This window comes from Sorex fumeus, unplaced genomic scaffold (genome assembly GCF_029834395.1).
Source record: "Sorex fumeus unplaced genomic scaffold, SorFum_2.1 ptg000400l, whole genome shotgun sequence".
Lineage (NCBI taxonomy): Eukaryota > Metazoa > Chordata > Mammalia > Eulipotyphla > Soricidae > Sorex > Sorex fumeus.
This window is the reverse complement of record NW_026606455.1, coordinates 1-106,401: the sequence shown is the minus strand read 5'-3', so window position 1 is coordinate 106,401 and position 106,401 is coordinate 1. Positions and strand designations below refer to the sequence as shown.

General features: G+C 47.2%; 2 protein-coding genes and 1 pseudogene across 2 annotated transcripts; all 3 read right to left on the bottom strand.

Moving 5' to 3' along the window:
- Positions 1-5,363: 5,363 nt before the first annotated feature.
- Positions 5,364-23,638, bottom strand: LOC130019037 (GPN-loop GTPase 3-like; annotated as a pseudogene).
- A 373-nt stretch (positions 23,639-24,011) lies between these two features.
- Positions 24,012-35,569, bottom strand: LOC130019036 (GPN-loop GTPase 3-like). The gene is made up of 9 exons (XM_056109653.1): positions 35,467-35,569; positions 34,354-34,391; positions 31,041-31,149; positions 30,387-30,573; positions 27,807-27,930; positions 26,324-26,439; positions 26,106-26,202; positions 24,588-24,716; positions 24,012-24,074 (listed from the first exon to the last, which is right to left on the bottom strand). The coding sequence occupies exons 1-9, from the start codon at positions 35,567-35,569 to the stop codon at positions 24,012-24,014; spliced, it is 966 nt and encodes a 321-aa protein (XP_055965628.1).
- Positions 35,570-35,958: 389 nt separating this feature from the next.
- On the bottom strand, positions 35,959-104,865 carry LOC130019035 (GPN-loop GTPase 3-like; the record flags this gene model as incomplete). The annotated part of the gene is given in 14 exon segments (XM_056109652.1): positions 35,959-36,021; positions 36,760-36,842; positions 36,845-36,885; positions 38,473-38,571; positions 38,693-38,808; positions 50,811-50,935; positions 53,662-53,829; positions 55,649-55,757; positions 78,573-78,670; positions 92,336-92,503; positions 92,969-93,077; positions 98,666-98,794; positions 102,156-102,229; positions 104,698-104,865. Coding segments are annotated over 14 exon segments (1,550 nt in total), but the record flags the coding sequence as incomplete, so codon positions are not given.
- Between the last annotated feature and the right edge of the window lie 1,536 nt (positions 104,866-106,401).

The window sequence follows — 106,401 nt, the reverse complement described above, 5'->3', positions numbered from 1 at the left end:
ATGTCTGCAAAGAATAAACAGGAAATAAGTGCCCATTCCAAAATATTTATATTCACTAGTAATTATTACAACTGTGACAGTATCCAAAAAAATTGAACAGGGCCTAGAAAGAAAAAACAAGAAACAAAAACAAAAAGACACCAAACACGGGCCTGAGGAATAGAACAGCGGGTACTGCCCTTGTCTTGCCTGTGGACAACCCAGGTTCAATCCTTGGCACCTTAAATAGTTGCTCAGCCTGACCAGGAGTGATTCCTGAGCACAGGTCCAGAAGTACTGAACATAGCTGAGTGTGGCCCAAACCCCACCCCACCCATCAATAAAAGAAAAAAAATAAAACAAATAAATTGCAGTAGTCAAGGGATCAGTCTGAACGAAGTTTTCAGCTTCTGTGCCTCCCCAGAAGCAGGGGGCAGCACTCACTCCCTCAGGGCCCCCAAGGAGAGGGAAGGCTGCGCCCTGGACTCACCAGCCATCACATCATAGTTGAAATGCTCCGCCGCGGGATCTAAGTTCACCACCTGGACAGAACGGCTGAGGGCTTCACAGAGCTGGACCATGGTGGCACAGTAGGTGCTCTGTGGACCGGGAGGCAGGAGGGGACAGAGCTTCAGGCAGACCCCACACCACCAGACGAACCCCCACAGCCCCTGGTCAGTGTCTGCTGAGGCCCAAACTAAGCCTTAATCCCCGGGACTGGGCATCAGGGAACACCATGCAGTGCAGATCCAGCCCTACCTTGGCCACACTGACCTCTGTACAGCGGCCTCGTCCCGGCCAGTGTCCTTATCCCTGGGAGATGGTCTCCTCACTGCTATCAGGTGCGCTAAGTATGACTGAAAGGGAAGATTTCTCCCCCGCCCTTGATTTTGGGGCCACAGCCAGCGGTATTTAGAGAGGTCTACATCGTTTGGAGATCAAAGCCAGATTGGGTGTGTGCAAGGCCCTGCATGCTGAACCTTTCTGGATTTAATTTCTCTTTGCAAATGAGAATAGGGTCTGGAGCGTAGCACAGCGGCCAGGGAGTTTGCCTTGCACTCAGCTGACCCGGGTTCGATTCCCAGCATCCCCAGCATCCCATATGGTCCCCAAGCACCGCCAGGAGTGATTCCTTAGTGCAAAGCCAGGAGTATCCCCTGTGTAATGCCAGGTATGATCCAAAAACAAAGGCTGTGGAACTAAAGGGACCCTGGTGTGGGGACACGGAGAGTCCAGAGAGCAGGACACTCCCCTCGCACAAGGCTGTCTCTCTTTCAATCCCTGGACCATCCTGCAAGCCTGCCAGGAGTGATCCCTGAGCACAGAGCCAGGAGTGATCCCTGAGCACCACTGGATGTGATCCCAAAAGCAAAAAAATGCGGGAGCTCATACTCCAAAAATACGGTACCCCGTTTGACAGGATTCAAAGTAGCAGGCAACCAATCTTAGAGGGAAATATATATATATTTTTTACATACACACATATATACTTTATATATGTATATATATATATACATATATGTATATATATATATATATATATATACACAAGGTTCAACCTTTTACAACATGTTAGTGATCACTTATAGAAGGGCTCAATGGCCCCTGGGTAGAATACACACTCTTTCCTCTAAGGATACTTTTTTTATAGGATTTTCAGAGATTTTTTGTTGTTGTTGTTTGTTTTTGGGTAACACCTGCCGATGCACAGGAATTTCCCCTGGCTCTGCACTGAGGAATTATCCCTGGCTAATGGTGCTCAGGGGACCATATAGGATGCTTGGAATCGAACCCAGTTTCGCCGCGTGCAAGGCAAACGTCGTACCCACTGTGCTATCACTTCAGTGCCCTGGCAGTTTTTCATATCAAACAATACAAGAGAATAGATTCGTTGAGTTCTGCTTTGGGACAGGGATTAAGGTTCGGGATGGAACTATCCAAAATATGGTGGTGAGAAGGTGTACTGGTGGTGGGATTGGAGTCTGAATATTGAATGTAATCAAATATTGTAAAACACTTTATAAAATAAAAAAATTTGGGGGTTAGAGCGATATGACAGCTGGCAGGGCATTTGCCTTGCAAGTGGCCGGCAAGGTTCGATTCACAGCATCCCCAATGGTCCTCTAAACACCACCAGGAGTAATTCCTGAGTGCAGAGCCAGGAGGAACCCCTGGGAATCACCGGGTGTGACCCAAAAAGCAAAAAGAAATAATAATAATACTAATAATAATTTTAAAAAATGAGGGTGGTAACGAATAAGTTATTTCGCAATAAACACTCTCTGCTCTTCCCCCAGAGCCCTGGCCGCCCAGCCCCCCAAACTCCCATTTTCTTTTTTTTTCTTAAATTTAATTTCATTTTTAAAATATTTAATTTTTTTAATTTTTCCATTTAAATTTTTTTTTAAATTTTTTACTATCTTTTTTTTTATTAGTGAAACACCATGAGGTACAGTTGTAGATTTACAATTTTTTGTGCTTGGGTTTCGATTATACAATGATCAGATACCCATCCCTTCACCAGTGCCCATTTTCCACCACCATGGATAATAACCCCCCCACCCCAATGCCCCCATCCCCCCCGCCTCTGTGGCAGGGCAATCCCCTGTGTTCTCTCTCTCCTTTTGGGTGTTGTGGTCTGCAAAAGAGGCATTGAGTGGCAAACATGTTCAGTCCATAGTCTACTTTCGACATGCATCTCCCCTCCTGGGAGGATCCTCCAAACACCCTTTATTTGGTGCTCCCTTCTCTATCTGAACTGCCCTTCCCTCTAGAATACCTGGCTGGCCTCTATCCTCCTGGTGCTGATCTCAGCTATTCTTGGGTATTAATCTCATATTTTGTTACTTTATATCCCCCAGATGAATGCAATCTTTCTATGTCTATCCCTCTCTTTCTGACTCATTTCGCTTAGCATGACACTTTCCATATTGTACCACTTGTATGTAAATTTCATGACTTCATCTTTTCTAACAGCTACATAGTACTCCATTGTGTAGATGTACCAAAGTTTCTTTAACCAGTCATCTGTTCTTGGGCATTCAGGTTTCTTCCAGTTTCTGGCTATTGTAAAGAGTGCTGCAATGAACAAACAAGTGCAGATGTCACTTCGACTATACATTTTTGCCTCTCTGGGATATATTCCCAGGAGTGGTATTGCTGGGTCAAAGTGATCAAAGTAGAGAGAGAGAGTAATGTGATCAAAGTAGAGAGAGAGAGTAATGTGGAAATCATCTGCCCCACAGGTATAGGGAGGGTGTGGGATGGGGGTATATTGGGGATTTTGGTAGTGGAGAGTGGGCACTAGTGAAGGTACGGGTGTTTCATTGCATGACTGAGACTTAGACCCGACATAGAACCGAAACTTTGTAACTGCTCTCACGGTGATTCAATAAAGACAATGATAAAAAATGAAAAAAAATAGTGTAATGAGGAGTTCATGCCCAATTCAGTCAGCTAATCAGTGGCCGAATAAATAGCAGTCCACTCACATTTTAAAAAAAAAAGGAAAATAACATTTTAGCAGCACATTCTTTCAAGTGGCTGCTCCCTGCTCTCCCCAGGGCCTTGAGTTCACCACATGGACAGGACTTGTGGGAACAGGGAGAGCAGCAGCAGCCCAGAGGGGCTGCACAGAGAGCAAGCCCTGCTGCAGGGCCACAGCTGACCTGTCCTCGCTGTGATGCGCTCGGTGACATCACCGACCTCTCTTTGTGATGCAACCAGACATTCTGCAGCCTCCCCAACTGCCCCATACTCATTACTTGGTTCACTGCGGAAACGCATAGACAGCAAACATGTTTTGCTGTTTACCAAGAAATCGTGGTTGTAAAACCCCCAAGTGTAGGACACTGAAAAGATTCAGAAACTGGGTGAGGACTCATTGGAGAACTCCCCGGAATGCTTCACGAAGACAGTCGCTAGTTCAGGTCAGCAGGAACTGGCCCGGGCAGCCCAGCACTGATGACCGTGATCAGTCTTCATCACCTCCCTGAGTGTGATGGCGCAGAAGCTGTGTATGTGGAAGAGTGTGCACACCCATGTGTGAACGTGTTTATCGGAGGGCGTAAATTTGAGTGTGTACTGGAGATGCTGTGTGTGTGTGTGAGTATGTGTATTTGTGTATGTACGTGTGTCTGTGTGTGTGTTGTGAGATCATCTTGAGGGCAGCCTCTCCTACCAGGTGAGTCATCAAATCTAGCCCCCAAGGCCAGGTCACTGCTCACTGAGTTGGCACTAGGAGGTGCTCTTGGGCCAAGACTTTTCTAAACTTGATTGTTTCAGTCTCATTCCTATGGGAGGTCTGTGTAGATGCAGGTCCACCAGCAGGGAGGAACTCAGAAGGGAGGGGGAAGCAGCGCTTCTGGAGCTGAGCCTTTGTGGTTCTCCCTCCGCAGAGCAGCCCACAGGAGAGAAAGAAGATCTTCTACATATCCTCTGGGTCCAGTTCCTCTGAAGAAAGTCTGGAATCAGCCAGCAACAAGCAGAGCCAGACACCATCTAAGCAGAAAGTTGAGATTGGCCAAGGAGTGTCAACTCCCCAAAGAGCACCGCGTTCAGTGCCTTGGCCTTACACATATGGCAGAGAACGAGACTCAGAGCGCCAGAATAAAACGGGTAAGAACCAAGGGGTGTGTGTATATGCACAAGTAAATGGGGAATGCGAAAAGGCCCACCTAGAGGTGTCCTGGGCGCTGGTGTGGGAAAGGAGAGTCACAGGCCGGAGAGCCTATTCTGGGGAGGCCTCCACAGGAAATCCCCGTGAGGTGGGCCCATGGTCTCCCCTTCCTGCTGGGCTCCCTTTTGGGGTCAGCTTTGGAGAATCCATGGAAGGAGCCCTCTGGGTGACCTTTTCTCTTATTGATTCTTTAGCTCCAGCTCTGAAAGCATACTTGGCTCCGTGTCGAAGGACAGCGCCGTCAATGATCTCTCCAGTACCAGCTGCACGGCCACCCGCTGTGGCAACATTGGACCAGTTCCCAGAGGACCTAGCATGGTTACAACTGGAAGAAGCCCAGGGTCTCACATCAGTGTCTCTGTCTGGAGACCCTCCCACCAATGAGTATCTTGCCTCGGTATATTTTATGATTTTTATTCTTTGTTTTTACTTTATCTGTTATATTTTCATTTAAATAAATTGTGATGGCTACTCTTCACAATCATCCAGTTGCATTTTTTTTCTTTTTCTCTTTTTGGTTTTTGGGTCACACATAGAGAGCACAGGTGTTACTCCTGCCTCTTCACTCAGGAATTACTCCTGGCGGCGCTTGGTGGACCATATGGGATGTTGGTAATCGAACCCAGGTCTGCTGCGTGCAAGGCAAACACCCTACCTACTGTGCTATCACTCCAGCCCCGCATCCAGTTGCATCGTAACAAACTTCTCATTTGTTCTGGCATTCTTGAAAATATTCATCTAACATAGAAGATGATTCTTCTTCATGTTCCTGATATAAATAAAACACAAAATAGAAAATATGTTAATTTCTCCACAGACACAGTATGTATTTACCTACTGTTCAGGCAATGATCTATAATACCCAGAGGTAGTGCTGATAGATATTCATGAACAAAATTGGGGCGAATGAGACAGCACAGGGGGTGGGGCACCACCCTGAACAGGGGGCACAAAGCACCATCAGGTTCTGGAGCATAAAAGCCAGCAAATGCACAACCAGGGTTTTGGTTACTCTTTGTTTTTTTTGGTTTTCAGTTCCTGAGCCACACCCAGAGATCAGCCAGGACGGGCCAGGTTCTTGCTGCCCCTGAGACTTTAACTCAAGGAGCTGCTTAGATCAAACAGGAGGGCAGAGGTGTTCAGGGCAATCCTGGCTCTGTGCTCAGGGACCAGACATGAAACGGGGAACTGACCCAGCATCAGCCCAGGGGAGGCAGAGAATGGTCTTTCCCTCTGCGCCGTTCTCTGGCCCTGGCAAATCTAAAAGGCAAAAGGTAAAGGCCCTCCCGTTGATCGTCGATTTGCTCGAGCGGGCCCAGTAACTTCTCCATTGGAGACTTTGTTGTTACTGTGTCTGGCATATCGAACACTCTCGGTAGCTTGCCGGGCTCTCCGAGAGGGGCGGAGGAATCGAACTCGGGTCGGCCATGTTGGCCGCTTGTAAGGCGAACGCCCTACCCGCTGTGCTATCGCTCCAGCCCTCGGCAGATCTAAATCGTCAGAAATTACCTTGGGTTCTTTGAATTCCAAGTCTTCTCCGTACTGAATGGCAAAATCAATATGCTGTAATACAATGTTCATGCTTTCTTCATCTGAGTGATCGTAAGGCAAAAATCGGACCATCCTGTAGTCATCAATCTACAAATTAGAGATTTCAGAAAGGTCATTCAACTGACGCTTGAGGGTGAACATTGGTAGTCTAATTAATACCATCTATGCCTGTGCAGGGAGGAGCAGACAGAACAACAGCAAATCAGCATTAATTTTTTTATGACCTCTGACCTACTGGAACACTAGTAACATTACAACATTACTTAACTAAAGACTTTTTTTTTTATTTTTGGGTTATACCTGGTGATGCACAGGGGTTACTCCTGGTTCATGTACTCAGGAATAACTCCTGGTGGTTCTCAGGGGACTTATGGGATGCTAGGAATCAAACCCGGCTCGGACCCATGCAACGCAAACGCCCTACCTGCTGTGCTATCTCTCCTGCCCCGACCAGAAACTGAGACTTCTTTTAAAGTAATTGATCTGCATTCAACCACCACTGAAAATTTCAAAAGGGTACAGGCAATTCTGATGTGCCAAGTGGCCAGGAAAAAAAGACATTGCAGAATTTCTCTGCTGTGGGACGAGAGAGCTAGTACACCAAGGTGGGCGCTTGCCTTGCACGTAGGCAAGGGATGAACCCGGGTTCGATCCCCTGCATCCCGTATGCTCCCTGAGCCCACCAGGAATGATTTCTGGAGGCACAGCCAAGAATAAACTCTGACCACTGGTCAGTGTGGCCTCCTGCCCTCTCTGCTACAACCAATGACAACTTTTTTCAGAGGTGAGGGGAGGCCACATCCAGACAACGCTGGTGGCGACCATATGGTGCCAGAGATAACCCTGGGCCCCTTGTGTGCAAAATCTGTGGTGCTGCCCACTGAGCTCTCTCCGTACTTCTATACTAACTTCAAAGCAGACAGCCAACCGCTCCCAACATGCTGCTCCCCTAAAAAGACATGTGTGGCAGGGGATTGCCCTGCCACAGAGGCGGGGGGGATGGGGCGATGGGAGTGGGCGGATATTATCCATGGTGGTGGAAAATGGGCACTGGTGGAGGGATGGGTATCTGATCATTGTATAATTGAAACCAAAGCACAAAAAATTGTAAATCTACAACTGTAAAAAAAAATAAAATAAAATAAGGGGGAAAAAAAACATAAAAAAAGAAAAAAAAAAGACATGTGCTGGTCTGTGCTGTCCTTATGGTGGCCAGTGCCTGGGGTGTGTAAGCATGTGATAAGACGATTAAGAAAAATATGGGTCTGGGGGGTTCGCGGGAGGGGATGAAGAGCTACGACAGGGGTTACAAATGGCCTACACCCCGCACACCTCAGTTTGAACACCCAGCACCACATATGGTCCACCAGGCACAGGGGAGAAACAGCCCCTGAGCACCACCGGGTGTGGTCCCCAAACTTTAAAAACAACCCACAAACACCCCAAACACTTGCAAAACTCATCAGCCCAGGGATTAGCACAGCGCTTGATTCTTGGCACCAGATGGCATCCTAAGCATTGCTGGGTACAGCCAGGAAGGAACCAAAACTGCTGGTACGGCCCTCTGGGCCCTAGCAATGACCACTACTAGCCTGGTGGGCCAATAATCAGGGCGGCCCCTAGGCCCCCCAGCACAGGAGGCCCGCACCCTCAACCACCAAAAATTGTAAAAATACAAAGTCTTACCAGCCCACATATGGCATTAGTCAATTTATTGAATTTTTTGCTTCTGAAGTTACTTGTAGAATGATCTAATAAAGAATACATGTCTGGATCTAGAAACCTTTAAACATGAGAGACTGGTGAAAGAAAGAATTCTAAACACTAAATTTGTAGACTGACAATCGAAGTGAAACAAAAAAGTTTCAGCACTGCAAATGTGACATTAATTATTGTGAACTTACTTCTCAATTTCCTTTGTAGCTCTTTTACTCAGCAGGTCCATTTTTGTCATGATGTTAACTTGCCGGATTTCTAGAGATACCATAGCACTCAAGGCTGCCAAGATGCCAGAAATAAACTGAAAGAGGACGCAGAAAAGGGACGATGAATCAGTTGTCACCAACAGTGTCCAAACAAAAGGTTTCTGATCCCCACTGGAACAAAACCCACCTAAATAGGAGAAACGCTAAGATTGGGGCCCGAGCAAGAGTCCAGGCTTTAAGGCGCTTGCCTTGCGCCTGGTCAGCCCAGGTTCTAGCCCAGCACTCCATAGGGTTCCCAGAGCACTACCTAAGTGATTCCTCAGCACAGCGCCAGTAGTGAGCCCTGAGCACTGCCAGGCTGGGCCTAACAGAAGACTGCTGGGCCAATAGCTGACCTTAGGATTCTAAAGGTGAGGTGGGAAGGAGAAACGCGATCGACAGTGACCACACTTCTCCACTCAACAATATTTTAAAGTGTTCAGGAGGTAGCTGGGGTTGAGTTCAGCACTGAGGAAACATGTAGTGACAGAGATTAAAAGCAGGTGGGCCACATCAAGGCGAGCTCCTTAAGCCCTTTACTATTTTTTTTGAGAAGGGAAGGGTGGTAATACCTGGCAATGCACAGGGGTTACTCCTGGCTCTGCACTCAGGAATTACTACTGGTGGTGCTTAGGTGATGCTAGGAAACGAACCCGGATTGGCTGTGTGCAAGGCCCTACCGGCTGTATTATCACTCCAGCCCCCATATTTAAAATTTACTTATTTATTTATTTTTGGGAAGCCCTATACTATTTCTGACCCTTTAACGTTATCTTCTCTCATGCTCCCTCTCCACCTCACCTGATGGGTATTTCCTTTTTCGTTTCTGGGTCACACAATCCCCTGATATAACTAGTGGGTCACTTCGGCTTCTGCACTAAGGAGTTACTCCTGACCAGCTTTGGGAACCATATGGGTGCTGGAGACGGAACCAAACGCCCTCCCTTTCAATTTTGGGGAATACCCAGTAGTACTCCGAGCTTTGTGGTCAAGGATCACTCCTGGAGCGGCTATGGGGGCCCAGTGGCAGTATGGCAGGAATGACACCCAGGTTGGCCACATGCAAGGCAAGAGCTCTACCCACTGTACTATCTCTCTAGCATCCAGCTTTTTATTTTTCTAGTTTTGGAGCCACACACAGTGGTGCTTGGGACTTACTTCTGACACTGCCCTAGGACAACTCCTGAAGGCGACAGCTGAGAGTTGGGGACCACTAGAACTGCACAAGGGGCAAACTCAGGGCCTCGAATATACCAGCTCTGTGCTCTGCCACTGGAGCCATCTTCTTGGCATATTAATTTAACAAACATAAGTTCTAAGTCACTCCTGCGTATAGTTCATGAACTGTTAAGAATTATATGATTATGACTAAAGGTATTTGTACTCTGCTTGTGCCGGAGACTGAAAAATCAAGGACAGGTATAGTTTCAAACCTTGAACGACTACACCATGAATTGAGAATCAACAAGAAACACTCCACAGACTCGTAACTCCCACTGTTCCAGCTGCTGAACCAGCTGTTTCATCACGGGCAGGTGTGTGTACAACTCAATCTGACCTACAAGAACACAAGCCTATTATAAGCATGAAATACATTCAACCCTCAATTATGGGAAAAAACTTTTCCCAGAAACTGTCTTTGGGGGCTTGAGAGATAATATAGAGGGTGGCAACTTGCCTTGCACACAGCCAACCTGGGTTCGATCCCATAGGGTCCCTTGAGCACAGCCAGGAGTAATTCCTGAGCACAGGAGCTAGGAGTAACCCCTGAGTATCATCAGATACGGCACCCATGGTCCCCCCAAAACTTTTTTAAAGGAAGTCAATCCCTGCAAGTAATATATCCAATTTTGCTTGTTTTAAGCCGCACGTGGGGATGCTTGAGGGTCTCTCCGAAACTGCTGGGAGGGCTCGAAGCTACTCAGAGTCCTACATGCAAAGCCTACTACATGCAAGGCCCACTACATGTAAAGCATGTCCCCAGCCCACTATATCTCTAGCCCCTAAACTATATTCAATTTTTGTTTTTTTTTGGGGGGGGGGTGGGGAGGAACTACCTGATAGTGCTCAGGGCATATTCCTGGCTCTGTGCCCATGGATGACTCGTGGCAGGCTCCAGGAACCATATAGGATAGCAGGGATCGCCTTAGCTGTGTTCAAGGCAAGTGCCCTACCTACTGTAGTATCTCTCTGGGTCCCCCAATATTTTTTTTTCATTTTGGGTCACACCTGGTGATGCGCAGGGGTTACTCCTGGCTCTGCACTCACGAATTAATCCTGGCAGTGCTGGGGGGACCATATGGGATGCATGGGTTCCAGGTCAGCCGCATGCAAGGCAAACGCCCGACCCATTGTTCTATCACACCTGCTCCCCTGGCACCCCCCGGAATTTTTTAAGCAACTCTGGGTGCACATGTACGTAAAAGGGGCATACAAAGAAAATATACTGTCATCATCATCATCACTGTTCTCCTGTTGTTCATCGATTTGCTCGAGCAGGCCCAGTAACATCTCCATTGTGACAATTGATACTGTATTTGGCATATGGAATATGTCACGAGGAGCTTGCCAGGCTCTGCTGTGCAGGCGAGATACTCTTCGGTAGCCTGCCGGGCTCTCCAAGAGGGGTGGAGGAATCAAACTCCAGTCGGCCATGTTGGCTGGTTGCACGAAAATTATTAAAAATGATTTTAAAACGGGCTGCAGTGATAGCACAGCGGTAAGGGCATTTGCCATGCTCACAGCCGGCCCAGCAAAACAGGTTCAACTCCTCTGCCCCTCTCGGATAGCCCAGCAAGCTACCGAGAGTATATTGCCCACATGGCAAAGACTGTTAAGCTACCTGTGACGTATTCGATATGACGAACACAGTAACAACAAGTCTCACAATGGGGAAGTTACTGGGCCTGCTCAAGCAAATCAATGAACAACTAGAGGACAGTCACAGGGATTTCATTTACTTATTTATTTATTAACTATTTTTGCATTTTGGGTCACACCCAGAGATGCTCAGGGTTTATTCCTGGCTCTGCACTCAGGAACCACTCCTGGCGGTGCTCAGGGGACCATATGGGAAGCTGGGATTCGAACCTGGGTCGGGCACGTGCAAGGCAAACGCCCCACCCGCTGTGCTATCGCAGTGATTCAGCCCCGACAATGACAGATTTTAAAACAAATTTTTATTCTCTTAGTGTGAGGGGAGGAACTTTGGGCCAAACCCACTGGTATTCTGGGAGGATTCGTGACTCTATACTAAAAATAACTCCTGGCAGTGCTTGGGGGATCCTATGTGGTACCAGGGATCCAAACTTGGGCTGGCAGAAAGTAAGGCAAGGGCTTTAGCTGCTGTACTATGGCCCTAAAACACAAACAAACAAAAAATCTTGGTTTTGGCCCATACCTACTAGTATTCATTGACCCATATATGGTGCCAAGGACTGAACCTCTGTCTGCCGCAGCATCCTACCCATCCTGCTGTCTCTCTAGCTCTAAAGCAAACCTTTCAAGAGCTGCATAACCGAAGCTGGAGTGATAGCACAGCAGGTAGGGCATTTGCGTTCCACACGGCCGACCCGGGTTCGATTCCCAGCATCCCATATGCTCCCCTGAGCACTGCCAGGAGTGATTCCTGAGTGCAAAGTCAGGAGTAATTCCTGAGTATCACCAGGTGTGACCTGTAAAGCAAAAAAAAAAAAATGCTGCATGACCTGGTACCCAAGAAACAATAGACTGAGCATATACTCTGCATGCAGAAAGCCTGGGCTCAGTTCCCAGCATGCTTTGGTCCCCCAAGCAGGGCTGGGAGCAACCTCCTGATAACAGTTAGGAACAGCCCCAGCCTCTAGCACCTCTGGATTTGGCCCCCAAACAGAAGAAAACAAACAGACATTCCACAGCCCCTCATGGGATGACTGTCCATTGTCCAAGAATCTGGGGTAAAAGTAAATGAGATGCTAATTTCACTTTCTCCCACCAAGGACAGAACTGCACAACTCAGGGAAGGTGACAATCTAATTACTGAGCTACCTGGACAGTCAAAAAGGATGTAGTCATCCTTGACATGGCCAAGGCAGTTCTCCAGCCACTCAAAGTTATTGGCAAAGTACTCCATGCAAAACACCAGTCCTCCATTGAGACCGAAGCTCAGGGAGCCATCCTCCATCACATCATCCACCTCGATCAGTTCCTGGATGTCTGCAAAGAATAAACAAGAAATGAGTGCCCATTCCAAAATATTTACATTCATTAGTAATTACAACTGTGACAGTATCCACAGAAACTGAACAGGGGCTAGAAAGAAAAAACAAAAAACAAAAACAAAAGACCCTAAACAGGGGCCTGAGGAATAGAACAGTGGGTAAGGCGCTTGCCTTGCATGTGGACAACCCACGTTCAATCCTTGGCACCTCATATAGTTCCTCAGCTTCACCAGGAGTGATCCAGGAGCACAGAGCCAGACGTGCTGAACACAGCTGGTTGTGGCCCAAACCCCACCCCACCCATTAAGAAAAGAAAACAAATAAAACAAATAAATTACAGTAGTCAAGGGAATCCCACTCTCAAGTAATGATGCATTACAGTCTCCCAGGTAGACTTTAACCAGAAACACAAGGGGCAGTACTCTTGGAAGGCTAGTAGTTGTACTTATAAAAAAAAATGGGGCATGGCTGGAGAGATAGTACAGGACACCCTGGAGTGACAGCAGTATCAGCAGCAAACCCTGAGCACCACCAGATACGGCCCCAATACAAAATAAAAGGCCAAAGAGACAAGAAGGATTTAGGCCCAGTTCAAATTCCACCCCCACGTAAGCCCTGCAGGAGCAGAGCCAGTAGCGACCCCCAACAGTTAAACCAAATGCTTCAATTCTTGTACTGTATTTTGACCTCTTTCTTCCTTTGGTTTTGGAACCACAGCTGGTGGTCAGGGGCATCCCGAAACATGCACTACATCCCTCTAAGTTAGCACTTTGGACTCTGATTTTTTTCTCCCTCTTTGGCCTCCCAGGCAGTGTTCAGAGGCCCAGGGGCCAGAGACCAAATGCCAGTGCCCCAAAATGAGATGATCACCTGGAAAGGGGTTAGAGGCTAGAGAACTATACCCAACAGTGCTCAGGAGGCCCTGCAGTGCTGGGCATTAAAACAGCATCCTGTGTATGCCAATTATTTGCTCCTAACCGCTCTACTGTCTTCCTGGCCTCCACACTTAATTTTGTGCAAAGATGTTAAGGAATAACACTACAGACTTAGGAAATATTCTCGGCCTCAGAGGAAGCAAGAATTGGGAATGACTTTTTCCTGCACACTCTCATGTACCTTTTGCATTATTCTGAATACTGTGCATATAAAAACATCTGTTCTAAAACAAGTGAAGTGGGGCTGGAGCGATAGCACAGCGGGTAGGGCGTTTGCCTTCCACGCGGCCCAACCCGGGTTCAATTCCCAGCATCCCATTTGGTCCACTGAGCACAGCCAGGAGTACTTCCTGAGTGCATGAACCAGGAGTATCCCCTGTGCATTGCTGAGTGTGACCCAAAAAGCAAAATAAAATAAAAGAGGTGAAGCAAGGGACAGGGCAAGGAGGGATAGTACAGTGGATAGGGGATTCACCTTGCACACTGTCGATCAGGGTTCAATCCCCGGCATGCATATGGTCTCCCCAAGCACCACCAGGAGTTATTCCTGAGTGCAGAGCCAGGACTCACCCGAGCATCAGGAAAAACAAGGGCTAGATAGACTAAAGGCCCTTGCCTTGCATGCTGCCAACTTGAGTTCAATCCCCTCTGACCTAAGAATTTAAAGCGAGACTCATGACATCTCCCTTTTTATTAAGAGAAACAAAGGGAACTGTCACAAGCACATCAATAAGTGGATGCTAACACATGATGTTCTATCTTCTGCTGTCTACCATGAAAGCAGGAATCAGACTGAATGAAGTTTTCAGCTTCTGTGCCTCCCCAGAAGCAGGGGGCAGCACTCACTGCCTCAGGGCCCCCAAGGAGAGGGAAGGCTGCGCCCGGGACTCACCAGCCATCACATCATAGTTGAAATGCTCAGCCGCGGGATCTAAGTTCACCACCTGGACAGAACGGCCGAGGGCTTCACAGTGCTGGACCATGGTGGCACAGTAGGTGCTCTGTGGACCGGGAGGCAGGAGGGGACAGAGCTTCAGGCAGACCCCACACCACCAGACGAACCCCCACAGCCCCTGGTCAGTGTCTGCTAAGGTCCAAACTAAGCCTTAATCCCCCAAGAAACAGACTGAAACCAGGGAAAAGACCCAACCCGGGGCTGGGCATCAGGGAACTGCATGCAGTGCAGAGTCAGCCCTACTGTGGCCACACTGAACTCGGGCCAGCGGCATCTTTCCAGCCAGTGTCCTTATCCCTGGCACATGGTCTACTCACTGCTATCAGGTGGGGTAAGTATGATTGAAAGGGAAGAATTCTCCCCCGCCCTTGATTTTGGGGCCACAGCCAGCGGTATTCAGAGGTGCCTACATCGTTTGGAGATTGAACCCAGATTGTGTGTGAGCAAGGCCCTGCATGCTCAACCTTTCAGGATTCTATTTCCCTTTAAAAATGAGAATAGGGTCTGGAGCATAGCACAGAGGGTAGAACTCAGCTGACCCGGGTTCGATTCCCAGCATCCCATATGGTCCCCTGAGCACCACCAGAAGTAATTCCTGAGCGCAGAGCCAGGAGAAACCCCTGTGCAGTGCCAGGTATGACCCAAAAACAAAGGCTGTGGAACTAAAGGGGCCCTGGAGCGGGGACACGGAGAGTCCAGAGGGCAGGACACTCCCCTCGCACAAGAAATCCAAATGGCTAAAAGGCGCATGAGAAAATGCTCTACATCATTAATCATCAGGGAAATGCAGACCAAAACAGCAATGAGATATCATGTCACACCACAGAGATTGGCCCACATTCAAAAGAACAAAAGCAACCTGTGTTGGTGCGGATGTGGCTAGAAAGGCACCCTCCTTCACTGCTGGTGGGAATGCCAACTGGTTCAACCCTTTTGGGAAACAGTATGGACGACTCTCAAAAAATTAGAAATTGAGCTCCCATTTGACCCAACAATACCACTCCTGGGAATATACCCCGCAGAGGCTAAAAAGTATAGTCAAAGTGACATCTACACTTGTTTGTTCATTGCAGCACTGTTTATAATAGCTAGAATATGGAAAAACCTGAGTGACCGAGAACAGATGACTGGTTAAAGAAACTTTGGTACATCTACACAATGGAGTACTATGTAGCAGTTAGAAAAAAATCAAGTCGTTAAGAGAAGGAACACATGGAGGGTGCGGGAACCACAGATCCCGGAGGGAAAAAAAAAAAAGAAAAAACGGGTTCCAAAAAGAGCCGAGATCACCGGCAAGTTCCAGATGGAGTAGGTGCCGCATCCCGCCTCCCCCAGATGGAACCCCGGTGACCAGAAGCCTCTACAAACACAGCTCGAGTATGCGGGAACGAGGACTTTTTCTCAAATCTGCCGGACTACACCTCCCAGGTAACCTCTGATCCCGGAAGTCACGCCCACAGCCCGCCCCCCAGCGCCATCTTTGAAGCGTGCAGCATAAGAGAAGGAACACATGGAGGGTGCGGGAACCACAGATCCCGGAGGGGAAAAAAAAAAAGAAAAAACAGGTTCCAAAAAGAGCCGAGATCACCGGCAAGTTCCAGATGGAGTAGGTGCCGCATCCCGCCTTCCCCAGATGGAACCCCGGTGACCAGAAGCCTCTACAAACACAGCTCGAGTATGCGGGAACGAGGACTTTTTCCCAAAACCGCGCGGCCGCTTATGCGGCCGCGCAACATCTCTCTACATACAAAGTGATCAATGAGAAGTAAACTGCCCAATCTTTCTCCCTGAAAATCAGAGTTAAGTTTGGAGCACGGCCACAGCCCCAGAAACACAAGGACTTAATGCAGAACCCAGCAGCTTAGAGCAGAAAAGTGAACGGACGATGCGTTAACCCAGGCCATCATTTCTGCCCAGAGGGGAAAGGGTGTTGCCCCATTCGCCCTCTCTTCTCTGGAAAGAAGGATGGCGGCCGCATGGGAGCCTTGTGGACAGCAGGTATGAGCCGGGGGTGTGGGGGGCGACTAAAACCTCACGAGAAGGGGGGCGTTCCGGTCCGTCCTTCACACCCTACCGAGGTCAACAGTTGCCCCCCACGAGCGGCTCCCCAGCACGGCCACAGTCCCAGAAGCACAAGGACTTAATGCAGAACCTGGCAGCTTGGAGCAGAAGAGTGAAAGGACTATGCATTAATCCAGGCCATCAAGTCTGCCGGAGGGGAAAGGGTGTTGCCCCATTCGCCCTCTCTTCTCTGGAAAGAAGGATGGAGGCCGCATGGGAGCCTTGTGGACAGCAGGTATGAGCCGGGGGTGTGGGGGGCGACTAAAACCTCACGAGAAGGGGGGCGTTCCGGTCCGTCCTTCACGCCCTACCGAGGTCAACAGTTGCCCCCCACGAGCGGCTCCCCAGCACGGCCACAGTCCCAGAAGCACAAGGACTTAATGCAGAACCTGGCAGCTTGGAGCAGAAGAGTGAAAGGACTATGCATTAATCCAGGCCATCAAGTCTGCCGGAGGGGAAAGGGTGTTGCCCCATTCGCCCTCTCTTCTCTGGAAAGAAGGATGGAGGCCGCATGGGAGCCTTGTGGACAGCAGGTATGAGCCGGGGGTGTGGGGGCGACTAAAACCTCATGGGAAGGGGGGCGTTCCGGTCCGTCCTTCACGCCCTACCGAGGTCACCAGTTGACCCCCACGAGCGGCTCTCCAGCACGGCCACAGCCCCAGAAGCACAAGGGCTTAATGCAGAACCCAGCAGCTTGGAGCAGAAAAGTGAAAGGACTATGTGTTAATCCAGGCAATCATTTCTGCCCAGAGGGGAAAGGGTGTTGCTCCCTTCCGCCCCCCTCCCTCTGGAAAGAAAGATGGCGGCCACATGGGAGCCTTGTGGACAGCAGGTATGAGCTGGGGGTGTGGGGGCGACTAAAACCTCATGGGAAGGGGGACGTTCCAGTCCGTCCTTCACGCCCTACCGAGGTCACCAGTCACCTCCCACGAGCGGCTCTCCAGCACATCCACGGCCCCAGAAACACAAGGACTTAATGCAGAACCCAGCAGCTTGGAGCAGAAAAGTGAAAGGACTATGCGTTGATCCAGGCCATCAAGTCTGCCGGAGGGGGAAGGGTGTTGCCCCATTCTCCCTCTCCTCTCTGGAAAGAAAGATGGCGGCCACATGGGAGCCTTGTGGACAGAAGGTATGAGCCGGGAGTGTGGGGGCGACTAAAACCTCATGGGTCGGGGGGCGTTGCGGTCCGTCCTTCACGCCCTACCGAGGTCACCAGTTGCCCCCCACGAGCGGCTCCCCAGCACGGCCACAGCCCCAGAAGCACAAGGGCTTAATGCAGAACCCAGCAGCTTGGAGCAGAAAAGTGAACGGACTATGCGTTGATCCAGGCCATCAAGTCTGCCGGAGGGGGAAGGGTGTTGCCCCATTCGCCCTCTCCTCTCTGGAAAGAAAGATGGCGGCCACATGGGAGCCTTGTGGACAGCAGGTATGAGCTGGGAGTGTGGGGGCGACTAAAACCTCATGGGAAGGGGGGCGTTTCGCTCCGCCCTTCACGCCCTACCGAGGCCACCGGTTGCCCCCCGCGAGTGGCTCTCCAGCACGGCCACGACTCCAGAACACAGAAACCAATTTCTTAACTATCTGACTTTCAGTAGAAATACTTCCAGGGTCAATAGGTAAAATAGCAGAAATCCAAAACCAACATTTAATTCTTGAACCCAGCTGTAGAAAGCAAATCACTTCACAATGCTTTTTCAGCATGTCTGATTGGGGGGGGGGGGTAAACTCTAAATAATAGTGGTGAATCTTTTATTGGAACAATGAATCTAATCAAAGCAGATAGAGTGTTAACTAGAATTCATCTGCCTCACAGGGACGGGGAGGGGTGGGGGGTGGGGATTTATTGGGGTTCTTCATGGTAAAAATAAGTATTGGTAAAGGGAAATGTGTTTGATATCTGCATGACTGAGACATAAACCTGAAAGCTTTGTAACCTTTCCCACAGTGATTCAATAAATAAATAAAATAAAAAAAAATTAAAAAAAAAAAGAAAAAATCAAGTCATGAAATTGACATACAAGTGGTACTACATGGAAAATATTATGCTAAGCGAAATGAGTCAGAAAGAGAGGGACAGACATAGAAAGATTGCATTCATCTGGGTAACATAAAGTAACAAAATAAGAGACTAACACCCAAGAACAGCTGTGATAGATACCAGGTTGTTCTCTCCATGGCTGAGAGGGGAGCTGCACACTCTACGGGTAAAGGCAACTCAGATAGAGAAGGGAGCACCAAATAAAGGGTGCTGGGAAGATCTGCCCAGAATGGGAGATGCCTGCTGAAAGTAGTCTATGGACCGAACATGATTGCCACCCAGTGTCTCATCTGCAGACCACAGTACCCAAAAGGAGAGCTAGAACAAAAGGGAGTGCCCTGCCACAGAGGCAGGTGGGATGGGGGATCTCGGATGGGAGGGATACTGGGATTGGTGGGGGTGGAGAATGGGCACTGGTGGTGGGATTGGTACTCAATCATTGGATAACTGAAACCTAAGCACAAAAACTTGTAAGTCTACAACCGTACCTCATGGTGCTTCACTAATAAAACAGAAAAACAGAAAAGACCCTGAATGATCGGTTTGAGGCTCTGCATATTCGTAGAAGGAGCAGATGCCACTGGGCTACGCTAGCACGCAACAGGGATGAATGGAGACGTTACTGGCACCGCTCAAGTAAATCGATGAGTAACGGGGTATCAAGTGATCAAGCGATCAAGTGACTTTTAATCTTTTAATTGTACAAATAATATTCAGTGTAGGAAAACTAAAAGGTAAAGGTAAGATAATGATCTTTCTTAATTTTCACAGGTATATTTCCTTTGGAAAAAAATGTATGTTACAATACGTTTTGCTCCCCAAAATCAATAAAACTGATCCAACAGCACCTGTGACCATCAGTGCTACTTTGTTATATACAAAGTTATTTACATTCATTGCAATTTCACCTTCAAAATCTTTTTTGGGAGGAGGAGTACACCTAGCTGTGCCTAGAGCTTAGCCAGAGATCACGCTCGATCACCCTCAGGGGCTCCTGAGACCACACGCAGTAATGGGGAAGGAACCCAAGCTGGATGCATGCAAGGCAAGCACCCAACCTGCAGTACTAGTTCTATGCCTCCTCAATTCTCACAATCGTACTTGGTGCTAGTCATATTATTTTACTTTGAGGGAAAGGAGGGATTTGGGATCACACAGGTGGTACCCGGGGTGTACAAGGTGACTTCCATCTCTGGTCTTGGAAGTCACTCCTGACGGATGGTACAGAACGTGTGGTGCCAGGAATGGACCTGGGCATCTTGCACTCAAAGGACACACCATCCTTTATATTAAGTCTGCAGCCCTGATGCTATTAAAGATTGCTTTAAGCAGCAGCAATTCCAAAATAACTCAACATCAGATTCAGGCATGCTGCTGATAACAGACTCATTATTGCTTGGGATTTTTTTTTCCATGAAAACAAACTTTCAGATTTTTTCACTCTTGAGCTTTCAGATTTTTTGACTCTGGAGAAGTCCATGTTCTCCCTTGAACAAGTATTTATCTTCCAACTTTTTTTCTACTTTGGAGAAGCCCATGTTTGCTCATGAACCCACATTCTTCACTTTCTCTCCCTTCATATCCAATCTCCAAATTTCTTACAATAATCTATTTTTGCTGGACTTAAAAAAGAAAGGATAGGGGAATGGTGCCGCCAGCAGGTCAATCTGTACCTGTGAGGCGAGTGCATCAGCAGCATGATGGCGCCTTCAGACTTCCAGATACCCCAAAATTGCTGCTGTGTCACACTTTACAATAGTCAGAATCTGAAAAAAACCTGAATGCCCGAGAACAGATGACTGGTCAAAGAAATTTGGCACATTTACACAATGGAGTACTATGTAGCTGTTAGAAAAGACGAAGTCATGAAATTTCCATACAAGTGGTACTACATGGAAAATATCATGTTAAGAAAAATGTCTCAGAAAGAAAGGAATAGACATAGAAAGAATGCATTCATCTGGGGAACATAAAGTAATAAAATAGGAGACTAACACCCAAGAATGGCCGAGATGAGTACCATGAATTTTCCTCCATGCCTTGGAGGCAAACCACACATGCTAGTGGAAAAGGGAGATCAGATAGAGAAGGGAACACCAAATAAAGGTGTTGGGAGATTCCTCCCAGGATGGGAGAAGCATGCTGAAAGTAGACTATAGACCAAACATGATTGTCACCCATTGCCTCTTTTGCAAACCACAACACCCAATAAGAGAGTGAGAACAAAAGGGAATGCCCTGCTACAATGGCAGGGTGGGATGAGAGGAATGGGGGGTGGGAGGGATCCTGGGATCCGTGGTGGTGGGAAATGGGCACTGGTGGAGAGATGGGTATTTGATCACTGTATAATTGAAACCCAAGCACAAAAATTTGTAAGTCTGCAACTGTACCTCACTAATAAAAAAATTCCTGCTGTGCGTTTGGCCAGACCCCAAAAACTTGGGCAAAGTTTACCAAGAAAGTACACGGCCAAAAGTTAGATATGTGGGAAACACACCCACAGAACACCTCCAGTTCAGCTATATAATTGGAGGCATGGCCTCTCTGGTTCCTGATTGAACTGTTTCATGGTCATGATCCCAGAGACTCAGAAACAAATCTCGAAACCCAGGGGCTTTTGGCAGAAATGCGTCTGGTCCCTACAGTAGGTTACCAATGCTGGGCCAATCCAGGTGGGAATAGGTTTCGTGCCTTGGCCTGTTCCCCTCGGCGGCGCAGTGGCCGCCATCCTTCAGAGGCCACTGGACAGTCAGGTTTGGACCCCAAGTGACGAGACATGCAGGGCCTTGCGGGATGGGGGTGGAGGCCGGGCCTGTCCACCCCACCCCATCGAGACCCCAAGTCATCGCCAACGAACGGCCTCTCTGTCTCCTGATAAAGCTGCTTAATAGCCATGATCCCGGAGACTCAGAAACAAACCTCGAAACCCAGTGGCAATTGGCAGAAGTACGTCCGGACCCCACAGTACCTTACTGTGGCCAGGCCTCCCCAGGGAAGAAAGGGTGTTGTCACTCCGCCAGCTCCCTCTTGGCGGCTCGGAAGCCGTCATCCTCCAGAGGCCACTGGACAGTCAGGCTTGGGCCCGCAGTGACAAAATTTGTTGGGCCTCGCGGGATGGGGGGAGAGCCGGTCCTGTCCTCTCCACCCCAACAAGACCCCAAGTAATCGCTCATGAACGCCCTCTCTGGCTCCTAATCAAGCTGCTCAATGGCCATGATCCCAGACACTCAGGAGCAAATCTCGAAACCCAGTGGCCTTTGGGAGAAATCCATCCAGATTAGTGTTAAAATTTCAGGATTTCAAAACCACATGGCCCTTCTGCAGCCGCGCGACATCATATGTTATCCATAACCAGCAATAGATCACAAATTGTCTACTGTTGCCTTTTCAGCAAATCTGAGTGTTGGGGTAAAATCTCAAATAATAATGGTGGGTCTAGTGTCGAACTATTGAATGTGATCAAAGTAGAGAGAGAGTAATGTGGAAATCATCTGCCCCACAGGTAGAGGGAGGGTGTGGGATGGCGGTACATTGGAGATTTCGGTAGTGGAGAATGGGCACTGGTGAAGGTACGGGTGTTTCATTGTATGACTGAGACTTAGACCCAAAAGCTTTGTAACTGCTCTCACGGTGATTCAATAAAGACAATGATAAAAAATGAAAAAAAGAGAGTAAGGAGGAGTTCATGCCCAATTCAGTCAGTTAATCAGTGGCCGAATAAATAGCAGTCCACTCACATTTTAAAAAAAAAAGGAAAATAACATTTTAGCAGCACATTCTTTCAAGTGGCTGCTCCCTGCTGTCCCCAGGGCCTTGAGTTCACCACATGGACAGGACTTGTGGGAAGAGGGAGAGCAGCAGCAGCCCAGAGGGGGCTGTGCAGAGAGCAAGCCCTGCTGCAGGGCCACAGCTGACCTGTCCTCGCTGTGATGCGCTCGATGACATCACCGACCTCTCTTTGTGATGCAACCAGACATTCTGCAGCCTCCCCAACTGCCCCCATACTCATTACTTGGTTCACTGTGGAAACACATAGACAGCAAACATGTTTTGCTGTTTACCAAGAAATCGTGGTTGTAAAACCCCCAAGTGTAGGACACTGAAAAGATTCAGAAACTGGGTGAGGACCCATTGGAGAACTCCCCGGAATTCTCCACGAAGACAGCCGCTAGTTCAGGTCAGCAGGAACTAGCCCGGGCACCCCGAGCACTGCTGACCGTGATCAGTCTTCATCACTCCCTGAGAGTGATGGCGCAGAAGCTGTGTGTGTGGAAGAGTGTGCACACTCGTGTGTGCATGTGTTTATCGGAGGGAGTAAATTTGAGTGTGTACTGGAGATGGTGTGTGTGTGTGTGAGTATGTGTATTTGTGTATGTACGTGTGTCTGTGTGTGTGTTGTGAGAACATCTTGAGGGCAGCCTGCTCCTAGCAGGTGAGTCATCAAATCTAGCCCCCAAGGCCAGGTCACTGCTCACTGAGTTGGCACTAGGAGGTGCTCCTTGGCCAAGACTTTTCTAAACTTGATTGTTTCAATCTCATTCCTATGGGAGGCCTGTGTAGATGCAGGTCCACCAGCAGGGAGGCACTCAGAAGGGAGGGGAAGCTGCGCTTCTGGAGCTGAGCCTTTGTGGTTCTCCCTCCGCAGAGCAGCCCACAGGAGAGACCGACCCTCCCTCAGCAGAGCAGCCCACAGGAGAGAAAGAAGATCTTCTACATATCCTCTGGGTCCAGTTCCTCTGAAGAAAGTCTGGAATCAGCCAGCACCAAGCAGAGCCAGACACCATCTAAGCAGAAAGTTGAGATTGGGCAAGGATTGTCAACTCCCCAAAGGGCACCGGCTTCAATGCCAAGGCCTGACACATATGGCAGAGAACTAGATTCAGAGCACCAGAAGAAAACGAGTAAGAACCAAGGGGTGTGTGTATATGCACAAGAAAAAGGGGAATGGGAAAAGGCCCACCTAGAGGTGTCCTGGGGGCTGGTGTGGGAAAGGAGAGTCACAGGCCGGAGAGCCCATTCTGGGGAGGCCTCCACAGGAAACCCCCGTGAGGTGGGCCCATGGTCTCCCCTTCCTGCTGGCCTCCTTGTTGGGGTCAGCTTTGGAGAGTCCATGGAAGGAGCCATCTGGTGACCTTTTCTCTTATTGATTCTTTAGCTCCTGCTCTGAAAGCATACTTGGCTCCGTGTCCAAGGAAAGTGCCAACACTGATCTCTCGAGTACCAGCTGCACGGCCACCTGCTGTGGCAACATTGGACAAGTTCCCAGAGGACCTAGCATGGTTACAACTGGAAGAAGCCCAGGGTCTCACATCAGTGTCTCTGTCTGGAGACCCTCCCTCCAATGAGTATCTTGCCTCGGTATATTTTATGATTTTTATTCTTTGTTTTTACTTTATCTGTTATATTTTCATTTAAATAAATTGTGATTGCTACTCTTCAAAAGCATCCAGTCGCATTTTTTTTGTTTTTTGGTCACACCCGGAGAGCACAGGTGTTACTCCTGGCTCTTCACTCAGGAATTACTCCTGGCGGTGCTCGGGGGACCATATGGGATGCTGGGAATCCAACCCAGGTCTTTCGCGCGCAAGGCAAATGCCCTACCTATGTGCTATCACTCCAGCCCCGCATCCAGTTGCATCATAACATACTCTTCATTTGTTCTGGCATTCTTGAAAGTATTCATCCAACATAGAAGACGATTCTTCTTCATGTTCCTGATATAAATAAAACACAAAATAGAAAATACATTGATTTATCTGTAGACCCAGTATGTATTTACCTACTTTTCAGGCAATTCTTTATAATACCCATAGTTAATGCTGATAGATATTCATTAACAAAATTGGGGTGAACGAGACAGCGTAGGGGGTGGGGCACTTGCCTTTCCTGAACCGGGGGCCCAAAGCACCATCAGGTTCTGGAGCACAAAGGCCAACAAATCCGCAACCAGGGTTTTGTTTACTCTGTCTTTTTTGGTTTTGAGTTCTTGAGCCACACCCAGAGATCAGCCAGAACGGGCCAGGTTCTTGCTGCCCCCAAGACTTTAACTTAAGGAGCTGCTGAGATCAAACAGCAGGGCAGAGGTGTTCAGGGCAATTCTGGTTCTGTGCTCAGGGACCAGACATGAAACGGGGAAGTGACCCAGCGTCAGCCTAGGGGAATCAGAGAATGGTCTTTCCCACTGCGCCATTCTCTGGCCCTGGCAAATCTAAATCGTCAGAAATTACCTTGGATTCCTTGAATTCCAAGTCTTCTCCGTACTGAATGGCAAAATCAATATACTGTAATACAATGTTCATGCTTTCTTCATCTGACTGATCGGAAGGCAAAAATCGCACCATGCTGTAGTCATCAATCTACAAATTAGAGATTTCAGAAAGGTCATTCAACTGATGCTTGAGTGTGAACATTGGTAGTCTAATTAATACCATCTATGCCTATGCAGGAAGGAGCAGAAAGAACAATAGCAAATGAGCATTAATTTTTTTATGACCTCTGACCTGTTGGAACATTAGTAACATTACAACATTACTTAACTAAACTCTTTTTCTTCTTTTTTTTGGGGGGGGATTTCACCCGGCGATGCACAGGGGTTACTCCTGGTTCATGCACTCAGGAATAACTCCTGGTGGTGCTCAGGGGACCTATGGGATGCTAGGAATCAAATCCAGTTCAGACACGTGCAAGGCAAATGCCCTACCTTCTGTGCTATCGCTCCAGCCCCATCCAGAGAATGGAACTTCTTTTATTGTAATTTATCTGCATTCAACCACCACTGAAAATTTCAACAGGGTACAGGCAATTCTCATGTGCCAAGTGGCCAGGAAAAAAAGACATTGCAGAATTTCTCTGCTGTGGGACGGGAGAGCTAGTACACTGAGTTGAGCGCTTGCCTTGCAAGTAGGCAAGGGATGCTCCCGGGTTCGATCCCCCCCGCATCCCGTATGCTCCCTGAGCCCACCAGGAATGATTTCTGGAGGCAGAGCCAAGAATAAACTCTGACCACTGCTCAGTGTGGCCTCCTGCCCTCTCTGCTACAACCAATGACAACTTTTTTCAGAGGTGAGTGAAGGCCACATCCAGACGACGTTGGTGGCGACCATATGGTTCCGGAGATGAACCCTGGGCTCCTTGTTTGCAAAGCCTTTGGTGCTATCCACTGAGCTCTCTCCCTACTTCTATACTAACTTCGAAGCAGACAGCCCACCGCTCCCAACATGCTGCTCCCGTATAAAAAGAAATGCGCTGGTCTGCGCCGTCCATATGGTGGCTACTGCCTGGGGGCGTGTAAGCATGTGACAAGACCATTAAGAAAAATATGGGTCCAGGGAGGTGCGGGGGGAGGTGATGAAGAGCTACGACAGGGGTTACAACTGGCCTGCACCCCGCACACCTCAGTTTGAACACCCAGCACCACATATGGTCCACCAGGCACAGGGGAGAAACAGCCCCTGAGCACCACCGGGTGTGGCCCTCAAACCTTAAAAACAACCCACAACAACCCCAAACACTTGCAAAACTCATCATCCCAGGGATTAGCACAGGGCTTGATTCTTGGCACCAGATGGCATCCTGAGCATCGCTGGGTACAGCCAGGAAGCAATCAATACTGCTGGTACTGCCCTCTGGGCCCTAGCACTGACCACTACTAGCCTCGTGAGCCAATAATCAGAGTGTCCCCTAGGCCCCCCAGCACAGGAGGCCCGCACCCCCAACCACCAAATTGTAAAAATACAAAGTCTTACCAGCCCACATATGGGGTTAGTCAATTTTTTAAATTTTTTGCTTCTGAAGTTGCTTGTAGAATCATCTAATAACGAATACATGTCTGGATCTAGAAACCTTTAAACATGAGAAACTGGTGAATGAAAGAATCCTAAACACTAAATTTGTAGACTGACAATCGAAGTGAAACGAAAAAGGTTCAGCACTGCAAAGGAGACCTTAATTATAGTGAACTTACTTCTCAACTTCCTTTTCAGCTCTTTTACTCAGCAGGTCCATTTTTGTCATGATGTTAACTTGCGGGATTTCTAGAGATACCATAGCACTCAAGGCTGTCAAGATGCCAGAAATAAACTGAAAGAGGACGCAGAAAAGGGACGATGAATCAGTTGTCACCAACAGTGTCCACATGAAAGGTTTCTGATCCCCACTGGACAAAACCCACCTAAATAGGAGAAACGCTAAGATTGGGGCCCGAGCAAGAGTCCAGGCTTTAAGGCGCTTGCCTTGCGCCTGGTCAGCCCAGGTTCTAGCCCAGCACTCCACAGGGTTCCCAGAGCACTACCTAAGTGAATTCTCGGCACAGCGCCAGTAGTGAACCCTGAGCACTGCCAGGCATGGCCGAACAGAAGACTGCTGGGCCAATAGCTGACCTTAGGATTCTAAAGGTGAGATGGGAAGGAGAAACGCGAGCTGTAGTGACCACACTTCTCCACTCAACAATATTTTAAAGTGTTCAGGAGGCAGCTGGGGTTGAGTTCAGCACTGAGGAAACATGTAGTGACAGGGATTAAAAGCAGGGGGGCCACACCAAGGCGAGCTCCTTAAGCCCTGTAATATTTTTGGGGGGGTTGTAATTACTGGCAATGCACAGGGGTTACTCCCAGCTTTCACTCAGAAAGTACTCCTAGTGGTGCTCAGGGATGCTAGGAATCGAACCTGGATTGGCTGTATGCAAGGCCCTACCCGCTGTACTATCACTCCAGCCCCCATTTTTTAAAATTTACTTATTTATTTATTATTGGGAAGCGCTTTACTATTTCTGACCCTTTAACATTATCTTCTCTCATGCTTGCTCTCCACCTCTCCTGATGGGTGTTTCCTTTTGGGTTTCTGGGTCACAAAATCCCCTGATATAACTAGTGGGTCACTTCGGCTTCTGCACTAAGGAGTTACTCCTGACCAGCTTTGGGAACCATATGGGTGCTGGAGACGGAACCAAACGCCCTCCCGTTCAGTTTTGGGGAATACCCAGTAGTACTCTGAGCGTTGTGGTCAAGGATCACTCCTGGAGCGGCTAAGGGGGCCCGGTGGCAGTACGGCAGGAATGACACCCAGGCGGGCCACATGCAAGGCAAGGGCTCTACCCACTGTACTATCTCTCCAGCCTCAAGCTTTCTTTTTTTCCCTAGTTTTGGAGCCACACACAGTGGTGCTTGGGACTTACTTCTGACACCGCCCTAGGACAACTCCTGAAGGCGACAGCTGAGAGTTGGGGACCACTAGAACTGCACAAGGGGCAAACTCAGGGCCTCAAACATGCCAGCTCTGTGCTCTGCCACTGGAGCCATCTTCTTGGCATATTAATTTAACAACCATAAGTTTCAAGTCACTCCTGGGTATAGTTCAGGAACTGGTAACAATTAAACGATTATGACTAAAGGTATTTGCACTCTGCTTGTGCCGGAGACTGAAAATCAAGGACAGGTATAGTTTCAAACCTTGAACGACTCCGCCATGAATTGAGAATCAAGAAGAAACACTCCACAGACTCGGAACTCCCACTGTTCCAGCTGCTGAACCAGCTGTTTCATCACGGGCAGGTGTGTGTACAACTCGATCTGACTGACAAGAACACAAGCTTATTATAAACATAAAATACATTCAACCCTCAATTATGGGAAAGAACTTTTCCCAGAAACTGTTTTAGGGGGCTTGAGAGATAGTATAGAGGGTGGGAACTTGCCTTGCACACAGCCAGCCTGGGTTCGATCCCATAGGGTCCCTTGAGCACAGCCAGGAGTAATTCCTGAGCACAGGAGCTAGGAATAACCCCTGAGCATCATCAGATATGGCACCCGCGGTCCCCCCCCCAATTCTTTTTAAAGGAAGTCATTCCCTACAAGGAATATATGCAATTTTGCTTGTTTTAAGCCGCACGTGGGGATGCTTGAGGGTCTCTCTGAAACTTCTGGGAGGGCTCGAAGCTACTCAGAGTCCTACATGCAAGGCCTACTACATGCAAGGCCCGCTACATGTAAAGCATGTCCCCAGCCCACTATATCTCTAGGCCCTACACTATAATCAATTTTTGTTTTTTTTTTTTTGGGGGGGGGGACAACCTGATAGTGCTCAGGGCTTATTCCTGATTCTGTCCTCAGGGAAGACTGTTGACAGGCCCCAGTAACCATATAGGGTAGCAGGGATCGCCTTAGCTGTGTTCAAGGCAAGTGCCCTACCTACTGTAGTATCTCTCTGGGTCCCCCAATATTTTTTTTTTCATTTTGGGTCACACCTGGCGATGCGCAGGGGTTACTTCTGGCACTGAATTCAGGAATTACTCCAGGCAGTGCTCGGGGAACCATATGGGATGCTGGGGTTCCGGGTCAGCTGCATGCAAGGCAAACGCCAAACCCATTGTACTATCACACCAGCTCCCCTTGCCCCCCACGGAATTTTTTAAGCAACTCTGGGTGCACAGGTATGTAAAAGGGGCATACAAAGAAAATATACTGTCATCATCATCATCACTGGGCCTCATCGATTTGTTCGAGCAGGCCCAGTAACATCCCCATTGTGACAATTGTTCCTGTATTTGGCATATCGAATATGTCACGAGGAGCTTGCCAGGCTCTGTTGTGCAGGTGATACTCTTCGGTAGCTTGCCGGGCTCTCTAGGAGGGGCAGAGGAATCGAACCCGAGTCAGCCATGTTGGCTGGTTGCACTACAATTATTAAAAATGAGTTTAAAATGGGCTGGAGTGATAGCTCAGTGGTAGGGCATGTTCCATGCACGCAGCAGTCCTGGGCAAACAGGGTTCAACTCCTCTGCCCCTCTCGGAGAGCCCGGCAAGCTACCGAGAAGATCTTGACCACATGGCAAAGCCTGTCAAGCTACCTGTGACGTATTCGATATGACAAACACAGTAACAACAAGTCTCACGATGGAGAAGTTACTGGGCCTGCTCAAGCCAATCAAAGAACAGCGGGAGGACAGCCACAGGGATTTCATTTATTTATTTATTTATTATTATTATTATTATTATTATTTTGCTTGTTGGGTCACACCCGGAGATGCTCAGGGGTTACTCCTGCATCTGCACTCAGGAACCACTCCTGGCGGTGCTCAGGGGACAATATTCGATGCCAGGATTCGAACCTGGGTCGGGCACGTGCAAGGCAAACGCCCCACCCGCTGTGCTATCGCATCGCTCCAGCCCCGACAATGACAGATTTTAAAACAAATTTTTATTCTCTTATTTTGAGGGGCGGAGGTTTGGGCCACACCCACTGGTATTCTGGGAGGATTCCTGACTGTACTAAAAGACAACTCCTGGCAGTGCTTGGGGAATCCAATAAGGTACCAGGGATCCAAACCTCGAATAGCAAAAAGTAAGGCAAGGGCTTTAGCTGCTGTACTATGGCCCTAAAAAAAAAAAAAAACCTTGGTTTTGGCCCATACCCACTAGTACTCATGGAACCATATATGGTGCCAAGGACTGAACCTGTGTCTGCCGCAGCATCCTACCCATCCTTCTGTCTCTCTAGCTCTAAAGCAAACCTTTCAAGAGCTGCAGTGATAGCACAGCAGGTAGGGCATCTGCCTTGCACGCAGCCGACCCGGGTTCGATTCCCAGCATCCCATATGGTTCCCTGAGCACTGCCAGGAGTGATTCCTGAGTGCAAAGCAAGGAGTAACTCCCGAGCATCGTCAGGTGAGACCCGTAAATCAAAATAACAATAATAATAATAATAATAATAATAATAAAGCTGCATGACCTGGCGCCCAAGAAACAACAGGCTGAGCATATGCTCTGCATGCAGAAAGCCTGGGCTCAGTTCCCAGCATGCTTTGGTCCCCCAAGCAGGGCTGGGAGCAACCTCCTGATAATGGAGTTAGGAACAGCCTCAGCCCCTAGCACCTCTGCATGTGGCCCCCAAAGAGAAGAAAACGAACAGACGCTCCACAGCCCCTCATGGTATGACAGTCCACTGTCCAAGAATCTGGGATAAAAGTAAATGAGATGCTAATTTCACTTTCTCCCACCAAGGACAGAACTGCACAACCCAGGGAAGGTGACAATCTAATTACTGAGCTACCTGGACAGTCAAAAAGGATGTAGTCATCCTCGACATGGCCAAGGCAGTTCTCCAGCCACTCAAAGTTATTGGCAAAGTTCTCCATGCAAAACACCAGTCCTGCATTGGGACCGAAGAGCAGGGAGCCTTCCTCCATCACATCATCCACATCGATCAGTTCCCGGATGTCTGCAAAGAATAAACAGGAAATAAGTGCCCATTCCAAAATATTTACATTCACTAGTAGTTATTACAACTGTGACTGTATCCACAAAAATTGAACAGGGGCTAGAAAAAAAAAAACAAGAAAGAAAAACAAAAAGACACCAAACAGGGGCCTGAGGAATAGAACAGCGGGTACTGCCCTTGTCTTGCCTGTGGACAACCCAGGTTCAATCCTTGGTACCTTAAATAGTTGCTCAGCCTGACCAGGAGTGATTCCTGAGCACAGGTCCAGAAGTATTGAACATAGCTGAGTGTGGCCCAAACCCCACCCCACCCATCAATAAAAGAAAAAATAATAAAACAAATAAATTGCAGTAGTCAAGGGATCAGTCTGAACGAAGTTTTCAGCTTCTGTGCCTCCCCAGAAGCAGGGGGCAGCACTCACTGCCTCAGGGCCCCCAAGGAGAGGGAAGGCTGCGCCCTGGACTCACCAGCCATCACATCATAGTTGAAATGCTCCGCCGCGGGATCTAAGTTCACCACCTGGACAGAACGGCCGAGGGCTTCACAGTGCTGGACCATGGTGGCACAGTAGGTGCTCTGTGGACCGGGAGGCAGGAGGGGACAGAGCTTCAGGCAGACCCAACACCACCAGACAAACCCCCACAGCCCCTGGTCAGTGTCTGCTGAGGCCCAAACTAAGCCTTAATCCCCGGGACTGGGCATCAGGGAACACCATGCAGTGCAGATCCAGCCCTACCTTGGCCACACTGACCTCGGGCCAGCGGCCTCTTCCCGGCCAGTGTCCTTATCCCTTGGAGATGGTCTCCTCACTGCTATCAGGTGCTCTAAGTATGACTGAAAGGGAAGATTTCTCCCCCGCCCTTGATTTTGGGGCCACAGCCAGCGGTATTTAGAGGGGTCTACATCGTTTGGAGATCAAAGCCAGATTGGGTGTGTGCAAGGCCCTGCATGCTCAACCTTTCTGGATTCAATTTCTCTTTGCAAATGAGAATAGGGTCTGGAGCGTAGCACAGCGGCCAGGGAGTTTGCCTTGCACTCAGCTGACCCGGGTTCGATTCCCAGCATCCCCAGCCTCCCCAGCATCCCATATGGTCTCCAGGCCCCGCCAGGAGTGATTCCTTAGTGCAAAGCCAGGAGTATCCCCTGGGTAGTGCCAGGTATGATCCAAAAACAAAGGCTGTGGAACTAAAGGGGCCCTGGTGTGGGGACACGGAGAGTCCAGAGAGCAAGACACTCCCCTCGCACAAGGCTGTCTCTCTTTCAATCCCTGGACCATCCTGGAAGCCTGCCAGGAGTGATCCCTGAGCACAGAGCCAGGAGTCAGCCCTGAGCACCACTGGATGTGATCCCAAAAGCAAAAAAATGCGGGAGCTCATACTCCAAAAATACTGTACCCCGTTTGACAGGATTCAAAGTAGCAGGCAACCAATCTTAGAGGGAAATATATATATATTTTTTACATACACACACACACACACACATATATATATATATATATATATATATATATATATAAACACACAAGGTTCAACCTTTTACAACATGTTAGTGATCCTTATTGAAGGGCTCAATGGCCCCTGGGTAGAATACACACTCTTTCCTCTAAGGATACTTTTTTAATAGGATTTTCAGAGATTTTTTTTTGTTGTTGTTTGTTTTTGGGTAACACCTGCCGATGCACAGGAATTTCCCCTGGCTCTGCACTCAGGAATTATCCCTGGCTAATGGTGCTCAGGGGACCATATGGGATGCTGGGAATCGAACCCAGTTTCACCACGTGCAAGGCAAACGTCCTACCCACTGTGCTATCACTTCAGCGCCACGGCAGTTTTTCATATCAAGCAATACAAGAGAATAGATTCTTTGAGTTCTGCTTTGGGACAGGGATTGGGGTTTGGGATGGAACTATGCGAAATATGGTGGTGAGAAGGTGTAATGGTGGTGGGATTGGAGTCTGAGTATTGAATGTAATCAAATATTGTAAAAAACTTTATAAAATAAAAAAATTGGGGGGTTAGAGCGATATGACAGCTGGCAGGGCATTTGCCTTGCAAGTGGCCGGCAAGGTTCGATTCACAGCATCCCCAATGGTCCTCTGAACACCACCAGGAGTAATTCCTGAGTGCAGAGCCAGGAGGAACCCCTGGGCATCACCGGGTGTGACCCAAAAAGCAAAAGGAAATAATAATAATACTAATAATAATTTTAAAAAATGAGGGTGGTAACGAATAAGTTATTTCGCAATAAACACTCTCTGCTCTTCCCCCAGAGCCCTGGCCGCCCGGCCTCCACAAACTCCCATTTATTTTTCTTAAATTTAATTTCATTTTTAAAATATTTAATTTTTAAAATTTTTCCATTTAAAATTTTTTTTTTAATTTTTTACTATCTTTTTTTTTATTAGTGAAACACCATGAGGTACAGTTGTAGATTTACAATTTTTTGTGCTTGGGTTTCGATTATACAATGATCAGATACCCATCCCTTCACCAGTGCCCATTTTCCACCACCATGGATAATAACGCCCCCACCCCCATGCCCCCATCCCCCCCGCCTCTGTGGCAGGGCAATCCCCTGTGTTTTCTCTCTCCTTTTGGGTGTTGTGGTCTGCAAAAGAGGCATTGAGTGGCAAACATGTTCAGTCCATAGTCTACTTTCGACATGCATCTCCCGTCCTGGGAGGATCCTCCAAACACCCTTTATTCGGTGCTCCCTTCTCTATCAGAACTGCCCTTTCCTCGAGAATACCTGGCTGGCCTCTATCCTCCTGGTGCTGATCTCAGCTATTCTTGGGTATTAATCTCATATTTTGTTACTTTATATCCCCCAGATGAATGCAATCTTTCTATGTCTATCCCTCTCTTTCTGACTCATTTCGCTTAGCATGATACTTTCCATATTGTACCACTTGTATGTAAATTTCATGACTTCATCTTTTCTAACAGCTACATAGTACTCCATTGTGTAGATGTACCAAAGTTTCTTTAACCAGTCATCTGTTCTTGGGCATTCAGGTTTCTTCCAGTTTCTGGCTATTGTAAAGAGTGCTGCAATGAACAAACAAGTGCAGATCTCACTTCGACTATACATTTTTGCCTCTCTGGGATATATTCCCAGGAGTGGTATTGCAGGGTCAAAGTGATCAAAGTAGAGAGAGAGAGTAATGTGATCAAAGTAGAGAGAGAGTAATGTGTAAATCATCTGCCCCACAGGTATAGGGAGGGTGTGGGATGGGGGTATATTGGGGATTTTGGTAGTGGAGAATGGGCACTAGTGAACGTACGGGTGTTTCATTGCATGACTGAGACTTAGACCCGACATAGAACCGAAACTTTGTAACTGCTCTCACGGTGATTCAATAAAGACAATGATAAAAAATGAAAAAAAGAGTGTAAGGAGGAGTTCATGCCCAATTCAATCAGCTAATCAGTGGCCGAATAAATAGCAGTCCACTCACATTTTAAAAAAAAAAGGAAAATAACATTTTAGCAGCACATTCTTTCAAGTGGCTGCTCCCTGCTCTCCCCAGGGCCTTGAGTTCACCACATGAACAGAACTTGTGGTAACAGGGAGAGCAGCAGCAGCCCAGAGGGGCTGCACAGAGAGCAAGCCCTGCTGCAGGGCCACAGCTGACCTGTCCTCCCTGTGACGCGTTCGGTGACATCACCGACCTCTCTTTGTGATGCAACCAGACATTCTGCAGCCTCCCCAACTGCCCCCATACTCATTACTTGGTTCACTGCGGAAACGCATAGACAGCAAACATGTTTTGCTGTTTACCAAGAAATCGTGGTTGTAAAACCCCCAAGTGTAGGACACTGAAAAGATTCAGAAACTGGGTGAGGACCCATTGGAGAACTCCCCGGAATTCTTCACGAAGACCGCCGCTAGTTCAGGTCAGCAGGAACTGGCCCGGGCAGCCCAGCACTGATGACCGTGATCAGTCTTCATCACCTCCCTGAGTGTGATGGCGCAGAAGCTGTGTATGTGGAAGAGTGTGCACACCCGTGTGTGAACGTGTTTATCGGAGAGAGTAAATTTGAGTGTGTACTGGAGATGGTGTGTGTGTGTGAGTATGTGTATTTGTGTATGTACGTGTGTCTGTGTGTGTGTTGTGAGATCATCTTGAGGGCAGCCTCTCCTACCAGGTGAGTCATCAAATCTAGCCCCCAAGGCCAGGTCACTGCTCACTGAGTTGGCACTAGGAGGTGCTCTTGGGCCAAGACTTTTCGAAACTTGATTGTTTCAATCTCATTCCTATGGGAGGCCTTTGTAGATGCAGGTCCACCAGCAGGGAGGAACTCAGAAGGGAGGGGGAAGCAGCGCTTCTGGAGCTGAGCCTTTGTGGTTCTCCCTCCACAGAGCAGCCCACAGGAGAGAGAGACGCTCCCTCCGCAGAGCAGCCCACAGGATAGAAAGAAGATCTTCTACATATCCTCTGGGTCCAGTTCCTCTGAAGAAAGTCTGGAATCAGCCAGCACCAAGCAGAGCCAGACACCATCTAAGCAGAAAGTTGAGATTGGCCAAGGATTGTCAACTCCCCAAAGAGCACCGCGTTCAGTGCCTTGGCCTTACACATATGGCAGAGAACGAGACTCAGAGCACCAGAAGAAAACGGGTAAGAACCAAGGGGTGTGTGTATATGCACAAGTAAATGGGGAATGCGAAAAGGCCCACCAAGAGGTGTCCTGGGCGCTGGTGTCGGAAAGGAGAGTCATAGGCCGGAGAGCCCATTCTGGGGAGGCCTCCACAGGAAACCCCCGTGAGGTGGGCCCATGGTCTCCCCTTCCTGCTGGGCTCCCTGTTGGGGTCAGCTTTGGAGAATCCATGGAAGGAGCCCTCTGGGTGACCTTTTCTCTTATTGATTCTTTAGCTCCAGCTCTGAAAGCATACTTGGCTCCGTGTCGAAGGACAGCGCCGTCAATGATCTCTCCAGTACCAACTGCACAGCCACCCGCTGTGGCAACATTGGACCAGTTCCCAGAGGACCTAGCATGGTTACAACTGGAAGAAGCCCCCGGTCTCACAGCAGTGTCTCTGTCTGGAGACCCTCCCACCAATGAGTATCTTGCCTCGGTATATTTTATGATTTTTATTCTTTGTTTTTACTTTATCTGTTATATTTTCATTTAAATAAATTGTGATTGCTACTCTTCACAAGCATCCAGTTGCATTTTTTTTCTTTTTCTTTTTTTGGTTTTTGGGTCACACCCAGAGAGCACAGGTGTTACTCCTGCCTCTTCACTCAGGAATTACTCCTGGCGGCGCTTGGTGGACCATATGGGATGTTGGTAATCGAACCCAGGTCTGTTGCGTGCAAGGCAAACACCCTACCTACTGTGCTATCACTCCAGCCCCGCATCCAGTTGCATCGTAACAAACTTCTCATTTGTTCTGGCATTCTTGAAAATATTCATCTAACATAGAAGATGATTCTTCTTCATGTTCCTGATATAAATAAAACACAAAATAGAAAATACATTGATTTCTCCGCAGACCCAGTATGTATTGACCTACTGTTCAGGCAATGCTCTATAATACCCAGAGGTAGTGCTGATAGATATTCATGAACAAAATTGGGGCGAACGAGACAGCACAGGGGGTGGGGCACCACCCTGAACACGGGGCACAAAGCACCATCAGGTACTGGAGCATAAAAGTCAGCAAATGCGCAACCAGGGTTTTGGTTACTCTTTGTTTTTTTTGGTTTTCAGTTCTTGAGCCACACCAGAGATCAGCCAGAACGGGCCAGGTTCTTGCTGCCCCTGAGACTTTAACTTAAGGAGCTGCTTAGACCAAACAGGAGGGCAGAGGTGTTCAGTGCAATCCTGGCTCTGTGCTCAGGGACCAGACATGAAATGGGGAACTGACCCAGCGTCAGACCAGGGGAGGCAGAGAATGGTCTTTCCCTCTGCGCCGTTCTTGGCCCTGGCAAATCTAAAAGGTAAAAGGTAAAGGCCCTCCTGTTGATGGTCGATTTGCTCGAGCGGGCCCAGTAACGTCTCCATTGGAGACTTTGTTGTTACTGTGTCTGGCATATCCAATACTCTCGGTAGCTTGCCGGGCTCTCCGAGAGGGGCGGAGGAATCGAACTCTGGTCGGCTATGTTGGCCGCTTGTAAGGCGAACGCCCTACCCGCTGTGCTATCGCTCCAGCCCTCAGCAAATCTAAATCGTCAGAAATTACCTTGGGTTCTTTGAATTCCAAGTCTTCTCCGTACTGAATGGCAAAATCAATATGCTGTAATACAATGTTCATGCTTTCTTCTCTGACGGATCGTAAGGCAAAAATCGGACCATGCTGTAGTCATCATTGTACAAATTAGAGATTTCAGAAAGGTCATTCAACTGACACTTGAGCGTGAACATTGGTAGTCTAATTAATACCATCTATGCCTGTGCAGGGAGGAGCAGACAGAACAACAGCAAATCAGCATTAATTTTTTTATGACCTCTGACCTATTGGAACACTAGTAACACTACAACATTACTTAACTAAAGACTTATTTTTTTTTTATTTTGGGGTTATACCTGGTGATGCACAGGGTTTACTCCTGGTTCATGTACTCAGGAATAACTCCTGGTGGTTCTCAGGGGACTTATGGGATGCTAGGAATCAAACCCGGCTCGGACCCATGCAACGCAAACGCCCTACCTTCTGTGCTATAGCTCCTGCCCCGACCAGAAACTGAGACTTCTTTTAAAGTAATTTATCTGCATTCAAGCACCACTGAAAATTTCAAAAGTGTACAGGCAATTCTGATGTGCCAAGTGGCAGGAAAAAAAGACATTGCAGAATTTCTCTGCTGTGGGACGAGAGAGCTAGTACACCGAGGTGGGCGCTTGCCTTGCACGTAGGCAAGGGATGCACCCGGGTTCGATCCCCCACATCCCGTATGCTCCCTGAGCCCACCAGGAATGATTTCTGGAGGCACAGCCAAGGATAAACTCTGACCACTGCTCAGTGTGGCCTCCTGCCCTCTCTGCTACAACCAATGACAACTTTTTTCAGAGGTGAGGGGAGGCCACATCCAGACAACGCTGGTGGCGACCATGTGGTGCCAGACATGAACCCTGGGTGCCTTGTGTGCAACGTCTGTGGTGCTGCCCACTGAGCTCTCTCCCTACTTCTATACTAACTTCGAAGCAGACAGCCGACCGCTCCCAACATGCTGCTCCCCTAAAAAGACATGTGTGGCAGGGGATTGCCCAGCCACAGAGGCGGGGGGGATGGGGGCATGGGGATGGGGGGATATTATCCATGGTGGTGGAAAATGGGCACTGGTGGAGGGATGGGTATCTGATCATTGTATAATTGAAACCAAAGCACAAAAAATTGTAAATCTACAACTGTAAAAAAAAAATAAAATAAAATAAAGGGGAAAAAAAAAAAAGACATGTGCTGGTCTGTGCCGTCCATATGGTGGCCAGTGCCTGGGGTGTATAAGCATGTGATAAGACGATTAAGAAAAATATGGGTCTAGGGGGGTTCGCGGGAGGGGATGAAGAGCTACGACAGGGGTTACAAATGGCCTACACCCCGCACACCTCAGTTTGAACACCCAGCACCACATATGGTCCACCAGGCACAAGGGAGAAACAGCCTCTGAGCACCACCGGGTGTGGCCCCCAAACTTTAAAAACAACCCACAAACACCCCAAACACTTGCAAAACTCATCAGCCCAGGGATTAGCACAGCGCTTGATTCTTGGCACCAGATGGCACCCTAAGCATTGCTGGGTACAGCCAGGAAGGAACCAAAACTGCTGGTACGGCCCTCTGGGCCCTAGCAATGACCACTACTAGCCTGGTGGGCCAATAATCAGGGCGGCCCCTAGGCCCCCCAGCACAGGAGGCCCGCACCCCCAACCACCAAAAATTGTAAAAATACAAAGTCTTACCAGCCCACATATGGCATTAGTCAATTTATTGAATTTTTTGCTTCTGAAGTTACTTGTAGAATCATCTAATAAAGAATACATGTCTGGATCTAGAAACCTTTAAACATGAGAGACTGGTGAACGAAAGAATCCTAAACACTAAATTTGTAGACTGACAATCGAAGTGAAACGAAAAAGGTTCAGCACAGCAAATGAGACCTTAATTATAGTGAATTTACTTCTCAATTTCCTTTTTAGCTCTTTTACTCAGCAGGTCCATTTTTGTCATGGTGTTAACTTGCGGGATTTCTAGAGATACCATAGCACTCAAGGCTGCCAAGATGCCAGAAATAAACTGAAAGAGGACGCAGAAAAGGGACGATGAATCAGTTGTCACCAACAGTGTCCAAACAAAAGGTTTCTGATCCCCACTGGAACAAAACCCACGTAAATAGGAGAAACGCCAAGATTGGAGCCCAAGCAAGAGTCCAGGCTTTAAGGCGCTTGCCTTGCGCCTGGTCAGCCCAGGTTCTAGCCCAGTACTCCACAGGGTTTCCAGACCACTACCTAAGTGATTCCTCAGCACAGCGCCAGTAGTGAGCCCTGAGCACTGCCAGGCTGGGCCTAACAGAAGACTGCTGGGCCAATAGCTGACCTTAGGATTCTAAAGGTGAGATGGGAAGAAGAAATGCAATCTAGAGTGACCACACTTCTCCACTCAACAATATTTTAAAGTGTTCAGGAGGTAGCTGGGGTTGAGTTCAGCACTGAGGAAACATGTAGTGACAGGGATTAAAAGCAGGTGGGCCACATCAAGGCGAGCTCCTTAAGCCCTTTACTATTTTTTTTTGAGAAGGGAAGGGTGGTAATACCTGGCAATGCACAGGCGTTACTCCTGGCTCTGCACTCAGGAATTACTCCTGGTGGTGCTTAGGTGATGCTAGGAAACGAACCCGGATTGGCTGTGTGCAAGGCCCTACCGGCTGTATTATCACTCCAGCCCCCATTTTTAAAATTTACTTATTTATTTATTTTTGGGAAGCCCTATACTATTTCTGACCCTTTAACGTTATCTTCTCTCATGCTCCCTCTCCACCTCACCTGATGGGTATTTCCTTTTGCGTTTCTGGGTCACACAATCCCCTGATATTACTAAGGGGTCACTTCGGCTTCTGCACTAAAGAGTTACTCCTGACTAGCTTTGGGAACCATATGGGTGCTGGAGACGGAACCAAACGCCCTCCCTTTCAGTTTTGGGGAATACCCAGTAGTACTCCGAGCTTTGTGGTCAAGGATCACTCCTGGAGCGGCTATGGGGGCCCAGTGACAGTACGGCAGGAATGACACCCAGGCGGGCCACATGCAAGGCAAGAGCTCTACCCACTGTACTATCTCTCAGGCATCCAGCTTTTTATTTTTCTCGTTTTGGAGCCACACACAGTGGTGCTTGGGACTTACTTCTGACACTGCCCTAGGACAACTCCTGAAGGCGACAGCTGAGAGTTGGGGACCACTAGAACTGCACAAGGGGCAAACTCAGGGCCTCGAATATGCCAGCTCTGTGCTCTGCCACTGGAGCCATCTTCTTGGCATATTAATTTAACAAACATAAGTTTCAAGTCACTCCTGGGTATAGTTCAGGAACTGTTAAGAATTATATGATTATGACTAAAGGTATTTGTACTCTGTTTGTGCCGGAGACTGAAAAATCAAGGACAAGTATAGTTAGAAAACCTTGAACGACTCCGCCATGAATTGAGAATCAAGAAGAAACACTCCACAGACTCGGAACACCCACTGTTCCAGCTGCTGAACCAGCTGTTTCATCACGGGCAGGTTTGTGTACAACTCGATCTGACCGCCAAGACCACAAGCTTATTATGAGCATGAAATACATTCAACCCGCAATTATGGGATAAAAACTTTTCCCGGAAACTGTTTTAGAGAGCTTGAGAGATAGTATAGAGGGTGGCAACTTGCCTTGCACACAGCCAACCTGGGTTCGATCCCATAGGGTCCCTTGAGCACAGCCAGGAGTAATTCCTGAGCACAGGAGCTAGGAGTAACCCCTGAGTATCATCAGATACGGCACTCATGGTCCCCCCAAAACTTTTTTAAAGGAAGTCAATCCCTACAAGTAATATATTCAATTTTGCTTGTTTTAAGCCACACGTGGGGATGCTTAAGGGTCTCTCTGAAACTTCTGGGAGGGCTCGAAGCTACTCAGAGTCCTACATGCAAGGCCTACTACATGCAAGGCCCACTACATGTAAAGCATGTCCCCAGCCCACTACATCTCTAGGCCCTATACTATATTCAATTTTTGTTTTGTTTTTTTTTTTTGGGGGGGGGGAGGAACTACCTGATAGTGCTCAGGGCTTATTCCTGATTCTGTGCTCAGGGATGACTCTTGGCAGGCTCCAGGAACCATATAGGGTAGCAGGGATCACCTTAGCTGTGTGCAAGGCAAGTGCCCTACCCACTGTAGTATCTCTCTGGGTCCCCCAATAATTTTTTTTTCATTTTGGATCACACCTGGTGATGCGCAGGGGTTACTCCTGGCTCTGCACTCACGAATTAATCCTGGCAGTGCTGGGGGGACCATATGGGATGCATGGGTTCCAGGTCAGCCGCATGCAAGGCAAACGTCCGACCCATTGTTCTATCACACCTGCTCCCCTGGCACCCCCCGGAATTTTTTAAGCAACTCTGGGTGCACATGTACGTAAAAGGGGCATACAAAGAAAATATACTGTCATCATCATCATCACTGTTCTCTTGTTGTTCATCGATTTGCTCGAGCAGGCCCAGTAACATCTCCATTGTGACAATTGATACTGTATTTGGCATATGGAATATGTCACGAGGAGCTTGCCAGGCTCTGCTGTGCAGGCGAGATACTCTTCGGTAGCCTGCCGGGCTCTCCAAGAGGGGTGGAGGAATCAAACTCCAGTCGGCCATGTTGGCTGGTTGCACGAAAATTATTAAAAATGATTTTAAAACGGGCTGCAGTGATAGCACAGCAGTAGGGCATTTGCCATGCTCACAGCTGGCCCAGCAAAACAGGTTCAACTCCTCTGCCCCTCTCGGATAGCCCAGCAAGCTACCGAGAGTATATTGCCCACATGGCAAAGACTGTTAAGCTACCTGTGACGTATTCGATATGACGAACACAGTAACAACAAGTCTCACAATGGGGAAGTTACTGGGCCTGCTCAAGCAAATCAATGAACAACTAGAGGACAGTCACAGGGATTTCATTTACTTATTTATTTATTTACTATTTTTGCATTTTGGGTCACACCCAGAGATGCTCAGGGTTTATTCCTGGCTCTGCACTCAGGAACCACTCCTGGCGGTGCTCAGGGGACCATATGGGATGCTGGGATTCGAACCTGGGTCAGGCACGTGCAAGGCAAACGCCCCACCCACTGTGCTATCGCAGTGATCCAGCCCCGACAATGACAGATTTTACTGGAGTGGGTGTCAGTAACGTTTCCATTCAGCCCTGTTGCATGCTAGCGTAGCCCAATGGCATCTGCTCATTCTAGGAATATGCATAAAGGAACTGGCAGAGGAACTCAGGTGTGCAGGACGCGGGGCTGAGATCTCCAAGCCTGCACGGTTTGGGACTGGACCTTCCAGTAGCTAGAAAGTTACACTCATCAACTGCCGTGTAACCCCAACAACTGCCAGGATCCAGTGATTACCACTCCAAGCTCCCAGGAGCGTGGGGCCACATTTGCATTTGCGGCCAGGCGACCTTATATTTATGTTTATTTATTTTTTCAGACTACCTTAAATATCCCACCCACATGGCAGAGCCTGACAAACTATCCGTGGTATATTCGATATGCCAAATCCAGTAAAAAAAAAAAAATGGATCTCATTCCCCTTACCCTGAATATGGAAGAGTCGAGAAGGATGTGGAAGGAGAGGCTGACAAAATCTCAAGGCAGAACTAGGCTGCCAAAATGAAGAAAGACAAAAATGATTGTCTGTAATTTCAATGCACGTATGCCGGCATCGGATATATCCATCGAGGACCTGATGGTACAAGCGTGAAAGATCAAGTAGAACATCATTGGTCTGACCAAAAAGAGAAGGCATCAATCACACCATGCCATTTTTGACACTGGAGAAGAACGGTTCCTTGGAACATGTGCCAAAAGAGGCATCAGTGGTGTCGGTATCCTTGTCAAGGCGAACTTGGCCATGAGCATTGATTCATTCCAATGCCTAACAACCCGAATTGCATGATTACACTTGAATAGACGTGGATCACTGCCAGCAGTTTCTATCTTTGTTGTGTATGTACCAACATCCTGTTATGGTGAAGGAGAAATGGAGAAGTTCTACATGCAGCTGGAGAAGTTCTATAAAGAAGACCACACCTTCTACAAGATCATTGTTGGTGATTTTAGTGCCAAGATAGAACCAAGAAGATCAGCCGATGAACTCCACTTTGGGACCCATGGTCTAGAATGGAATGAACAGGGTGACAGACTGTCTGAGTTCATCATGTCAACCAAGACCATCCATGGTAACTGACAATTCCAAAAGGCTGAATCTAAACGTTGGACATGGGAGTCTCCTGGTGGACGGTTCCACAGCAAAATTGACCACATCATATTCAATGGACGATTTTGCCTAACCGATGTTGCTGTTGTCGCAAAATTCCAAATGGGATCGGACCACCATCTCCCTCGTGCAAAATTCTACCTCACAGAACAGGGAGAAAAGAATGCAAAGTTTAAGAAGAGAACTCCCAGAACGACCACCAACTGGGAGCTCTTTGGCTCTGTTGTGGCAACATGGGAAGATGCCATCATTGACAACAATGATGAGGAATACGATCAAATGATTCAGCACCTCCAGGATTGTGCCAGGAATGCCAAGAGAGAGATAACCACAAAAAACCACCTTCATTTGATTACTCTTGAACTTATTCGCCAACGTGGCTTGGCACATGCCTCAGGCAACGGCAAGCAAATGTCTGAGCTGTCAAAACAGTGCAGAGAAGAGATCAAGGATGACCTCAAAGACAGGAGAACAGCAGTGCTGGTAGATGTGGCAGAAGCCAGGAAAAGCATTTGTAATGCCCGCTGTCCTTCACCAACTACAAGACCAAGATGACTGCCCTCCGACATCCTAATGGATCTATCACATCTTCCACAAGGGCAATGGAGATTATTCATGACTTCTACTCAGACCTCTTTAATAGCCACATCCACTTGCCCACATACCAAATTCTGCATGATGGATATGTCGTTCCCAATGTTCTCCCTTCCGAAATTCAACATGCCATCTCTTCGGTAAAGAAACAAAGAGCACCTCGCCCAGACAAGATCAGACCTGAGCACCTGAAGAACCTGCCGTCAGTACTCATCAATACACTGGCTCAGCTCTTCACATATTACCTGTCTGAATGCAAGGTTCCATCCCAATGGAAAACCAGCAAGACCGTACTACTATGAAAGAAGGGAGACATCCACAACATTGGCAACTATCGCCCAATCTGCCTATTGTCTGTCATCTACAAACTGTTCACTCAAGTCATCCAGAATAGGATTGGCAGAACACTAGATGAAGGACAACTATGTGAACAAGCCGGGTCCCAAAAAGGATTCAGCAGCATTGACCATATCCACACGATAACTAAGCTCCTTGAGGTTTCTCAGGAGTTCAACGTGCCGCTCTGTCTGGCGTTCATTGATTTAAAGTAGGCTTTTGATTCTGTTGAGAAGGAAGCAGTCATTGAAGCCCTAGTCAATCAGGGCATAGAAATTCAATACATCATGATCCTCCATGAGCTCTATTATGGATTCACTACCAGGATCTCTCCATTCTACAAAGAAGTAATCGTCCATGTCAAGAGAGGGGTTCGGCAGGGTGATACCATTTCACCAAAACTCTTCAGTGTCACCCTCGAGAACATCATGCGACAACTGGAATGGGAAGGAATGGGTGTGAAGATAGATGGTTGGCAACTACACCACCTCCGCTTTGCTGATAACCTCATTCTAATAACACCAAACATCAGTCAAGTGGCACAAATGCTGACCGACTTGGACCGTGAGTGTGGAAAGGTCGGATTGCAACAGAATCTCACAAAGACAATGTTCGTGAGAAACAGTCTTGTTCCTGATCATCCATTCACTCTCAACAAAACCACCATCTCCGAATGCAACAGTTATATATACCGAGGTCGAGAAATCAACAAGATGAATGACCTGGCACCTGAGTTATGCAGGAGGAAGAGAGGGGGTTGGAATGCCTTCAAGAGAATTGAAGAAATAACTAAGAGGACAAAGAAACTTCAGCTCTGAGCACATCTCTTTGATTCCACTTTTCCTCCTACAATAATATATGCCTCAGAGACCTGGGCCCTACGAAAACAGGATGAAAACGCTATTCGGGTATCTCAAAGAGGAATCGAAAGAGCTATGCTTGGAGTATCACACTTCACTCAAATGAGAGATAGAATCCGGAGTTCCAATCTCCGTCAACGCTAAAGAATCAGGGACGCTATCTCATTTGCCAAGGCATCAAAAATCAGATGGGTGAACACTTAATGAGATTTAGAGATGACCGCTGGACTAGAGCCATTACTGACTGGATTCCACGGGACGTCAAAACGCCAGGTGGACGTCCACCTACAAGATGGTCAGATTTCTTCGTCAAGACCCTGAATGATTGGTTTGAGTCTCTGCATATTCCTAGAACGAGCAGATGCCATTGGGCTACGCTAGCACACAACAGGGATGAATAGAAACACTACTGACACCCACTCAAGTAAATGGTTGAGTACCGGGGTATCAAGTGATCAAGTGACTTTTAGTCTTTTAATCGTACAAATAATTTTCAGTGTACGAAAACTAAAAGATAAAGGTAAGATAATGATCTTACTTAATTTTCACATGTATTTTTCCTTTGAAAAAAATTGTATGTTACAATACCTTTTGCTCCCCAAAATCAATAAAAATTATCCAAGAGCAGCTGTGACCATCATTGCTAATTTGTTATATACAAAATTATTTACATTCATTGCAATTTCATCTTCAAAATCTTTTTTGGTACCACTATTCGCAGATGACATGATACTATACTTAGAGAACCCTAAAACCTCTACCAAGAAACTCCTAGAAACAATAGGCTTGTATAGTAAAGTGGCAGGCTATAAAATCAATACCCAAAAATCCATGGCATTCCTATACGCAAATAGTGAAAGAGAAGCAAGTGACATCAAGAAAACAATCCCATTCACAGTTGTGCCCCAGAAAATCAAGTATCTAGGAATCAGCTTAACTAAGGAAGTAAAGGACCTGTACAAAGAAAACTACAAAACACTACTTCAGGAAATAAAAGAGGACACGAGGAAATGGAAAAATATCCCCTGCTCATGGATGGGGAGAATCAACATCATCAAAATGGCAATACTTCCCAAAGCACTGTACAAATTCAATGCAGTCCCTATAAGGATACCCATGACATTCTTCATAGAAATGGAGCAAACACTCCTGAAATTTATATGGAACAATAAGCCCCCACGAATAGCTAAAGCAATTCTTGGGAAAAAGAAAATGGGAGGAATCAACCTCCCTAACTTCAAACTCTACTACAAGGCAGTAATAATTAAAACAGCATGGTACTGGAACAAAAGCAGAGCTGCAGACCAATGGAACAGAGTTGAATATACTGACATTTCCTCCCAAACATATAATCATCTAATTTTTGATAAGAGGGCAAGAAAAGTGAAATGGAGCAGGGAAAGCCTCTTCAATAAACTGTGCTGGCAAAATTGGATGGCTACATGCAAAAAAGTGGGCTCAGATCTCTGCCTAACACCATGCACAAAAGTAAGATCAAAATGGATTTATGACCTCCACATCAGACCAGAATCCATAATGTTTATTGAAGACAAAGTCGGCAAAACTCTCCATGATATTGAAGCTAATGGTATCTTCAAAGATGTCACGCCACTGGCTGAGCAAGTGAAAACAGAGATAGACAAATGGGACTATCTTAAACTGAGAAGCTTCTGCACCTCAAAAGAAACATTGACCAAAATACAAAGACAGCCTACAGAATGGGAAAGGATATTCACCAAGTACACATCCGACAAGGGGTTGATATCAAGGATATACAAGGTACTGGTTAAACTCCACAAGAAGAAATCACCCAACCCCATCAAAAACTGGGGTGAGGAAATGAACAGAAACTTTCGCAAAGAAGAAATTCGAATGGCAAAAAGGCACATGAGAAAATGCTCTACATCACTAATCATCAGAGAGATGCAGATCAAAACCACAATGAGATATCATTTCACACCACAGAGACTGGCCCACATCCACAAGAACAAAAGCAACCGGTGCTGGCGCGGATGTGGCGAGAAAGGGACCCTCCTTCACTGTTGGTGGGAATGCCGGCTGGTCCAACCCTTTTGGAAAACAGTATGGACGACTCTCAAAAAATTAGAATTTGATCTGCCATTTGACCCAGCTATAGCACTCCTGGGAATATATCCCAGAGAGGCAAAAAGGTATAGTCGAAGTGACATCTGCAATTGTTTGTTCATTGCAGCACTCTTTACAATAGCCAGAATCTGGAAAAAACCTGAGTGCCCAAGAACAGATGACTGGTTAAAGAAACTTTGGTACATTTACACAATGGAGTACTATGTAGCTGTTAGAAAAGATGAAGTTATGAAATTTACATACAAGTGGTACTACATGGAAAGTATCATGTTAAGCGAAATGAGTCACAAAGAGCAGGATAGACACAGAAAGATTGCATTCATCTGGGGAACATAAAGCAACAAAAAGGGAGATTAACACCCAGGAATGGCTGAGATTAGTACCAGGAATTTTGCTCCATGAATGGAAGGCCAGCTACAGGCTCTAGGTGAAAAGGAAGCTCAGATAGAGAAGAGAGCACCAAATGAAGGATGTTGTGAGGGCCCTCCTAGGGTGGGAGAAGCATGCTAAAAGTAGTCGATAGACCAAACATGATTGCCACTCAAAGCCTCTCTTGCAAAACACAGTACCCAAAAGAAGAGAGAGAGAACAAGGGGGAATACCCTGCCACAGAGGCAGGATGGGACGGGGGGGGAGGGGGAGGTGAGGGTTGCATGGGGGGATGCTGGGACCAGTAGGGATGGATGACGGGCACTGGTGGAGGGATGGGCACTTGATCATTGTATAACTGAAACCCAAGCACAAAATTTGTAAGCCTATAACTGTACCTCATGGTTTTTCACTAATAAAAAAAGAAAAAAAATTAAAAAAAATAAAAAGTTAATGAACTTTTCATGTAAAAAAAAACACCTATGCCTATGCAGGAAGGAGCAGAAAGAACAATAGCAAATCAGCATTAATTTTTTTATGACCTCTGACCTATTGGAACACTAGTAACATTACAACATTACTTAACTAAAAACTTTTTTTTTGGGGGGGGGTATCACCCGGCGATGCACAGGGGTTACTCCTGGTTCATGCACTCAGGAATAACTACTGGTGGTGCTCAGGGGACCTATGGAATGCTAGGAATCAAATCCAGTTCAGACACGTGCAAGGCAAGCGCCCTACCTGCTGTGCTATCGCTCCAGCCCCAACCAGAGACTGGGACTACTTTTATTGTAATTTACCTGCATTCAACCACCACTGAGAATTTCAAAAGGGTACAGGAAATTCTGATGTGCCAAGTGGCCAGGAAAAAAAGACATTGCAGAATTTCTCTGCTGTGGGACGGGAGAGCTAGTACACTGAGGTGGGCGCTTGCCTTGCAAGTAGGCAAGGGATGCACCCGGGTTCGATCTCCCCCGCATCCCATATGCTCCCTGAGCCCACCAGGAATGATTTCTGGAGGCAGAGCCAAGAATAAACTCTGACCACTGCTCAGTGTGGCCTCCTGCCCTCTCTGCTACAACCAATGACAACTTTTTTCAGAGGTGAGGGAAGGCCACATCCAGACGACGTTGGTGGCGACCATATGGTGCCGGAGATGAACCCTGGGCCCCTTGTTTGAAAGCCTGTGGTGCTGCCCACTGAGCTCTCTCCCTACTTCTATACTAACTTCGAAGCAGACAGCCCACCGCTCCCAACATGCTGCTCCCGTATAAAAAGAAATGCGCTGGTCTGTGCCGTCCATATGGTGGCCACTGCCTGGGGGTGTGTAAGCATGTGACAAGACCATGAAGAAAAATATGGGTCTAGGGAGGTGCGGGGGGAGGTGATGAAGAGCTACGACAGCGGTTACAACTGGCCTGCACCCCAAACACCTCAGTTTGAACACCAAGCACCACATATGGTCCACAAGGCACAAGGGAGAAATAGCCACTGAGCACCACCGGGTGTGGCCCCCAAACTTTAAAAACATCCCACAATAACCGCAAACACTTGCAAAACTCATCAGCCCAGGGATTAGCACAGGGCTTGATTCTTGGCACCAGATGGCATCCTGAGCATTGCTGTGTATAGCCAGGAAGCAACCAATACTGCTGGTACGGCCCTCTGGGCCCCAGCACTGACCACTACTAGCCTGGTGGGCCAGTAATCATAGTGGCCCCTAGGCCCCACAGCACAGGAGGCCCGCACCCCCAACCACCAAAAATTACAAAAATACAAATTCTTACCAGCCCACATATGGCGTTAGTCAATTTATTGAATCTTTTGCTTCTGAAGTTACTTGTAGAATCATCTAATAATGAATACATGTCTGGATCTAGAAACCTTTAAACATGAGAGACTGGTGAATGAAAGAATCCTAAACACTAAATTTGTAGACTGACAATCGAAGTGAAACGAAAAAGGTTCAGCACTGCAAAGGAGACCTTAATTATAGTGAACTTACTTCTCAATTTCCTTTTCAGCTCTTTTACTCAGCAGGTCCTTTTTTGTCATGTTGTTAACTTGCGGGATTTCTAGAGATACCATAGCATTCAAGGCTGCCAAGATGCCAGAAAAAAACTGAAAGAGGAAGCAGAAAAGGGACAATGAATTAGTTGTCAAAAACAGTGTCCACATAAAAGGTTTCTGATCCCCACTGGAACAAAACCCACCTAAATCGGAGAAACGATAAGATTGGAGCCGAAGCAAGAGTCCAGGCTTTAAGGCACTTGCCTTGTGCCTGGTCAGCCCAGGTTCTAGCCCAGCACTCCACAGGGTTCCCAGAGCACTACCTAAGTGATTCCTCAGCCCAGCGCCAGTAGTGAGCCCTGAGCACTGCCAGGCTGGGCCTAACAGAAGACTGCTGAGCCAATAGTAGACCTTAGGATTTTAAAGGTGAGATGGGAAGGAGAAATGCGATCTATAGTGACCACACTTCTCCATTCAACAATATTTTAAAGTGTTCAGGAGGTAGGTGGGGTTGAGTTCAGTACTGAGGAAACATGTAGTGACAGGGATTAAAAGCAGGTGGGCCACATTAAGGCGAGCTCCTTAAGCCCTTTACTATTTTTTTTTGGGGGGGGAAGGGAAGGGTGGTAATACCTGGCAATGCACAGGGGTTACTCCTGGCTCTGCAGTCAGGAATTACTCCTAGTGGTGCTGAGGCATGCTAGAAATCGAACCCAGATTGGCTGTGTGCAAGGCCCTACCAGCTGTATTATCACTCCAGCTCCCATTTTTTAAATTTACTTATTTATTTATTTTTGGGAAGCCCTGTACTATTTCTGACCCTTTAACGTTATCTTCTCTCATGCTCCCTCTCCACCTCACTTGATGGGTATTTCCTTTTGGGTGTCTGGGTCACACAATCCCCTGATATAACTAAGGGGTCACTTCGGCTTCTGCAATAAGGAGTTACTCCTGACCAGCTTTGGGAACCATATGGGTGCTGGAGACGGAACCAAACGGCCTCCCTTTAAGTTTTGGGGAATACCCAGAAGGGCTCCTCGCTTTGTGGTCAAGGATCACTCCTGGAGGGGCTCAGGGGGCCCGGTGGCAGTACGGCAGGAATGACACCCAGACTGGCCACATGCAAGGCAAGAGCTCTACCCACTGTACTAGCTCTCTAGCATCCAGCATTTTTTTTTCTAGTCTGGAGCCACACACAGTGGTGCTTGGGACTTACTTCTGATACCGCCCTGGGACGACTCCTGAAGGCGACAGCTGAGAGTTGGGGACCACTAGAACTACACTGAACAGTGCACAAGGGCCAAACGTGGCCTCTAACATGCCAGCTCTGTGCTCTGCCACTGGATCCATCTTCTTAGCATATTAATTTAACAAACATAAGTTCTAAGTCATTCCTGGGTATAGTTCATGAACTGTTAAGAATTATATGACTATGACTAAAGGTATTTGTACTCTGTTTGTGCCGGAAACTGAAAAATCAAGGACAGGTATAGTTTCGAACCTTGAACGACTCCACCATGAATTGAGAATCAATGAGAAACACTCCACAGACTCGTAACTCCCACTGTTCCAGCTGCTGAACCAGCTGTTTCATCACGGGCAGGTGTGTGTACAACTCAATCTGACCTACAAGAACACAAGCCTATTATAAGCATGAAACACATTCAACCCTCAATTATGGGATAAAAAACTTTTCTCGGAAATTGTTTTAGGGGGCTTGAGAGATAGCATAGAGGGTAGGAACTTGCCTTGCACACAGCCAACCTGGGTTCGATCCCATAGGGTCCCTTGAGCACAGCCAGGAGTAATTCCTGAGCACAGGAGCTAGGGGTAACCCCTGAGCTTCATCAGATACGGCACCCGCGGTGCCCCCCAAATTTTTTTTAAAGGAAGTCAATCCCCAGAAGTAATATATTCAATTTTGCTTGTTTTAAGCCGCACATCGGGATGCTTGAGGGTCTCTCCGAAACTGCTGGGAGGGCTCGAGGCTACTCAGAGTCCTACATGCAAGGCCGATTACATGTAAAGCATGTACCAAGCCCACTATATCTCTAGACCCTATACTATATTCAATTTTTGTTTTTTTTGGGGGGGGGGGAGGAACTACGTTATAGTGCTCAGGGCTTATTCTTGATTCTGTGCTCAGGGATGAATCGTGGCAGGCTCCAGGAACCATATAGGGTAACAGGGATCACCTTAGCTGTGTGCAAGGCAAGTGCCCTCCCCACTGTAGTATCTCTCTGGCTCCCCCAATATTTTTTTTTTCATTTTGGGTCACACCTGGTGATGCGCAGGGTTTACTCCTGGCTCTGCACTTAAGAATTACTCCTGGCAGTGCTCGGGGGACCATATGGGATGCATGGGTTCCAGGTCAGCCGCATGCAAGGCAAATGCCCAATCCATTGTTCTATCACACCTGCTCCCCTGGCCCCCACCCAAATTTTTTTAGCAACTCTGGGTGCACATGTACGTAAAAGGGGCATACAAAGAAAATATACTGTCATCATCATCATCACCGTCCTCCTGTTGTTCATCGATTTGCTCCAGCAGGCCCAGTAACATCTCCATTGTGACAATTTTTACTGTATTTGGCATATCGAATATGTCACGAGGAGCTTGCCAGCCTCTGCTGTGCAGGCGAGATACTCTTCGGTAGCCTGCCGGGCTCTCCAAGAGGGGTGGAGGAACCAAACTCCAGTCGGCCATGTTGGCTGGTTGCACTAAAATTATTAAAAATGATTTTAAAACGGGCTGCAGTGACAGCACAGCAGTAGGGCATTTGCCATGCTCGCAGCCGGCCCAGCCAAACCGGGTTCAACTCCTCTGCCCCTCTCGGAAAGCCTGGCAAGCTACCGCGAGTATATTGCCCACATGGCAAAGACTGTTAAGCTACCTGTGACGTATTCGATATGACAACACAGTAACAAAAAGTCTCACAATGGAGAAGTTATTGGGCCTGCTCAAGCAAATCAATGAACAACTAGTGAACAGTCACAGGGATTTCATTTATTTATTTATTTATTATTATTTTTGCATTTTGGGTCACACCCAGAAATGCTCAGGGTTTACTCCTGGCTCTGCACTCAGGAACCACTCCTGGCGGTGCTCAGGGGACCATATGGGATGCTGGGATTCGAACCTGGGTCGGGCACGTGCAAGGCAAATGCCCCATCCGCTGTGCTATCACATCGATCCAGCCCCGACAATGACAGATTTTAAAAGGTAAAGGTAAAGGCCCTCCCGTTGATCATTGATTTGCTCGAGCGGGCCCAGTAACGTCTCCATTGGAGACTTTGTTGTTACTGTGTTTGGCATATCGAATACGTCACAGGGAGCTTGCCAGGCTCTGCCATGCAGGCGAGATACTCTCGGTAGCTTGCCAGTCTCTCCGAGTGGGGCAGAGGAATCGAACTCGGGTCGGCCATGTTGGCTACGTGCAAGGCAAACGCCCTACCACTGTGCTATCGCTCCAGCCCCGACAATGACAGATTTTAAAACAAATTTTTATTCTCTTAGTTTGAGGGGAGGAACTTTGGGCCACACCCACTGGTACTCTGGGAGGATTCCTGACTCTGTACTAAAAATAACTCCTGGCAGTGCTTGGGGGAATCCTATGTGGTACCAGGGATCCAAACTTGGGCTGGCAGAAAGTAAGGCAAGGGCTTTAGCTGCTGTACTATGGCCCTAAAAAAAAAACCTAACAAAAATCTTGGTTTTGGCCCATACCCTCTAGTATTCATTGACCCATATATGGTGCCAAGGACTGAACCTGTGTCTGCTGCAGCTTCCTACCCATCCTTCTGTCTCTCTAGCTCTAAAGCAAACCTTTCAAGAGCTGCATAACCGAAGCTGGAGTGATAGTAAAGCAGGTAGGGCGTTTGCCTTGCACACGGCTGACCCAGGTTCGATTCCCAGCATCCCATTTGTTCCCCTGAGCAATGCCAGCACTGATTCCTGAGTGCAAATCCAGGAGTAATTCCTGAGCATCACCAGGTGTGACCCGTAAAGCAAAAAAAAAAAAAAAAAAGCTGCATGACCTGGTACCCAAGAAACAACAGACTGAGCATATGCTCTGCATGCAGAAAGCCTGGGCTCAGTTCCCAGCATGCTTTGGTCCACCAAGCAGGGCTGGGAGCAACCTCCTGATAACAGTTAGGAAGAGCCCCAGCCTCTAGCACCTCTGGATGTGGCCCCCAAACAGAAGAAAACAGACATTTCACACCCCCTCATGGGATGACTGTCCACTGTCCAAGAATCTGGGGTAAAAGTAAATGAGATGCTAATTTCACTTTCTCCCACCAAGGACAGAACTGCACAACCCAGGGAAGATGACAATCTAATTACTTAGCTACCTGGACAGTCAAAAAGGATGCAGTCATCCTCGACATGGCCAAGGCAGTTCTCCAGACACTCAAAGTTACTGGCGAAGTACTCCATGCAAAACACCAGTCCTCCATTGGGACCGAAGCGCAGGGAACCGTCCTCCAGCACATCCTCCACCTCGATCAGTTCCCAGATGTCTGCAAAGAATAAACAGGAAATGAGTGCCCATTCCAAAATATTTACCTTAATTAGTAATTACAACTGTGACAGTATCCACAGAAACTGAACAGGGGCTAGAAAGAAATACAAAAAACAAAAACAAAAAGACACCAAAGAGGGGCCAGAGGAATAGAACAGTGGGTAAGGCGCTTGCCTTGCATGTGGACAACCCAGGTTCAATCCTTGGCACCTCATATTGTTCCTCAGCTTCACCAGGAGTGATCCCGGAGCAGAGAGCCAGAAGTGCAGAACACAGCTGGGTGTGACCCAAACCCCACCCCACCCATCAAGAAAAGAAAAAAAAACAACTAAATAAATTACAGTAGTCAAGGGAATCCCACTCTCAAGTAATGATGCATTACAGTCTCCCAGGTAGACTTAAACCAGAAACACAAGGGGCAGTACTCTTAGAAGGCTAGTAGTTGTACTTATAAATGATAAGGGCAGGGCACACACCCTAGATTGACAGCAGTATCAGCAGCAAACCCTGAGCACCACCAGATGTGACCCCAAAACAAAACAAAAGGCCAAAGGGACAAGAAGGATTTAGGCCCAGTTCAAATTTCACCCCCAAGTAATCCCTGCAGGAGCAGAGCCAGTAGCGACCCCCAACAGTTAAACCAAATGCTTCAATTCTTGTACTGTATTTTGACCTCTTTCTTCCTTTGGTTTTGGAACCACAGCTGGTGGTCAGGGGCATCCCGAAACATGCACTACATCCCTCTAAGTTAGCACCTTGGACTCTGATTTTTTTCTTCCCCTTTGGCCTCCCAGGCAGTGTTCAGGAGGCCCAGGGGCCAGAGAGCAAACAGCAGCGCCCCAAAATGAGATGATCACCTGGAAGGGCTTAGGGGCTACAGGACTACGGTACCCAACAGTGCTCAGGGGGCCCTGCAGTGCTGGGCATTAAAACAGCATCCTGTGTGTGCCAATTATTTGCTTCGAATCCCTCTACTGTCTTCCTGGCCTCCACACTTAATTTTGTGCAAAGATGCTAAGGAATAACACTACAGACTTAGGAAATATTCTCGGCCTCACAGGAAGCAAGAGTTGGGAGTGAACTTTTCCTGCACACTCTCAGGTACCTTTTGCATTATCAATACTGTGCATATAAAACATCTGTTCTAAAACAAGTGAAGTGGGGCTGGAGCGATAGCACAGCGGGTAGTGCGTTTGCCTTGCACGTGTCCCAACCCGGTTCAATTCCCAGCAACCCATATGGTCCCCTGAGCACAGCCAGGAATAGTTCCTGAGTGCATGAACCAGGAGTAACCCCTGTGCATTGCTGAGTGTGACCCAAAAAGCAAAATAAAATAAAATAAAAGAGGTGAAGCAAGGGACAGGGCAGGGAGGGATAGTACAGTGGATAGGGCGTTCGCCTTGCACACTTTCGATCAGGGTTCAATCCCCGGCATCCATATGGTCTCCCCAAGCACCACCAGGAATTATTCCTGAGTGCAGAGCCAGGACTCACCCGAGCATCAGGAAAAACAAGGGCCAGATAGACTAAAGGCTCTTGCCTTGCATGCAGCCAACTTGACTTCAATCCCCTCTGACCCAAGAATTTAAAGCAAGGCCTGTGACATCTCACTTTTTTATTAAGAGAAACAAAGGGAACTGTCACAAGCACATTAATAAGTGGATGCTAACACTTGATGTTCTACCTTCTGCTGTCTACCATGAAAGCAGGGATCAGTCTGAACGAAGTTTTCAGCTTCGGTGCCATCCCAGAAGCAGTGGGCATCACTCACGGCCTCAGGGCCCCCAAAGAGAGGGACGGCTGCGCCCGGAACTCACCAGCCCTCAAATCATAGTTGAAATGCTCCGCTGCGAGATCTAAGTTCACCACCTGGACAGAATGGCACAGGGCTTCACAGTGCTGGACCATGGTGGCACAGTAGGTGCTCTGTGGACCGGGAGGCAGCAGGGGACAGAACTTCTGGCAGACCCAATACGATCAAATGATTCAGCACCTCCAGGATTGTGCGAGGAATGCCAAGAGAGATAACCACAAAAAACCGCGTTCATTCGAACACTCTTGAACTTATTCGCCAACGTGGCTTGGCACATACCTCAGGCAACTGCAAGCAAATGTCTGAGCTGGCAAAACAGTGCAGAGAAGAGATCAAGGATGACCTCAAAGACAGGAGAGCAGCAGTGCTGGTAGATGTGGCAGAAGCCAGGAAAAGCATTTGTAATGCCCGCTGTCCTTCACCAACTGCAAGACCAAGATGACTGCCCTCCGACATCCTGACAAATCTATCACATCTTCCACAAGGGCAATGGAGATTATTCATGACCTCTACTCAGACCTCTTTAATAGCCACGCCCACTTGCCCACATACCAAATTCTGCATGATGGATATGTCGTTCCCAATGTTCTCCCTTCCGAAATTCGACATGCCATCTCTTCGGTAAAGAAACAAAGAGCACCTCGCCCAGACAAGATCAGACCTGAGCACCTGAAGAACTTACCATCAGTACTCATCAATACTCTGGCTCGGCTCTTCACACGCTACCTGTCTGAATGCAAGTTTCCATCCCAATGGAAAACCAGCAAGACCGTACTACTATGCAAGAAGGGAGACATCCACAACATTGGCAACTATCACCCAATCTGCCTAATGTCTGTCATCTACAAACAGTTCACTCATGTCATCCAGAATAGGATTGGCAAAACACTAGATGAAGGACAACTATGTGAACAAGCAAGGTTCCAAAAAGGATTCAGCAGCATTGACCATATCCACACGATAACTAAGCTCCTTGAGGTTTCTCAGGAGTTCAAGGTGCCGCTCAAGAGAGGGGTTCGGCAGGGTGATACCTTTTCACAAAAACTCTTCAGTCTCTGGAAAGAAGGATGGCGGCCGCATGGGAGCCTTGTGGACAGCAGGTATGAGCCGGGGGTGTGGGGGGCGACTAAAACCTCACGAGAATGGGGGCGTTCCAGTCCGTCCTTCACGCCCTACCGAGGTCACCAGTCACCCCCCACGAGCGGCTCTCCTGCACAGCCACGGCCCCAGAAGCACAAGGACTTAATGCAGAACCCAGCAGCTTGGAGCAGAAAAGTGAACAGACTATGCGTTGATCCAGGCCATCAAGTCTGCCGGAGGGGAAAGGGTGTTGCCCCATTCGCCCTCTCCTCTCTGGAAAGAAAGATGGCGGCCACATGGGAGCCTTGTGGACAGCAGGTATGAGCCGGGAGTGTGGGGGCGACTAAAACCTCATGGATCGGGGGGCGTTCCGGTCCGTCCTTCACGCCCTACCGAGGTCAGCAGTCGCCCCCCGCGAGCGGCTCTCCAGCACGGCCATGGCCCCAGAAGCACAAGGGCTTAATGCAGAACCCAGCAGCTTAGAGCAGAAAAGTGAACAGACTATGCGTTGATCCAGGCCATCAAGTCTGCCGGAGGGGAAAGGGTGTTGCCCCATTTGCCCTCTCCTCTCTGGAAAGAAAGATGGCGGCCACATGGGAGCCTTATGGACAGCAGGTATGAGCCGGGAGTGTGGGGGCGACTAAAACCTCATGGGAAGGGGGGCGTTTCGCTCCGCCCTTCACGCCCTACCGAGGTCAACAGTCGCCCCCCGCGAGCGGCTCTCCAGCACGGCCACGACTCCAGAACACAGAAACCAATTTCTTAACTATCTGACTTTCAGTAGAAATACTTCCAGGGTCAATAGGTAAAATAGCAGAAATCCAAAACCAACATTTAATTCTTGAACCCAGCTGTAGAAAGCAAATCACTTCACAATGCTTTTTCAGCATGTCTGATTTTGGGGGGGGGTAAACTCTAAATAATAGTGGTGAATCTTTTATTGAAACAATGAATCTAATCAAAGCAGATAGAGTGTTAACTAGAATTCATCTGCCTCACAGGGACGGGGAGGGGTGGGGGGTGGGGTTTTATTGGGGTTCTTCATGGTAAAAAATAAGTATTGGTAAAGGGAAATGTGTTTGATATTTGCATGACTGAGACATAAACCTGAAAGCTTTGTAACCTTTCCCACAGTGATTCAATAGGTAAAGGTAAAGGCCCTCCCGTTGATCGTCGATTTGCTCGAGCGGGCCCAGTAACGTCTCCATTGGAGACTTTGTTGTTACTGTGTCTGGCATATCGAATACTCTCGGTAGCTTGCCGGGCTCTCCGAGAGGGGCGGAGGAATCGAACTCGGGTCGGCCATGTTGGCCGCTTGTAAGGCGAACGCCCTACCCGCTGTGCTCTTCAGTGCCACCCTCGAGAATATCATGCAACAACTGGAATGGGAAGGAATGGGAGTGAAGATAGATGGTCAGCAACTACATCACCTCCACTTTGCTGATGACCTCGTTCTAATAACACCAAACTTCAGCCAAGTGGCACAAATGCTGACCGACTTGGACCGTGAGTGTGGAAAGGTTGGATTACAACAGAATCTCACAAAGACAATGTTCATGAGAAACAGTCTTGTTCCTTTTAATCCATTCACTCTCAACAAAACGACCATCTCTGAATGCAACAGTTATATATACCAAGGTCGAGAAATCAACAAGATGAATGACCTAGCATCTGAGTTATGCAGGAGGAAGGGAGTGGCTTGTAATGCCTTTAAGAGAATTGAAGAAATAACTAAGAGGACAAAGAGCCTTCAGCTCTGAGCACATCTCATTGATTCCACTGTTCCTCCTGCAATAATATATGCCTCAGAGACCTGGGCCGTACGAAAACAGGATGAAAACACTATTCGGGTCTCTCAAAGAGGAATCGAAAGAGCTATGCTTGGAGTATCACGCGTCACTCAAATGAGAGATAGTATCCGGAGTTCCGATCTCTGTCAATGCTAAAGAATCAAGGACGCTATCTCATTTGCCAAGGCATCAAAAATCAGATGGGCTGGACACTTAATGAGATTTAGAGATGACAGCTGGACTAGAGCCATTACTGACTAGATTCCACGGGACGTCAAAACGCCGGGTGGACGCCCACCTACAAGATGGTCAGATTTCTTCATCAAGACCCTGAATGATCGGTTTGAGGCTCTGCATATTCCTAGAACGAGCAGATGCCAATGGGCTATGCTAGCACGCAACAGGGATGAATGGAAACGCTTCTGACACCCGCTCAAGTAAATGGATGAGTACCGGGGTATCAAGTGATCAAGTGACTTTTAGTCTTTTAATTGTACAAATAATTTTCAGTGTAGGAAAACTAAAAGATAAAGGTAAGATAATGATCTTACTTAATTTTCACAGGTATTTTTCCTTTGAAAAAGATTGTATGTTACTATACGTTTTCCACCCCAAAATCAATAAAAATAATCCAATAGCGGCTGTGACCATCATTGCTACTTTGTTATATACAAAATTATTTACATTCATTGCAATTTCAACTTCAAAATCTTTTTTGGGAGGAGGAGTACACCTAGCTGTGCCTAGAGCTTAGCCAGAGATCACTCTCGATCACCCTCAGGGGCTCCTGGGACCACACGCAATAATGGGGAAGGAACCCAAGCTGGATGCATGCAAGGCAAGCACCCAACCTGCAGTACTAGTTCTATGCCTCCTCAATTCTCACAATCGTACTTGGTGCTATTCATATTATTTAACTTTGAGGGAAAGGAGGGATTTGGGATCACACAGGGTGGTACCTGGGATGTACAAGGTGACTTCCATCTCTGCACCTCTGTCGGTATGGACAGAAAGTACGGTGCCAGGAATGGAACCTGGGCATCTTGCACTCAAAGAACACACCATCCTTTATATTAATTCTGTAGCCCTGATGCTATTAAAAGATTGCTTTAAGCAGCAGCAATTCCAAAATAACTCAACATCAGATTCAGGTATGCTGCTGATAACAGACTCATTATTGCTTGGATTTTTTTTTCCCATTAAAAAAAACTTTCAGATTTTTTCAGTCTGGCGCTTTCAGATTTTTTCACTCTGGAGAAACCCATGTTGTCCCTTGAACAAGTTTATCCCTTGCAACTTTTTTCTACTTTGGAGAAGCCCATGTTTGCTCATGAACCCATATTCTTCACTTTCTCTCTCTTCACATCCAATCCCCAAATTTCTTACAATAATCTATTTTTGCTACACTTAAAAAAAAAGGACAGGACTATGGTGTCGCCAGCAGGTCAATGTATACCCGTGAGGCGAGGGCATCAGCAGCCTCATGGCGCCTTCAGACTTCCAGATACCCCAAAACTGCTGCTGTGACACTCTTTACAATAGCCAGAATCTGGAAAAAACATGAGTGCCCGAGAACAGATGACTGGTCAAAGAAACTTTGGCACATTTACACAATGGAGTACTATGTAGCTGTTAGAAAAGGCGAAGTCACGAAATTTCCATACAAGTGGTAAGACATGGAAAGTATCATGTTAAGCGAAATGACTCAGAAAGAAAGGGATAGACAAAGAAAGATTGCATTCATCTGGGGAACATAAAGTAACAAAATAGGAGACTAACACCCAAGAATGGCCGAGATGAGTACCCGGAATTTTCCTCCATGGCTTGGAGGCCAACCACACATGCAAGGGGAAAAGGGAGCTCAGAGAGAGAAGCAAACACCAAGTAAAGGAGTTGGGAGGATCCTCCCAGGATGGGAGAAGCATGCTGAAAGTAGACTATAGACCAAACATGATTGTCACCCAGTGCCTGTTTTGCAAACTACAACACCGAATAAGAGAGAGAGAACAAAAGGGAATGCCCTGCTACAGTGGCAGGGTGAGATGAGAGGAATGGGGGTGTGGGAGGAATACTGGGATCCATGGTGCTGGGAAATGGGCACCGGTGGAGAGATGGGTATTTGATCACTGTATAATTGAAACCCAAACACAAATATTTAAGTCTACAACTGTAACTCATGATGTGTCACTAATGAAAAAAAAATTGCTGCTCTGTCTTTTGATCAGACCACAAAAACTTGGGGCAAAGTTTACCAAGAAAGTAAATGGCCAAAAGTTAGGTATGTGGGAAACACACCCACAACACAACTCCAGCTCAGCTTTATAATTGGAGGCATGGCCTCTCTGGTTCCTGATTGAACTGCTTAATGGCCATGATCCCAGAGACTCAGAAACAAATGTCGAAACCCAGGGGCTTTAGGCAGAAATGTGTCTGGACAACGCAGTAGGTTACTGTCACCATGCCACACCAGGGGGGAAAGGGTGTTGTCCCTCTGCCTGCTCCCCCTTGGCGGTTTAGTGATCATCATCCTCCAGAGGCCATGGGAGAGTCAGGTCTGGGCCCACAGTGATGAAACTGGTAGGACCTCACAAGATGGGGGTGGAGCCAGGCCTTACTTCCCCACCCCAAGGAGACCCCAAGTCATCGCCCACGAAGGGCCTCTCTGGCTCCTGATCAAGCTGCTCAATGGTCATGATCCCAAACACTCAGGAGCAAATCTCGAGACCCAGTAGCTTTTGGCAGAAATCCCTGCAGATTTAAGTGTTAAAATTTCAGAATTTCAAAATCACATGGCCCTACTGCAGCCGCGCGACATCATATGTTATCCAGAACCAGCAATAGAACACAAATTGTCTACTGTTCCCTTTTCAGCAGATCTGAGTGTTGGGGTAAAATCTCAAATAATAATGGTGGGTCTGGTATCGAAGTATTGAATGTGATCAAAGTAGAGAGAGAGTAATGTGGAAATCATCTGCCCCACAGGTAGGGGGACGGTGTGGGATCGGGGTATACTGGGGTTATGATGGAGGAGAATGGGCACTGGTGAAGGTACGGGTGTTTTATTGTATGACTGAGACTTAGACCCGAAAGCTTTGTAACTGCTCTCACGGTGATTCAATAAAGAAAATGATAAAAATGAATAAAAAAAGATAAGGTGAAGTTCATGCACAATTCAATCAGCTAACCAGTGGCTGAATAAATAGCAGTACTTCTACATTAGAAAAGGTAAAGTTAAAGGCCCTCCCGTTGATCATCGATTTGCTCGAGCGGGCCCAGTAACGTCTCCATTGGAGACTTTGTTGTTACTGTGTCTGGCATATCGAATACTCTCGGTAGCTTGCCGGGCTCTCCGAGAGGGGCGGAGGAATCGAACTCGGGTCGGCCATGTTGGCTGCGTGCAAGGCAAACGCCCTACCCGCTGTGCTATCGCTCCAGTCCCCTACATTAGAAAAAAAAGGAAAATAACATTTTAGCAGCACATTCTTTCAAGTGGCTGCTCCCTGCACTCCCCAGGGCCTTGAGTTCACCACATGAACAGAACTTGTGGGAAGAGGGAGAGAAGCAGCAGCCAGAGGGGGCTGCGCAGAGAGCAAGCCCTGCTGCAGGGCCACAGCTGACCTGTCCTCGCTGTGATGCGCTCGATGACATCACCGACCTCTCTTTGTGATGCAACCAGACATTCTGCAGCCTCCCCACCCGCCCCCATACTTATTACTTGGTTCATTGCGGAAACGCATAGACAGCAAACATGTTTTGCTGTTTACCAAGAAATCGTGGTTGTAAAATCCCCAAGTGTAGGACACTGAAAAGATTCAGAAATTGGGTGAGGACCCATTGGAGAACTCCCCGGAATTCTTCACGAAGACAGCCGCTAGTTCAGGTCAGCAGGAACTGGCCCGGGCAGCCCCAGCAGTGATGCCCGTGATCAGTCTTCATCACTCCCTGAGTGTGATGGCACAGAAGCTGTGTGTGTGGAAGAGTGTGCACACCCGTGTGTGAATGTGTTTATCGTAGAGAGAAAGTCTGAGTGTGTACTGGAGATGGTGTGTGTATGTGAGTATGTGTATTTGTGTATGTACATGTGTGTGCATGTGTGTTGTGAGATCATATTGAGGGCTGCCTGCTCCTGGCAGGTGAGTCATCAAATTTAGCCCCCAAGGCCAGGACACTGCTCACTGAGTTGACACTAGGAGATGTTCTTGGAGACAGAGGGGATAGAGGGGACTTTCCTCAATATAGTTAAATCCATCTACCACAAGCCTACAGCAAGCATCATCTTCAATGGGGAAAAACTGAGAGCCTTCCCCCTAATATCAGGGACGAGACAAGGATGCCCACTGTCTCCACTACTGTTCAACATAGTACTGGATATACTAGCAATAGTGATTAAGCCCAAAAAATAAAAAAGATTTTAAGGGCATCCAAAGAGGAAAGGAAGAAAGCAAGCTCTCACTATTCGCAGATGATAGGATACTATACTTATAGAACCCTAAAACCTCTACCAAGAAACTCCTAGAAACGATAGACTTGTACAGTAAAATTGCAGGCTATAAAATCAATACCCAAAAGTCCATGGCTTTCCTATATGCAAATAGTGAGAGAGAAGAAAATGACATGAAGAAAACAATCCCATTCACAATTGTACACCAGAAAATCAACTACCTAGGAATTAGTTTAACTAAGGAAGTAAAGGACCTGTACAAAGGAAACTATAAAACGCTGCTTCTTGAAATAAAAGAGGATGCCAGGAAATGGAAAAATATCCCCTGTTCATGGATCAGAAGAATTAATATTGTCAAAATGGCAATACTTCCCAAAGCACTGTACAAATTTAATGTGATCCCTATTAGGATACCCATGACATTCTTGAAAGAAATGGAGCAAACACTCCTGAAATTTATATGGAACAATAAGCCCCCTCGATTAGCTAAAGCCGTTCTTGGGAAAAAGAAAATGGGAGGAATTAACCTCCCGAACCTCAAACTCTACTACAAAGCAGTAATAATTAAAACAGGATGGTACTGGAACAAAGGCAGAGCTGCAGACCTATGGATCAGGGTTGAATATACCGACATCTCCCCTCAAACATATGATCATCTAAACTCTGATAAAGGGGCAAAAATAAAAAACACCTTTTCAACAAGTGGTACTGGCGAAACTGCATGACTACATGCAAAAAATCGGGCTTACAGAATCTGGAAAAAACCTGAGTGCCGAGAACAGATGAAACTGGTTAAAGAAACTTTGGTACATTTACAAAATGGAATACTATGTAGCTGTTAGAAAAGATGAAGTTATGAAATTTACATACAAGTGGTACTATATGGAAAGTTTCATGTTAAGCGAAATGAGTCAGAAAGAGCGGGATAGAGACAGAAAGATTGCATTCATCTGGGGAACATAAAGCAACAAAATGGGAGACTAACACCCATTATGGAATGGCTGAGATGAGTAACAGGAATTTTGCTCCCTGATTTGAAGGCCAACCACACTTCCTAGGTGAAAAGGAAGCTCAGATAGAGAAGAGAGCACCAAATAAAGGGTGTTGTGAGGACCCTCCCAGGGTGGGAGAAGCATGCTAAAAGTAGTCTATAGACCGAACATGATTGCCACTCAATGCCTCTCTTGCAAAACACAGTACCCAAAAGAAGAGAGATAGAACAAGGGGGAATGCCCTGCCACAGAGGCAGGGTGGGACAGGGGGGATAGGGGGTGGGACGGATGCTGGGATCCGTTGTGGTGGAGGATGGGCACTGGTGGAGGAATGAATACTTGATCATTGTATAACTGAAACCCAAGCACAAAGATTTATATGTCTATAACTGTACCTCATGGTGTTTCACTAATAAAAAAATAAAAATTTAAAATTAAAAAAAAATACCGGGCTCGTTCATTATCGCAATTAACCAGACAAATAGCTCCACCAACAAAGAACGGCCATGCACCACTACCCAAGGAATCGAGAGAGAGCTATCAATCTGTCAATCCTGTCCGTGTCCGGGCGGGGTGACGTTTCCCAGGCTGGAGGGACAGCACAGCGGTAGGGCGTTTGCCTTGCACACAGCCAACATGGCCGACCCGAGTTCGATTCCTTCGCCCCTCTCGGAGAGGCTTGGCAAGCTACCGAGAGTATCTCGCCTGCACGCACAGCCTGGCAAGCTCCCCGTGACGTATTCGATATGCCAAACACAGTAACAACAAAGTCTCCAATGGAGGCGTTACTGGGGCCGCTCGAGCAAATCAATGATCAACGGGAGGGCCTTTACCTTTACCTTTAGATCTCTGCCTAACACCATGTACAAAAGTAAGATCAAAATGGATTAAAGTCCTCAACATCAGACTGGAATCCATAAGGTACACTGAAGACAAAGTTGGCAAAACCCTCCATGACACTGAAGCTAATGGTATCTTCAAAGATGTCACGCCACTGGCCAAGCAAGTGAAAACAGAGTTAGACAAATGGGACTATCTTAAACTAAGAAGCTTCTGCACCACAAAAGAAACAGTGACCAAAATACAAAGACAATCTACATAATGGGAAAGGATAGTCTCCAAATACACATCTGACAAGGGTTGATATCAAGGATATACAAAGAACTGGTTGAACTCCACAAGAAGAAAACATCCAACCCAGTGAAAAAGTGGGGCAACGAAATGAACAGAGACTTTCTCAAAGAAGAAATCCGAATGGCTAAAAGGCACATGAGAAAATACTCCACCTCATTAATCATCAGGGAGATGCAGACCAAAACAACAATGAGATATCATTTCACACCACAGAGACTGGCCACATTCAAAAGAACAAGAGCAACCTGTGTTGGCGTGGATGTGGCTAGAAAGGGACCCTCCTTCAATGCCGGTGGGAATGCCAACTGGTTCACCCCTTTTGGAAAACAGTATGGATGACTCTCAAAAAATTAGAAATTGAGCTCCCATTTAACCCATCAATACCACTCCTGGGAATATACCCCGGAGAGGCTAAAAAGCATAGCCGAAATGACATCTGCACTTGTTTGTTCATTGCAGCACTGTTTACAATAGCTAGAATATGGAAAAAACCTGAGTGACCGAGAACAGATGACTGGTTAAAGAAACTTTGGTACATCCACACAATGGAGTACTATGTAGCAGTTAGAAAAAATGAAGTCATGATATTGACATACAAGTGGTACTACATGGAAAATATTATGCTAAGCGAAATGAGTCAGAAAGAGAGGGACAGACATAGAAAGATTGCATTCATCTGGGTAACATAAAGTAACAAAATAAGAGACTAACACCCAAGAACAGCTGTGATAAATACCAGGAGGTTCACTCCATGGCTTCGAGGCCAGCCACACACTCTAGGGCTAAAGGCAGTTCAGATTGAGAAGGGAGCACCAAATAAAGGGTGCTGGGAAGATCCGACCAGAAGGGGAGATGCATGCTGAAGGTTGACTATAGACTGAACATGATTGCCACCCAGTGCCTCTTCTGCAAACCACAGCACCCAAAAGGAGACAGAGAACAAAAGGGAGTGCCCTGCCACAGAGGTAGGGTGGGATGGGCGATGGGGGTGGGTGGGAGGGATACTGGGATGGGTGGGGGTGGAGAATGGGCACTGCTGGTGGGATGGGTACTCGATCATTGGATAACTGAAACCCAAGCACAACAACTTGTAAGTCTACAACTGTACCTCATGGTGTTTCACTAATAAAACAAACAAACAAAGAAGACCCTGAATGATCGGTTTGAGGCTCTGCATATTCCTAGAATGAGCAGATGCCACTGGGCTATGCTAGCACGCAGCAGGGATGAATGGAGACGTTACTGGCACCACTCGAGTAAATCGATGAGTAACGGGGTATCAAGTGATCAAGCGATCAAGTGACTTTTAGTATTTTAATTGTACAAATAATTTTCAGTGTACGAAAACTAAAAGATAAAGGTAAGATAATGATCTTACTTAATTTTCCCGGGTATTAATCCTTTGGAAAAAAATTGTATGTTACAATACGTTTTGCTCCCAAAATCAATAAAAATTATCCAAGAGCAGCTGTGACCATCATTGCCACTTTGTTATATACAAAATTATTTACATTCATTGCAATTTCACCTTCAAAATCTTTTTTGGGAGGAGGAGTACACCTAGCTGTGCCTAGAGCTTGGCCAGAGATCACTCTCGATCACCCTCAGGGGCTCCTGGGACCACACGCAATAATGGGGAAGGAACCCAAGCTGGATGCATGCAAGGCAAGCACCCAACATGCAGTACTAGTTCTATGCCTCCTCAATTCTCACAATCGTACTTGGTGCTAGTCATATTATTTTACTTTGAGGGAAAGGAGGGATTTGGGATCACACAGGGTGGTACCTGGGGTGTTCAAGGTGACTTCCATCTCTGGTCTTGGAAGTCACTCCTGACAGATGGTACAGAACGTATGGTGCCAGGAATGGACCTGGGCATCTTGCACTCAAAGGACACACCATCCTTTGTATTAAGTCTGCAGCCCTGATGCTATTAAAAGATAGCTTTCATTTTAATTTTACTCCATGACTTGGAGGCCAACCACACAGGCTAGGGGAAAAGGGAGCTCAGATAGAGAAGGGAGCACCAAATACAGGGTGTTGGGAGGATCCTGCCAAGATAGGAAACGCATGCTGAAAGTAGACTATAGGACAAACATTATTGTCACCCATTGCCTGTTTTACAAACCACAACACCCAATAAGAGAGAGAGACCAAAAGGGAATGCCCTATTACAGTAGCAGGGTGGGATGGGGGAGTGGGGGGTGGGAGGGATCCTAGATTCCGTGGTGGTGCGAAATGGGCACTGGTGGAGAGATTTGTATTTGATCACTGTATAAATGAAACCCAAGCACAAAAATTTGTAAGTCTGCAACTGTACCTCATGATGTCTCACTAATAAAAAAAAATTGCAGCCATGCCTTTGGCCAGACCCCAAAAACTTGGGGCAAAGTTTACCAAGAAAGTAAACGGCCAAAAGTTTGGTATGTGGGAAACACACGGACAAAACACCTGCAGCTCAGCTATAAAATTGGAGGCCTGGCCTCTCTGGTTCCTGATTGAACTGCTTAATGGCCATGATCCCAGAGACTCAGAAACAAATCTTGAAACCCAGGGGCTTTTGGCAGAAATGCGTCTGGTCCCTGCAGTAGGTTTCCAGTGCTGGGTCAATCCAGGTGGAAATAGGTTTCGTGCCTTGGCCTGTTCCCCCCCGGCGGCCCTATGGCCGCCATGCTTCAGAGGTCACTGGACAGTCAGGTTTGGGCTCGCAGTGACGAGATGCGCGGGGTCTCACAGGATGGTGGTGGAGCCACCCTTTTCCTCCCTATCCCAACAAGACCCTGAGTCGCTGCCCACAAATGGCCTCTTTGACTCCTGATCAAGCTGCTTACTGGCCATGATCCCAGAGACTCAGGAGCAAATCTCAAAACCTAATGGCTTTTGACAGAAATCCCTCCAGATTTGTGTTAAAATTTCAGGATTTCAAAATCACATGGCCCTACTGCAGCCGCGCGACATCATATGTTATCCATAACCAGCAATAGATCACAAATTGTCTACTGTTGCCTTTTCAGCAAATCTGAGTGTTGGTGTAAAATCTCAAATAATAAAGGTGGGTCTGGTGTCGAACTATTGAATGGGATCCAAATAGAGAGAGAGTAATGTGGAAATCATCTGCCCCACAGGTATAGGGAGGGTGTGGGATGGGGGTATATTGGGGATTTTTGTAGTGGAGAATGGGCACTAGTGAAGGTACGGCTGTTTCATTGCATGACTGAGACTTAGACCCGACTTAGAACCGAAACTTTGTAACTGCTCTCACGGTGACTCAATAAAGACAATGATAAAAAATGAAAAAAAAAGAGAGTAAGGAGGAGTTCATGCCCAATTCAATCAGCTAATCAGTGGCCGAATATATAGCAGTTCACCTACATTCAAAAAAAAAAAAAAGGAAAATAACATTTTAGCAGCACATTCTTTCAAGTGGCTGCTCCCTGCTCTCACCAGGGCCTTGAGTTCACCACGTGGACAGAACTTGTGGGAAGAGGGAGAGCAGCAGCAGCCCAGAGGGGGCTGCACAGAGAGCAAGCCCTGCTGCCAGGGCCACAGCTGACCTGTCCTCGCTGTGATGCGCTCGATGACATCACCGACCTCTCTTTGTGATGCAACCAGACATTCTGCAGCCTCCCCAACTGCCCCATACTCATTACTTGGTTCACTGCGGAAACACATAGACAGCAAACATGTTTTGCTGTTTACCAAGAAATCGTGGTTGTAAAACCCCCAAGTGTAGGACACTGAAAAGATTCAGAATCTGGGTGAGGACTCACTTGAGAACTCGACGGAATTCTTCACGAAGACAGCCGCTAGTTCAGGTCAGCTGGAACTGGCCCGGGCAGCCCAGCACTGATGCCCGTGATCAGTCTTCATCACTCCCTGAGAGTGATGGCGCAGAAGCTGTGTATGTGGAAGAGTGTGCACACTCGGGTGTGAACGTGTTTATCGGAGAGAGTAAATTTGAGTGTGTACTGGAGATGCTGTGTGTGTGTATGTGCATTTGTGTATATACGTGTGTCTGTATGTGTGTTGTGAGATCATCTTGAGGGCAGCCTGCTCCCAGCAGGTGAGTCATCAAATCTAGCCCCCAAGGCCAGGTCACTGCTCACTGAGTTGGCACGAGGAGGTGCTCTTTGGCCAAGACTTTTCTAACCTTGATTGTTTCAATCTCATTCCTATGGGAGGTCTGTGTAGATGCAGGTCCACCAGCAGGGAGGAACTCAGAAGGGAGGGGGAAGCAGCGCTTCTGGAGCTGAGCCTTTGTGGTTCTCCCTCCACAGAGCAGCCCACAGGAGAGAGAGACGCTCCCTCAGCAGAGCAGCCCACGGGAGAGAAAGAAGATCTTCTACATATCCTCTGGGTCCAGTTCCTCTGAAGAAAGTCTGGAATCAGCCAGCAACAAGCAGAGCCAGACACCATCTAAGCAGAAAGTTGAGATTGGCCAAGGATTCTCAACTCCCCAAAGAGCACCGCGTTCAGTGCCTTGGCCTTACACATATGGCAGAGAACGAGACTCAGAGCACTGGAAGAAAACGGGTAAGAACCAAGGGGTGTGTGTATATGCACAAGTAAAAGGGGAATGGGAAAAGGCCCACCTAGAGGTGTCCTGGGCGCTGGTGTGGGAAAGGAGAGTCACAGGCCAGAGAGCCCATTCCGGGGAGGCCTCCACAGGAAACCCCCGTGTGGTGGGCCCATGGTCTCCCCTTCCTGCTGGGCTCCCTGTTGGGGTCAGCTTTGGAGAATCCATGGAAGGAGCCCTCTGGGTGACCTTCTCTCTTATTGATTCTTTAGCTCCAGCTCTGAAAGCATACTTGGTTCCGTGTCCAAGGTCAGCGCCAACACTGATCTCTCGAGTACCAGCTGCACGGCCACCCTCTGTGGCAACATTGGACCAGTTCCCAGAGGACCTAGCATGTCTACAACTGAAAGAAGCCCAGGGTCTCACATCAGTGTCTCTGTCTGGATACCCTCCCACCAATGAGTATCTTGCCTCGATATATTTTATGATATTTATTCTTTGTTTTTACTTTATCTGTTATATTTTCATTTAAATAAATTGTGATTGCTACTCTTCACAATCATCCATTTGCCTTCTTTTTTTTCGGTTTTTGGGTCACACCCAGAGAGCACAGGTGTTACTCCTGGCTCTTCACTCAGGAATTACTCCTGGCGGCGCTTGGTGGCCCATATGGGATGTTGGGATTCGAACCCAGCTCTGTCGCGTGCAAGGGAAATGCCCTACCTAATGTGCTATCACTCCAGCTCCGCATCCAGTTGCATTGTAACACAGTCTTCATTTGTTCTGGCATTCTTGAAAATATTCATCCAACATAGAAGATAACTCATCTTCATGTTCCTGATAGAAATAAAACACAAACTAGAAAATATGTTGATTTCTCCGCAGACCCAGTATGTATTGACCTACTGTTCAGGTAATGCTCTATAATACCCAGGAGTAGTGATAATAGATATTCACTAACAAAATTGGGGCGAACGAGACAGCACAGGGGGTGGGACACTTGCCTTTTCTGAACCGGGGGCCCAAAGCACCATCAGGTTCTGGAGCACAAAAGCCACGAAATCTGCAACCAGGGTTTTGGTTCACTGTATCACTGTCCTCCCATTGTTCTTCAATTTGCTCGAGCGGGTCCAGTAACGTCTCCATTGCAGACTTTGTTGTTAATGTGTTTGGCATATCAAATACATCATGGGTAGCTTGCCAGGCTCTGCCGTGCGGGCGAGATACTCTCGGTAGCTTGCCGGGCTCTCTGAGAGGGGTGGAGGAATCGAAATCAGGTTGGCCACGTTGGCTGTGTGCAAGGCAAATGCCCTACCGCTGTTCTATATATATATAAACACACAAGGCTCAACCTTTAACAACATGTTAGTGATCTCTTATAGAAGGGCTTAACGGCCCCTGGGTAGAATACACACTCCTTCCTCTAAGGATACTTTTTTTTATAGGATTTTCAGCGATATTTTTCGGGGGTGTCATACCTGTCTATGCACAGGAATTTCTCCTGGCTCTGCACTCAGGAATTATCCCTGGCTAATGGTGCTCAGGGGACCATATGGGATGTTTGGAATCGAACCCAGTTTCGCCGCATGCAAGGCAAACATCCCACCCACTGTGCTATCACTCCAGCGCCCTGGCAGTTTTTCATATCAAACAATACAAGAAAATAAATTATTTCAGTTCTGCTTTGGGACAGGGATTGGGGTTCGGGATAGAGCTACCCGAAATATGGTGGTGAGAAGGTGTAATGGTGGTGGGATTGGAGTCTGAATATTGAATATAATCAAATATTGTAAAACACTTTATAAAATAAAAAATTTGGGGAGTTGGAGCGATATGACAGTAGGCAGGGCATTTACCTTGCAAGTGGCCCGCGAGGTTTGATTCCCAGCATCCCCTATGGTCCTCTGAGCACCACCAGGAGGAATTCCTGAGTGCAGAGCCAGGAGGAATCCCTGGGCATCACCGGGTGTGACCCAAAAGGCAAAATAATAATAATAATAATAATAGTTTTTAAAAATGAGGGTGGTAGGGAATAAGTTATTGCACAATAAACAGTCTCTGCTCCTCCTCCAGAGCCCCAGCCGCCCGGCTCCCCACCAAATCCCATTTTCTTTTCTTAAATTTAATTTTATTTTTAAAATTTTTAAGTTTTGGAATTTTTCCATTTTTAATTTGTTTCTTTAAATTTTTTACTTTTTAATGAATCACTGATAATCACTTGATTATCACACCAAGCTCCCGGGAGAGAACAAGGCGGAGACTCCTACCCCATGCCTGACTGTCCTCACCAGGGCCAACAGCAGAAGACGTCCGGCACAAGGCCAAAGTCATGCTGAGACCACTCTCCACACGCTTGGAAGGGCTTCACGCATAAAGGAACTGGCAGAGCAACCCAGGTGTGGGGGACCCGGGGCTGAGATCTCCAAGCCTACACAGTTTGGGAATGGACCTTCCAGTAGCTAGACAGTTACACCCACCAACTGCCGTGTAACCTGAACAACTGCCAGGATACATAGATTATCACACCAAGCTCCCAGGACTTTTTATTTATGTTTATTTATTTATATTTTGGTTACTCTTTTTTTTCTGGTTTTGGTTTTGAGTTCTTGAGCCACACCCAGAGATCAGCCAGAACGGACCAGGTTCTTGCTGCCCCCAAGACTTTAACTTAAGGAGCTGCTTAAATCAAACAGGAGGGCAGAGGTGTTCAGGGCAATCCTGGCTCTGTGCTCAGGGACTAGACATGAAACGGGGAACTGACCCAGCGTCAGCCTAGGGGAGGCAGAGAATGGTCTTTCCCTCTGTACCGTTCTCTGGCCCTGGCAAATCTAAATCATCAGAAATTACCTTAGGTTCTTTGAATTCCACGTCTTCTCCGTACTGAATGGCAAAATCAATATGCTGTAATACAATGTTCATGCTTTCTTCATCGGACTGATCATAAGGCAAAAGTCGGACCATGCTGTAATCATCATTGTACAAATTAGAGATTTCAGAAAGGTCATTCAACTGATGCTTGAGTGTGAACATTGGTAGTCTTATTAATACCATCTATGCCTGTGCAGGGAGGAGCAGACAGAACAATAGCAAATCAGCATTGATTTTTTTATGACCTCTTACCTATTGGAACACTAGTAACATTACAACATTACTTAACTAAAGACTTTTTGGAGCGATAGCACAGCGGTAGGGCGTTTACCTTGCACGAGGCCAACATGGCCGACCTGAGTTCGATTCCTCCGCCCCTCTCGGAGAGCCCAGCAAGCTACCGAGAGTATCTTGCCCTCACGGCAGAGCCTGGCAAGCTCCCCGTGACGTATTCGATATGCCAGACACAGTAACAACAAAGTCTCCAATGGAGACGTTACTGGGCCCGCTCGAGCAAATTGAAGATCAACGGGAGGACCTTTACTTTACTTTACTTTACTTTACTTTACTTTACTTTACTTTACACCTGGTGATGCACAGGGGTTACTCCTGGTTCATATACTCAGGAATAACTCCTGGTGATGCTCAGGGGACCTATGGATGCTAGGAATCAAACCTGGGTCGGATGCATGCCACGCATACGTCCTACCTGCTGTGCTATCGCTCCAGACCCAACCAGAAATTGAGAATTCTTTTAAAGTAATTTATCTGCATTCAACAACCACTGAAAATTTCAAAAGGGTACAGGCAATTCTCATGTGCCAAGTGGCCAGGAAAAAAAGACATTGCAGAATTTCTCTACTGTGGGACGGGAGAGCTCGTACACTGAGGTGGGCGCTTGCCTTGCACGTAGGCAAGGGATGCACCCGGGTTCGATCCCCCACATCCCGTATGCTCCCTGAGCCCACCAGGAATGATTTCTGGAGGCACAGCCAAGAATAAGCTCTGACCACTGCTCAGTGTGGCCTCCTGCCCTCTCTGCTACAACCAATGACAAGTTTTTTCAGAGCTGAGGGGAGGCCACATCCAGACAACGCTGGTGGCGACCATATGGTGCCAGAGATTAACCCTCGGCCCCTTGTGTGCAAAGCCAGTGGTGCTGCCCACTGAGCTCTCTCCCTACTTCTATACTAACTTCGAAGCAGACAGCCCACCGCTCCCAACATGCTGCTCCCCTAAAAAGAAATGTGCTGGTGTGTGCCGTCCATATGGTGGCCACTGCCTGGGGGTGTGTAAGCATGTGACAAGATCATTAAGAAAAATATGCGTCTAGGGAGGTGCGGGGGGAGGTGATGAAGAGCTACGACAGGGGTTACAACTGGCCTGCACCCCACACACCTCAGTTTGAACACCCAGCACCACATATGGTCCACCAGGCACAGGGGAGAAACAGCCCCTGAGCACCACCGGGTGTGGCCCCCAAACCTTAAAAACATCCCACAATAACCCCAAACACTTGCGAAACTCATCAGCCCAGGGATTAGCACAGGGCTTGATTCTTAGATCTATATGGCATCCGGAGCATTGCTGGGTACATCCAGCAAGCAACCAATACTGCTGGTACGGCCCTCTGGGCCCTAGCACTGACCACTACTAGCCTGGTGGGCCAATAATCAGAGTGGCCCCTAGGCCCCCCAGCACAGGAGGCCCGCACCCCCAACCACCAAAAATTGTAAAAATACAAAGTCTTACCAGCCCACATATGGCGTTAGTCAATTTATTGAATCTTTTGCTTCTGAATTTACTTGTAGAATCATCTGATAAAGAATAAATGTCTGGATCTAGAAACCTTTAAACATGAGAGACTGGTGAATGAAAGAATCCTAAACACTAAATTTGTAGACTGACAATCGAAGTGAAACAAAAAAGTTTCAGCACTGGAAATGTGACATTAATTATTGTGAACTTACTTCTCAATTTCCTTTGTAGCTCTTTTACTCAGCAGGTCCATTTTTGTCATGATGTTAACTTGCGGGATTTCTAGAGATACCATAGCATTCAAGGCTGCCAAGATGCCAGAAATAAACTGAAAGAGGACGCAGAAAAGGGACGATGAATCAGTTGTCACCAACAGTGTCCACATAAAAGGTTTCTGATCCCCACTGGAACAAAACCCACGTAAATAGGAGAAACGCCAAGATTGGAGCCCAAGCAAGAGTCTAGGCTTTAAGGCACTTGCCTTGCGCCTGGTCAGCCCAGGTTCTAGCCCAGCACTCCACAGGGATCCCAGAGCACTACCTAAGTGATTCCTCAGCACAGCGCCAGTAGTGAGCCCTGAGCACTGCCAGGCATGGCCGAACAGAAGACTGCTGGGCCAATAGCTGACCTTAGGATTCTAAAGGTGAGATGGGAAGGAGAAACTCGAGGTGTAGTGACCACACTTCTCCATTCCACAATATTTTAAAGTGTTCAGGAGGTAGGTGGGGTTGAGTTCAGTACTGAGGAAACATGTAGTGACAGAGATTAAAAGCAGGTGGGCCACATCAAGGCGAGCTCCTTAAGCCCTTTACTATTTTTTTTTGAGAAGGGAAGGGTGGTAATACCTGGCACTGCACAGGGCTTACTCCTGGCTCTGCACTCAGGAATTACTCCTAGTGGTGCTCAGGGATGCTAGGAATCGAACCCGGATTGGCTGTGTGCAAGGCCCTACCGGCTGTACTATCACTCCAGCCCCCAGTTTTAAAATTTACGTATTTATTTATTTTTGGGAAGCGCTGTACTATTTCTGACCCTTTAACATTATCTTCTCTCATGCTCCCCCTCCACCTCCCCTGATGGGTATTTCCTTTTGGGTTTCTGGGTCACAAAATCCCCTGATATAACTAGTGGGTCACTTCGGCTTCTGCACTAAGGAGTTACTCCTGACCAGCTTTGGGAACCATATGGGTGCTGGAGATGGAACCAAACGCCCTCCCTTTCAGTTTTGGGGAATACCCAGTAGTGCTCCGAGCTTTGTGGTCAAGGATCACTCCTGGAGGGGCCCGGGGGCCCGGTGGCAGTATGGCAGGAATGACACCCAGGCTGGCCACATGCAAGGCAAGAGCTCTACCCACTGTACTATCTCTCAGGCATCCAGCTTTTTATTTTTCTTGTTTTGGAGCCACACACAGTGGTGCTTGGGACTTACTTCTGACACCACTAGGACAACTCCTGAAGGCGACAGCTGAGAGTTGGGGACCACTAGAACTGCACAAGGGGCAAACTCAGGGCCTCGAACATGCCAGCTCTGTGCTCTGCCACTGGAGCCATCTTCTTGGCATATTAATTTAACAACTATAAGTTCTAAGTCACTCCTGGGTATAGTTCAGGAACTGGTAACAATTAAACGATTATGACTAAAGGTTTTTGTACTCTGCTTGTGCCGGAGACTGAAAAATCAAGGACAGGTATAGTTTCAAACCTTGAAGGACTCCACCATGAATTGAGAATCAACAAGAAACACTCCACAGACTCGGAACTCCCACTGTTCCAGCTGCTGAACCAGCTGTTTCATCACGGGCAGGTGTGTGTACAACTCGATCTGACCGACAAGAACACAAGCTTATTATAAACATAAAATACATTCAACCCTCAATTATGGGAAAAAACTTTTCCCAGAAACTGTCTTTGGGGGCTTGAGAGATAGCATAGAGGGTGGGAACTTGCCTTGCACACAGCCAGCCTGGGTTCGATCCCATAGGGTCCCTTGAGCACAGCCAGGAGTAATTCCTGAGCACAGGAGCTAGGAGTAACCCCTGAGCATCATCAGATACGGCACCCGCGGTGCCCCCCAAAATTTTTAAAGGAAGTCAATCCCCAGAAGTAATATATTCAATTTTGCTTGTTTTAAGCCGCACGTGGGGATGCTTGAGAGTCTCCCCGAAACTGCTGGGAGGGCTCGAGGCTACTCAGAGTCCTACATGCAAAGCCTACTACATGCAAGGCCCACTACATGTAAAGCATGTCCCCAGCCCACTATCTCTCTAGCCCCTAAACTATATTCAATTTTTGTTTGTTTTTTGTTTGGGGGACAACGTGGTAGTGCTCAGGGCTTATTCCTGATTCTGTGCTCAGGGATGACTCTTTGAAGGCTCCAGGAACCATATAGGATAGCAGGGATCACCTTAGCAGTGTGCAAGGAAAGTGCCCTACACACTGTAGTATCTCTCTGGCTCCCCCAATATTTTTTTTGTCATTTTGGGTCACACCTGGTGATGCTCAGGCGTTACTCCTGCCTCTGTACTCAGAAATTACTACTGACAGTGCTCGGGGGACCATATGATATGCTGGGGTTCCGGGTCAGCCGAATGCAAGGCAAACGCCAAACCAGTTGTTCTATCACACCCGCTCCCCTGGCACCCCCAATAAATTTTTAAGCAACTCTGGGTGTACATCTATGTAAAGGGGGCATACAAAGAAAATATACAGTCATCATCATCATCACTGTCCTCCTGTTCATCGATTTGCTCGAGCAGGCCCAGTAACATATCCATTGTGACAATTGTTACTGTATTTGGCATATTGAAAATGTCACGGGGAGCTTGCCAGGCTCTGCTCTGCAGGCGAGATACTCTTCGGTAGCCTGCCGGGCTCTCCAAGAGGGGCAAAGGAATCAAACTCCAGTCGGCCATGTTGGCCGGTTGCACGAAAATTATTAAAAATGATTTTAAAATGGGCTGCAGTAATAGCACAGTGCTAGGGCATTTGCCATGCTCGCAGCCGGCACAGCCAAACCGGGTTCAACTCCTCTGCCCCTCTCGGATAGCACAGCAAGCTACCGAGAGTATATTGCCCACATGGCAAAGCCTGTCAAGCTACCTGTGACATATTTGATATGACAAACACTGTATCAACAAGTCTCACGATGGAAAAGTTACTGGGCCTGCTCAAGCAAATCAATGAACAACGGGAGAACAGTCACAGAGATTTCATTTATTAATTTATTATTATTATTATTATTATTTGCATTTTGGGTCACACCCAGAGATGCTCAGGGGTTACTCCTGGCTCTGCACTCAGGAACCACTCCTGGCGGTGCTCAGGGGACCATATGGGATGCTGGGATTCGAACCTGGGTCGGGTATGTGCAAGGCAAACGCCCAACCTGCTGTGCTATCACATTGATCCAGCCCCGACAATGACAGATTTTAAAACAAATTTTTATTCTCTTAGTGTGAGGGGAGGAAGTTTGGGTCACACCCACTGGTATTCTGGGAGGATTCCTGACTCTGTACTAAAAATAACTCCTGGCAGTGCTTGGGGGATCCTATCTGGAACCAGGGATCCAAACTTGGGCTGGCAGAAAGCAAGGCAAGGGCTTTAGCTGGTGTACTATGGCCCTAAAAAACAAACAAAAAAATCTTGTTTTTGGCCCATACCCACTAGTATTCAGTGAACCATATATGGTGCCAAGGACTGAACCTGTGTCTACCGCAGCATCCTACCCATCCTTCTGTCTCTCTAGCTCTAAAGCAAACGTTTCAAGAGTTGCATGACCGAAGCTGGAGTGATAGCACAGCAGGTAGGGCGTTTGCCTTGCACACAGCCGACCTGAGTTCGATTCCCAGCATCCCATATGGTCCCCTGAGCACTGCCAGGAGTGATTCCTGAGTGCAAAGCCAGGAGTAATTCCTGAGCATCACCAGGTGTGACCCGTAAAACAAACAAAAAAAAAGCTGCATGACCTGGGACCCAAGAAACAAGAGACTGAGCATATGCTCTGCATGCAGAAAGCCTGGGCTCAGTTCCCAGCATGCTTTGGTTCCCCAAGCAGGGCTGGGAGCAACCCCCTGATAACAGTTAGGAAGAGCCCCAGCCTCTAGCACCTCTGCATGTGGCCCCCAAACAGAAGAAAACAGACATTCCACAGCCCCTCATGGGATGACAGTCCACTGTCCAAGAATCTGAGGTAAAAGTAAATGAGATGCTAATTTCACTTTCTCCCACCAAGGACAGACCTGCACAACCCAGGGAAGGTGACAATCTAATTACTGAGCTACCTGGACAGTCAAAAAGGATGCAGTCATCCTCGACATGGCCAAGGCAGTTCTCCAGCCACTCAAAGTTACTGGCGAAGTACTCCATGCAAAACACCAGTCCTCCATTGGGACCGAAGCGCAGGAACCGTCCTCCATCACATCATCCACCTCGATCAGTTCCCGGATGTCTGCAAAGAATATACAGGAAAGGAGTGCCCATTCCAAAATATTTACATTCTTTAGTAATTACAACTGTGACAGTATCCACAGAAACTGAACAGGGGCTAGAAAGAAAAAACAAAAAACAAAAACAAAAAGACACCAAACAGGGGCCAGAGGAATAGAACAGTGGGTAAGGCGCTTGCCTTGCATGTGGACAACCCACGTTCAATCCTTGGCACCTCATATAGTTCCTCACCTTCACCAGGAGTGATCCTGGAGCACAGAGCCAGACGGGCTGAACACAGCTGGGAGTGGCCCAAACCAGACCCCACCCATAAAGAAAAGAAAAAAAATAAAACAAATAAATATAGTACAAAGAAGTTCAGCCAATGAACTTTGCAAATGAGAATAGGGTCTGGAGCGTAGCACAGCGGGTAGGGTGTTTGCCTTGCACTCAGCTGACCCGGGTTCGATTCCCAGCATTCCATATGGTCCCCCGAGCACCGCCAGGAGTAATTCCTGAGTGCAGAGCCAGGAGTAACCCCTGTGCAGTGCCAGGTATGACCCCAAAACAAAGGCTGTGGAACTAAAGGGGCCCTTGAGCGGGGACACGGAGAGTCCAGAGCGCAGGACACTCCCCTCATACAAGGCTGCCTCACTTTCAATCCCTGGACCATCCTGGAAGCCTGCCAGGGGTGATCCCTGAGCACAGAGCCAGGAGTCAGCCCTGAGCACCACCGGATGTGACCCCAAAAGCAAAAAATGCAGGAGCTCATACTCCAAAATTGCTGTACCACATATGACAGAGTTCATAGTAGCAGGCAACCAATCTTAGAGGGAAATATATATATATTTTTTACAGATATATATATATATAAAACACACAAGGCTCAACCTTTTACAAGATGTTAGTGATCTCTTATAGAAGGGCTTAATGGTCCCTGGGTGGAATACATACTCTTTCCTCTAAGGATACTTTTTTTATAGCATTTTTAGCGATTATTATTTTTTTTTTTTTGGCTTTTGGGTCATACATGTTCATGCACAGGAATTACTCCTGGCTCTGCACTCAGGAATTACCCCTGGCTAATGGTGCTCAGGGGACCATATGGGATGCTGGGAATCGAACCCACTTTCGCCGTGTGCCAGGCAAACGTGCTACCCACTGTGCTATTGCTCCAGCGCCCTGGCAGTTTTTCATATCAAATAATGCAACAGAATAGATTCTTTGAGTTCTGCTTTGGGACAGGGATTAGGGTTTGGGATGGAACTATGCGAAATATGGTGGTGAGAAGGTGTAATGGTGGTGGGATTGGAGTCTGAATATTGAATGTAATCAAATATTGTAAAACACTTAATAAAATAAAAAAATTGAAGGGTTGGAGCGATATGACAGCGGGCAGGGCGTTTACCTTGCAAGTGGCCGGCCAAGTTCGATTCCTAGCATCCCTATGGTCCTCTGAGCACCACCAGGAGAAATTCCTGAGTGCATAGCCCAGAGGAACCCCTGGGCATCACCGGTTGTGACCCAAAAAGCAAAAAAAAAAATATAATACTAATAATAATTTTTAAAAATGAGGATGGAATAAGTTATTGCACAATAAACACTCTCCGCTCTTCCCCCATAGCCCTGGCCGCCCAGCCCCCCACCTACTCCCATTTTCTTTTCTTTTCTTAAATTTAATTTCATTTTTTAAATTTATTTTTTAAATTTTTCCATTTTAAATTTGTTTTCTTAAATTTTTTACTTTTTAATGAATCACCGATACTCACCTGAATATTTCACCAAGCTCCCGGGAGAGAACAAGGCAGATTCTCCTACCCCGTGCTTGACTGTCCACACCAGGGCCCAGCAGCTGAAGACCTCAGGCACCAGGCCAAACTCATGCTGAGACCACTCTCCACACGCTTGGATGAGCCTCACGCATTTTGAAGGTGAAATTGCAATGAATTTAAATAAATTTGTATGTAAGAAAGTAGCAATGATGGTCACAGCTGCTATTGGATAATTTTTATTGATTTCGGGGAGCAAAAGGTATTGTAACATTCATTTTTTTCAAAGGAAAAATATCTGGGAAAATTAAGTAAGATCATTATCTTACCTTTATCTTTTAGTTTTCCTACACTGAAAATTATTTCTACAATTAAAACACTAAAAGTCACTTGATCACTTCATCACTTGATACCCCGTTACTCATCCATTACTGGAGTGGGTGTCAGTAACGTTTCCATTCAGCCCTGTTGCATGCTAGCGTAGCCCAATGGCATCTGCTCATTCTAGGAATATGCATAAAGGAACTGGCAGAGGAACTCAGGTGCGCAGGACGCGGGGCTGAGATCTCCAAGCCTGCACGGTTTGGGACTGGACCTTCCAGGAGCTAGAAAGTTACACCCATCAACTGCCGTGTAACCCCAACAACTGCCAGGATCCAGTGATTACCACTCCAAGCTCCCAGGAGCGTGGGGCCACATTTGCATTTGCGGCCAGGCGACCTTATATTTATGTTTATTTATTTTTTCAGACTACCTTAAATATCCCACCCACATGGCAGAGCCTGACAAACTATCCGTGGTATATTCGATATGCCAAATCCAGTAAAAAAAACGAATTGGATCTCATTCCCCTTACCCTGAATATGGAAGAGTCGAGAAGGATGTGGAAGGAGAGGCTGACAAAATCTCAAGGCAGAACTAGGCTGCCAAAACGAAGAAAGACAAAAATGATTGTCTGTAATTTCAATGCACGTATGCCAGCATCGGATATATCCATCGAGGACCTGATGGTACAAGCGTGAAAGATCAAGTAGAACATCATTGTTCTGACCGAAAAGAGAAGGCATCAATCACACCATGCCATTTTTGAAACTGGAGAAGAACTGTTCCTTGGAACATGTGACAAAAGAGGCATCAGTGGTGTCGATATCCTTGTCAAGGCGAACTTGGCCATGAGCATTGATTCATTCCAATGCCTAACAACCCGAATTGCATGATTACACTTGAATAGACGTGGATCACTGCCAGCAGTTTCTATCTTTGTTGTGTATGTACCAACATCCTGTTATGGTGAAGGAGAAATGGAGAAGTTCTACATGCAGCTGGAGAAGTTCTATAAAGAAGACCACACCTTCTACAAGATCATTGTTGGTGATTTTAGTGCCAAGATAGAACCAAGAAGATCAGCCGATGAACTACACTTTGGGACCCATGGCCTAGAATGGAATGAACAGGGTGACAGACTGTCTGAGTTCATCATGTCAACCAAGACCATCCATGGTAACTCACAATTCCAAAAGGCTGAATCTAAACGTTGGACATGGGAGTCTCCTGGTGGACGGTTCCACAGCAAAATTGACCACATCATATTCAATGGACGATTTTGCCTAACCGATGTTGCTGTTGTCGCAAAATTCCAAATGGGATCGGACCACCATCTCCCTCGTGCAAAATTCTACCTCACAGAACAGGGAGAAAAGAATGCAAAGTTTAAGAAGAGAACTCCCAGAACGACCACCAACTGGGAGCTCTTTGGATCTGTTGTGGCAACATGGGAAGATGCCATCATTGACAACAATGATGAGGCATACGATCAAATGATTCAGCACCTCCAGGATTGTGCGAGGAATACCAAGAGAGAGATAACCACAAAAAACCACCTTCATTTGAACACTCTTGAACTTATTCGCCAACGTGGCTTGGCACATGCCTCAGGCAACGGCAAGCAAATGTCTGAGCTGTCAAAACAGTGCAGAGAAGAGATCAAGGATGACCTCAAAGACAGGAGAACAGCAGTGCTGGTAGATGTGGCAGAAGCCAGGAAAAGCATTTGTAATGCCCGCTGTCCTTCACCAACTACAAGACCAAGATGACTGCCCTCCGACATCCTGATGGATCTATCACATCTTCCACAAGGGCAATGGAGATTATTCATGACTTCTACTCAGACCTCTTTAATAGCCACATCCACTTGCCCACATACCAAATTCTGCATGATGGATATGTCGTTCCCAATGTTCTCCCTTCCGAAATTCAACATGCCATCTCTTCGGTAAAGAAACAAAGAGCACCTCGCCCAGACAAGATCAGACCTGAGCACCTGAAGAACCTGCCGTCAGTACTCATCAATCCACTGGCTCAGCTCTTCACATATTACCTGTCTGAATGCAAGGTTCCATCCCAGTGGAAAACCAGCAAGACCGTACTACTATGAAATAAGGGAGACATCCACAACATTGGCAACTATCGCCCAATCTGCCTATTGTCTGTCATCTACAAACTGTTCACTCAAGTCATCCAGAATAGGATTGGCAGAACACTAGATGAAGGACAACTATGTGAACAAGCCGGGTCCCAAAAAGGATTCAGCAGCATCGACCATATCCACACGATAACTAAGCTCCTTGAGGTTTCTCAGGAGTTCAACGTGCCGCTCTGTCTGGCGTTCATTGATTTAAAGTAGGCTTTTGATTCTGTTGAGAAGGAAGCAGTCATTGAAGCCCTAGTCAATCAGGGCATAGAAATTCAATACATCATGATCCTCCATGAGCTCTATTATGGATTCACTACCAGGATCTCTCCATTCTACAAAGAAGTAATCGTCCATGTCAAGAGAGGGGTTCGGCAGGGTGATACCATTTCACCAAAACTCTTCAGTACCACCCTCGAGAACATCATGCGACAACTGGAATGGGAAGGAATGGGTGTGAAGATAGATGGTTGGCAACTACACCACCTCCGCTTTGCTGATAACCTCATTCTAATAACACCAAACATCAGCCAAGTGGCACAAATGCTGACCGACTTGGACCGTGAGTGTGGAAAGGTCGGATTGCAACAGAATCTCACAAAGACAATGTTCGTGAGAAACAGTCTTGTTCCTGATCATCCATTCACTCTCAACAAAACCACCATCTCCGAATGCAACAGTTATATATACCGAGGTCGAGAAATCAACAAGATGAATGACCTGGCACCTGAGTTATGCAGGAGGAAGAGAGTGGCTTGGAATGCCTTCAAGAGAATTGAAGAAATAACTAAGAGGACAAAGAACCTTCAGCTCTGAACACATCTCTTTGATTCCACTTTTCCTCCTACAATAATATATGCCTCAGAGACCTGGGCCCTATGAAAGCAGGATGAAAACACTATTCGGGTATCTCAAAGAGGAATCGAAAGAGCTATGCTTGGAGTATCACACTTCACTCAAATGAGAGATAGAATCCGGAGTTCCAATCTCCATCAACGCTAAAGAATTAGGGACGCTATCTCATTTGCCAAGGCATCAAAAATCAGATGGGTGGACACTTAATGAGATTTAGAGATGACCGCTGGACTAGAGCCATTACTGACTGGATTCCACGGGACGTCAAAACGCCAGGTGGACGTCCACCTACAAGATGGTCAGATTTCTTCGTCAAGACCCTGAATGATTGGTTTGAGTCTCTGCATATTCCTAGAACGAGCAGATGCCATTGGGCTACGCTAGCACGCAACAGGGATGAATGGAAACGCTACTGACACCCGCTCAAGTAAATGGATGAGTACCGGGGTATCAACTGATCAAGTGACTTTTAGTCTTTTAATTGTACAAATAATTTTCAGTGTACGAAAACTAAAAGATAAAGGTAAGATAATGATCTTACTTAATTTTCACATGTATTTTTCCTTTGAAAAAATTGTATGTTACAATACCTTTTGCTCCCCAAAATCAATAAAAATTATCCAAGAGCAGCTGTGACCATCATTGCTACTTTGTTATATACAAAATTATTTACATTCATTGCAATTTCACCTTCAAAATCTTTTTTGGTACCACTATTCGCAGATGACATGATACTATACTTAGAGAACCCTAAAACCTCTACCAAGAAACTCCTAGAAACAATAGGCTTGTATAGTAAAGTGGCAGGCTATAAAATCAATACCCAAAAATCCATGGCATTCCTATACGCAAATAGTGAAAGAGAAGCAAGTGACATCAAGAAAACAATCCCATTCACAATTGTGCCCCAGAAAATCAAGTATCTAGGAATCAGCTTAACTAAGGAAATAAAGGACCTGTACAAAGAAAACTACAAAATGCTACTTCAGGAAATAAAAGAGGACACGAGGAAATGGAAAAATATCCCCTGCTCATGGATGGGGAGAATCAACATCATCAAAATGGCAATACTTCCCAAAGCACTGTACAAATTCAATGCAGTCCCTATAAGGATACCCATGACATTCTTCAAAGAAATGGAGCAAACACTCCTGAAATTTATATGGAACAATAAGCCCCCACGAATAGCTAAAGCAATTCTTGGGAAAAAGAAAATGGGAGGAATCACCCTCCCTAACTTCAAACTCTACTACAAGGCAGTAATAATTAAAACAGCATGGTACTGGAACAAAAGCAGAGCTGCAGACCAATGGAACAGAGTTGAATATACTGACATTTCCTCCCAAACATATAATCATCTAATTTTTGATAAGGGGGCAAGAAAAGTGAAATGGAGCAGGGAAAGCCTCTTCAATAAACTGTGCTGGCAAAATTGGACGGCTACATGCAAAAAAGTGGGCTCAGATCTCTGCCTGACTCCATGCACAAAAGTAAGATCAAAATGGATTTATGACCTCAACATCAGACCAGAATCCATAATGTTTATTGACGACAAAGTTGGTAAAACTCTCCATGATATTGAAGCTAATGGTATCTTCAAAGATGTCACGCCACTGGCTGAGCAAGTGAAAACAGAGATAGACAAATGGGACTATCTTAAACTGAGAAGCTTCTGCACCTCAAAAGAAACATTGACCAAAATACAAAGACAGCCTACAGAATGGGAAAGGATATTCACCAAGTACACATCCGACAAGGGGTTGATATCAAGGATATACAAGGTACTGGTTAAACTCCACAAGAAGAAATCACCCAACCCCATCAAAAACTGGGGTGAGGAAATGAACAGAAACTTTCGCAAAGAAGAAATTCGAATGGCAAAAAGGCACATGAGAAAATGCTCTACATCACTAATCATCAGAGAGATGCAGATCAAAACCACAATGAGATATCATTTCACACCACAGAGACTGGCCCACATCCACAAGAACAAAAGCAACCGGTGCTGGCGCGGATGTGGCGAGAAAGGGACCCTCCTTCACTGCTGGTGGGAATGCCGGCTGGTCCAACCCTTTTGGAAAACAGTATGGACGACTCTCAAAAAATTAGAATTTGATCTGCCATTTGACCCAGCTATAGCACTCCTGGGAATATATCCCAGAGAGGCAAAAAGGTATAGTCGAAGTGACATCTGCAATTGTTTGTTCATTGCAGCACTCTTTACAATAGCCAGAATCTGGAAAAAACCTGAGTGCCCAAGAACAGATGACTGGTTAAAGAAACTTTGGTATATTTACACAATGGAGTACTATGTAGCTGTTAGAAAAGATGAAGTTATGAAATTTACATACAAGTGGTACTACATGGAAAGTATCATGTTAAGCGAAATGAGTCACAAAGAGCGGGATAGACACAGAAAGATTGCATTCATCTGGGGAACATAAAGCAACAAAAAGGGAGATTAACACCCAGGAATGGCTGAGATTAGTACCAGGAATTTTGCTCCATGAATGGAAGGCCAGCCACAGGCTCTAGGTGAAAAGGAAACTCAGATAGAGAAGAGAGCACCAAATGAAGGGTGTTGTGAGGGCCCTCCTAGGGTGGGAGAAGCATGCTAAAAGTAGTCTATAGACCAAACATGATTGCCACTCAAAGCCTCTCTTGCAAAACACAGTACCCAAAAGAAGAGAGAGAGAACAAGGGGGAATACCCTGCCACAGAGGCAGGATGGGACGGGGGGGGGGGATGAGGGTTGCATGGGGGGATGCTGGGACCAGTGGGGATGGATGACGGGCACTGGTGGAGGGATGGGCACTTGATCATTGTATAACTGAAACCCAAGCACAAAATTTGTAAGCCTATAACTGTACCTCATGGTTTTTCACTAATAAAAAAAAAATTTAAAAAAAATAAAAAGTTAATGAACTTTTCATGTAAAAAAAACACCTATGCCTATGCAGGAAGGAGCAGAAAGAACAATAGCAAATCAGCATTAATTTTTTTATGACCTCTGACCTATTGGAACACTAGTAACATTACAACATTACTTAACTAAAAACTTTTTTTTTGGAGGGGGGGTATCACCCGGCGATGCACAGGGGTTACTCCTGGTTCATGCACTCAGGAATAACTCCTGGTGGTGCTCAGGGGACTTATGGGATGCTAGGAATCAAATCCAGTTCAGACATGTGCAAGGCAAGCGCCCTACCTGCTGTGCTATCGCTCCAGCCCCAACCAGAGACCGGGACTACTTTTATTGTAATTTATCTGCATTCAACCACCACTGAGAATTTCAAAAGGGTACAGGCAATTCTGATGTGCCAAGTGGCCAGGAAAAAAAGACATTGCAGAATTTCTCTGCTGTGGGACGAGAGAGCTAGTACACTGAGGTGGGCGCTTGCCTTGCAAGTAGGCAAGGGATGCTCCCGGGTTCGATCCCCCCCGCATCCCATATGCTCCCTGAGCCAACCAGGAATGATTTCTGGAGGCACAGCCAAGAATAAACTCTGACCACTGTTCAGTGTGGCCTCCTGCCCTCTCTGCTACAACCAATGACAACTTTTTTCAGAGGTGAGGGGAGGCCACATACAGACGACGTTGGTGGCGACCATATGGTGCCAGAGATGAACCCTGGGCGCCTTGTGTGCAAAGCCTGTGGTGCTGCCCACTGAGCTCTCTCCCTACTTCTATACTAACTTCGAAGCAGACAGCCCACCGCTCCCAACATGCTGCTCCCGTATAAAAAGAAATGCGCTGGTCTGTGCCGTCCATATGGTGGCCACTGCCTGGGGGTGTGTAAGCATGTGACAAGACCATGAAGAAAAATATGGGTCTAGGGAGGTGCGGGGGGAGGTGATGAAGAGCTACGACAGGGGTTACAACTGGCCTGCACCCCGCACACCTCAGTTTGAACACCCAGCACCACATATGGTCCACCAGGCACAGGGGAGAAACAGCCCCTGAGCACCACCGGGCGTGGCCCCCAAACCTTCAAAACATCCCACAATAACAGCAAACACTTGCAAAACTCATCAGCCCAGGGATTAGCACAGGGCTTGATTCTTGGCTCCAGATGGCATCCTGAGCATTGCTGTGTATAGCCAGGAAGCAAATAATACTGCTGGTACGGCCCTCTGGGCCCCAGCACTGACCAGTACTAGCCTGGTGGTCCAATAATCAGAGTGGCCCCTAGGCCCCACAGCACAGGAGGCCCGAACCCCCAACCACCAAAAATTACAAAAATACAAAGTCTTACCAGCCCACATATGGCGTTAGTCAATTTATTGAATCTTTTGCTTCTGAAGTTACTTGTAGAATCATCTAATAACGAATACATGTCTGGATCTAGAAACCTTTAAACATGAGAGACTGGTGAATGAAAGAATCCTAAACACTAAATTTGTAGACTGACAATCGAAGTGAAACGAAAAAGGTTCAGCACTGCCAATGAGACCTTAATTATAGTGAATTTACTTCTCAATTTCCTTTTCAGCTCTTTTACTCAGCAGGTCCATTTTTGTCATGATGTTAACTTGCGGGATTTCTAGAGATACCATAGCACTCAAGGCTGCCAAGATGCCAGAAATAAGCTGAAGGAGGAAGCAGAAAAGGGACAATGAATTAGTGTCACCAACAGTGTCCACATAAAAGTTTTCTGATCCCCACTGGAACAAAACCCACCTAAATAGGAGAAACGCTAAGATTGGGGCCCGAGCAAGAGTCCAGGCTTTAAGGCGCTTGCCTTGCGCCTGGTCAGCCCAGGTTCTAGCCCAACGCTCCACAGGGTTCCCAGAGCACTACCTAAGTTATTCCTCAACCCAGCGCCAGTAGTGAGCCCTGAGCACTGCCAGGCATGGCCGAACAGAAGACTGCTGGGCCAATAGCTGACCTTAGGATTCTAAAGGTGAGATGGGAAGGAGAAACTCGATCTACAGTGACCACACTTCTCCACTCAACAATATTTTAAAGTGTTCAGGAGGTAGCTGGGGTTGAGTTCAGCACTGAGGAAACATGTAGTGACAGGGATTAAAAGCAGGTGGGCCACATCAAGGCGAGCTCCTTAAGCCCTGTACTATTTTTGGGGGGGGGGTAATTATTGGCAATGCACAGGGGTTACTCCCAGCTTTGCACTCAGAAATTACTCCTAGTGGTGCTCAGGGATGCTAGGAATCGAACCTGGATTGGCTGTATGAAAGGCCCTACCCGCTGTATTATCACTCCAGCCCCCATTTTTTAAAATTTACTTATTTATTTATTTTTGGGAAGCGCTTTACTATTTCTGACCTTTTAACGTTATCTTCTCTCATGCTCGCTCTCCACCTCCCCTGATGGGTGTTTCCTTTTGGGTTTCTGGGTCACACAATCCCCTGATATTACTAAGGGGTCACTTCTGCTTCTGTACTCAGGAATTACTCCTGAGCAGCTTAGGGAACCACCTGGAATGATGGAGACAGAACCAAACGGCCTCCCTTTCAGTTTTGGGGAATACCCAGTAGTAGTCTGAGCTTTGTGGTCAAGGATCACTCCTGGAGGGGCTCGGGGGCCCAGTGGCAGTATGGCAGGAATGACACCCAGGCTGGCCACATGCAAGGCAAGAGCTCTACCCACTGTACTATCTCTCTAGCATCCAGCTTTTTTTTTTTCTAGTTTTGGAGCCTCTTGGGACTTACTGTGGTGCTTGGGACTTACTTCTGACACCGCCCTGGGACGACTCCTGAAGGTGACAGCTGAGAGTTGGGGACCACTGGAACTACACTGAACAGTGAACAAGGGGCAAACTCAGGGCCTCAAACATGCAGGCTCTGTGCTCTGCCACTGGAGCCATCTTCTTAGCATATTAATTTAACAAACATAAGTTTCAAGTCACTCCTGGGTATAGTTCATGAACTGTTAACAATTAAACGATTATGACTAAAGGTATTTGTACACTGCTTGTGCCGGAGACTAAAAATCAAGGACAGGTATAGTTTCAAACCTTGAACGACTCCACCATGAATTGAGAATCAACAAGAAACACTCCACAGACTCGGAACTCCCACTGTTCCAGCTGCTGAACCAGCTGTTTCATCATGGGCAGGTTTGTGTACAACTCGATCTGACCGCCAAGAACACAAGCTTATTATAAACATAAAATACATTCAACCCTCAATTATGGGAAAAAACTTTTCCCAGAAACTGTCTTTGGGGGCTTGAGAGATAGTATAAAGGGTGGGAACTTGCCTTGCACACAGCCAACCTGGGTTCGATCCCATAGGGTCCCTTGAGCATAGCCAGGAGTAATTCCTGAGCACAGGAGCTAGGAGTAACCCCTGAGCATCATCAGATATGGCACCCGCGGTCCCCCCCCAAATTTTTTTAAAGGAAGTCAATTCCTACAAGTAATATATCCAATTTTGCTTGTTTTAAGCCGCACGTGGGGATGCTTGAGGGTCTCTCTGAAACTTCTGGGAGGGCTCGAAGCTACTCAGAGTCCTACATGCAAGGCCTACTACATGCAAGGCCCACTACATGTAAAGTATGTCCCCAGCACACTATATCTATAGGTCCTATACTATATTCAATTTTGGGTTTTTTTTTGGGGGGGGAGGGGACAACCTGATAGTGCTCAGGGCTTATTCCTGATTCTGTGCTCAGGGATGACTGTTGACAGACTCCAGTAACCATATAGGGTAGCAGGGATCACCTTAGCTGTGTTCAAGGCAAGTGCCCTACCCACTGTAGTATCTCTCTGGGTCCCCCAATATTTTTTTTTTCATTTTGGGTCACACCTGGCGATGCGCAGGGGTTACTTCTGGCACTGAATTCAGGAATTACTCCAGGCAGTGCTTGGGGGACCATATGGGATGCTGGGGTTCCGGGTCAGCTGCATGCAAGGCAAACGCCAAACCCATTGTACTATCACACCAGCTCCCCTTGCCCCCCACGGAATTTTTTAAGCAACTCTGGGTGCACATGTATAAAAGGGGCATACAAAGAAAATATTCTGTCATCATCATCATCACTGTTCTCCTGTTCATCGATTTGTTCGAGCAGGCCCAGTAACATCTCCATTGTGACAATTGTTACTGTATTTGGCATATTGAAAATGTCACGGGGAGCTTGCCAGGCTCTGCTGTGCAGGCGAGATACTCTTCGGTAGCCTGCCGGGCTCTCCAAGAGGGGTGGAGAAATCAAATTCCAGTCGGCCATGTTGGCTGGTTGCACTACAATTATTAAAAATGAGTTTAAAATGGGCTGGAGTGATAGCTCAGTGGTAGGGCATTTTCCATGCACGCAGCCGGCCCGGCCAAACCGGGTTAAACTCCTCTGCCCCTCTCGGAGAGCCCGGCAAGCTACGAGAAGATCTTGCCCACATGGCAAAGCCTGTCAAGCTACCTATGACGTATTCGATATGACAAACACAGTAACAACAAGTCTCACGATGGAGAAGTTACTGGGCCTGCTCAAGCAAATCAATAAACAGCGGGAGGACAGCCACAGGGATTTCATTTATTTATTTATTATTATTATTATTATTTTGCTTGTTGGGTCACACCCGGAGATGCTCAGGGGTTACTCCTGCATCTGCACTCAGGAACCACTCCTGGCGGTGCTCAGGGGACAATATTCGATGCCAGGATTCGAACCTGGGTCGGGCACGTGCAAGGCAAACGCCCCACCCGCTGTGCTATCGCATCGCTCCAGCCCCGACAATGACAGATTTTAAAACAAATTTTTATTCTCTTATTTTGAGGGGCGGAGGTTTGGGCCACACCCACTGGTATTCGGGGAGGAATCTTGACTCTGTACTAAAAGACAACTCCTGGCAGTGCTTGGGGGATCCTATATGGTACCAGGGATCCAAAACTGGAATAGCAAAAAGTAAGGCAAGGGCTTTAGCTGCTGTGCTATGGCCCTAAAAAAAAAAAAAAAAAAAAATCTTGTTTTTGGCCCATACCCACTAGTATTCATGGAACCATATATGGTGCCAAGGACTGAACCTGTGTCTGCCGCAGCATCCTACCCATCCTTCTGTCTCTCTAGCTCTAAAGCAAACCTTTCAAGAGCTGCATGACCAGAGCTGAAGTGATAGCACAGCAGGTAGGGCATCTGCCTTGCACGCAGCCGACCCGGGTTCGATTCCCAGCATCCCATATGGTCCCCTAAGCACTGCCAGGAGTGATTCCTGAGTGCAAAGCAAGGAGTAACTCCCGAGCATCGTCAGCTGAGACCCGTAAATCAAAATAACAATAATAATAATAATAATAATAATAATAATAATAAAGCTGCATGACGTGGCGCCCAAGAAACAACAGGCTGAGCATATGCTCTGCATGCAGAAAGCCTGGCTCAGTTCCCAGCATGCTTTGGTCCCCCAAGCAGGGGTGGGAGCAACCTCCTGATAATGGAGTTCGGAACAGCCTCAGCCCCTAGCACCTCTGGATGTGGCCCCCAAAGAGAAGAAAACAAACAGACGTTCCACAGCCCCTCATGGGATGACAGTCCACTGTCCAAGAATGTGGGGTAAAAGTAAATGAGATGCTAATTTCACTTTCTCCCACCAAGGACAGAACTGCAAAACCCAGGGAAGATGACAATCTAATTACTGAGCTACCTGGACAGTCAAAAAGGATGTGGTCATCCTCGACATGGCCAAGGCAGTTCTCCAGCCACTCAAAGTTATTGGCAAAATACTCCATGCAAAACACCAGTCCTCCATTGGGACCGAAGCGCAGGGAGCCTTCCTCCAGCACATCATCCACCTCGATCAGTTCCCGGATGTCTGCAAAGAATAAACAGGAAATAAGTGCCCATTCCAAAATATTTATATTCACTAGTAATTATTACAACTGTGACAGTATCCAAAAAAATTGAACAGGGCCTAGAAAGAAAAAACAAGAAACAAAAACAAAAAGACACCAAACACGGGCCTGAGGAATAGAACAGCGGGTACTGCCCTTGTCTTGCCTGTGGACAACCCAGGTTCAATCCTTGGCACCTTAAATAGTTGCTCAGCCTGACCAGGAGTGATTCCTGAGCACAGGTCCAGAAGTACTGAACATAGCTGAGTGTGGCCCAAACCCCACCCCACCCATCAATAAAAGAAAAAAAATAAAACAAATAAATTGCAGTAGTCAAGGGATCAGTCTGAACGAAGTTTTCAGCTTCTGTGCCTCCCCAGAAGCAGGGGGCAGCACTCACTCCCTCAGGGCCCCCAAGGAGAGGGAAGGCTGCGCCCTGGACTCACCAGCCATCACATCATAGTTGAAATGCTCCGCCGCGGGATCTAAGTTCACCACCTGGACAGAACGGCTGAGGGCTTCACAGAGCTGGACCATGGTGGCACAGTAGGTGCTCTGTGGACCGGGAGGCAGGAGGGGACAGAGCTTCAGGCAGACCCCACACCACCAGACGAACCCCCACAGCCCCTGGTCAGTGTCTGCTGAGGCCCAAACTAAGCCTTAATCCCCGGGACTGGGCATCAGGGAACACCATGCAGTGCAGATCCAGCCCTACCTTGGCCACACTGACCTCTGTACAGCGGCCTCGTCCCGGCCAGTGTCCTTATCCCTGGGAGATGGTCTCCTCACTGCTATCAGGTGCGCTAAGTATGACTGAAAGGGAAGATTTCTCCCCCGCCCTTGATTTTGGGGCCACAGCCAGCGGTATTTAGAGAGGTCTACATCGTTTGGAGATCAAAGCCAGATTGGGTGTGTGCAAGGCCCTGCATGCTGAACCTTTCTGGATTTAATTTCTCTTTGCAAATGAGAATAGGGTCTGGAGCGTAGCACAGCGGCCAGGGAGTTTGCCTTGCACTCAGCTGACCCGGGTTCGATTCCCAGCATCCCCAGCATCCCATATGGTCCCCAAGCACCGCCAGGAGTGATTCCTTAGTGCAAAGCCAGGAGTATCCCCTGTGTAATGCCAGGTATGATCCAAAAACAAAGGCTGTGGAACTAAAGGGACCCTGGTGTGGGGACACGGAGAGTCCAGAGAGCAGGACACTCCCCTCGCACAAGGCTGTCTCTCTTTCAATCCCTGGACCATCCTGCAAGCCTGCCAGGAGTGATCCCTGAGCACAGAGCCAGGAGTGATCCCTGAGCACCACTGGATGTGATCCCAAAAGCAAAAAAATGCGGGAGCTCATACTCCAAAAATACGGTACCCCGTTTGACAGGATTCAAAGTAGCAGGCAACCAATCTTAGAGGGAAATATATATATATTTTTTACATACACACATATATACTTTATATATGTATATATATATATACATATATGTATATATATATATATATATATATACACAAGGTTCAACCTTTTACAACATGTTAGTGATCACTTATAGAAGGGCTCAATGGCCCCTGGGTAGAATACACACTCTTTCCTCTAAGGATACTTTTTTTATAGGATTTTCAGAGATTTTTTGTTGTTGTTGTTTGTTTTTGGGTAACACCTGCCGATGCACAGGAATTTCCCCTGGCTCTGCACTGAGGAATTATCCCTGGCTAATGGTGCTCAGGGGACCATATAGGATGCTTGGAATCGAACCCAGTTTCGCCGCGTGCAAGGCAAACGTCGTACCCACTGTGCTATCACTTCAGTGCCCTGGCAGTTTTTCATATCAAACAATACAAGAGAATAGATTCGTTGAGTTCTGCTTTGGGACAGGGATTAAGGTTCGGGATGGAACTATCCAAAATATGGTGGTGAGAAGGTGTACTGGTGGTGGGATTGGAGTCTGAATATTGAATGTAATCAAATATTGTAAAACACTTTATAAAATAAAAAAATTTGGGGGTTAGAGCGATATGACAGCTGGCAGGGCATTTGCCTTGCAAGTGGCCGGCAAGGTTCGATTCACAGCATCCCCAATGGTCCTCTAAACACCACCAGGAGTAATTCCTGAGTGCAGAGCCAGGAGGAACCCCTGGGAATCACCGGGTGTGACCCAAAAAGCAAAAAGAAATAATAATAATACTAATAATAATTTTAAAAAATGAGGGTGGTAACGAATAAGTTATTTCGCAATAAACACTCTCTGCTCTTCCCCCAGAGCCCTGGCCGCCCAGCCCCCCAAACTCCCATTTTCTTTTTTTTTCTTAAATTTAATTTCATTTTTAAAATATTTAATTTTTTTAATTTTTCCATTTAAATTTTTTTTTAAATTTTTTACTATCTTTTTTTTTATTAGTGAAACACCATGAGGTACAGTTGTAGATTTACAATTTTTTGTGCTTGGGTTTCGATTATACAATGATCAGATACCCATCCCTTCACCAGTGCCCATTTTCCACCACCATGGATAATAACCCCCCCACCCCAATGCCCCCATCCCCCCCGCCTCTGTGGCAGGGCAATCCCCTGTGTTCTCTCTCTCCTTTTGGGTGTTGTGGTCTGCAAAAGAGGCATTGAGTGGCAAACATGTTCAGTCCATAGTCTACTTTCGACATGCATCTCCCCTCCTGGGAGGATCCTCCAAACACCCTTTATTTGGTGCTCCCTTCTCTATCTGAACTGCCCTTCCCTCTAGAATACCTGGCTGGCCTCTATCCTCCTGGTGCTGATCTCAGCTATTCTTGGGTATTAATCTCATATTTTGTTACTTTATATCCCCCAGATGAATGCAATCTTTCTATGTCTATCCCTCTCTTTCTGACTCATTTCGCTTAGCATGACACTTTCCATATTGTACCACTTGTATGTAAATTTCATGACTTCATCTTTTCTAACAGCTACATAGTACTCCATTGTGTAGATGTACCAAAGTTTCTTTAACCAGTCATCTGTTCTTGGGCATTCAGGTTTCTTCCAGTTTCTGGCTATTGTAAAGAGTGCTGCAATGAACAAACAAGTGCAGATGTCACTTCGACTATACATTTTTGCCTCTCTGGGATATATTCCCAGGAGTGGTATTGCTGGGTCAAAGTGATCAAAGTAGAGAGAGAGAGTAATGTGATCAAAGTAGAGAGAGAGAGTAATGTGGAAATCATCTGCCCCACAGGTATAGGGAGGGTGTGGGATGGGGGTATATTGGGGATTTTGGTAGTGGAGAGTGGGCACTAGTGAAGGTACGGGTGTTTCATTGCATGACTGAGACTTAGACCCGACATAGAACCGAAACTTTGTAACTGCTCTCACGGTGATTCAATAAAGACAATGATAAAAAATGAAAAAAAATAGTGTAATGAGGAGTTCATGCCCAATTCAGTCAGCTAATCAGTGGCCGAATAAATAGCAGTCCACTCACATTTTAAAAAAAAAAGGAAAATAACATTTTAGCAGCACATTCTTTCAAGTGGCTGCTCCCTGCTCTCCCCAGGGCCTTGAGTTCACCACATGGACAGGACTTGTGGGAACAGGGAGAGCAGCAGCAGCCCAGAGGGGCTGCACAGAGAGCAAGCCCTGCTGCAGGGCCACAGCTGACCTGTCCTCGCTGTGATGCGCTCGGTGACATCACCGACCTCTCTTTGTGATGCAACCAGACATTCTGCAGCCTCCCCAACTGCCCCATACTCATTACTTGGTTCACTGCGGAAACGCATAGACAGCAAACATGTTTTGCTGTTTACCAAGAAATCGTGGTTGTAAAACCCCCAAGTGTAGGACACTGAAAAGATTCAGAAACTGGGTGAGGACTCATTGGAGAACTCCCCGGAATGCTTCACGAAGACAGTCGCTAGTTCAGGTCAGCAGGAACTGGCCCGGGCAGCCCAGCACTGATGACCGTGATCAGTCTTCATCACCTCCCTGAGTGTGATGGCGCAGAAGCTGTGTATGTGGAAGAGTGTGCACACCCATGTGTGAACGTGTTTATCGGAGGGCGTAAATTTGAGTGTGTACTGGAGATGCTGTGTGTGTGTGTGAGTATGTGTATTTGTGTATGTACGTGTGTCTGTGTGTGTGTTGTGAGATCATCTTGAGGGCAGCCTCTCCTACCAGGTGAGTCATCAAATCTAGCCCCCAAGGCCAGGTCACTGCTCACTGAGTTGGCACTAGGAGGTGCTCTTGGGCCAAGACTTTTCTAAACTTGATTGTTTCAGTCTCATTCCTATGGGAGGTCTGTGTAGATGCAGGTCCACCAGCAGGGAGGAACTCAGAAGGGAGGGGGAAGCAGCGCTTCTGGAGCTGAGCCTTTGTGGTTCTCCCTCCGCAGAGCAGCCCACAGGAGAGAAAGAAGATCTTCTACATATCCTCTGGGTCCAGTTCCTCTGAAGAAAGTCTGGAATCAGCCAGCAACAAGCAGAGCCAGACACCATCTAAGCAGAAAGTTGAGATTGGCCAAGGAGTGTCAACTCCCCAAAGAGCACCGCGTTCAGTGCCTTGGCCTTACACATATGGCAGAGAACGAGACTCAGAGCGCCAGAATAAAACGGGTAAGAACCAAGGGGTGTGTGTATATGCACAAGTAAATGGGGAATGCGAAAAGGCCCACCTAGAGGTGTCCTGGGCGCTGGTGTGGGAAAGGAGAGTCACAGGCCGGAGAGCCTATTCTGGGGAGGCCTCCACAGGAAATCCCCGTGAGGTGGGCCCATGGTCTCCCCTTCCTGCTGGGCTCCCTTTTGGGGTCAGCTTTGGAGAATCCATGGAAGGAGCCCTCTGGGTGACCTTTTCTCTTATTGATTCTTTAGCTCCAGCTCTGAAAGCATACTTGGCTCCGTGTCGAAGGACAGCGCCGTCAATGATCTCTCCAGTACCAGCTGCACGGCCACCCGCTGTGGCAACATTGGACCAGTTCCCAGAGGACCTAGCATGGTTACAACTGGAAGAAGCCCAGGGTCTCACATCAGTGTCTCTGTCTGGAGACCCTCCCACCAATGAGTATCTTGCCTCGGTATATTTTATGATTTTTATTCTTTGTTTTTACTTTATCTGTTATATTTTCATTTAAATAAATTGTGATGGCTACTCTTCACAATCATCCAGTTGCATTTTTTTTCTTTTTCTCTTTTTGGTTTTTGGGTCACACATAGAGAGCACAGGTGTTACTCCTGCCTCTTCACTCAGGAATTACTCCTGGCGGCGCTTGGTGGACCATATGGGATGTTGGTAATCGAACCCAGGTCTGCTGCGTGCAAGGCAAACACCCTACCTACTGTGCTATCACTCCAGCCCCGCATCCAGTTGCATCGTAACAAACTTCTCATTTGTTCTGGCATTCTTGAAAATATTCATCTAACATAGAAGATGATTCTTCTTCATGTTCCTGATATAAATAAAACACAAAATAGAAAATATGTTAATTTCTCCACAGACACAGTATGTATTTACCTACTGTTCAGGCAATGATCTATAATACCCAGAGGTAGTGCTGATAGATATTCATGAACAAAATTGGGGCGAATGAGACAGCACAGGGGGTGGGGCACCACCCTGAACAGGGGGCACAAAGCACCATCAGGTTCTGGAGCATAAAAGCCAGCAAATGCACAACCAGGGTTTTGGTTACTCTTTGTTTTTTTTGGTTTTCAGTTCCTGAGCCACACCCAGAGATCAGCCAGGACGGGCCAGGTTCTTGCTGCCCCTGAGACTTTAACTCAAGGAGCTGCTTAGATCAAACAGGAGGGCAGAGGTGTTCAGGGCAATCCTGGCTCTGTGCTCAGGGACCAGACATGAAACGGGGAACTGACCCAGCATCAGCCCAGGGGAGGCAGAGAATGGTCTTTCCCTCTGCGCCGTTCTCTGGCCCTGGCAAATCTAAAAGGCAAAAGGTAAAGGCCCTCCCGTTGATCGTCGATTTGCTCGAGCGGGCCCAGTAACTTCTCCATTGGAGACTTTGTTGTTACTGTGTCTGGCATATCGAACACTCTCGGTAGCTTGCCGGGCTCTCCGAGAGGGGCGGAGGAATCGAACTCGGGTCGGCCATGTTGGCCGCTTGTAAGGCGAACGCCCTACCCGCTGTGCTATCGCTCCAGCCCTCGGCAGATCTAAATCGTCAGAAATTACCTTGGGTTCTTTGAATTCCAAGTCTTCTCCGTACTGAATGGCAAAATCAATATGCTGTAATACAATGTTCATGCTTTCTTCATCTGAGTGATCGTAAGGCAAAAATCGGACCATCCTGTAGTCATCAATCTACAAATTAGAGATTTCAGAAAGGTCATTCAACTGACGCTTGAGGGTGAACATTGGTAGTCTAATTAATACCATCTATGCCTGTGCAGGGAGGAGCAGACAGAACAACAGCAAATCAGCATTAATTTTTTTATGACCTCTGACCTACTGGAACACTAGTAACATTACAACATTACTTAACTAAAGACTTTTTTTTTTATTTTTGGGTTATACCTGGTGATGCACAGGGGTTACTCCTGGTTCATGTACTCAGGAATAACTCCTGGTGGTTCTCAGGGGACTTATGGGATGCTAGGAATCAAACCCGGCTCGGACCCATGCAACGCAAACGCCCTACCTGCTGTGCTATCTCTCCTGCCCCGACCAGAAACTGAGACTTCTTTTAAAGTAATTGATCTGCATTCAACCACCACTGAAAATTTCAAAAGGGTACAGGCAATTCTGATGTGCCAAGTGGCCAGGAAAAAAAGACATTGCAGAATTTCTCTGCTGTGGGACGAGAGAGCTAGTACACCAAGGTGGGCGCTTGCCTTGCACGTAGGCAAGGGATGAACCCGGGTTCGATCCCCTGCATCCCGTATGCTCCCTGAGCCCACCAGGAATGATTTCTGGAGGCACAGCCAAGAATAAACTCTGACCACTGGTCAGTGTGGCCTCCTGCCCTCTCTGCTACAACCAATGACAACTTTTTTCAGAGGTGAGGGGAGGCCACATCCAGACAACGCTGGTGGCGACCATATGGTGCCAGAGATAACCCTGGGCCCCTTGTGTGCAAAATCTGTGGTGCTGCCCACTGAGCTCTCTCCGTACTTCTATACTAACTTCAAAGCAGACAGCCAACCGCTCCCAACATGCTGCTCCCCTAAAAAGACATGTGTGGCAGGGGATTGCCCTGCCACAGAGGCGGGGGGGATGGGGCGATGGGAGTGGGCGGATATTATCCATGGTGGTGGAAAATGGGCACTGGTGGAGGGATGGGTATCTGATCATTGTATAATTGAAACCAAAGCACAAAAAATTGTAAATCTACAACTGTAAAAAAAAATAAAATAAAATAAGGGGGAAAAAAAACATAAAAAAAGAAAAAAAAAAGACATGTGCTGGTCTGTGCTGTCCTTATGGTGGCCAGTGCCTGGGGTGTGTAAGCATGTGATAAGACGATTAAGAAAAATATGGGTCTGGGGGGTTCGCGGGAGGGGATGAAGAGCTACGACAGGGGTTACAAATGGCCTACACCCCGCACACCTCAGTTTGAACACCCAGCACCACATATGGTCCACCAGGCACAGGGGAGAAACAGCCCCTGAGCACCACCGGGTGTGGTCCCCAAACTTTAAAAACAACCCACAAACACCCCAAACACTTGCAAAACTCATCAGCCCAGGGATTAGCACAGCGCTTGATTCTTGGCACCAGATGGCATCCTAAGCATTGCTGGGTACAGCCAGGAAGGAACCAAAACTGCTGGTACGGCCCTCTGGGCCCTAGCAATGACCACTACTAGCCTGGTGGGCCAATAATCAGGGCGGCCCCTAGGCCCCCCAGCACAGGAGGCCCGCACCCTCAACCACCAAAAATTGTAAAAATACAAAGTCTTACCAGCCCACATATGGCATTAGTCAATTTATTGAATTTTTTGCTTCTGAAGTTACTTGTAGAATGATCTAATAAAGAATACATGTCTGGATCTAGAAACCTTTAAACATGAGAGACTGGTGAAAGAAAGAATTCTAAACACTAAATTTGTAGACTGACAATCGAAGTGAAACAAAAAAGTTTCAGCACTGCAAATGTGACATTAATTATTGTGAACTTACTTCTCAATTTCCTTTGTAGCTCTTTTACTCAGCAGGTCCATTTTTGTCATGATGTTAACTTGCCGGATTTCTAGAGATACCATAGCACTCAAGGCTGCCAAGATGCCAGAAATAAACTGAAAGAGGACGCAGAAAAGGGACGATGAATCAGTTGTCACCAACAGTGTCCAAACAAAAGGTTTCTGATCCCCACTGGAACAAAACCCACCTAAATAGGAGAAACGCTAAGATTGGGGCCCGAGCAAGAGTCCAGGCTTTAAGGCGCTTGCCTTGCGCCTGGTCAGCCCAGGTTCTAGCCCAGCACTCCATAGGGTTCCCAGAGCACTACCTAAGTGATTCCTCAGCACAGCGCCAGTAGTGAGCCCTGAGCACTGCCAGGCTGGGCCTAACAGAAGACTGCTGGGCCAATAGCTGACCTTAGGATTCTAAAGGTGAGGTGGGAAGGAGAAACGCGATCGACAGTGACCACACTTCTCCACTCAACAATATTTTAAAGTGTTCAGGAGGTAGCTGGGGTTGAGTTCAGCACTGAGGAAACATGTAGTGACAGAGATTAAAAGCAGGTGGGCCACATCAAGGCGAGCTCCTTAAGCCCTTTACTATTTTTTTTGAGAAGGGAAGGGTGGTAATACCTGGCAATGCACAGGGGTTACTCCTGGCTCTGCACTCAGGAATTACTACTGGTGGTGCTTAGGTGATGCTAGGAAACGAACCCGGATTGGCTGTGTGCAAGGCCCTACCGGCTGTATTATCACTCCAGCCCCCATATTTAAAATTTACTTATTTATTTATTTTTGGGAAGCCCTATACTATTTCTGACCCTTTAACGTTATCTTCTCTCATGCTCCCTCTCCACCTCACCTGATGGGTATTTCCTTTTTCGTTTCTGGGTCACACAATCCCCTGATATAACTAGTGGGTCACTTCGGCTTCTGCACTAAGGAGTTACTCCTGACCAGCTTTGGGAACCATATGGGTGCTGGAGACGGAACCAAACGCCCTCCCTTTCAATTTTGGGGAATACCCAGTAGTACTCCGAGCTTTGTGGTCAAGGATCACTCCTGGAGCGGCTATGGGGGCCCAGTGGCAGTATGGCAGGAATGACACCCAGGTTGGCCACATGCAAGGCAAGAGCTCTACCCACTGTACTATCTCTCTAGCATCCAGCTTTTTATTTTTCTAGTTTTGGAGCCACACACAGTGGTGCTTGGGACTTACTTCTGACACTGCCCTAGGACAACTCCTGAAGGCGACAGCTGAGAGTTGGGGACCACTAGAACTGCACAAGGGGCAAACTCAGGGCCTCGAATATACCAGCTCTGTGCTCTGCCACTGGAGCCATCTTCTTGGCATATTAATTTAACAAACATAAGTTCTAAGTCACTCCTGCGTATAGTTCATGAACTGTTAAGAATTATATGATTATGACTAAAGGTATTTGTACTCTGCTTGTGCCGGAGACTGAAAAATCAAGGACAGGTATAGTTTCAAACCTTGAACGACTACACCATGAATTGAGAATCAACAAGAAACACTCCACAGACTCGTAACTCCCACTGTTCCAGCTGCTGAACCAGCTGTTTCATCACGGGCAGGTGTGTGTACAACTCAATCTGACCTACAAGAACACAAGCCTATTATAAGCATGAAATACATTCAACCCTCAATTATGGGAAAAAACTTTTCCCAGAAACTGTCTTTGGGGGCTTGAGAGATAATATAGAGGGTGGCAACTTGCCTTGCACACAGCCAACCTGGGTTCGATCCCATAGGGTCCCTTGAGCACAGCCAGGAGTAATTCCTGAGCACAGGAGCTAGGAGTAACCCCTGAGTATCATCAGATACGGCACCCATGGTCCCCCCAAAACTTTTTTAAAGGAAGTCAATCCCTGCAAGTAATATATCCAATTTTGCTTGTTTTAAGCCGCACGTGGGGATGCTTGAGGGTCTCTCCGAAACTGCTGGGAGGGCTCGAAGCTACTCAGAGTCCTACATGCAAAGCCTACTACATGCAAGGCCCACTACATGTAAAGCATGTCCCCAGCCCACTATATCTCTAGCCCCTAAACTATATTCAATTTTTGTTTTTTTTTGGGGGGGGGGTGGGGAGGAACTACCTGATAGTGCTCAGGGCATATTCCTGGCTCTGTGCCCATGGATGACTCGTGGCAGGCTCCAGGAACCATATAGGATAGCAGGGATCGCCTTAGCTGTGTTCAAGGCAAGTGCCCTACCTACTGTAGTATCTCTCTGGGTCCCCCAATATTTTTTTTTCATTTTGGGTCACACCTGGTGATGCGCAGGGGTTACTCCTGGCTCTGCACTCACGAATTAATCCTGGCAGTGCTGGGGGGACCATATGGGATGCATGGGTTCCAGGTCAGCCGCATGCAAGGCAAACGCCCGACCCATTGTTCTATCACACCTGCTCCCCTGGCACCCCCCGGAATTTTTTAAGCAACTCTGGGTGCACATGTACGTAAAAGGGGCATACAAAGAAAATATACTGTCATCATCATCATCACTGTTCTCCTGTTGTTCATCGATTTGCTCGAGCAGGCCCAGTAACATCTCCATTGTGACAATTGATACTGTATTTGGCATATGGAATATGTCACGAGGAGCTTGCCAGGCTCTGCTGTGCAGGCGAGATACTCTTCGGTAGCCTGCCGGGCTCTCCAAGAGGGGTGGAGGAATCAAACTCCAGTCGGCCATGTTGGCTGGTTGCACGAAAATTATTAAAAATGATTTTAAAACGGGCTGCAGTGATAGCACAGCGGTAAGGGCATTTGCCATGCTCACAGCCGGCCCAGCAAAACAGGTTCAACTCCTCTGCCCCTCTCGGATAGCCCAGCAAGCTACCGAGAGTATATTGCCCACATGGCAAAGACTGTTAAGCTACCTGTGACGTATTCGATATGACGAACACAGTAACAACAAGTCTCACAATGGGGAAGTTACTGGGCCTGCTCAAGCAAATCAATGAACAACTAGAGGACAGTCACAGGGATTTCATTTACTTATTTATTTATTAACTATTTTTGCATTTTGGGTCACACCCAGAGATGCTCAGGGTTTATTCCTGGCTCTGCACTCAGGAACCACTCCTGGCGGTGCTCAGGGGACCATATGGGAAGCTGGGATTCGAACCTGGGTCGGGCACGTGCAAGGCAAACGCCCCACCCGCTGTGCTATCGCAGTGATTCAGCCCCGACAATGACAGATTTTAAAACAAATTTTTATTCTCTTAGTGTGAGGGGAGGAACTTTGGGCCAAACCCACTGGTATTCTGGGAGGATTCGTGACTCTATACTAAAAATAACTCCTGGCAGTGCTTGGGGGATCCTATGTGGTACCAGGGATCCAAACTTGGGCTGGCAGAAAGTAAGGCAAGGGCTTTAGCTGCTGTACTATGGCCCTAAAACACAAACAAACAAAAAATCTTGGTTTTGGCCCATACCTACTAGTATTCATTGACCCATATATGGTGCCAAGGACTGAACCTCTGTCTGCCGCAGCATCCTACCCATCCTGCTGTCTCTCTAGCTCTAAAGCAAACCTTTCAAGAGCTGCATAACCGAAGCTGGAGTGATAGCACAGCAGGTAGGGCATTTGCGTTCCACACGGCCGACCCGGGTTCGATTCCCAGCATCCCATATGCTCCCCTGAGCACTGCCAGGAGTGATTCCTGAGTGCAAAGTCAGGAGTAATTCCTGAGTATCACCAGGTGTGACCTGTAAAGCAAAAAAAAAAAAATGCTGCATGACCTGGTACCCAAGAAACAATAGACTGAGCATATACTCTGCATGCAGAAAGCCTGGGCTCAGTTCCCAGCATGCTTTGGTCCCCCAAGCAGGGCTGGGAGCAACCTCCTGATAACAGTTAGGAACAGCCCCAGCCTCTAGCACCTCTGGATTTGGCCCCCAAACAGAAGAAAACAAACAGACATTCCACAGCCCCTCATGGGATGACTGTCCATTGTCCAAGAATCTGGGGTAAAAGTAAATGAGATGCTAATTTCACTTTCTCCCACCAAGGACAGAACTGCACAACTCAGGGAAGGTGACAATCTAATTACTGAGCTACCTGGACAGTCAAAAAGGATGTAGTCATCCTTGACATGGCCAAGGCAGTTCTCCAGCCACTCAAAGTTATTGGCAAAGTACTCCATGCAAAACACCAGTCCTCCATTGAGACCGAAGCTCAGGGAGCCATCCTCCATCACATCATCCACCTCGATCAGTTCCTGGATGTCTGCAAAGAATAAACAAGAAATGAGTGCCCATTCCAAAATATTTACATTCATTAGTAATTACAACTGTGACAGTATCCACAGAAACTGAACAGGGGCTAGAAAGAAAAAACAAAAAACAAAAACAAAAGACCCTAAACAGGGGCCTGAGGAATAGAACAGTGGGTAAGGCGCTTGCCTTGCATGTGGACAACCCACGTTCAATCCTTGGCACCTCATATAGTTCCTCAGCTTCACCAGGAGTGATCCAGGAGCACAGAGCCAGACGTGCTGAACACAGCTGGTTGTGGCCCAAACCCCACCCCACCCATTAAGAAAAGAAAACAAATAAAACAAATAAATTACAGTAGTCAAGGGAATCCCACTCTCAAGTAATGATGCATTACAGTCTCCCAGGTAGACTTTAACCAGAAACACAAGGGGCAGTACTCTTGGAAGGCTAGTAGTTGTACTTATAAAAAAAAATGGGGCATGGCTGGAGAGATAGTACAGGACACCCTGGAGTGACAGCAGTATCAGCAGCAAACCCTGAGCACCACCAGATACGGCCCCAATACAAAATAAAAGGCCAAAGAGACAAGAAGGATTTAGGCCCAGTTCAAATTCCACCCCCACGTAAGCCCTGCAGGAGCAGAGCCAGTAGCGACCCCCAACAGTTAAACCAAATGCTTCAATTCTTGTACTGTATTTTGACCTCTTTCTTCCTTTGGTTTTGGAACCACAGCTGGTGGTCAGGGGCATCCCGAAACATGCACTACATCCCTCTAAGTTAGCACTTTGGACTCTGATTTTTTTCTCCCTCTTTGGCCTCCCAGGCAGTGTTCAGAGGCCCAGGGGCCAGAGACCAAATGCCAGTGCCCCAAAATGAGATGATCACCTGGAAAGGGGTTAGAGGCTAGAGAACTATACCCAACAGTGCTCAGGAGGCCCTGCAGTGCTGGGCATTAAAACAGCATCCTGTGTATGCCAATTATTTGCTCCTAACCGCTCTACTGTCTTCCTGGCCTCCACACTTAATTTTGTGCAAAGATGTTAAGGAATAACACTACAGACTTAGGAAATATTCTCGGCCTCAGAGGAAGCAAGAATTGGGAATGACTTTTTCCTGCACACTCTCATGTACCTTTTGCATTATTCTGAATACTGTGCATATAAAAACATCTGTTCTAAAACAAGTGAAGTGGGGCTGGAGCGATAGCACAGCGGGTAGGGCGTTTGCCTTCCACGCGGCCCAACCCGGGTTCAATTCCCAGCATCCCATTTGGTCCACTGAGCACAGCCAGGAGTACTTCCTGAGTGCATGAACCAGGAGTATCCCCTGTGCATTGCTGAGTGTGACCCAAAAAGCAAAATAAAATAAAAGAGGTGAAGCAAGGGACAGGGCAAGGAGGGATAGTACAGTGGATAGGGGATTCACCTTGCACACTGTCGATCAGGGTTCAATCCCCGGCATGCATATGGTCTCCCCAAGCACCACCAGGAGTTATTCCTGAGTGCAGAGCCAGGACTCACCCGAGCATCAGGAAAAACAAGGGCTA

What these genes read in the sequence shown, in the direction of transcription:
- LOC130019036 (XM_056109653.1), bottom strand. Translation starts at nt 35,569, where the DNA reads ATGCTAGGTCCTCTGGGAACTGGTCCAATGTTGCCACAGCGGGTGGCT. An exon ending in CAACTATGATGTGATGGCTG is followed by an intron (nt 30,574 to 31,040) that starts GTGAGTCCAGGG and finishes TATTCTTTGCAG; the next exon opens with ACATCCGGGAACTGATCGAT. An exon ending in TGGAATTCAAGGAATCCAAG is followed by an intron (nt 24,075 to 24,587) that starts GTAATTTCTGAC and finishes TATTTATATCAG; the next exon opens with GAACATGAAGAAGAATCGTC.